Source organism: Garra rufa, chromosome 2 (genome assembly GCF_049309525.1).
Source record: "Garra rufa chromosome 2, GarRuf1.0, whole genome shotgun sequence".
Lineage (NCBI taxonomy): Eukaryota > Metazoa > Chordata > Actinopteri > Cypriniformes > Cyprinidae > Garra > Garra rufa.
In genome coordinates, this window is record NC_133362.1 from 46,877,128 (window position 1) to 47,021,306 (window position 144,179).

Here is a 144,179-nt window from a genome sequence, read left to right on the forward strand (position 1 = left end):
AATTAACGTCCTAAAGACGTTCCAAGAACATTGTTGTAAGAACGTTTTCTTTCAACCTTAAGAGAACGTTCATTAAGTACAAGTAATGTCCCAAAGACGTTCCAAGAACGTTGTTGTAAGAACGTTTTCTCTCAACTTTAAGAGAACGTTCATTAAGTATAAGTAACGTCCCAAAGACGTTCCAAGAACGTTGTTGTAAGAACGTTTTCTCTCAACGTTGCAAGAACGTTAACAATGTTATAAGAACGTTCCAAAAACATTATTTTTATAACGTTTTGTACTAACATTTACACAACTTTTAAAGAACGTTAGTGAATGTTCTGGGAACGTTCCCTGTTAGCTGGGTCAGTGGGCGAAATAGGCGTTCCGTGGCACTGAGGAAGGCTGTGGCGAAGAATAGGCGGTTAGGGGCATCCAAAGGCCTTTCGTGGCCTTCCTCGTGGCGACAGGGTGCCCCTAGAGGCGTCCGTCTGGAGCCTATGGCCAATTTGGTGGACTTACCAGCTTTTTTGCAAAATGTCCACGTCACCATTGAAATAAGTGGCTCGTGTCGTCCAAAAAGTGAACACGAGCCCTCGCCCCAACTATGCGTCCAATGGCAACTTATTTGAATTGAAAAATTCCCATGAACCACCTAGATTCCCTTACTTAACTTTCTCTTTCTCTTTCTTGCCCCTAACAGACATTATCACTCAAAAAGAAAGGAGTGCTAACTTGCACAAAAAAAGGAGTGATAACCAGACAAACAACACAGAGCGCTTCGCTGAAATGACGAAAAGCTGACGCCGGCTCCGTCGCACGTGCTTTTATACTTCCTGGTCGCTTACGTCACCCCGCCTGTGACGTCACTCCCCGTCACGCAGCTGAGTTCCCGGAAGGGAACTTCTGAGACTAAAATTTCTGACTGCTACTCCTTTAACTAATTTCTGAGCTTTAACTCTACAAACTCTAAACTCAGCCCATCAGACTGATCTGACTCGGGTTGCTATATCTTTTCTAACTGATCGGACTTACGGTTTTCCTAAAAATGACAAATAAAACTGGGAAAAATCCCATAGACTTACATTAACTGAATTTTCAAATGAGCCAACATTATTCAAACTCCAGCTATTTATACAAGCCTAGCAGCTAGAACAATGTTAGTGACATGCGAATCAGGCTAGAAACATGTTAACAACATTCTAATCATGCTAGCAACATGCTAGTAACTGGCTAATCATGCTAACAACAGGTTACTAATTCTAACATCATGCTAGCGACATTCTAATCATGCTAACAACATGCTAATCATGCTAGAAACATGCTAATCATGTTAGTAATGCTAACATCATGCTAGTGACATTCTAATCATGCTAGCTACACACTAGCTAATCATGTTAGAAACATCTTAGAAACATGCTAACAACATGTTAATCATTTTAGAAACATGCTAGTGCCTTGCTAATCATGCTAGAAACATGTTAGCAACATGTTAGTAACCTGCTAATCATGCTAGCTACATGCTAGTAACATGTTAAATAAGTTAGAAACATGCTAGCAAAATGCTAAAACATGCTAATTATCCATTTATCCATCTGACAGACTGTATTGCCTTCAAAACACTCAAGATTTAAGCCTTAAAATTACTTCAATCCTTTTTGGACTGAAAACCATAACATTTCTAAAACTTTTAAAACTTTTTAAAACATTTTCACACTTTCTGATCAGGCTTTTTCAAGCCAACTTAAAGTTTGTCTTGACAAACTTTTTTATCTAGTTGTATTATTATTATTATTATTATTATTGTCAAATAAGATGCTGTATAACAGAACTGTATGTTTTATATTAATTACAATACAAATTACTTACATGGATAAAATCTTATTTACAGTACAAATAATAGTAATATTATTTAAAAGTAAATTTTATTATACAATAGTAATATATTTCTGTTAAAATGTCTTCAAGTTAGACCAAACATTCATTTTGGCAGTTTGTGGTGAAGTATCAGTGTATATTTCACAGTGGGTTTTTTTTTCCAAATGAGATGGGGTAAAGCTGCTAAGTGACTCAAAGCAAGTTCATGTGTTTTATAGAGTGAGACAGCAGATGTTGAAAACACAGCGAGTGTGTGGTAGACAAAACTACATCATTCATTCACACAGAAACACACACAACATGCAGACTTATTAGTGACATGTATTGTCTGTTGTCACATTTTTTTTAAATTAATATTTTCACAGCAAGGAGGTTCCTGGTTCGAGTTCCAGCTGATTTGAGTTTGCATGTCTTCACCATGTTGGTGTGGGTTTCCTCTGAGTTTCCTCCACAATCCAAATACATGCAACTTATTTGAATTGAAAAATTCCCATGAACCACCTAGATTCCCTTACTTAACTTTCTCTTTCTCTTTCTTGCCCCTAACAGACATTATCACTCAAAAAGAAAGGAGTGCTAACTTGCACAAAAAAAGGAGTGATAACCAGACAAACAACACAGAGCGCTTCGCTGAAATGACGAAAAGCTGACGCCGGCTCCGTCGCACGTGCTTTTATACTTCCTGGTCGCTTACGTCACCCCGCCTGTGACGTCACTCCCCGTCACGCAGCTGAGTTCCCGGAAGGGAACTTCTGAGACTAAAATTTCTGACTGCTACTCCTTTAACTAATTTCTGAGCTTTAACTCTACAAACTCTAAACTCAGCCCATCAGACTGATCTGACTCGGGTTGCTATATCTTTTCTAACTGATCGGACTTACGGTTTTCCTAAAAATGACAAATAAAACTGGGAAAAATCCCATAGACTCACATTAACTGAATTTTCAAATGAGCCAACATTATTCAAACTCCAGCTATTTATACAAGCCTAGCAGCTAGAACAATGTTAGTGACATGCGAATCAGGCTAGAAACATGTTAACAACATTCTAATCATGCTAGCAACATGCTAGTAACTGGCTAATCATGCTAACAACAGGTTACTAATTCTAACATCATGCTAGCGACATTCTAATCATGCTAACAACATGCTAATCATGCTAGAAACATGCTAATCATGTTAGTAATGCTAACATCATGCTAGTGACATTCTAATCATGCTAGCTACACACTAGCTAATCATGTTAGAAACATCTTAGAAACATGCTAACAACATGTTAATCATTTTAGAAACATGCTAGTGCCTTGCTAATCATGCTAGAAACATGTTAGCAACATGTTAGTAACCTGCTAGTCATGCTAGCTACATGCTAGTAACATGTTAAATAAGTTAGAAACATGCTAGCAACATGCTAAAACATGCTAATTATCCATTTATCCATCTGACAGACTGTATTGCCTTCAAAACACTCAAGATTTAAGCCTTAAAATTACTTCAATCCTTTTTGGACTGAAAACCATAACATTTCTAAAACTTTTAAAACTTTTTAAAACATTTTCACACTTTCTGATCAGGCTTTTTCAAGCCAACTTAAAGTTTGTCTTGACAAACTTTTTTATCTAGTTGTATTATTATTATTATTATTATTGTCAAATAAGATGCTGTATAACAGAACTGTATGTTTTATATTAATTACAATACAAATTACTTACATGGATAAAATCTTATTTACAGTACAAATAATAGTAATATTATTTAAAAGTAAATTTTATTATACAATAGTAATATATTTCTGTTAAAATGTCTTCAAGTTAGACCAAACATTCATTTTGGCAGTTTGTGGTGAAGTATCAGTGTATATTTCACAGTGGGTTTTTTTTTCCAAATGAGATGGGGTAAAGCTGCTAAGTGACTCAAAGCAAGTTCATGTGTTTTATAGAGTGAGACAGCAGATGTTGAAAACACAGCGAGTGTGTGGTAGACAAAACTACATCATTCATTCACACAGAAACACACACAACATGCAGACTTATTAGTGACATGTATTGTCTGTTGTCACATTTTTTTTAAATTAATATTTTCACAGCAAGGAGGTTCCTGGTTCGAGTTCCAGCTGATTTGAGTTTGCATGTCTTCACCATGTTGGTGTGGGTTTCCTCTGAGTTTCCTCCACAATCCAAATACATGCACCATAGATGATTTGGAGACACTAAACTGTCTGTAGATGTGAATGTGTGTTAGCCATGTGATGACTCAAATAAATGTCCACTTGTAAACTACCTGAATTTCTTGACACATTCCTTTTGCTAAGACTGGTATTACCAGCACAGGTGGAGGCTGAACCAAATTAGTGCAATCTCTTCACAGCAGTGAAGTAAATGGATACTGATTACCGGCTGAGTGGACTGAGTTGTTTCAGATTGCTCTGATTGAAGTGCTTTTCTAACTCAGTTGGAATCACATGCTGACAGAGACTTAGAGCTTCAAGTTCAAGGTAAAACAGCAAACGGTCATTGTGATGGTACAAGTTCAGTGTCGCATAGAAACTTCTTTGTGGCACATTGCTGAATATGTATAGGCTGTATGTTGTTCGTACTTGAGAAGAGTGGTGCATTCATTGCACAGATGGTCTCCATGAGTTTCAAAGCTTCCTGTCTCAAGTATATTCACACTTGTCGGAAAACACTGGCAGCCATGAAATCAGACAGGCACTCTGCTGTCTGCTTTTATTTATGCATTGCTCTACAGTCCTTTCAAATAAACTCAATGGCTGTAGACAGTTGGGCAGAGTTTTCATATCGGTCACTTAGGCGAGCTGGAGGTATACAAATACATCCTTGTCAGACATATAAGAGCATTTTTGTTATATTCTGTCAATTCAGAGAGAATTTCTTACTTGGATTGTTTAGATTCTATCTGTTATCTTATTCCACAGGATCTGGTGTCATATTTAAGGCGCTGAAACTCTCTGGTAATAATGATAGAGATTTCAGTTCTCTGGCCTCCTAGAAAACGATCTAAAATCTCCCCATGAGTCCATCAGTGAAACTCAAATTACTTGATTGAACTGATGTAAACATGAAAAAGTTCAAGCATACCTTTATCTTTCTTCAGGTAATTGTAAATATCTCTTGATGGAAGATTTTGGATTGTGCAATTTTCTGTAATCTGTATTTAGAAGACCTGCAGACCATTTGTTAAAACTGTACAAGTTGCGCTCGAAACAGCATATTCTTTAAAAAAAAAAAAAAAAAAAAAAAAAAACTTAGGGTGGAACTTCGGTCAAAAGTAAAAAGTAAATTATCAAACACAGCAAATTACATACTAAACCCTTAAGCTAAGAATAATATCCATGAAGAAACTTTGGACCTATGATTGTGAAAACTATTCCTAACTAACAGTTCCACTAAACATTTCACCTCACTTCCTCATCTTCCGTTTATCTTCTGTTTATGTCTAAGATTGTGAAAACTATTCAGGTCCACTAAACATTTAACCTCACCTCCTCATCTTCCGTTTATCTTTTGTTTGTCTAACATTTTAGAAAAAAGTTATGTCTGCTCAAATGTGCTCCTTCTTGCAAAAAAAAAAAAAAAAAATCTCTATGAAGAAATCCAGGCCCCATCTCTATAGCACAGAAACTGCACTTGTTAAAATCACAAATGACTTGCTTCTTGCGTCAGACCAAGGCTGCATCTCATTGCTAGTTTTACTTGATCTTAGTGCTGTGTTCGACACTATAGATCATGACATACTCATAGATCGATTACAAAGCTAAACAGGTATTCAAGGGCAGGCTTTAAGATGGTTCAGATCATACTTGTCCGATCGCTACCACTTTGTTTATTTAAATGGGGAGTCATCGCAATTATCACCAGTAAAGTATGGAGTGCCACAAGGATCTGTCCTAGGTCCTCTGCTATTTTCAATATACATGTTGCCCCTTGGTAATATTAGAAAATATGGGATTAGTTTCCATTGTTATGCTGATGATACTCAACTAAATATCTCAACAAGACCAGATGAAACTTCTAACTTAGCAAAGCTAACAGAGTGTGTTAAAACTGTAAAAATTGGATGACCAATAATTTGCTCTTATTAAATTCAGACAGAGATATTACTTGTTGGACCAAAAAACAGTAATTCTTCCATCTTAGAAACATTGCCAAGCTACGGGAAATGTTACCTGTTTCTGATGCAGAAAAGTTAGCTCATGCATTCATGACGTCTAGACTGGACTATTGTAATGCACTAATAGGTGGCTGTTGTGCATCTTCAATAAACAAGCTACAGGTAGTCCAAAATGCAGCTGCTAGAGTCCTTACCAGATCAAGAAAATATTATCATATTACCCCAATTTTACAGTCTCTGCACTGGCTACCTAGTAGGTTCCATATTACTTAAAAAAATATTACTTCTTACCTATAAGGCTCTTAATGGTTTAGCTCCTGCATACCTAACTAGTCTCCTACCACGCTACAATCCATCACGCTCCCTAAGGTCGCAAAACTCTGGACTTTGGGTAGTACATAGGATAGCAAAGTCCACTAAAGGACGGAGAGCCTTTTCACATTTGGCTCCCAAACTCTGGAATGACCTCCCTGATAATGTTCGGGGTTCAGACACACTCTCTATGTTTAAATCTAGATTAAAGACACATCTCTTTAGCCAAGCATTCACATAATTTATCTCATAACGCTGTACTTCAGTTACATCTGATCAAATGCACATCAACATTCTTTAGCTTTGGCTGAACACATCATTTTTGCTTGGTTGGAACAGAAGCTACACTAATTATTTCTCTATTTGTTTTTCTGTTTTTGCCATAGGCTTCTACACAAGCTTCGGTCTGGATTCAGAATACCCGAGAAGAGATGATGCCAACCCCTCAGAGGACCTCTGATGATGCCAGCCCTGAAACAACATACAGCACTACACAATTGTGCTATATGTTTGATTGCAACATATAATCATTACTGTTAATTGTGTTCATTGTCTGTTTGATTACGTCATTACTGATTTTACTATACATCTATGCCATATGTACATCAACAGTAGTCACCACTAGTAAGCTACTAAATATATTGTAGAAACCTACATTTCTCTACAGCTGCTTTGCAACATTTTGTATCATGAAAAGAGCTATACAAATAAACTTGAATTGAATCTTTGTATATTGTATATTCCTGAAAGCATATACAGAGTCAAGCCCGAAATTATTCATACCCCTGGCAAATTCTGACTTAAAGTTACTTTTATTCAACTAGCAAGGTATTTTTTTTTTATTTTTTTTTTAAGATAATATGACGATGTACAAGAGGCATCATGTGGAAAAAATGATTACTCATCTTTTATTTACATTTGAACAAAAAGTGGCAAAAGTGGCACACTTTCTAAATGATCGTATGAATCTCTGACAACTCCTAAATAACTGGTCTGTTAATAATATAATACTTAATTGAGAAATGATTAATTGACCATGAATAAATTATGAAAATACAATTATTAAAAGCATTATAGATTTGCTTATAAATCAGCAACTAGACATTTATAGCTGCATTCATAAACTGCTTACTACTGTTTATTAGTGTGGAGATAATGCTTTATAAATGATAAATTGACTAATGAGTCACAGCATGTAGTTATTTTAAAATGTTACCCTGTTTTCTGTGTGAATATATTGTAAAATGTAATGTGTTTTTTTTTTTTTTTTTTTTTTTTTTTTTTTAACTGTATAACAAGAACATTAACACAACATACATCAAAAGAGGATCACAATGTTTTCAAATATTATCAAATACATTCCAAATAGCATCAAAGGAATAAACAAACAAAACAAAAACACAAAAAACAAACAAAAAGTAGCAACACAGGGGATATTTCACAATACATTTTCATAAGAAAAGGATTCAAAAATTCTATACAGCCTTCTTGCTTTTCTATTTTTAAGATCTTTTAAATCGTCAATGTGACGCTTTATTTCGATTTTGAATAATAAGATGTCAGGTTTGTTATTAGACCATTTTTGTTTATGTATATGATATTTTCCATACATAATTATTAAATTAATCACCAAATTTTGCTCCAGACTCATATTCTTATAAATCAAAAATATATCTCTATCAGAGAATCGAATCTTTAATTTAAGCATTTTCAATATTAGATATTCAATATCAATCCAAAACATCTTGGTATATATACAATCATAAAATAAATGTTTAACAGATTCTTCCTCTATGTTGCAAAAGATACATGTAGTATCCATATCTCTAAAGAATTTTGCAACTACTTGTTTCACTGGATAAATAAGATGAATAATTTTATATGTAACTTCTTTAATTTTATTAGTAATACAGTATTTATTAGGTAATTTCCAAACCTCCTTCCAATCAGTCTGACTATATAATGAATTCCAAAAAAGTTTGCATTTAGGCAATAATTTGGGCCTACATAATTTTTTTATGTAACAGTTATTAAATTTATTATCTATAATTTTAACATCATTAATGCTTAACTGGTTAGTATTAAAAGGGATAGACTCTGAATATATATTGCCTTTAAAAAGTTGAATAAGGCCACTATGAATGGCATCAAACACCACAGCAAATTCTTTGGCAGTTATAGGGATCCTATAGTAATTAAGGAATTCAACATAATTGAAAAGATGTCCATTATTCTTAAATAATTGTCTGACCAAGATTATACCATTATTGAACCAGTTTCTGTAAAATAAAGACTTTTTTTTAAATGTAATATATTTGTTGTTCCATATCACAGAAGTATGGGGAGAAAATCCATGATAAACAAACCTGTTTATGAAAAGAAGAAAGCTTTATCGGAACCTTGTTAATATCAAAATTACACTTCAAAAAAAATTCTAACCCTCCCAACTTGTCAAAAATTAACTCAGGGATGATATTCCAAATTTTCCTTTTAAATTTCAGGTAATTCTTAATCCATTTGTTCTTAAATACACAGTTAGCAGTATTAAAATCTAACACATTAAGACCACCATCTTCAATCGGATTGCACAAAACTGTCTTTTTTAAATAATGTGGTCTGTTCTTCCATATAAAATTAAACAAAAAAGTATCCACCTCTTTTATGACTGATTGTGGAACATCTAGTACAAGAGCCGTATACACTAAACGTGACAACCCTTCAGTTTTGGATAATAATATTCTTCCTTTTAGTGACAGATCTCTCATTAACCATGAATTTAATTTTTGTTTAATTTTTTTAATAATTGGTGTAAAATTCAAATTATTTCTTTCCTTCTGATTTTTACATATCGTAATACCTAAATAATCTACAGTTTCTTTTATAGGAATACCAAGTATGTTTTTATAATTACATAATTTTAAAGGAAATAATACACATTTTTTTTAAATTTAAGCACAATCCAGATACAGATGAAAAAATATTAAGGCAATCAATAGCTTTTTTAATTTCAAATTCATTTTTTAAAAGGATGGCTGTGTCGTCCGCTAATTGAGAGCACTTTAACTCTTTCCCTAAAATTGTAATACCACAGAAATTGTCTCTTTTAATATGTATGGCCATCGTTTGTGTTACCAGTAAAAAAAGAAAAGGTGAAATGGGGCAACCTTGTCGTATACCTCTATTGATTTTAAACCTTGATGTTGTTCCATGTGATAATTTAACTGAGCTGTTACAATCATTGTACAATGTCTTCATAGCTTTTTTAAAATATTCTCCAAAACCAAAAAAATGTAAAGTATCCAACATAAATTTATGATCAACAGTGTCAAATGCCTTAAAAAAGTCGACAAATAAAATAAAACTTTTGTCTGTTATAAGTTCGTTATAGTCAATTAAGTCTAAGATGAGCCTAATATTATTGGAAATATGTCGGCCTTTCATAAATCCCGATTGACACTCATCAATTACAGAGTTAAGACACTTCTTCAATCTTTCTGCAAATATAGATGCAAAAATCTTTGCATCATTGTTAATCAGTGTAATTGGACGCCAATTTTCTAAAAAATATGCATCCTTGTTGGGCTTTGGTAGTAAAGTTATTAGACCTTGTCTGAGTGAATTGGGTAAATAACCTTGCTGTATAGCTTCTCTAAATACAGCTAACAGAAAAAGTGATAATTCCTCTTGAAAATATTTATAAAATTCACCAATTAAACCATCATTTCCAGGGGATTTATTGTCTTTGAGTTTGTTAATCGAATGAGATATTTCATGTACAGATATATCCTGGTCACACATTTTAATAGAGGATTCGTCTATCTTTTGAATGTCGTCTTTAATAGAGTCTAAGAATGATTGTGCATTTATCACTTTGTTATTAACCGAATATAAATTCTCATAAAATTCTGCCACATATTTTGATATTTCTTTAATGTTATCTGTTACCTGTCCATTAATATTCAATTTGACCATAGATGTAATTTCTACATTCCTTTTTTCCATATTAAAAAAAATATTTAGTACTTTTTTCTCCTTCTTCTAGCCATTTCTTTCTTGATCTTATGAAAGCACCCTTTGCTTTATATTCATATATTCTATCTAATTCCAGTTGTAATTCCAGTATTTTTTTTTTATTTTCTTGATTTATATTACAATCTCCAGAAAGACTTATAATTTCATGTATGATTTTTTCTTCTTTTTCTCTTTTATATTTTGCTATTGCTTTTCCTCTACTTATGGCTAACATTCTAATTTTATACTTCATCAACTCCCAATTAACACCAAAAGTATTATTTAAATTTGCCTCATTCCAGCAGTCTATAATAATCTTTTTTGCTTCATCTTTAAACTGCACATCAGTCAATATATGTTGGTTCATCTTCCAATATGTATATTTTTTTTCATCTATGTCTACTGTTGATTGTAATGATAGAAAAATGGCTTTGTGGTCTGTAAGAACTGATTGCTCTATGGAGACTTTATTAACATATTTCGATAAATTCCTTGAAATTAACCAATAGTCTATACGTGACTGTTGAGAAAGATTTTTTTTATACCATGTAAAATCAAGTTTTTCTGGATATGTATGTCTCCAAATATCAATTAAATCCAAGGTAGAACATAAATTATTTAATTCTGGAAGAACAGACCTACTACTTGGGCGATGTGGTAAACAATCCTTTTCAGGATCCCATATTGTATTGAAATCCCCTCCCATTATTATTTTTGCATTGCTATATTGTTCAACTGTTTTTTCAATTTGGTCTTCAAAGTTTAAAAATAGAGATTTGTTTTGTGTGCTAAAGTTACTTGCATAAATGTTTCCTAAAATAAAAATTTCTGTATTTCTTTCTATTACCAAAATCACCCAACGACCTGAATCATGAATTTTAGAATGAATTATTTTCCCTTTAAATCTACCTTTCAAGATTGCAACACCGGCTGCATGATTACTCCCATATGACATCCATAAATCATCCCCCCATTGACTTTTCCAAAAATTATAGTCTGACAAAGATGCGTGCGTTTCTTGGATGTAATAAAAGTCACATTTAAATTTCTTCAGAAACAAAAAAACCGCTTTCCTTTTCAACATATCGCGGATTCCCCTGACATTTAAAGAAAGAAATGACAACGATACCAATGTGCTATATTAACAATGTAGACTTACCAAACTATACCGAACATGCTTCCAACACTTCAAAATACAACAGCAACCAAAATCGACTCTATTCATAGTGAACTTTTTCTTATACTATATGTTACTTTGCAAAATATATTACCTTTAACAAATGAATACCAATATTATCCATTAACTTTTTCCTTATAAACTGTATATAAACCAAATGACGAAAACATTTGTAGTCAAGAACACTGATTGTGTTCACACTCAGTTCTTCAACAAGATAAGGACGTATTGTATAATCATCATGTGTCTTTAAGGAGGTATTTCCTTTCCGTCCACAAAGGCTCGTATGCCGACGAAGTAAGCCTTCTTCCCTACCTGCCGAGCAGCCTCCACCTTTGGCCAAAGTTGCTTACGAATAGCTTTGTCCATCGATGTTAAGTCCTCTCCAAATCGCAGCTCACTTGACTTCAAGTATGCACTGGATTTCGCCGCTTTCCAAAGCATATCTCTAAGGGATCTGGACAGAAACTGGATGATGACGGTTCTCCCTCTTATCGCATTTCCTTCAGGTTTCCTTCCAAGCCGGTGTACAATATCTACCTCTTGTTGTATTTTGCTTGTGTACTCTGGAAGAACTTCACAACAGATATCTACGATCTTTGCCTTTATGTCTTCACCCGCTTGTTCCGCCAAACCGTATAATCTCAAATTCCATCTTCTTTTGTATCTTTCTATCTCATTGAGCCTTGAATCGATCTCCGACACTCTCTTTCCATGTACGTCACTGATCTCATGGATCACCTTCAAGTCGTTTTTCACATTTTTCATGTTGTCTTTGACATCTTTTACTTCATTAAAGAGGAATTCTGTCGTTTTCTTCAACGCTTCAATGCTCACAGTATTTGCTCTTAAGAGTTCTTCCAATCCGTTAACTCTTTCATTTATGCATCGTACAATGTTGTCTTGAATCTCAGAGAGAGACGGTTCGTGTTTACTTTTCTTTGGATCAGGAGTAGCCTACTTGGGGTAGAATGCGGTAGAGGGATTAATTCACCTTGAACTACATATGAGTGCTCTACTTGCATGTCAGTGCCGCTAATATGCAGTTCATCCTTGGTTTTCATCTTTGATAGAGGTTTTGCCATCTTGTCTTTCAACTTAAATTCTCGTTCTTTCCGTTTTTCCGCCATTCGGTGCTATCGCTGATTTGCAAAGTTCAAAATACGGTCGAGGTTAATTATTAGATCAATAATAAAAGATCTCACATTTAAATGTCTGACTGAACAATTTTTTAAGACAAAAATAACGATTTGAAGTGAAGGAAACCACTTTTCTCCTCAGCTTCTCACAACTACCTCCTCACTGGTCGCCATCTTGCGCGCCTGTAAAATGTAATGTGTTGCTGTGATCAAAGCTGTATTTTCAGCATCATTACTTCAGTGTCACATGATCCTTCAGAAATCATTCTAATATGCTGATTTGCTGCTCAAGAAACATTTCTGATTATTCTGATTGACAATGTTGAAAACAGTTTTTTCCAGGATTTTTTGATGAATAAAAAGTTTGGTGAGAATAAGAGACCTCTTTCAAATACGTACAAATTACAGACCCCAAACTTTTCAATGGTAGTTGGACTATGTTCCCCCAGCTTAAATGATACTGTGTAGTATATTCTTTAGAAACTGTCTCTACCCCAAATTATGAGAATGAATAATATGTTAAAATGATTGTGATTAAATCAAATAATAGCAAAATAAACAAACACATGAGCAATGGCACCAATGGTGTTTGGCCCCTGAAATCTCACAAATCTCTACGCTACTGATAAGTCCACTAAAGGAAGTAAAGCTTTTTTGTATTTTACTCCTAAACTTTGGAATAGCCATAATCATCTTTTATCCTAAATAATATGAAAAGCAGCTATGTGCTGTCCTGTTTTTAGCCAGGAGTCATTTTATTGAAATAAATCTTTCAATATTACTGAAGCTAAAACTAAATAAGATAAGAGTTAAGAGTTAAATTCTGATGATCAATTTCAAACATGAGTTACCAGAAAAGGAAAAAGGGCTCTAACAGAAATGAAATTATTAGGGCCTCCGGAAAAAGGATAAGGAGAATCAAAGCTGAAACACTCGTAACAGCATTTAAACTTGTAACAGAAAGACACCCAAGTAACCAAATACAAAATTGGGCTGATATGAACCTCTCCAAACTGGTAGACTTTGATAAAGATGACATGAAACATTGTCTTTCATATGTTCTGGAGGTAAATAGTAAACCAGACAAAACAGGATTAGACTAGATAAAGAAGCAGAAATGACAGAATATTATGAAATTATGAAATGGATATTAAACTTTCTCTTTTTTTAGCATAACAGGAGGAGGATCAGGATAATGTACCCCAGAAGAAAAGGAAGATTGGAAACCATCAAAGGGAGAATGGCAGGCCTTGGGAGATTAAGAAAAGGATAATTCAGTGGTGAATAAACCAGCAGATAAGGGTAGTGCAGTAGTTATATATGAGAGAGGCTGATTTCACATATAAATTGTACAAACCAATCTTTCCAGAATCAAGAGAAATCATTAAAATGGAAATAGCAAAAAAAAAAAAAAAACATAAAACAGATATCTGCCACCAAAATGCAGAAGATTTTGCATCCTACAAAAAATATTTGAAGGCAGAACATCATTGCCATTTCCAGTTGTTCCACATACAAGACCAGTAGTTTTGAATAGAGTTAGAGTGATGAAATGTATTGATGTTTATCTCTATCCTCGATCTACAAAACATGACAATTACCCGAAGGACATTTATTATTTAAGAGGAATCTAAATGCAAAACTTTTTTTTTTCCTTGGACATTGTTTATACATGAATAATTATAAACAATTATACATGTACATCATACAGTTATGCGTGAAAACTATTTTAAAAACTACAATTATAAAAGAAAGACCATAATTATGAATGTGAATAGAGGTTCTCCTGATTTATTTGGAGTTTCTCAATCACTGGCTGACAATTCTGTACATTTTCCACATCAGACTAATACTAGTTTATTGTGGTATCAACCACAATAAACCACAGTTCAAATTAGCACTAAATCTAACATTTACAAACAATGCAAACTAAGATTATACGCTTGGTTGGATGCAAAGTGGATTCTTTTTTTGTGCCCAAGACAAACAGGTAGACAGTTCATCATAAAAAGGAGTGCAATCCTTAAAGAGCTTGTGACATACCAGCACAAAAGCTCTGCTGAATCAGGTTCACACACTGCTCTCCAAGCCATTTGAGTGTTTTCACAGAAGACCTCTAAATTCCCATCTGCTCTTGTGGGATGCGAATCCTTATGAATGCAAGCAGCTTGCCCACTACTGTTGTTCTATCAACATGATGGCCATTCTCAGTCTGTTTTAGACATTTGATGCCACAGCACTCTCAGTCCATCAGCGGTGACTCAGTCGGTGGTCTGGTGTGCAGATGAGAACACAGCGTACCAGTGACAACCTCCAGAGTCATTGAACATGAAGCGTTCTGGTCTTCCACCTCGGCTTTTAACACAATAAATCAGACCGCTGCCGTCACCGACTCCCTGAAGAACAGCCGAAAGCTCCTCAACCCTGCGTTGCTCTTCGTGTCAGGGAATTCCTAAGAGAACATCAGAACACGCTGTCATTTTTCATCTTCATCTATGAAATCAGAACAGAAGTGTTGAGGTTTCTAGTCCTATTCAGGAAAACGGATCAACACTGCAAAAAATGCTTTTCTTTCTTAGATTTTTTTGTCTTGTTTCCAGCCAAAATATCTAAAAATTCTTAAATCAAGAAGGATTTTCTAGACTAATAAAAATTGTCTGACAAATAATTTTTACTCGTCCTTTTTGATTTAAGAATTTTAGATATTTTGGCTGGAAACAAGACAAAAAAATCTAAGTGAAAAAAGTATTTTTTGCAGTGAAAACATTGATGCCTCATCTTGTTCGCATAACTTTGGTTGTGTAACCTTTATCAAAAAAAATAAATAAAAAATATGTTACATGGAATAGAAATGTAAAAACCACTTCCCTTGTAAAAACCTGCCATTGATGTTAAAGCATTCAGCTCTTCAATAAGTAGGCCCATTTAAATGGAAGTCAATAAAGAAGATGATTCGACATACTTTATCACAAATCAATTGATGCGTGGGTTTAAATCTGAAACTCAAATATATTTTCTCAGAAACTTGCTACTAAAAAAAAAATCATTAGAAGTTTAAAGTTTTAAAGTTTTGATGGACAGTATTATTTATAAGAGTGTATTTATAATACTTTTTGTAATACGTAGAACTGTCTGAGGTTTATGACAAACCAAATCTTGTGAAAATCATGTGGAAATACAGTTGCTGCCTAATGCACATTGTTTACGGGCAGATTTTGACCTTTCTGAAAAGCAAAGGCACCAACATTGTAGTAATCAACAAGTCACTAATGCGGTTTCTACATATTAAAATCTCTGACACCTGTTACTAGCCATTATAAGCAGCAATTGCTGTTTTATTATAATAATTATTATTTTTAAAAATTCCACATAGCAAGTAAATTATACTTCTGCAGCTATCACTGGAATTTATTACTGAATTTAATGTACACTGTAGGTAGACCTTACCGATGTGAACTGTGCTCATATTAGTCAAGATATGAAAATCTAGAGTACAAATCTCTTATTATTATATTTAACGTTTTTCATCAAATTCTTCCAAAATCAAATGATCTAAGGTATGCTGTCCATACCTCGGATCAAAACAGCACAGTTAGTGTAACAATGATCCACTGAGACGGCGAGATGTGACGAACCCAAGTGCAGCTTTATTAATCCAAATGTGAAATCCAAACAATAAACGTAATCCAAACAATGATGAGACTTGACTATGGAATAAACAGACTTGACGTGGACTTGACATGAAACAGACTTGACAGACTTGGCTTGAACAGACTTGATATAAACTTGAAAACCGACACTCACCAAACAGCAGGTTACAACATTAATACGCGCGACCGGGGACAATGAAACATAAGGCCTACTTATACCAAACAATACAGGTCACATGACACAAACCAACCAACGAAAAACAAGGAGCAAGACATAGCAACCAAAGACAACCAATCAAAACATGACACATGGAACTAAGGGACCAATGGCAGGAATACACAAGGACAAGGGAAGCAAGACACAACAGCATGATGAATAGACTACATAATAAAAGACATGAAAACATGAAGATGACACAAAGCCCCAAAACAAAACCAAATCCAATAGACCACGTTACACATCCCCCCCTCTAAGGGTGGCTCCAGACGCCCTAACACACCACCCAAAACAAAACAAGGTTGGAGCAGAGACAGTATATGGGGGAGGGATGGAGGGTCAGGTCCATGGAGGGGAACAGGACTGGGATCATGGCATAGAGCATGGAAGACATAGGCATAGGGCAATGGCATGAATCATGGGAAGGTGGTGGACCTGGACCCTGGGGCAAGGGAGAACCTGGGCAGTGGAGCCGTGGAGGACCTAGACCATGAAGCAGTGGCAGACAGTGGAACCATGGAGGTCCTGGGCCGTGGAGCAATGGCAGGCAGTGAAGCACGGGAGGACCTGGGCTGTGCAGCAGTGGCAGACGGTGGAACACTGGAGGACCTGGGCTGTGGAGCAGTGGCAGACTGTGGAACCGTGGAGGACCTGGGCCATGAAACAGTGTCCGACTGGAAAACAGTGGAGGGCCTGGGGCATGGAGTAATGACAGACCTGGATCATGGAGCAGAGGTGGGCCTGGACCGTGGATCAATGGCAGACAGTGAAGCTCTGGAGGACCTGGGTTATGGAGCAGTGGCAGACCGTGGAGCAGTGGAAGCCATGGCGGTGGAAGCAGAGCAGGACGCCTTGGTGGTGCAGGCAGAGCGTGAAGCCTTGGCGGTGCAGGCAGAGCGGTGCAGGCAGAGCGTGAATCCTTGGCGGTGCAGGCAGAGCAGAAAGTTCATAAAAGGGTGCTACCCTCTTGGGAGGTTCTGCCATGAACGTCGCCTCCTTGGAAGGTTCTGCAGCTGGTGCTGCCACCTCTGGAGGCACTGGCGCAGCAGACTCATGGTCAGACGAGGCCTCTGGAGCAGACTCGTGGACAGACAAGACCTCTGGAGCAGATCCGTGGATAGACGTGGTCTCTGGGATGCAGTGTGCAGCCCACACACTTAAAATGGCGATGGCTATCACAGGCAGCGCAGTGGATAGAGGGAGATCCACCAGGCTAGTGGGTGTAGGGACCACTGGGATGCCAGCAGCTCTCACTGACATCATTGGTGGGTCCATCACACTTGCAATCATGACATGACGAAGCTCTGAAGGATAAGGTGAGGCATGGCGTGGCTCTGGCTGATCAGACGAGGCATGGCGTGGCTCTGGTATAGGGACCGTGGATTGGCTTGGCTCTGGCGTAGCGGCCATCTTGGCCGGGGACTCTGGCATGGCGGCCATCTTGGCCGGGGACTCTGGCATGGCGGCCATCTTGTGAATAGGCTTAGGGATGGCAGCCATCTTGTGAGCAGACTCTAGAAGGGCAGCCATGACAGGTACAGACTCTGGAGCGGCAGCCATCTTGTGAACAGGCTTAGGGATGGCAGCCATCTTGTAAGCAGACTCTGGAATGGCGGCCATGACAGGTGCAGACTCTGGCGTAGCGGCCATCTTGGCCGGGGACTCTGGCATGGTGGCCATCTTGGCCGGGGACTCTGGCATGGCGGCCATCTTGTGAATAGGCTTAGGGATGGCAGCCATCTTGTGAGCAGACTCTAGAAGGGCAGCCATGACAGGTACAGACTCTGGAGCGGCAGCCATCTTGTGAACAGGCTTAGGGATGGCAGCCATCTTGTAAGCAGACTCTGGAATGGCGGCCATGACAGGTGCAGACTCTGGGGCAGCAGCCATCTTGCGAGCAGACTCTGGAACGGCAGGAATGGTGTGAGCTGGTTGTGGCTTGGTAGACGTGACGTGAGCAATACCAGACATGACGGTGGGGATGTGAAGGCACGCTGGTGTTGTGGGTACTGTGGGGTGGTAGGGTTCTTCATCCACAATGCCCACAGTAAAAGAGGAACCACTCAGCAAAAGAGCATGATCTTACTGTTCAAGAGTCCAGTGTATCTTTCCTCCAGGAAGCCATAAGTGAATGGGATCATGCAATCCCACTCTAAAAATGTCCTTTAGTGCCACGTCATTAAAACCCACTAAGTCATAAAGTTCACAAAAGTCCTGAACATACTCCTCTATAGCCCGTTCTGCTTGTCGCAGGCAGAGGCGGCATGAAACTGCTGGGTTCATAGCTGGTCGTGTATTCTGTAACAATGATCCACTGAGACGGCAAGATGTGACGAACCCAAGTGCATCTTTATTAATCCAAATGTGAAATCCAAACAATAAACGTAATCCAAACAATGATGAGACTTGACTTGACTTGACTTGACATAAACTTGACTATGGAATAAACAGACTTGACTTGACTTGACTTTACTAGACTTGACTTGGCATGGACTTGACTATGGAATAAACAGACTTGACTTGACTTGACTTTACTAGACTTGACTTGGCATGGACTTGACATGAAACAGACTTGGCTTGAACAGACTTGATATAAACTTGAAAACAGACACTCACCAAACAGCAGGTTACAACATTAATACGCACGACCGGGGACAATGAAACATAAGGCCTACTTATACCCAAACAATACAGGTCACATGACACAAACCAACCAATGAAAAACAAGGAGCAAGACATAGCAACCAAAGACAACCACTCAAAACATGAGACATGGAACTAAGGGACCAATGGCAGGAATACACAAGGACAAGGGAAGCGAGACACAACAGCATGATGAAAAGACTACATAATAAAAGACATGAAAACATGAACATGACACAAAGCCCCAAAACAAAACCAAATCCAAAACCCCACGTTACAGTTAGCCAACAGTCAAGCAGAAGAAATCATTTCAGACACATCCAACATGTTGAAAACTGGCTGCCGAGGGTTTCATAAAGGAGGCAAAATGTATGTTTCTGATGTACAACAGTCACTAATTCACTGCAAAAAAATGCTTTTTTTGCTTAGATTTTTTTTGTCTTGATTCCAGCCAAAATATCTAACAATTCTTAAATCAAGAAGGATTTTCTAGGTGAGTAAAAATAATTTCAAGTAAACAACGCACTTAATTTTGACTTGTTTTTTTCTGAAAACAGGACAATAATTTTTATTTGTCTAGAAAGTCCTTCCTGATTTAAAAACTTTTAGATATTCTAGCTGGAAACAAGACAAAAAATCTAAGTAAGAAAAGCATTTTTTGCAGTGTTCAGACTGTGTCTGCAGAGAACCAATGAGCTGCTGCTGATATGTGCATGCATGAACCTAGGAAATGACTGAGGGATTAAAAAGTATTATTTTAAGTTACTTATTATGTAAAAAGGTAAATTAAGGACTTTGGATCCAATATAGTTGGCACAGCATTGTCTTTTAGATTTAACCTTTCTGAAAATCCTGCATCGAATTGTGCCTTGTTTCTAAATTAATCTGCAGTAAAATGAACTGAACAAAGGACCAAGTTCTAACTTATATGGTCTGTAACTTCATTAAAAAAAATAAATAAATAAAAAATATAAATAAAATAAAGTTCATCCACTCTTTCCTAATGTTAGATCAGAGGGAATGCAATGCAAGGACTGTGTTTTTTCCACAACTGACCACTACAGTGTTTTGTTGTTTTCTGAGTCATCTTTATCATTTGCTATAGTCTGACTCATTGTCAAATGATTTAGTTCCATAAAGCAAATTTAACATAGATCATGCTCAGTCACTGTAACAATTTATGCCTGGAAACTAATCTGGCAGGTTTTTTTTTTTCAGGCTAAGATGAGTTCCTCTAACAGTGACCAATATGAACGCCATAACATTACCAATGACTCTCTTACATATGATTATTTGACTTTATTATCAGTCCAAAAATAAAAGTATACAGAAAATGCAACTTTAATAAAAAATAAAGTAAAAAAAAAAAATTTAAAAAATAGACTACAACCAACTGTATCTAATGAGTTGTGGCCAAGATTTAATGTCATTGTTGTAAGATTAAAAAAAAAAAAAAAACGGCTACTTCCACATTCAGTTGATCAGCAGTTTCCATAGACTTTCTCTCTGGTTTATGACAGTGTTCCATTTATGGTAATTAGTAGAACATTAAAACATTACAATCTAAAATGGCTCTTTGAAGCATTAAAATAATAATAATAATAAAAAAACAAGCATTTTAACTGGTAAGAGGAACACACATTAACTCATTTGAGCTTAGTAATTAGGAGTGTATTAGCCATTTTACATTTGATTTACCTATTACAATAGTCCTTGTACAGTTACTGCTATCATAAAAATACACATATAGGCTATGTAGGTTTAAAATTCTATATGAGGCACATTTACAACAATTATTTAAGCAAAATGTATATTTCATAATTATTGCTCTCCATCTGTTAAGCCTCGCCCACTCCTGACAGCAAAATGGATATATTTGCATGACTTTCTAACATTTACAGATGACGAATATAACTGTGACAAGTCCTTAATGCACTGGGGATAACACAACATCTCAAATGCATTAAACAGCCCAAATATATTCGCTGTTTGCCATGATGGATTGATTTGATCCATGATTGACATTAAGAGCAGTTTAGGAATAAGCATGCTCATCAAATTATCTTGACTCATTGAACCTGGATCAAATGAGTAAGATTCTGTGAACTTCTGTGTCATCTGTGGTACCACTTTAGTTCTGATTGAATGTTTTTTCTTTTCCCCCAAATCAGGTTTTGGATTTAAATCCCTTTTCTTAGTGTCTTTTATCAAACGGGCCTCTGCATTTTGACTAGTAAATTTTTACACTACATGCACGAATGTGAGAGCAGCTAAACAGGCAGTGATGTAAATTGCAGTTGCACATTCCACAACATGTTGTTTTGGCAGATTGGCTTCAATATAAGCTGTTATTAACAGTTAAGACTAATTAGAAAGCCTTGAGCTCTAAAACTTACAGGGCATTTTTACACTGACCAAAATTATAAATGCAACACTTTTGTTTTTGCCCCTGTCTTTCATGAGCTGAACTCAAAGATCTAAGACTTTTTCTATGTACACAAAAAGCCTATTTCTGTCAAATATTGTTCACAAATCTGTCTAAATCTGTGTTAGTGAGCACTTCTCCTTTGCCGAGATAATTCAGCCACCTTACAGGTGTGGCATATCAAGATGCTGATTAGACAGCATGATTATTGCACAGGTGTGCCTTCGGCTGGCCACACTAAAAGACCACTCTGAAATGTGCAGTTTTACTGTATTGGGGGTTCTGGTAAGTATCTGGTGTGACCACCATTTGCCTCACGCAACACATCTCCTTGGCATAGAGTTGATCAGGTTGTTGATTGTGGAATGTTGGTCCACTCCTCTTCAATGGCTGTGCGAAGTTGCTGGATATTGGCAGGAACATGCACTCAAAAAAATATTTGTCCCTAATAATTAAGATTTATGTATTTTGATTGCATAAATTTCCATCAATTTGGATTATATATTTTTTACCTAAACTAAGTAATAAACTTTGTGATACAAATCTGTAAGACATATGTAAACGAAACTAGTGAGAATAAGATTCACGTAATAATATAAATAAATTTTATTTAACCCTCCTGTTATCCTTGGGGTCAATTTGACCCCATTCAATGTTTAACGTATGTACATATATAATTGACTTTTTTTTTTTTTTTTTTTTTTTGCTTCAGATTGAATGACTTTTCCTAATTTAATGGGGAAAACTTGGTAAACATAAAATTAACATGATATTATTTTTTCAATGCCCTGTACACATTTTGTCACATCGGTGTTCTTTGGGGTCAATTTGACCCCAGGTTCTTTTAGCTGTATAAAACATAAGAAATATAAAAAAAATTTACACACATTTGTTTTGGGTGATATTGAGGTCACTATAACATGCTATGATTTTATAATATGCACTATAATTTTATATGTTAAGTGTAATAAAAATAAAATAAAAAACTAACACAACCATACCTGTAGTATTGCGAGAACCACTGTCAATTGAATTGCTCTCTCAATTGAAAATGGCCTCTACGCAAAGGTTTTCTGTCAGTGAGATTTTGTCACAGGTGTTTGACAGTGAAAGTGGGGGGGAGTGTTTCAGAGTGTTGTAGTAGTCAACAAAGACATCAATTACCTGACACTAACCTTTTAGCAAAAAAATATCATATTCTAGAGGTTTTAAATTTGGGGTCAAATTTTATCCAGTGGATAAAAGGTGTTAGCGGATTTTAGGGTAACAGGAGGGTTAAATCATATTAATGAATGATTTATTTTTTCCTGTAAGGAATCTAAATTGCAACCTGCAAAAAACAACAGACCAGACAAACAGTCAAATCTATGACATGCAATTTTTTAAAACAATAGTCACAAAAATTTACTTGATTGGTTAAGGCAAGCATGTGTACATGTTGGACATACATAAACATCCATAACCATACAGAACAAATACTCTGCATGTGCTATAGAAGTCTCAGTGTTTGAGTGGTCAGGACCAGCACAGTTGCACGCATGTTAACATGTCAGTTGAGTGCAACAGTATCAAAAAAAAAAAAAAAATGAAACAGCAAAAAAGAACAAGAAATGTCCTTACGAACTGTGCTTCAAAACAGTATAAAACTTGAGGTAAAAAAAAAAAAATTAGGGATCTCCAGGATCAGCACCCTTGCCCCAAATAACATAAATGCCCATTGTTGTCTTTGCAATCCCAGACTCTGCTTCTTCACTTTTGCAATCCTGGAGGAGAAACCACGAGAATTAGTTATACCAGGCAAACATTTTAAAGACACGTTTTGCAAACCTTCATATACTCTCCCTCTCTGCATTTTATACATTTATATTTGGAAAAAAAACAAACAAACAAAAACGTTTGCCACCTAAATACACTACATTGCCAAAAGTATTGGGACATCCCCTTCTAATGAGCAGGTGTGACGAAGAGTCAGAGGCGAACGGATCCATCTGCAGCACGTTTATTTGCACAAAGACAGCAGAGTACAAATACAGCAGGCAATAGATGTGAAGTACAATAATCCAGGGGTCGGGGCAGGCGGATAGCATCAGAGTCCGTTAAACAGGCGAGTAAGTCGGGGCAGGCGCCGGTAATCAAAGTCCTTAAAACAGGCGAAAAGATCGCGGCAGGAATCGGAAACGAGAAAACAGTCCAAACGACAATGGGTAAACAAACACTAGGAGAAACGCTCAGTAATGATCACCGTGGCAAATCAAGACTTCGCAAAGAGCTAACAGGAAGAGGGCCTCTTATAGGAAGTGGGTGACAGGCTAAAGGTGCAAGGTCAGGCCTAGGCATGGGGTGCATGGGAAATGGAGTTGTTTGTGCGGCTAGGGTACGAAATGCAAGGGCGAATTCAGCGGCTGTCTTGTTACCTTGAGAGAGAGAGCTAGAAGCTGTTCCCCGGCATTCTCACCTCCCTCTGGGTGGTCAAATACCTCCCGGAAACATTGTAAAAAATAATCGAATGTGGGAAATACAGAGCCATCGGAGCCCCATACAGCTGTAGCCCAGTCTAACGCCTTCCCAGTAAGCAACGAGCACATAAAGGAAATCTTGCTAGCCTCGATTGGATATTAAGTGGACTGCTGATTAATGAAAATCGAGCACTGGAGCAGAAAACCTTTGAACTTTGTCGGATTACCGTCAAATTTATCCGGAAAAGATAGCCGCGGACTCACAGGGGTAGGTAAATTGGGAGGTGGGCTTACCGGTGCGGCATTAGCGGAGGCGGCGCCCGATGCCGTTGGCGTGAGATTTTGTAGCATCTTCTAGTTGCTAGCTGGGCTAGCTGGTTGGCTTGGGCTGATAACTCGGATGTGAGCTGCGTGATAGCTGCTGGATCCTGTGTTGGCGAAGTCTTCTGTGACAAAGAGTCAGAGGCGGACGGATCCATCTGCAGCACGTTTATTTGCACAAAGACAGCAGAGTACAAATACAGCAGGCAATAGACGTAAAGTACAATAATCCAGGGGTCGGGGCAGGCAGCGGTAATCAAAGTCCGTAAAACAGGCAAAAAGATCGGGGCAGGCGGCAGGAATCGGAAACGAGAAAACAGTCCAAACGACAATGGGTAAACACACTAGGAGAAACACTCAGTAATGATCACAGTGGCAAATCAAGACTTCGCAAAGAGCTAACAGGAAGAGGGCCTCTTTTAGGAAGTGGGTGACAGGCTAAAGGTGCAAGGTCAGGCCTAGGCATGGGGTGCATGGGAAATGGAGTCCGAATAGGTTAATACTCAGGTGACTGCTCCCTCTGATGGCGCAAGAGGGATGGCGCTGGAGCCTCACTTGTAACAGCAGGTTTGACTACTTTAGTCATTTCCATGATCACAGAACTTAATGTTAAAGTACAAAATATTCTAGAGAATTGTGAACTTCTGATTTATAGCAAAACTTTGGGAAGGGCCATTTTTATTCCAGCATGACAATGTCCATGTACACCAAGCAATGTTAAAAAATAAATAAATAAATAAAATAATAATAATAATAATAATAATAATAATAGATTTGGTAAAACTTGCAAGATTTGAGCCAAAAACTTATCACCCATAAAATTAGAGGCACAATTCTCTAGAATATCATTATATACTGTAGCATTAAAGTGACAGTTTACCCAAAAAAAAAAAAATGTCATAATTTACTCCCCCCCAAGTTGTTTTAAATCTGTAGGAGTTTTTCTAATCTTTTGAACATAAATGAACATATTTTGGTTAATGATAGAAACCAGACAGTTGCTGATAGTCATTGAATTCTATATTAGGAAAAACAAATACTATAGAAGTCAATGGCTACCAGCAACTGTGTGGTTACCATCATTTATCAAAATATCTTCCTTTGTGTTCAACAGAATAACTCCTACATAATTAGCACTAGTGGACTAGTACAATACAACAAGCAGCACTAATACCACCTTTTACATACACATGTAACTGTCAACATGTATAGGATGAATATAGATATCATTTACCTTGCAATCTGGTCACGATGTCGAAGAGATGTGAACGCCATTTCTTCCGATGCTGCTCTTTGCAGGTGTGCAATACCGTGACCTTCCAGAGTAGATCGACTTCACTTCCGGTTCTAAACGATTCAATTTCCGGCATATCACATGCAATCAAATCTCATACTGCTTAACCCTTTGAGCGGTACGGTCCCACATATGGGATTCTAATTTCTGTGCCCCTGGGAGTATGGTCCCACATATGGGATTTAGAACGTTCGGTGACGTCACGCAACTGACAAATTCAAACTGCGCTTTGGCGCGCTGGCTGGCATTGAGCCAGAGACGGACGAGCTCTGCGCTTGTCATATAATCATAACTATGCAGTGTTTTTAACCACATAACACTTATTTTAGGTTTCAGACATTTAAATACACATAAGTACTAGTAAAAGGAGACATTTAGAGTTTGTAAAATACACACATATGTATATGGAAGCAGCAAATAGCAATCTATTCAAATATAATTTGCCGATGTGTTTTATTCATATCACAGACACATAGGCTAAGTAACTAAAAAGTTCACTCTATTCCTCTTCTAGTTCACCAACCACTTACATGTATTTCTTGAGAAACAGATGAATTTACTTGCTGTAAAGCCGGCTGACAGGACTCTCTAACAAACATGGCGGCGCCCATCTCACGTTACAGATCACGATCCAGAGCATTTATATAAGGTTTTAAACGACGAAACATGCTAATTCACACATATTTGTAAATCGGAATATCACATAGTTCATTGCATGATAAGCAAGTGTGTGAGTATTCTGAATAAAAAAGGAAAAACTAAATAAAAGCGATCTATCTGTCATACAGTGTTATTGTGTCTGTGTTGTGTCACATGACAAGCTTGACGCGTCGCCATGGAAACAATAAGGACGAACGTTCTAAAATAACGGTCACTTAAAAAAAACTCACTCTCGGGGGTCCACTAGAATATTTTAAACTCACCACTGAAAGGGTTAACCAATTGGATCTGGTTTGTTCCACAGCTACTTATATTTATACCATACACATAACATTTAACAGATTAAATCGAATAGTTTTCAAAGTTAACACATTTACATTGATTCTAAGCATTTTCACTACAATTAGAAAAAAAAATATTATTTAAATAAAATCATAATTATGTAAATACACAATTTTAAACTATGCCATGATTCTTTTTTTTTGAGTGTGCTGTCATACACGCTGATCCAGAGCATCCCAAACATGGGTGACATGTCCGGTGAGTATGCTGGCCATGCAAGAACTGGGATGTTTTCAGTGTACAGATCCTTGCAACATAGGGCCATGCTGCAACATAAGGTGATGGTCGTAGATGAATGGCACAACAATGGGCCTCAGGATCTCGTCACGGTATCTCTGTGCATTCAAAATGCCATAAAAAAAAATGCACCTGTGTTCGTTGTCTATAACATACGCCTGCCCATACCATAACCCCACCGCCACCATGGGCCACTCAATCCACAACGTTGACATCAACAAACCACTCACCCACACGACACCATACATGCTGTCTGCCATCTGCCCTGTACAGTTAAAACCAGGATTCATCCGTGAAGAGAACACCTCTCCAAAGTGCCAAACGCCATCGAATGTGAGCATTTGTCCACTCAAGTCGGTTACATCGACAAACTGATGTCAGTAAGTTTGAAATCCCAATGAGGACGACAAGCATGCAGATGAGCTTCCCTGAAATGGTTTCTAACAGTTTGTGCAGAAATTCTTTGGTTATGAAACCGACTGCAGTATCTGCGGTTGTGAGGCCGGTTGGATGTACTGCCAAATTATCTGAAACGCCTTTGAAGACGGCTTATGGTAGGGAAATAAACATTCAATTCACGGGCAACAGCTCTGGTGGACATTCCAGCAGTCAGCATGCCAATTGCATGCTCACTCAACGCTTGTGACATCTGTGGCATTGTGCTGTATGATAAACCTGCATATTTTAGAGTGTCCTTTTATTGTGGCCAGCCTAAGGCACAACTGTGCAATAATCATGCTGTCTAATTAGCATCTTGATATGCCACACCTGTGAGGTAGATGGATCATCTCGGCAAAGGTGCTCACTAACACAGATTTGTGAACAATATTTGAGAGATATAGGAGGCCTTTTGTGTACACAGAAAAATTCTTAGATCTTTGAGTTCATGAAAAATGGGGGCAAAACTAAAGTGTTGCGTTTATAATTTTGGTCAGTGTATATAAAAATATCAAGGAAATTTTGATTTCCATGACCCATTAATAATATAATTGCTTATATGTGAAATCACTGCATGATTACGTAAACTGATGAATTGTTTGAACCGTTGATTGAAGTGAAATATCCGAAAGTACCAATTCACAGAAAAAAAACAGAAAAGAAATGGATATGTTTTTTAGAATGTGTTGTAAAAGAACTTTGAAAGGAAAGGAGGTGATGTGAGGCCAAGTATGGTAACGCATCCAAGTGCACGCACACACACACACACACACACACACACACACACACACACACACACACACACACACACACACACACACACACACACACACACACACACACACACACACCCAGAGCAGTGGGCAGCCATTGCTGCAGCACCAGGGGAGCAGTTCATTGCCTTGCTCAAGGGACTCACCTCAGTCGTGGTATTGTGGGTGGAGAGAGCGCTGGTAATTCACTCCCTTCACCTACAATCCCTGCCGGACCTGAGATTCAAACCTGCAACCTTTAGGTTACAAGTCCAACTCTCTAACCATTAGGCCACAGCTGCCTAATGGTTAGAGACTTGCCTGATTTTAGTGTATTTGTATATAAAGCAAATTTCTGATACAAATATTCCAGACCTAAGCTCTACTGAACTTGTTGAGATGCTTTGAAATGTTGACTGCTAGCCAGTGTCTGGCCTCACTGATGCTCTTCAAAACTAAAAATCTTTCACAGAAAGGTGGAAGCTGTTGCTGACAAACTCAATCCCCATTTCAATGCCAATGGATTTACAATTCTATTTCAACAGGTGTGTGTTTGTGTTTTGTGTGTGTGTGTGTGTGTGTGTGTGTGTGTGTGTGTGTGTGTGTGTGTGTACCTGGTATTCATCACGTTGTGGGGACCAAATGGATAGGAATACCAGTAGATTTTGACCTTGTGGGGACATTTCTCAGGTCCCCATGAGGAAACAGGCTTATAAATCATGCACAATGAGTTTTTTTGATTAAGTAAAAGTGTGCACAATCTCCTGTGAGGGCTAGGTTTAGGTGTAGGGTAGGTGTAGGGCGATAGAAAATACGGTTTGTACAGTACAAAAACCATTACGCCTATGGAATGTCCCCATAAAACATGTAAACCCAACATGTGTGTGTGTGTGTGTGTGTGTGTGTGTGTGTGTGTGTGTGTGTGTTTTGTTTTTAATACACTGTAAAAAGTGCTACACCCAGAAAGTAGGTTTTATATACTTTAAATAGTTGTAATCTAGTTAATTTTATTTGTTTTTTTACTAAAAAGTATAAATATACTTCCTCTTTACTTAAAATATATCAGTTTTTATATAACAATATATTTTAAGTAAAACTATTGCCATTTATTTGGGTAGTTATTTGTATGTGATTGTTGTGTACAAGAAATGTTATAAAAGTGAGTTGACACACGCAATTTATTAGAGCAGCTGTCGATGTGGCAGGTGTGTTCATAAAACTTAAACGTTTTAAAAAAAATTAAAAAAGGCATTATCCTTTTTCACTGGCGGGGACTTTCCCAGGCTGATGCAGCATCGTCCTCGGCACTTCAACTGTTCGTTCGCTGCAGCAGATCTGAATTTCAGGCACTGATTAACAAGGTAAGTTGAGCAAATTTAGCCAAATGATTGGTGATGTAAAGTCACGCAAAATCGCTCACTCCAGGGAGCTAAAGTTAGGTTGGCAAATTGCACACGTCAAGCTAAGTTGGCTGTACAGTGCTACTTAGTGTGGTTTTGTAGGCAACCTTCGGCAATTGAGACCGTGTTGTTAATATGAAATTAAATAAGTGCTGTAGTCATGCCTACTATGTGTTTAAGGCTATTTTTAGTCGTTATTTAGCGTTAACTTAAACTAATATTTTACATTAAACTGTAAGGTAAAAGTTCTAGACAAAACACGTTAACATTAGTACTACTTGTGCGGGCATATAAGAGAAAGTAAGCTTTGTGACGGGATTCTGGAATCAGAGGTCATGTTAATATACTTTTGCATTACTAAAAAAGATGCAGATTTGACTGTAGAGATGTATGCTTAGTTGTGTGATTTTAGAGATTTGATCCACATTTTAAAAAACTTTAAAACTATGTCTAACCTACCTAAATAAGATAACATTTACCACTGATTTTTAACCTTATTCTAACATGCATTTTCCTGGTTCCCTTTCGGGAACTCTACACTGCGTCATCAACGCTCTGGGGAATGCCATTGGCGAACCCGGCTCTGAATCAGTCTTCAACCAATAGGATGACGGGAGTGACGTCACCGGGGCGGTGACGTAGGCGACCAGGAAGTATATAAGCATGTGCTTTTCAAACCGGCTTCAGCTTTTGTCATTCAGCGAAGCGCTCTGTGTCTGTCTGTCTGTTTCATTCCACTGTTTTTCTGTGCCAGTTTGCACAACTTTTATTTGAGTGGATATGTTACCAACCAAAAAAAAAAAAAAAAAGGGGGAAAGTAATTTAGCGGTTTAGCAGCTTCACAGACAGCGTGTCCCTCCCTGCCAAGCAGAGAAGCGTCTGTTGGTGGGGATACACGCAGTCTGTGTGTGGCTGTGTGGGTGCGGAGCACGCTCAGTCAGCCCTTGAGGGGGCTGGCTGTTTGCGGTGTGAAAGCGCGCTTTCCACTGCACGTACTCCGTTCTCGGAACACTCTCTTTGAGGAGAGAGTGTTCACCAGCGTTCTTCGCGGGTCTGGCCCCGCTTCCGCAAAAAAGAGGCGGAGCGGCAGCCGCACTCGAGCGATTACGCAGCTCGATCTGTTAAAGGGATGGAGACGGGTAATCCCCTATCTCCTCCCTCGCATAGCAGATCGGATGATCTCCTACTGGGTGAGGAAGCCCGCGTTGCGGTTCTTCCTACCAGAAAGAGGTCTCAACGTTTCTCTTGTCTTCCTCCGAGGAGGTTGATGTGGAGAACGTTGTCAAAAGTATTTAACCGCCCCCCGATTGCCTCAATGTTAGGAGCTTTGGAAGTACTGAATAAAGCAATGAGCCGTAGGAAAGCAAACTATTTGTTTTCTTCGGACTAAGTCTGCACTTCCAAAAAGGAGCCTTTTTGTTCTTTCCCAATCTACACAGTTAAAAAGAAACACTGTTTAGATCGGAAAAATCCAGTTTTACCCGCTCTTCACCCCCTTTTTTGAATAGTTTGCTATTAATAATGGGGGCTGAATGAGCACGGGTATAAGATGGTGCCGGGGGTTGAACAGACGCTTACCAGCTATCTGTCACCCAGTCTGGCATCATCACTGGAAGCTCCGTCTTTGCTTTCCAGGCCACATGTATATAATACAAGCCTGATGTGCAAAAGTACACGTGACGGATGCTGTACGGGAGCAGTAACCGGTCGTGTATCAGCTCCTTACATAAAAGGCTCTTAATGGAGCGTTGCAGTCCGTTATTCCTCCGGTAATACCTAGAGGACGGGGTTAGCAACACTCCTGACCGGGGACTTCGAACTAAAGCCCGATCTGAGGGTCGTGCTTCAGTCTGAGAGGTCCTCGGCTAAGACAGGGAGATCTGACAGCCAACCCTGCCAGTGTAGCAAGGCGCGGCAATCTCCCGCGAACATTATTCTCTAGTCGTTCTGCCCGGAAACGTAGCAGAGCTAGAGAGTTCGCTACCCCCATGGGGGTCCTCAGAGGAATTAATTCAGATGCTTCCTGCCAGTGAGCTGCTACAGAGCTCTGAATTAAAAACTCTAAGTAGTACCAGATCCAGTCTGAGACTGATTCCCTTAGTAGGATTTCGAGCAGCATGAAAATTACTGCTGAATATATCTACGTGGGACCTGCATATGGGGCGTTTTTATTACTACTGCCCAGGGCAGGGTCTGGTTATCGATGGAGGGACAACTGGCAGCCAATTGCTGGTTTTGGAAGCCCGCTAGGCGGTACTTCCTCCAGCAAATGGCCCTCAGTGCTCCGTTTATCCTCCTCTGAGGAGGTGGATACGGAGAGCGTCACCGACGTTCCGTTCCCTCAATCGCCCGCACTTGCAGCTGCAATTCAGGTGTCTCCTGCCGGTTCACCGTTACAGGGCACCGAGCTGTAAGCTCAGGGCAAAATAGAGGCCAGTCTCGAGAGGCTGGTACCCTCAGTAGAACTTCTGGCAGCGTTATTACGTCTGCCGACAGTATCTACGTGGGTCCTGCGTACTGTGAAGAAGGGTTACTATATCTAAAGAACCCTCCTTCAACGCGGGGCTTCCACCGAGGTGGGCTCCGAGCAGGCTCTAGAAGGGACCATCGAGATGGTCCCTCTTCATGAAGGATGGGGGGCTACGGCCCTTCCTAGATCTCAGACAGTTGAATATTTCAGTCAGAGTAACTGAAGTTCAGACTGGCGGTTACGTCACAAATCAGGTCCGAGGACGAATTTGTCACGATAGATCTAAGAATGTCTCCATCCTTCCTCAACAACAGCAGGGAGCTCTTCTTTCAGCCTAGCACTCTCCCCCCCGAACTTTCGCAGAGGGTGTGGATGCGGCTCTGGCTCCTCCATGATTCCAGAGCATCCATATACTCGACCACTGTAAGCCAGGCAGCATCGAGGTGCTGCTCTCGCTCACATGAAAGAATTGGGGTTGAGACTCAACGCCAAGAAAAGTGTGCTGTCTCCATTACAGAGAACCACTTATCTATGTGTCGTATGGGATTCGACCACGATGCAGGCACGGTTGTCTCCTGCTCGGATCGAGTCGATCCTTACTGCAGCAAATGCGGTCAAGCTAGGCCTGTCACTCACTGTCAAACAGTTTCAAGTACTGTTAGATCTTATGGCAGCAGCAGCCAACGTGATACCTTTTGGCCTGCTGCACATGAGGCCGCTACAGTGGTGGCTCAAGACCAAGGGATTTTCCCCGAGGGGGAAATTCATTCCGCAAGTTCAAGGTCACGCGGCAATGCCTACGTGCCCTGGACATGTGGAGGAAATCTTGGTGTTTTATGAGAGCAGACGTCCTGTCGAGGTAGGGGCCAAGGCCCGGGGATGTATGCTTCACCCATAATGAGTGAAGCAGAGTTAGAGAGTGTCTGGCCAGATTCAGGGGATTCATTTGCGACTCATGAGATATCGCAATGGCCCCTCTGGTGCTCTCTACTGCTTCCAGCTCCTACGGGACTGGATGCTATGGCACAGACATGGCCGAGGCCTCGTCTGTACGCCCTTCCCCCCGATCGTTCTACTCCCTGGAGTTTTTGAGGGTGACCCCTGAGGGGGCACATCTCATGGAGATCGGTCTCTCAACCGAGGTTGCTGAGACCATCCTTTTTACTCCAGAGCTCCCTCTATGAGGAAGTCCTATGGCCTTAAGGGAAAGTGGTTTACTGCGTGGTGTAACCAGCACCAAATATGACTCAGCTTACTGCCCAGTTTGTACAGTACTGAAGTCGCTGCAGTCTCGCTTCCCGCAGGGTTGACCCACTCCACCCAAAAGGTGTTCGTGGTGGAATTATTGGCCTTCCACGCCCCTTTTCGGTGCTTGTCAGTGGTTAGAGTCCCCTGGGTCATATGCTTTCCTTCAACAGTGCACCTGATCAAGAGCAGACGCCCGGCTGAGGCCCGGGGAATGGACTTCACCCCGTAGGGTGAGGCAGATATAGAGAGTGTTCGACCAGGCTCAGGTGGACCTCTTTGCGACTCATCAGATATCGCAAGGTCCCCTCTGGTTCTCTCTAGTGCTTCCAGCTCCGCTGGGGCTGGACGCTATGGTACAGACCTGGCCGAGGCTTCGTCTGTACGCTTTCCCCCCGATCGCTCTGCTCCCAGGAGTTCTAGAAAGAGTGCGCCGGTACGGAGTCAGTCTACTACTAGTAGCCCCTTACTGGCCGGCCCGAGTATGGTTCTCGGACATTATTTCCCTCCTCGACGGCTCTCCGTGGGAGATTCCGGTCAGGAAGGACCTTCTTTCTCAGGCTGGGGGCGCAATCTGCCACCCCCACCCAGAGAAGTAGAAACTGTGGGTGTGGCCTCTGAGGGGGCACACCTCATAGACAGTGGTCTCTCAGCTGAGGTTGTTGAGACCCTCCTTCACTCTAGAGCTTCCTCTACAAGGAAACTTTATGGCCTTAAGTGGAAGGTTTTCACTTCATGGTGTGAAGAGCGACACGCAGACCCAGTCCACTGCCCGGTTGGTACAGTGCTGGAGTTTTTGCAGTCTCGCCTCTCCATAGGGCTAGCCCACTCCACCCTGAAGGTTTACGTGGCGGCATTATCGGCCTTCCACACCCCTCTCGGTGGCATGTCAGTGGGCAAGAACCCCTTGGTCATACGTTTCCTTCGTGGTGCACTCAGGATAAGGCCTCGGGTGGTACCCAGAACTCCTTCTTGGGATCTCGCTGTGGTCCTTGAAGCCCTCTCTCGGCCTCCATTCGAGCCCATTGAGGAGATTTCAGATCGCTTCCTTACAATTAAGACGGCGCTGCTGTTGGCTCTTACTTCTCTGAGGAGAGTAGGAGACCTTCAGGCCCTCTCAGTGGCCCCTTCATATATCGACTTTGCGCCCGGTTTGGCCAAAGCGTTCCTCTACCCTAGACCAGGGTACGTACCGAAGGTTCCAACAGCAGTACCACAGCCAGTCACCCTACAGGCCTTTTATCCTCCTCCATTCGTGGAGAACGACCATCGGAAGTATAACTGCATGTGTCCAGTGCGAGCACTGGACACATACGTCCACAGCCCTGTGGCGAAAGTCAGAGCAATTGCTAGTTTGTTACGGTCCCCCTAAGAGGGGGCTCCCGGCAACTAAGCATACTATCAGTAGATGGATTGTAGATGCAATAACTACTGCTTATGAGTCCTCTGGCCTCCCATCACCGATGGGCGTCAAGGCTCACTCTACTTGAGGCATGGCTGCCTCCAAAGCTCTGCTAGCAGGTGTCCCCATTCAGGACATCTGCAGTGCGGCGGGTTGGTCCACACCTTTGACCTTTGTAAAGTTCTATGAACTAGACCTAAGAGCTACGAGCTCGGCTGTCCTGAGCTGACAGCGAAGGCGCTATCCCTCGTGAGCCCGAGGGCCGAGGTAGATGTTCCCTCTTGCGCTGGGTGCTCCCCAGGCAGAGATGTAATTCCACTCGCGTCCTGGCAGTTTTTCCAGGCGGAGTTAATTTAGTGTCCTGGCCAGAGTTTCCAGACACTACTTGGGTCCCTGTTGTCCGGGTGCGCCCCGACAAAGGGATTACCCTTCCTCGTGTGCCTGAGGGCCGAGGATGCTTCTTAGTCTGGCTGGTCACCAGACGGAGGCCTATCACCTCGGGGCCTGAGGGCCGAGGTGTATAACTCTCCCTCTTCGCTGGGTGCTCCCCAGGCAGAGATGTTATTCCGCTTGCGTCCTGGCAAATTTCCCAGGCGAAGCAACCGAGCGTCATGGCATACTCCCCAGACGCTACCTGTCCCTCTACGTCTGGCTGGTCCCCAGACTGAGGTAGACACTCTCCTCGTGAGCCCGAGGGCCGAGGCAGATCATATCCCTCTTCGCTGGGTACTCCCAGGCAGAGATGTAATCCCACTCGCGTCCTGGCAGTTTTCCAGGCGGAGCTAATTCAGTCCCTCTCGTGCTGGCTGTTCCCCAGACAGAGTTTGGACTACTTTCCTCGAGCGCCTGAGGGCCGAGGTTCTTGCTATGATTCCTCTTGCGCTGGGCACTCCCCAGGCAGAGATGTAATTCCACTCGCGTCCTGGCTGTTTCCAGGCGGAGCTATTTCCCGTGCTCTGGCCAGAGTTTCCAGGCACTAATTGCATCCCTCTTGATCCGGGTGCGCCCCGACAAAGGATTGCCCTCTCCTTGTGTGCCCGAGGGCCAAGGAGGACCCCTCTCTGGCTGGTGACCAGACTAGGGTGTATGACCTAACCTCATGGGCTCAAGAGCCGAGGTTTACTCAATCCCTCTTCGCTGGGTACGTCCCAGGCAGAGATGTAATCCCGCTTGCGTCCTGGCACTCTTCCCAGGCGAAGCAACCTAGCGTTCTGGCATACTCCCCAGACGCTACCTGTCCCTCTACGTCTGGCTGGTCCCCAGACTGAGGTAGACACTTTCCTCGTGAGCCCGAGGGCCGAGACGGATCATATCCCTCTTCGCTGGGTACTCCCAGGCAGAGATGTAATCCCGCTTGCGACCTGGCAGTTTTCCAGGCGGAGCTAATTCAGTCCCTCTTGTGCTGGCTGTCCCCCAGACAGAGTTTGGACTACTCTCCTCGAGTGCCTGAGGGCCGAGGTACTTGTTATGTTCCCTCTTGCGCTGGGTGCTCCCCAGGCAGAGATGTCATCCCACTCACGTCCTGGCAGTTTTCCAGGCGGAGTTCTTCTGGTCCCTCTTTTGCTGGTGTCCCCAGACAGAGCGACCACTTTCCTCGCGAGCCCGAGGGCCGAGGCATATGCCACTTCCCTCTCATTCCGGCACTATCCCCGGACGGAGGTGTAATACTTCTCCTGTCCTGGCAGTTTCCCAGGCGGAGAACCGTCAGTGCTCCTGCAGGTAAGTATCAACGAGCACTGCCCTCTGATTCCGGGCTGGTCCCCCGGACAGAGGTGTACTGCCTCTCTTGCCCTGGTAACCCCAGGCAGAGAGCTTTTCCTGGCTTGATCCACCAGAAGCAGCGCTTCCCCTTTTTTCTTCCCAGACAAACACCACTGGGTAGGAATTTGGAATTCTGGAGACGTGGGCATATCGTTCCCCAGAGCGTTGATGACGCAGTGTAGAGTTCCCGAAAGGGAACGTCTCAGGTTACGTATGTAACCCTGGTTCCCTGAGGGAACGAGACACTGCGTCATGGGCCATAATTCCCGCATTCCTACCGCGCATCGCTTCATTCCTGGAAGCTGAAGCCGGTTTGAAAAGCACATGCTTATATACTTCCTGGTCGCCTACGTCACCGCCCCCGGTGACGTCACTCCCGTCATCCTATTGGTTGAAGACTGATTCAGAGCCGGGTTCGCCAATGGCATTCCCCAGAGCGTTGATGACGCAGTGTCTCGTTCCCTCAAGGAACCAGGGTTACATACGTAACCTGAGACGTTTTTAGATACCCAAGTGCTTTTGTTACCTGGGGTCTTCAAACTTCACATCCAGGTAAGAAAAACTTCAGAATAGATACAATTACAGCTATAACTATTCCCAGTTAAGTAAAACATAGGTGTGCTGTATTGTACTGTCACCAGGCTGTGAATGTTGATCAGATTTTACTTTTTGACAGGATCCATCTGCCTCTGAAGAAAAGGAGAGAAGTGGTCCTGAGATGCCTGATTGAGTATATGGGCAGAGATGGGAAGACCTCATCAGTGTCCACCACGTATGTATTGGGCTTAAAGCTACTTGTCTATTTTCTGTCTGAATAAATTAATATTGTAATGATATGGGGTAATTACATTTGCTCTTGAAAGATTTACGGAGATTTAAATTTTGTAGCTTAATAAACAGTAATGTGATGACCAATCAGGTACAGGCAAGGACAATTGCATTGTTTTAATGTAATGCATCCTTTGAACCAGAAAAAATACAACACTCATGCTACAGTGAAGTAGATACTGATAGTATAGTACCCACACTCTATGGAATTGTCATGGTAGACTTCGCTCTGTCCACATGCCCTAGTCTCAGTATCCATCTAGTATTCACCACCTTTAGTGACAAACGTACAATTTTGACTTTGTGTTGTATCTGTCTTCTACCTGTCTGCTATATTCATCTCATTACCTGATTGTCTGACCAAACTCTTGATTTTTTTTTTTTTGTCTCCACCAATAGAGTCATGATGAAACAGAGGTGCATGCTGTGCTTGGTACCCAAGAAAATTTACATGTGCCATCAGCCCGACACACTTGAGATTACAGGATGAAAATGCACTTATACAGTGTTTGTTTTATATTGTGTACATCTGTGGCCACAATTATTGGCTGTTTTGTAGTCACTGTTAAAAGTGAAAGACATTAAATAAATGTTATTGTCTTCAATCTATCTTCTCATCTTTTTCTTCTTCAATTGAATTTGTAATTGTTATTGACAAAGTCTGTTTATGTAAAGTTCATCACTGTAGTGCTTAGAATATAGACATTTACATTTATTTTCTGAGGTTATAGCCAGGACTCAATTAAAATGTTTATTCACATATGATTGAAGTTCATTAAACCTAATTAAAATGAGTACAGGTTACTTGTAACAACCCATAAATAAGTTACCTGTACCAAGAAAAGTAGGTTTATCTAACTGAGTAATGCTAGTACTATTAGTTAAGGCAACTTGATTTTGTTGCATTTGTATTTAAGTAATATTATAGTGTTTATTATACTTAAAAAAGGCTGCAAGTTGACTGAACTTAAAACATCCAATGCAGCCGCTTGCCTCACTTTTTATAAATTAGATCTAGGTATTACTTTTTACAGTGTAGATTAAAAAAAGTGTTGCTTTTCAAAAGGTCTTTGGGATTAAGGTAATTTAGAGGATGATCTAACTAGAGTCTGACTTCAGCTTGTTCTTTCAGTCATACCAAACACAGTGCGACTGTCAAAGTCATCCTATGATTAGAATAACGATGAAGCGACACTTTCATTTAATCTCCATCTAAATGTCAGGCATTCATATCCTTTGCACATACATTTCCACGAACATGTTGCCAAGGTAACTGTACTTGTAAAGTAGCTCATATGATTTCCATACAGAGCCTCTTGGAAAATAGCTGCCAATAGCTGCATCAAATCAATTTTGAATATAAGCACTCAGGCATGAAACAACCTAAACAATCAGCCAAATTAAAGCCTCAAAAATAACTACACTCGTGTCACATGGAAAATGCAACTTTGATGTGCAAAAGCTTTCATCACTGGTGAGGCTAGGAACTGAATTTGTACTGGATCAGAGATGCATGTTCTCCAAAGCTACCGTGTATGACTAACAAGGCCTATTCTGCAAGGCTATCTAAACAAGTATGAGATTTGATGACGTTTGTATGGGTGCAAGAATAAACAATGAAGGCCTACCCATTAGCAAAATCACTGTATCCTTTTAATGCTCAGAAGACTCAATTCTAAGTATTGCTTTGGCTCAAATATCTCCTCAAATGCATTTAGGTGCAATAAAAATGTAAGCAAATAAGACAAGTTGTTGACAAGAGAACAGAGAGAAATGAATATCTCATGAGTGTCTAGGAAAAACTATTAAAGCGAGACACTGCAGGTGACTAGGGTAAAAAAACAAAACAAAAAAAAACAACTAATAGTTATCACCTCACTTACCCAGTTAATTGATTACACTAATAATTGCAAACATTTTTTGTATTACAGGTTTTCTCAAATGTTAGGTTTAAATATGCAAATGAGCCATTATTGAATGAAATATGTGCTATTTTGCATATATTTCTAGTACAAAAATCTAAAGTCAGTTTCAAAATTCTTGTTATAAAATCAAGTAAATTATATATTAACAAATCCCTCTGTAAAAACTTTCAGAATATAGACAGGAATAAAAATTTAAAGTTTGGTGTTTGTAAGTGCTACTGAAGTGGAGATTTATGGCTCAGTGTAGGAGGAAAAACAACATATGTATTGTAATTAAAATCTGTTGACACAAATAGATAAAGTGCTATAAAAGAAACCCTTAACAGTGTCTTTTGGGTATTTTCTTTTCAATAAACACTTTATGAAACTCCAAAAATCCCAAAATCACAAACTTGACAGGTGCATAAAAAGTTTTTGCCTGCAGTGTCTCCCCTTAAAATATTAAATCTCATCTAAACTGTGATTTGTCTTGGAGCCATATAAATATTTATATGAAAATATGCTATCATTGAACTAAATTAAATGTTTTACTTATATTTCTCAGTAATGTTCAAGTCAAATATTTTTGTTGTTGTTGTTGTTTTTTCCTCTCTCTTTCATACTGTTTAGTTTGGTCCTTGAGATGCTCACTGTGAGTTTGTAAGAGTCAAGGTTATATCAATGTTCTCTGCAAACTGCTGTGGCATGCGTAATGACAACTTTGATTTTAAGGCCTGTTCCTGTGACAGAATAAACTTGGTTGCTGTCCAGTATAAAGTGACCTACAGCACTGCATTAACCTTTATGCATACTGTATGTTCTATAGCGCTAAACAGAGTGATAACGTCAATAAAACTGACAAGCAGTCAGAGCCACAGTTGAGCTTGGGGTGATCTGAGTTCAGATCCTTTCCAAGGCTGTAACCATGTCTTCAACATTTGTAGGGACTTTTCATTTGTTTATGCGTTAGAAGTTATTTACAGCACGAGATTACCTTAATGTCAAGTTAGCTATGAAACAGCAAAAAAGTATGCTATACTTTAACATTTAATAATTTCAACCAAAATACCAAAAAGTTAAAGCTCAGCAATAGCTTGTTTATAATTGTTAAATATTTAGGCAATATAACATGAGAATGTGTGGTGCTCCTGGTGTTCCAAACATTAGCACGACAGCACTGATATCCAGAACAATAACACTATTGAGAATATTGAGCAATAAACGTATTGTTAACTGTCAGCAAATTGTAGTAGCAGGATCTAATTACAAGCAGTACAAGAGCAGGAACACGAGATAATGGCAATAAAGTTATGTATGTAGCAAACCAAAATAGCAATGGGAAAGGCCATGAACTCACAGACAGCTTTCTGGAGATTGCAGACAAAAGCCCAAAATTTGAGGCAAATTAGTGCTCATTCATGTAAGTGACAATAGTAGGGTATTGCGGGACACAAACTAATGCAGGGTTAATTGTAACACACGTGATTTAAATATTTCCACACATGCTAGCATAACCAAATTTACGGTATTTAATAGTTGCTATAGCAACACTATGCAGAGAAAAAAGTGCGCCAAAATTCAAAAGCCTTTTGAAGATATGGCTGAATATTTATTTTACCATAGTAAAAGTGCATTTCTGGCTGAATTAAAATGTTCATTTCAGTTTTTAGTATTCATTTAAAATGAGACAAATCTACTATTATTTTAATCTCCAATTTGTCATTTATCAGTTTAGATAGTTAATTAATGCTTTGCAAACCAGCTGTCACACGTGCGGGGAAGACGAGGAGCCAGGGGAACACACGAGGAAACGGGAATTAAACAAAACACTAATTTATTAAATAAAGAAACAAAACAAAAGGCAGGGATACACAAACACGATGAAACTTCAAAACAAACCACGAGGAGCAGACAAACACCATGAGACTTCATCAACGGACACTGGGGTGTGAACAGACACAGACTTAAATACACACTGGTTTTGTGGTCCAGGGTCACCTGCTCTCCTGTCCTGTGGGTGTCGCTGTTTCGCTGTTTCCCTGCTTCCAGTTTGCCTTGCTGCAGAGTGATTGTTGTACAATTGTACATACAATTGTTGTCTGCACTGCTTGCCACATGTATAGCTTATCTATCTCTGTCAGCAGTGAGCCTTATACATGTGATAAATGCAGGAATATAGGAGGAGGTGAAGTGAGGCCAAGTATGGTGACCCATACTAGGAATTTGTGCTCTGCATTTAACCCATCCAAGTGCACACACACAGTAGTGAACACACACCCGGAGCAGTGGGCAGCCATTGCTGCGGTGCCCGGGGAGCAGTTAGGGGTTGCTCAAGGGACTCACCTCAGTCGTGGTATTGAGGGTGGAGAGAGTGCTGGTTATTCACCTTCCCCACCGACAATCCCTGATGGACCTGAGACTTGAACCTGCAACCTCTGGGTTACAAGTCCAACTCTAACCATTAGGCCACGGCTGCCCCCAAAAGTCAGGCTGACAGAGAAGATTTTAGAACTAGAGTCACGCATCCAAACTTTAATGGAGGATAGTAAGAATGTGAGGGCCTTAGATACGGCTTTGGATGCGACTAGCTCAGAAAGCCCTGTACATTGTTCGGTTCCGGTAACAACGCCCGTGCAGCAGGGCAACTGGGTGACTGTGAGACGGCATAGTCGCGGGTCAAAACACCGCTCTTCCGTTCCGATCAGAACATCAAACAGCTTCTCCCCACTCAGTGAAGCACCCACTGAGAAACCTGATGAAAGTGCTCTAGTAATTGGCGATTCTATTGTACGGAACGTGAAAATAGAGACTCCAGCCACCATAGTCCAGTGTTTACCAGGAGCCAGAGCACCTGACATCTTGGCATATTTAAAAGTGCTGGCTAATGCTAAACGTAAATTCAGTAAGATTGTTATTCACGTCGGCACTAATGATGTTCGACTTCGCCAGTCGGAGATCACTAAAAATAATGTTAAAGAGGTGTGTGAACTTCCAAGTACGATGTCAGACACTGTAATATGCTCTGGTCCCCTCCCTGCTTACCGTGGTGACGAGATACATAGTAGATTGTCATCGTTAACCGGCTGGATGTCAAAGTGGTGCCCGCGGAATAACATAGGTTTCATAGACAATTGGACAAGCTTTTGGGGCATACCTGACCTGTTGAAAAGAGATGGTCTTCATCCATCCGGATGTGGAGCATCTCTTCTATCCAGAAATATGGCACATAGTCTTAGAGTTTGCACTTGACTAACTGGGGCCCAGGTCAGGAAGCAGACAGACTGGCTAAACCGACCGTCTGCTAGCCGCCTCACGTCACAGAAATCAGTTAATTCTCAGCACATAGAGACCCTTTCACCTAGATATCACACTATAGAGACTGTGTCTGTTCCCCGAGCTAGAAATTTACAAAAAACGCCTGAATCAAATCAAGACTAACAATTTAATTGATGTTCAACAAATAAAAAATATATATAATACAGAGAAACAATTGATAAAGCTTGGCTTATTGAATATCAGGTCCCTTTCTACGAAAGCACTTTTTGTAAATGATATGATCACTGATCATAAGCTAGATGTGCTCTGTTTGACAGAAACCTGGCTAAAACCAGACGATTACATTATTTTAAACGAGTCAACTCCCCAAGATTACTGTTATAAACATGAACCGCGTCTAAAGGGTAAAGGGGGAGGTGTTTCTACTATTTATAGCAATATTCTCAATGTCTCTCAGAGAACGGGCTTCAAATATAACTCGTTTGAAGTAATGGTGCTTCATATAGCATTATCCAGAGAAACAAGTACTAATGATAAATCCCCCGTGACATTTGTACTGGCTACTGTATACAGGCCACCAGGGCACCATACAGACTTTATTAAAGAATTTGCTGATTTTCTATCCGAGTTAGTGTTGGCCGCAGATAAAGTCTTAATAGTGGGTGATTTTAACATCCATGTTGATAATGAAAAAGATGCATTAGGAACAGCATTTATAGATATTTTGAACTCTATTGGGGTTAAACAACACGTGTCAGGTCCTACTCATTGCCGAAATCATACTCTAGATTTAATACTGTCACATGGAATTGATGTTAATGGTGTTGAAATTCTGCAGCAAAGCGATGATATCTCAGATCATTATCTAGTCTCTTATATACTCCAGATAGCTAAAACTGTAAATTCAACTCCTTGCTACAAGTACAGTAGAACCATCACTTCTACTACAAAAGACTGCTTTGTAAGTAATCTTCCTGACTTATCTGAATTGCTCAGCATATCCAATAGCTCAGAAAAACTTGATGATGTAATAGAAACTATGGACTCTCTCTTTTCTAGCACTTTAGATACAGTTGCTCCAGTGCGCTTAAAAAAGATTAAGAAAAACAGTGTAACACCGTGGTATAACGATCACACTCGCGCCCTAAAGAGAAAAGCACGAAAAATGGAACGCAGCTGGAGGAAAACAAAACTAGAGGTTTTTCGTACTGCTTGGCGTGAATGTAACTTATCTTATAGAAAAGCATTAAAAACTGCCAGATCGGATTACTTTTCGTCTCTCTTAGAAGAAAACAAACATAACCCTAGGTATTTGTTCAATACTGTGGTTAAATTAACTAAAAATATAGCAGCAACAGGTGCAGACATTTCCCAACAGCACAGCAATAATGACTTTATGACGTACTTTACCTCCAAAATAGACACTATTAGAGATAAAATTGTAACCATACAGCCGCCCTCTACAGTATCGCATCAGATAATGCGCTGTAGATCTCCTGAGGAACAATTCCACTCATTCTCTATTATAGGAGAGGAAGAATTGTATGAACTTGTTAAATCATCTAAACCTACAACATGCATGTTAGACCCTATTCCATCTAATCTACTAAAGGAGGTACTTCCAGAAGTCATAGATCCACTTATAAATATTATTAATTCGTCATTATCATTAGGATATGTCCCCAAAACCTTCAAACTGGCTGTTATTAAGCCACTCATTAAAAAACCACAACTTGACCCAAATGAATTAATTAACTACAGACCAATTTTGAATCTCCCTTTTCTGTCAAAGATACTAGAAAAGGTAGTATCCTCACAATTATGCTCCTTTTTAGAGAAAAATGGTATTTGTGAGGATTTTCAGTCAGGTTTTAGACCATATCATAGTACTGAGACTGCTCTTATTAGAGTTACAAATTACCTGTTCTTGTCAACCGATCGTGGTTGCATCTCCCTATTAGTGCTACTGGATCTTAGTGCTGCGTTTGATACTATTGACCACAACATTCTTTTAAATAGACTTGAATATTATGTAGGCATTAATGGTAGTGCACTGGCATGGTTCAAATCGTACTTATCAAACCGTCATCAGTTTGTGGCAAAAAATGAAGAGGTATCATTTAAATCGCAAGTGCAGTATGGAGTACCTTAAGGCTCAGTACTAGGGCCATTACTTTTTAAGCTTTACATGTTACCCTTGGGAGATATCATCAGGAAACATGGTGTTAGCTTTCATTGTTACGCTGATGATACTCAGCTCTATATTTCTTCGCAGCCCGGCAAAACATATCGATTCGAAAAACAGAATGCATAGCTGATATTAAAAACCGGATGGCGAATAACTTCTGTTAAATTCTGAAAAAACAGAGGTGTTAATTATTGGACCTAAAACCTCCACAAGTAATAACCTAAAACACAGTCTAATACTAGATGGCTGCTCTGTAAATTCGTCGTCATCAGTTAGGAACCTAGGCGTCCTATTCGATAGCAATCTCTCCTTTGAAAGCCACATTTCTAGCATTTGCAAAACTGCATTTTTCCATCTTAAAAATATATCGAAATTACGACCTATGCTATCAATGTCAAATGCTGAAACATTAATTCATGCGTTCATGACCTCAAGGGTAGATTATTGTAATGCTTTATTGGGTGATTGTTCTACACACTTAATACATAAACTCCAGCTGGTCCAACATGCTTCAGCTAGAGTTCTTACTAGAACTAGAAATTATGACCATTTTAGCCCGGTTCTGTCAGCACTGCATTGGCTCCCTATAAAACATCATATAGATTTTAAAATCTTACTAATTACTTATAAAGCCCTCAATGGTTTAGCTCCTCAGTACTTGAGCGAGCTTCTATCGCATTATAGTCCCTCACGTCCGCTGCGTTCTCAAAATTCTGGCAATTTGATAATACCTAGAATATCAAAATCAACTGCGGGCGGCAGATCATTTTCTTATCTAGCGTCTAAACTCTGGAACAATCTACCTAACACTGTTCGGGAGGCAGACACAATCTGTCAGTTTAAATCTAGATTAAAGACACATCTCTTTAACCTGGCTTACACATAAAACATTAACACATTCCTATAACTCAAATCCGTTAAAGGATTGTTAGGCTGCATTAATTAGGTCAACCGGAACCGAAAACACCTCCCATAACATCTGATGCACTCATTGCATCGTAAAAAGAATGGCATCTATGTTAATATTAGTCTGTTTCATTCTTATTCCGAGGTCACCGTAGCCACCAGATCCAGCCTGTATCCAGATCAGATGGTCACTGCAGTCCCCCGGATCCAGTCCGTACCCAGCTTAGATCATGGATCACCACCTGGAGATGACTTCAATAGCCGTGGATGTCAAGCAGATGAGCTCCAGAGACGGATCATCAATGAAGACCTCGCCAACCTAGACGGCCATCGGTGCCACACCACGGGATCCTGACGAGTTCTCTACAATCAGACATTGGTACAAACTGCTGGTTTGGTCTGGCCAGAGGAGAACTGGTCCCCCGACTGAGCCTGGTTTCTCCCAAGGTTTTTTTTCTCCATTTCTGTCACATGTGGAGTTTTGGTTCCTTGCCGCTGTCGCCTCTGGCTTGCTTAGTTGGGGACACTTTCCAGTGATATCGTATACTATTTGAACTGAACTGGATGATTTCACTGAATTCATTGATGAACTGCCTTTAACTGAAAATTGATTATTTACAATAATGCGTTACTTACACACTATTGTGGATCAGGGAGCTCAGGTGGCCATGGCGGGTCAGGAAGCTCAGGAAGCCATGGCCGAGTAAACAGTCCAGGAGGCCATGGCGGATCTGGGGGCTCAGGAGGCCATGGCTGAGTAAACAGTCCAGGAGGCCATGGCCGGGTAAACAGTCCAGTAGGCCATGGCTGATCAGGGGAGTTCTTGGGGGAACCTAGGGCATAGTCCACCCAAGAGAGCACGGAAGGGCGTGCTGGAGAAAGCGCTGGCTCTGGAGGGGGCGCTGGAGGCGACACCGGCTCTGGAGGGCGCGCAGGAGAGAGCTCCGGCTCTGGAGGGCGCGCAGGAGAGAGCTCCGGCTCTGGAGGGCGCGCTGGCTCTTGAGGAGCGGGCTCTGGACGGCGCTCTGGCACTTGAGGAGCCGGCTCTGGACGGCGCTCTTGAGGAGCGGGCTCTGGACTGCTGGACGACCCCAGCGGAGACTCTGGAGGGCTGGGCATCTCCAGCGGAGACTTTGGGAGAGCAGGCTCTGGGCGAGCGGTCACTTGAGGGCGCTCTGGCGGCGCGGTCACTGGAGGGCTGGGCGGAACCAGCGGAGACTCTGGGAGGCTGAGCGGAAACAGCGGAGACTCTGGGAGGCTGGGGGGAACCAGCGGAGACTCTGACTTGGCGGTAGCCATCTTGGGTGCATACTCAGGCTTGGCGGCCATCTTGGTTGGGGACTCAGGAACGGCGGCCATCTTGGCTGAGAACTCAGAATCAACGGCCATCTTGGCCAGGGATTCAGGCTTGGTGGCCATCTAGGCCGGGAACTCAGGAACGGCGGCCATCTTGGCCGGGGACTCAGGCTTGGCGGCCATCTTGGCCTGGAACTCAGGAACGGCAGCCATCTTGACCGGGAACTCAGGCTTGGCGGCCATCTTGGCCGGGAACTCAGGAACGGCGGCCATCTTGCATGCAGACTCTGGCGTGGCAGCCACCTTACGTGCAGACTCTGGCGTGGTAGCCATCTTGAGAGCTGGCGTGGCGACTGGCAGGCTTGAGTGCGGAGTGATCGGCGGGTTTGAGCGCTGGGCGGCGGCTGGCAGACTAGAGCGTGGAGTGGCTGCCGGCTGAACTGGGCTGAGGACGTGGGGAAGCGTGGAAGGCTTGGATGTATCGGGCTCATTGGAGAAGGAGGTGGAGGACACTGGCTTGTGGTGAGCTGGAGTGATAGCATGCTTTCGGTTGGGAGGAAGATAGGAATCCTCCACATCAACAAGGAACTTGGAATTACTGAGATTAAGTACATGATTGATAAAATCTGCTAGGGGTTTGCGGCAATCATCATTGGTTATCAGACTAAACGGAGCAACATCTTTTAGTCCCAACCGAAAGCAAGCATTTAACATTGAATCACTCCAGCTCACCAGATGGGAAACACTCAGGAAATCCTCCACGAACTCCTCCAATGGCCGTTCTCCCTGCTGGAGGTCCCAGAGAAATTCCTCAGCCCTGTTCATCATTGTCATGGGTCTGTCGATCTGTCACACATGCGGGGAAGACGAGGAGCCAGGAGAACACACGAGGAAACGGGAATTAAACAAAACACTAATTTAAATAAATAAAGAAACAAAACAAAATGCAGGCATACACAAACACGACGAAACTTCAAAACAAACTACGAGGAGCAGACAAACACCATGAGACTTCATCGACGGACACTGGGGTGTGAACAGACACAGACTTAAATACACAATAAACAGGGCATGGCTACAAACGAGATAACAATAAGACGAGGGGGAAATACAAATATGGGCAAGACTAAACCAAAAGGACTAAACCAAAAGGGGGAGAACAAGGATTAAACCATTTAAACTAGAAACAGAGGGGGGAAAACACTGGGAAAACAGAACAGAACAGATACATAATCCTGACATTAGCAGAAAACACTAACCTGTATTATATTCCAGTCGCGCAGATGGGGAACGTTGTAACACTGTGTTACAATATGCTATATTAAACTATGATATTGTATAACATTAGCGATGCAATTTACACTATTTACTTCTAAGGATTTTGAAAAGAAATCACAGGTGAATAAAGGCTGACAGTCAATGTTTATTGTTTAGAAGTTATTATTGTTATTATGTTATTTTTCTGAATGTCTAAATGTGTTTCATTTATTTGTCCACATTGTTTTGAACTATACTGTACAGCTGTGTGTTGCGATCAGGGCCTATTCAAGCATTGTTGCGATGGCATTCACTAAATTCCAGGGGTTTCATTACCACAACATAAAATGGGCGTTTCTGGGGGTGTTGGGAAAACGCCCCTTTCAAAAAAAAAAAATTATTAAGAGAGGTCACCGATCATGCGCAGTAAATCAGTTTTTTTGCGCGGGCATTTCAAAACCTAGGATCAGCTCTGATGGATAATGAAGGACAACACAGTCATACAGGTTATTTTTTTTTGTTTTAAAAACTTACATTTAAACGATTTTCGAAAAACAAATAAACAGCTGTTATAGAAATGTAAAACGTGCAGTAACCGTAACGTCAATTTACGAAAATAAATCATGGTTTACAACATCCTGGACAGGTATTTTAAGACACTGTATATGAATATAAATATGAAGGGCACGAAACCCCTGTGATCACGGACGGGTATTTCAAGACACTGTATATGAATATAAATATGAAGGGCACGAAACCCCTGTGATCGTGGACAGGTATTTCAAGACACTGTATATGAATATAAATATGAAGGGCACCAAACCCCTGTGATCGTGGACAGGTATTTCAAGACACTGTATATGAATATAAGTATGAAGGGCACGAAACCCCTGTGATCACGGACAGGTATTTCAAGACACTGTATATAAATATAAATATGAAGGGCACCAAACCCCTGTGATAGCGGACAGGTATTTCATGATACTGTATATGAATATAAATATGAAGGGCACGAAACCCCTGTGATCACGGACAGGTATTTCATGATACTATATATGAATATAAATATGAAGGGCACGAAACCCCTGTGATAGCGGACAGGTATTTCAAGACACTGTATATAAATATAAATATGAAGGGCACGAAACCCCTGTGATAATGGACAGGTATTTCAAGACACTGTATATAAATATAAATATGAAGGGCACGAAACCCCTGTGATCGTTGCCAGGTATTTCAAGACACTGTATGTAAATATAAATATGAAGGGCACGAAACCCCTGTGATAACGGACAGGTATTTCAAGACACTGTATATAAATATAAATATGAAGGGCACGAAACCCCTGTGATCGTTGCCAGGTATTTCAAGACACTGTATATTAATATAAATATGAAGGGCACGAAACCCCTGTGATCGTTGCCAGGTATTTCAAGACACTGTATATCAATATAAATATGAAGGGCACGAAACCCCTGTGATCGTGGCCAGGTATTTCAAGACACTGTATGTAAATATAAATATGAAGGGCACGAAACCCCTGTGATCGTTGCCAGGTATTTCAAGACACTGTATATGAATATAAATATGAAGGGCACGAAACCCTTGTGATCACGGACAGGTATTTCAAGACACTGTATATAAATATAAATATGAAGGGCACGAAACCCCTGTGATGATGGACAGGTATTTCATGATTCTATATATGAATATAAATATGAAGGGCACGAAACCCCTGTGATCATTGCCAGGTATTTCAAGACACTGCATATAAATATAAATATGAAGGGCATGAAACCCCTGTGATAACGGACAGGTATTTCAAGACACTGTATATAAATATAAATATGAAGGGCACGAAACCCCTGTAATCGTTGCCAGGTATTTCAAGACACTGTATGTAAATATAAATATGAAGGTCACGAAACCCCTGTGATAACGGACAGGTATTTCAAGACACTGTATATAAATATAAATATGAAGGGCACGAAACCCCTGTGATCGTTGCCAGGTATTTCAAGACACTGTATATAAATATAAATATGAAGGGCACGAAACCCCTGTGATCGTTGCCAGGTATTTCAAGACACTGTATATAAATATAAATATGAAGGGCACGAAACCCCTGTGATCACGGACAGGTATTTCAAGACACTGTATATAAATATAAATATGAAGGGCATGAAACCCTTGTGATTGTTGCCAGGTATTTCAAGACACTGTATATAAAAATAAATATGAAGGGCACGAAACCCCTGTGATCACGGACAGGTATTTCATGATACTGTATATAAATATAAATATGAAGGGCACGAAACCCCTGTGATCACGGACAGGTATTTCAAGACACTATATATGAATATAAATATGAAGGGCATGAAACCCCTGTGATCGTTGCCAGGTATTTCAAGACACTGTATATGAATATAAATATGAAGGGCACGAAACTCCTGTGATCGTGGCTAGGTATTTCAAGACACTGTATATGAATATAAATATGAAGGGCACGAAACCCCTGTGATGACGGACAGGTATTTCATGATACTATATATGAATATAAATATGAAGGGCACGAAACCCCTGTGATCACGGACAGGTATTTCAAGACACTGTATATAAATATAAATATGAAGGGCACGAAACCCCTGTGATCACGGACAGGTATTTCATGATACTGTATATGAATATAAATTTGAAGGGCACGAAACCAATAGTGCCCTATAAATATAGTGGAGGTATCTGAAGCAAATGGCTTTTCCCTAAATGCGCATAATCGGTGACCTATGCAAATTCTCAAATAGGCCACGCCTGCCTGGTGATGCATTATCGATTAGGCTGTACTGAAACCCCTGGAAAAAAGTGCATCCCTTGTTGCGATGTGTTCACTGTCAAACTCCAAAATTAGATCATTTTTATAAAAAAAAAAAAAATGCAATTACTTTATTTGAAAAAGTTAAAACATGTATTTTATTGAGAAAATATTTTAGTTTGTTGTGTATATTTTTTTCATTCAATCAGATAACATTTTAAGCTGTCACATGGTCGTGTTACAACGTGCCCCTCAGATGTTACAATGTACCCCACCTACGGGGCATGTTGTCACATTTCACTTCCTTTCTTTTGAGGTAAATAACAAAAAACGTATACACTGTAAATATGAAACAAAGCGATATATTTATACTATACAAGTGTGAAAATAATGTGGATAGAAATTGTACTCTGAACCCCACGTGGATTTACACAAACCGCGAAATTCAAAAAGTGTTAGGTTGTGCCCCGCGCTCCCCTATAGTGTGACTAGGTGTCTTGCATTGTGAATTGTCTGGAAATGACATCGTCAACTTTGGGATATAACAAATTGCAAAACTATTTGCATGAGCTAGCGTTTCCCCTCTTCCGCATTTACATGTGTATCAATAGAAGTGGAATGGAACAAAAAGCGTTATGTGACTCTCTCTTAGGAATCATTTCCAATCATTTGAGAATCAGACAATACTTGTAAGTATGACTCAGGTGAACCAGGAGTGGGATCCATGTGCAGTTTTAAAATCAGTAGAAAAGAGAGTAAATGTCAGGTGACGGTAATAGAGGACTCAGATGCAGAGTTAGAAATAGAAGCTTTATTTCTTTTGCCTCAAAAACACAAAGTAACACAAATAATAGTTAACCGCTGTAGAATAAGCGGAGATTCCCAAAGCTGGCCGGCAGCGACAAAACATAAAATAACAGAAACAATAGTTAACTGCTGCTTGGAGAAGCGGTGATTCCAGAGCTAGCCGGCAGTGACCAAAACACAAAGTAACATAAACAATATTTAACTGTTCGTAGGAAAGAACACAGAGCTTCCAGAGCTGGCCGGCAGAATAGCGGACCATCCAAGCAGCTGGAACTCCGCGCTAAGAATCCTGCAGCACAAGGGAACACAAGGGTCAGACTGCAGCGAGAGAGACACGAGACATACGTAAAGACAATCTACTCACAGCGAGGAAAGGGAAAGTGGGGACATATAAAGGCGTGGGAAAATAAGCCACAGGAGGTAGCGAGTCAGCTCGTGATTTGCGCACTCCCGCCGCACCATCAGCGCTGATTGCCCAGATCACAAGCTGCCGAACCAGACAGGACAACACAAATAGCAAGAGGAGCAGGGAAGGCACCCTGAACCGTGACAGTACCCCCCACCTCAGGGACGCCTCCTGGTGTCCCCGGAGGACTCACCATGACACTGATGGAACTGATCAATGAGAGCGCGGTCCAGAATGTCGCGAGCCGGAATCCAGCATCTCTCCTCCGGACCATAACCCTCCCAGTCTACCAGGTATTGGTAACCTCTACCCCTACGCCTAACATCAATGAGTCGCCGCACCGTATAGGCTGGCAACCCCTCGATGAGTCTAGGAGGCGGAGGGGCAGAGGTCAGGGGTTGAAGGGGGGATCGAAAGGCGGGTTTGATTTTAGAAACATGGAACACCGGGTGGATTCTTTTAAACTGGGGGGTTAGTTTGAGCCGCACCGTCACCGGACTAAGCACTTTGGTTATAATAAACGGTCCAACAAATTTGGGTCCCAGTTTACGTGAGGGAAGTCTGAAGTTTATGTCCTTAGAAGACAACCAGACCTTCTGGCCACACACGTAAAGTGGGGGCTTGATACGGTGACGGTCCGCCGACGCCTTGTTCCTCTCGCCAGTCCGAGTGAGGGCTTCTCTGGCGACCCTCCAAGTACGGAGGCATCTCTGAATAAACGCATGTGCGGAAGGAACAACGGCATCGGATTCTTGAGAGGGGAATAACGGTGGCTGGTAGCCTAAACAGCACTGGAAGGGAGATAATCCCGTAGACGAGACAGGGAGGGAGTTATGCGCGTACTCGACCATGGTTAACCTGGAACTCCAAGATGACGGTTCGGCAGACGCCACACAGCGCAGAACCCTCTCCAAGTCCTGGTTGGCACGCTCGGCCTGCCCATTGGTCTGCGGGTGATATCCAGAGGACAGGCTCGCAGTCGCCCCCAGCTGTCGACAGAACTCTGTCCAAAATCTTGACACAAACTGGGGACCCCTGTCAGACACCACGTCCACCGGGAGGCCATGAATACGGAAGACGTGATCTAAGACGATAGTCGCTGTCTCCCTCGCTGAAGGTAATTTGGGGAGGGGAATAAAGTGGGTCGCCTTCGAGAACCTGTCCACCACAGTGAGGACTACAGTCTTGCCATTAGAAGGGGGCAAGCCCGTAACAAAGTCCATCGCTATGTGTGACCAGGGTCGCGAAGGGACCGACAGTGGCTGGAGAAGCCCTGCTGGGGGTCGATTGGAGCCCTTACCCGCAGCGCAAATCGGACAGGCCGACACGAACCGTCGAGTGTCCCGCGCCATGGACGGCCACCAAAACCGCTGCTTGATTAGCCTATGAGTACGAGTCGCTCCAGGATGGCAAGCTAGGCTAGAGGAGTGGCCCCACTGTAGGACGATAGTTCGGACCGACTCAGGCACGAACAACAGGCTCTCTGGGCATCCCGTGGGGACAGCGGCGTCGCCTAGTGCGGTGCGGACTCTGGACTCCACCCCCCAGGTGACCGCTGCCACCACCCGCTCGGGGTGCAGGATGGCCACAGGGGGGGTGGGGCTGGCTTTAGCCTCAAAGATCCGCGACAGCGCGTCAGGTTTACCATTCTTAGACCCCGGGCGATAAGAAATGGTAAACCTGAAGCGTCCAAAAAATAATGCCCAGCGAGCCTGCCTAGAATTTATTCTCTTGGCAGTTCGGATATACTCAAGGTTCTTGTGGTCGGTCCAAACGATGAATGGACATCCTGCGCCCTCTAACCAGTGACGCCACTCCTCCAGCGCCAGCTTGACAGCTAGTAACTCCCTATTCCCGATATCGTAGTTCCGTTCCGTGGGGGTTAAACGATGGGAAAAGAAGGCGCAGGGGTGTATTTTCTCGTCTGAAGGTGATCTCTGGGACAAGATGGCCCCAACCCCCACCTCAGACGCATCCACCTCCACAATGAACTGTCGGGCCGGGTCAGGAGTTGTTAAAATGGGAGCCGAACTAAATCGACTCTTCAAATCTTTGAATGCAGTCTGGGCCTGCGACGACCAACAGAACCGTTTCTTAGTGGAGGTGAGATCCGTCAGAGGAAGGGCGACCTGACTAAAGTTCCGAATGAACCGCCTGTAAAAATTGGCAAACCCCAGAAAACGCTGGACCGCTCTGCGACTATCTGGGGTGGGCCAATCCGCAACCGCCTTTACCTTGGCGAGGTCCATCCGGATACCTTCAGGCGAGAGAATAAACCCCAGGAACGGAACTGACTGTGCGTGAAACTGACACTTCTCCATCTTAGCAAATAAACGATTCTCCAGCAGCCGCTGGAGCACTCGCCTGACGTGCTGGACATGGTCGCGTTCGTTCCTGGAGAAAATCAGGATGTCATCGAGGTACACAAAAACAAATCGGTCGACCATGTCTCTGAGCACGTCGTTGACGAGTGCCTGGAAGACCGCTGGCGAGTTTGAAAGGCCAAAGGGCATGACCAAATATTCGAAATGCCCAGTGTGGGTGTTAAAGGCGGTCTTCCATTCATCCCCCTCCCTCATCCGCACCAAGTGGTAAGCATTGCGGAGGTCCAACTTCGTGAAAATGGTTGCCCCCTGCAAGAGCTCAAAGGCTGATGACATCAACGGCAAAGGGTAACGGTTCTTTACCGTGATGTCATTCAACCCCCGATAATCAATACAGGGGCGCAAAGAACCATCCTTTTTATCCACGAAGAAGAACCCAGCCCCAGCTGGAGAGGAAGAGGGACGAATAATACCAGCTGCCAGAGAATCGTGAATGTACCTCTCCATGGCCTCCCTCTCAGGCCCAGAAAGAGAGTAAAGGCGCCCCCTAGGGGGAGACGTGCCAGGTAATAAATCAATCGCACAGTCATACGGGCGGTGCGGAGGCAGAGATGAAGCTCGGGACTTACTGAACACCGCTCTCAAGTCATGGTAAGCCTCCGGTACATCCACCAGGCTCACCGGCTCCTCCTGCAACACAGAACAAGACACGACAGGGGAAAAAGCAGCACCCAAACATTGGGCTAAACAAAACGGGCTCCAAGCCAACACGGAACTGTGGGTCCAATCAATGTGGGGATTATGTTTAACCAACCAGGTGTGGCCTAACACCACCGGGGTGGTGGGTGAGTGTATGAGGAAAAATCGGATTTCCTCAGCATGATTACCAGATAAAATTAATGTGACGAATGGGGTGACATGAGTGATATTAGTGAGTAGGGTGCCACAAAGTGTCCTGGCTGAAATGGGTTCGGTCAGGGCGATGGACGAAATCCCTAGGCGCATGGCCAATCCAAAATCCATGAAATCGCCCTCTGCGCCGGAGTCAATCAACGCTGACACCTGAAAAGCAGCTCCACCACACCTTAAAGAAGCAAGAAATTCGGCACGACCGCCAGATGGCATGAGAGTCGAAGTAGCGCTCACCATAAGCTCCTCCTTGCGTGACGAGCGTCGCCCCGCTACAGGGCACGCGGCCGCTACATGCCCCGCCTCCCCACAGTAGAGACACAACCTGTTGGCCAGGCGACGGCGTCGCTCCCCCACAGTCAGTCGTGCTCTTCCAACCTGCATAGGCTCCTCCTCCGGGAGGACGAGGCTTTGAGAAAAAGTGTTACCAGCAGTTACTGATTCGGCGCTCGTGACGCGCTCGCGGGGGAATCCCCCTCTTCGGTGCCGGGCGCGGAGAGTAATCCGGTCATCGACCCGAATAGCGAGATCAATCAGCCCGTCTAACCCCGCAGGCAGTTCCAGGGAATAGATCTCGTCCTTCACGTGCTCAGCCAGACCGTGGAGGAAACGATCCCAGAGAGCCTTTTCATTCCAGCCGCAGGACGCAGCGAGCGTGCGGAATTCAATGGAGTATACAGCCACGGATAGTTCGCCCTGCTGAAGCACCGACAATGCTCTGGCCGCCTCGATACCCCGAGCCGAGTGGTCGAAGACTTTGCGCAGCTCCTCCGAGAATGCCTCGAACGACCCGCAGCAAGCCTGTTCGCCGTCCCACATGGCAGTGCCCCATTCCCTTGCTCGACCCACCAAGAGCGTGATAACATACGCTACCCTGGAAAGCTCCGTGGGAAAGCAGGAGGGCTGGAGGGCGAAAATAAGCGAGCATTGGGACAGAAATGATCGACATGAGTTGGGCTCACCCGAGTAAGGAGCAGGCGGGTTAAGTCGTGGTTCAGAGTGGCGGAGAACGGCTCTTTCCGGGTCAGGAACGGGTGCAACAGCCTGAGCTGCCGAAGCGCTGACCTGTAGTTGGTCCAGCCGTTCCACCAACTGGCTGAGTTGGAGCGAAACCTCTGCATAGGCGCGGCGAGAAGCCTCAAGTTCTTCCTGCTGCCGACCGAGAAGAATGCCCTGCTGAGAGAGGGCTCGGCGCATCTCCGTTTCCTCTGCTGAATCCATACGTGTTGAGTAGATTCTGTCAGGTGACGGTAATAGAGGACTCAGATGCAGAGTTAGAAATAGAAGCTTTATTTCTTTTGCCTCAAAAACACAAAGTAACACAAATAATAGTTAACCGCTGTAGAATAAGCGGAGATTCCCAAAGCTGGCCGGCAGCGACAAAACATAAAATAACAGAAACAATAGTTAACTGCTGCTTGGAGAAGCGGTGATTCCAGAGCTAGCCGGCAGTGACCAAAACACAAAGTAACATAAACAATATTTAACTGTTCGTAGGAAAGAACACAGAGCTTCCAGAGCTGGCCGGCAGAATAGCGGACCATCCAAGCAGCTGGAACTCCGCGCTAAGAATCCTGCAGCACAAGGGAACACAAGGGTCAGACTGCAGCGAGAGAGACACGAGACATACGTAAAGACAATCTACTCACAGCGAGGAAAGGGAAAGTGGGGACATATAAAGGCGTGGGAAAATAAGCCACAGGAGGTAGCGAGTCAGCTCGTGATTTGCGCACTCCCGCCGCACCATCAGCGCTGATTGCCCAGATCACAAGCTGCCGAACCAGACAGGACAACACAAATAGCAAGAGGAGCAGGGAAGGCACCCTGAACCGTGACAGTAAACAAACAGGCAGAGGTCGATTACCGGCAGTAGGGTGTACAGCAGCATAGATGAGACAAGACATGTGGTCAGAAACAGGCACAGGTGCAGGGCAGGCAGCAGACTAATGGTAAATCCAGACAAACAGGGCAAGGTCAAACAGGTCAATTGCAGGCAGCAAGAATCATAAACTGTAACAAACAATAAAAAGGTCAAAACACATTCAGGGAAAAGAACAAGGAAGTCTTCAAAAAGAGTGTTAGGAAATGGGTGGTAAAATAGCCCCAGAAAATGGTAAACGGGTGCAGGTGAAATCAGTTCTAGGTAATGAAGTCCAGAACAGGGAGACTAATACTCTGGCAAGGGTGCTTGTAGGTGGTGAGAAGAAGAAGTCTCAGGGGTGATGTTCATAACAGAAAGAGGAGTAAATTGACATAAACTTTTAAAGGGATTGACGTAACTAGGGCTGTTTTCTGCAAGGCAGGTGGAGGCGGATATGTCTGGTGGAAAGCAATACCCGCTGACCAGTCTCCTGACTGCCTATTAGAGGTGAACATGAGTCTGGTCCCAGACTGCCTTGCTTTGCCAGAGCCAGTAGCTCTGTGAAGACGCCTGACCAGGGCAACAGAGGGAATTGAAAACCTAGCACACACTAAAAAGGGGTAAGGCCAGTGGAGTTTTTTTTTTTTTTGAGAGAGAGTTGTGCGTGTATTCAGTCTAAAATAGATTTCTGCTTAAATCTGGTTTTGGTGACAGTACATCCGGAGAAAGCATGTGAGTTTCTGGTTTAAGCTCTCTGTCTGTCCGTTTGACTGGATGATACCAAGCGGTTTAGCTGACATTGACAATGAGTTAAAGAAAGAAAGTAGTCCAGACTTGGGACATGAACTGGGGTTCTTAGTCAGAAATAATGTCCTCAGGCAGCCATTAGTACAAAAGTACATAATTGAGATGGTGTTCAGCTGTATCAAAGGTGGTAGGAGCCTTAAGCCCCGTTCACACTAGCAGCGACTTCTGTCAGAGTCTGGCGATGAGGTCGCTAGTGGGCGTTCTCATTACTGGTTGCTTAGTAACATCATTGTTGACAGCGAATCATGTTTCTTACCACTAAATACAAACATTTTGGAGGCAAAAGACTGAATATAATATAAATATACACTGAATCCATACATTCAAACAAAAATGAATGAGAAACAGAGAGTACTTTTTTCCATTGCGTGCGTTTATCTACGGCATTCATTAAAAACCTACTTGGAATATCCACGATATCGGCCACCCCTTTCCATGCCTCATTTTTTTTTTTTATTTATGTCCCTGTATGTGGGCAGGGACATGTCATATTAAACAGGACAATTGCTAACGGCAAGAATTAATTTCTCCTCCATCACTGCTGGAGCTGAAAGGAGAATGATCACCTGAGCACTATCATCTTCTTTTCTATTGGCTGTTGTTCCCCAAAGTCGCTCTTCATTTGCATAAAGTTGAGAGATTCTGAATTTTGTCGCATCGCTGGACACGCCCACATCCGGTCACCAATGGTCGCTGACGGCCGCCATCGCTCTCGTCGCCAGAAATCGCCAGCTCTCCATTGAAATTAATGGGATCGCATCGCTTTGTCGCTGCGTGTCGTGTGTAATGTGAACGGGGCTTTATGCAGAGTAATGAGACGACAGGCTTTGCAGAAGCGGTCAATCACAGTTAGTATGGTTGTGTTACCTTTGGGACACTAGAAGATCTGTGATAAAGTCAATGGCAATATGGGACCAGGAATGTTGAGAAATGGGAAGTGGTTGAAGAAGATGGGCAGGAAGATGTCTGGAGGATTTAACACACACAAAGCAGTTGTTAAAGGAGAAGTCCGGTGTGATATTGACCTAAAGTGTAATGAATCATGATACAAAGTGTGAACTTACCTCTCATAGCTCATCTCGGCTTGTCCCCTGCACTCCGAAATCTGGCGCTAGTTAGCCGATGCTAACAACAGGTTGTCGTTGAGGATGCCTCGGGCATCGGACTAGCCATGTAAATAAATCACTGTTTTACACCATTTACGAGTCACAAAGTAGCTCCACACTTCATTGGTAGACTTCCAAGGGCCCTGACATTTAAAATGAGACAATGAGAATTTTGACATCCTTGCAATTGCCAACTGTCTGCACTAACTCCAGTCCAAAAGTAACGTGAGTACTCACGTGACTTATCAGGTTGTAGTTTCCTTCCTGCTCGTCACTCGACTTATCGTGACTAAATTCAAGATGGCGGCGAACGGTAAATTTCCTGAAGGTACTGTCTGTATAAATCTTCTTGTAAATAAACTATCAGTGCTTTTTCAAAGTTATATGTCATTATGTCCCAATGGATAGGGGCAAGAATTAAAGGTAAAATGATGGGTTCATCAATTCTTATTCTGGAGGTTGTGATCATACTGTGTGACAGGGCGTCTGTTGTGATATGATGGGACAATATGTCAATTTGAAATCAAAGTGAGTGAAGAACAGCATCCATCTAGCTTGCTTTGGATTTAGTCGGTTAGCTGTACGTAAAAACTCAAGGTTTCAATAGTCCGTTAGGACAAGAAATGGGTATTTGGCTCAAGCCAGCTGCCTTCATTGCTATAAGTTCATGATTGCCTACATTACAATTTTGTTCCACAGAGGAATGTTTACAGGAATAGAAGGTGCATGGAAAGAGCTTGGGTGGAGTACCATGGCGTTTTGTGGTTGAGGATAACACTGCATTTTGTTGAGACCACAATAGTCAATTTAAGGGTGGATCTCACCATCCTTCTTGCTCACAAAGCCTTTGGAGTTCTTCGATGTATGCCCCCGTGGCCTCAGCTTTGGGTTGAGATAAAATAAAAATCCTACCACATAGGGGTGTTGTGTCAGGCAGAAGTTCAATGGCACAGTCATATGATCTGTATGGTGAAAACTGTGTAAGTTTGGTCTTACTGAAGGCTTCAGTGAGGTCAGAATATTGTGCGGGTAGATTCGGTACAGTAGCAGGTTTGTTGTTGCCTGAACATTGACAGGTGACAGAAGTAACTAGTTTAGAGCATCTGGAGAAACATCTGGAGTTGTGTCCCAAAGCGTTATCTGTTTCTCTCACCAAGAAACTTTTTTTGCATTTGAAGTTAGGGCAGACCAACAATCACAGGGTTTTGTGGTGAATGAATGAAGAATGCATGCAAATATTTCATTTCTGGATGTAGTATCTGTCAGGGTCCTACCCTGTCACCCTGTTTGTTTTGTCTTTGCTTTTTGTCTATGCTTGTCTTTTGTGTGAGCACATGGCTTTGTTATTGTTTTTGTCAGTCATGTGCCTTTAGCCCCTCCTCCTTGTTTTCTTTTATCATTCTTTTAGCCCTCCTGTTAGCCCTTGTTAAGTCTAATCATTTTCACCTGTTCCTCGTCTGCTTTCTTCCCTATTTATAGTTCCTCTTGTCATCTTGTTTTGGCCGGTTCGTTGTCATTCTCACCCTCACTATTTCTGTCTCTGTGGATGTGGCTGAGTATATTCTGAGTATATCCTATGGTCTTGTTCCCTAGTCTTGTCCAGTCCCTGTCTAGTCCAATGTATTCTATGTTTTTGTCTTGCTGCTTGTTCTTTTGAGGATTTTCTTTATTTATTATTTTTCTTTGTATTTTAGTATGACCCTAGTCCTTCTAGTCTTGTTTTCTGTCTGCATTTTTTGATTTAAGAATTTTATGTGGTTAATTTGGTAACCATTTCCTCCCTATTTTGTTACTTTATTTTTATTTATGTATTGTTTATTCTTCTAGCTTCCTTGCAGTAATTTGTGTCTCTGTGGAGCCTTGTTCTGTCCTGTCTTGTTGTGGTGTTTGAGTTCCTGCCCTGACCTGTTCCAGCCCTCTGGTTCCCTTGCCTTGCATCTGATCTACTTCAGAGTGTGCAGTCCACAAGTATCTGAGCTCGGCTCTAAGGTGCCTTGCCCTGTTCCCACCACCTGTCTGGCCTTGCCGCTCCCTCTGCTGCTATTATATTCTGCCAGTGGATGTTTGAGGCTGTTCCAGTGGTCTCCCTAGCTGTCTCTTTGTTTATTGTATTCCTGGGGCCTGTTTCAATAAGGAGGTTCAACCAACTCTGAGTTAAAACTTGAACTCTGAGTTGACTTACCCTGAGATGGGAAACTCTGAGTTTTCGGTTACAGAACAGCTGAAATGAGTTAGTTCAATCCACTCTGAGTAGGTTGACTCTGAGTTTAGTGCTTGCAGCTTGACTATGAAAAGCCCTGATCAATGGAGCTCCGAAATTATGATTCACCATGGCAACCGCTCCCGCCAAAAAGACCTCTGCATATTTCGAGCCAATGCTTAACTTTAATTCTTAATAATTATTAAGAATATAATTATTTAATTATTAATAATTAGAATATCAAAGGTAAAAACTGGCAGAACGGTAAGTTACTGAACTATTAATTTTCATGGTATCAAACAGGCAAAAAAATAAAATAAAATAAAATAAAAAATAATAATTAGAAGAAGAAAACAGCTAAACATGGAAGTAAACATAATTCAACCAGGTAAAGCTTTAAGCATAAAGGGTTCATGAGTGTAGGCTACATGATTTTACAAATATTTGACATTAAAATGTGTCATATAAAAAAACAATTATGTGTCTAATTTCACTTTGCAGCAGCTTTTTCCACATAGTCTAATGCTCTTTCACAAAATGAAATGTTCTCTAATCCAAACGGTTGCATTTCTTAATTAGAGTAATGAAATGAAGCCAACAGCATGAAGGCTCGCAAAATGATGAAGAACAGATGAAGAGGAGATGGAAGTATTGGAAGAATATTAAAATCCAACATGAAAAAAAAGAATAAAAGTTGCATTTGTGCATTTATAGGAAAAAAAAGATGACCTAGTAAATTTAACAGCTGTGGTGGTGGATATATATATATATATATATATATATATATATATATATATATATTATACATTTTCATCTGCCATTCTTCCATTCCATACAGCAATCAGCTTCATATTTGATGGCTTTATGCTCAGTAGGCAATGACACTAAAATTCTCAGAAAGAGCATTAGAGCAAGGCACACTTTCTTTACCGCTCTGCATACAGTGTCTGTACTAATGTGCTCTGACTACCATTTAAAAATGACACAGGTCAAATAAATACACATGTCTAATCAAAATAATCCTATACTATATGATAAATAATAATCTTATTTATGAAAGGACATGACATTTTTGTCACTTTGACAGTGTCTGCATGATGAAAATATGTGCAATAAATTAATGCACCTAAAAATGCTTTTCTTACTTAGTATTGTCTTGTTGTTTCCAATTAAAAAAAAAAAATCTAAAGATTCTTAAATCAAAATGTCTTTCTTTTTTCTGTCAAAAAGGTTTTTGAAAAAAACATTCCAGGATTTTTCTCCAATTTTCGATGGGAGCCAACAGGTTGAAGGTCCAAATTTCAGTTTCACTGCACCTTCAGAGGGCTCTACATGATCCCAGCCAAGGAATAAGGGTCACTGGAAACTTCAACTTCAACCCATTGTAGTCCACTATATGCAAAAATCCTGGAATATTTTCCTCAAAAACTTTACTTTTTTTTTTTTATTTGAAGAAAGAAAGACATGAACATCTTGGATTACATGGGGGTGAGTAAATTATCAGGACATATTTTCTCTGCAAGTGAAGTTGTCTTAAGTTGAATATATATTTAATTAAACATTCTGATGAAACTGTTCCATGTTCTTCATCAGCACAGTATTTTAAATGTAATTGTGCTGTATTTCTTTAAAAAAAAAGCTAAAAATTTAAAATGTACATTTTATATGGCATTTGTAAAGACTTTGTATTTTGTCTTTTAAATAAAACTGTCCATTTTCCACCTTGAGCATGCTTTGAAACTTTATTGAAGGTTTTTTTTTATTGTAATGATTTGTAAAATAACAGTGTTTCTCTGTAGAACATTTAGTGCTTTTATTGTAGTAATCTAGGTAAAATCTGTCAAATAAGGGTTTTACACTGTAAAAAAACAGTCAAACCACTGGCAGATACAGCTGCCAAAAAAACCCCACAAAGTTAAGTAAAATATTGTAACTGAAACAAGGGAAATTTTGTAAAATAAAGGTTTTATACTGTAAAAAAGGTCCCGTAAAAAAATGGTCAAATGACTGGAAGCTGTGTCTGCCAAACAAAAAATTTAAAATTAAAGTTAAATATCATAATTGAAACAACGAAAAATCTGTAAAATAACTTTTTTCTGTAAAAACTTCTCTCTGTAAAATTATTGTTTTTGCACTTTATTTCATTTTTTATATTTTTTTACAGTGTAAGGTGTTTATTTAATCTTTTAAGTGTATTTTTCTTATTTTGCATATTATCTGTCAATTGGGTAACAAAAATAATCTTGTTTCCAGTTGCATTAAGATTATTTTTCATGTTTTAAGTAAAATGCACTAAATTTACATTCCAAAACACTCATTAAGAAAAGCATTTTTGAAGCATAAATGAATGAATGATGTATTTAAACATCACTTGCGCTTTAAAAAGGGGGAGGAGACCGAAAGAAACTCTGGGTTTACCGAAGAAAACCTGCTCCCGACCAGGTTAGGTTCACAGAGTAAGTTGCCATGGTAACTGACTCTGAGTATAAGTTACCTCTCTTTCAGAAACGGGCTTGACTTACATTGCTTTCTCAGGTTTAACATACCTCCCATTCTGAAACCGAAAACCCAGAGTTTCCCTCATTTCAGGGTTAACATACTCAGAGTTTTCACTTAACCTCCTTTCTGAAACGGGCCCCAGATGTTGTATTACCTGTGCACCTCACTATCCTCTTGTATCAATCTGTTTTGTCAATAAATCCCTTGTCATTCACTCTGCGTTTGGGTCCTCCCAGATCCCTGACAGTATCTTTACCTAACTTAAAGAGAGATGTTGTCTGTGGTCTAATGCTGCCACTGCCAAGGGAGATTTACAAGGAATTAGTGATATCTCAAATAACATAGCTAATAAATAGCTAGATCTTTATCTATGAAATTGCCTGCTGTTCTAGAATCAAACATGGCCTTGGTGTTGATCGTCTTTGCAGAAAACATAATTGTTACAGGGATTTCTAAACATGAGGATAGATGAACAGAAGGAATACCCGCACTCACCATCTGAGAATTACATTGTAGAAGTCAAACAGGATAGGTAGCTCGTAGATGTCCTGCTTGGCTGCAGTACAAACATAGATTTTGTCTAATGTAATGCTCTCTCTCCTCTGAAGTGAGATGGGCATGGCAGATTTACATGGGTTCCACGACCTCTATGCTGAGCGTAGTTCTAGGCATTGTGATGCTGAATCTGTCTCAGAGCACAAATGAAATTATCTATTCGAATGGCCAAATCAATGAACTGGTCCAGTGTCTTTCCCTCATCGCAACAAGTGAATTTAAGTTCCAGGTTGAGCCCTTTTTGAAAGAGTAATATTAGTGTGTCCTCCACCCACACAGTCTGAGTAGTAAGAGTGTGGAAAGAATCTGTAATAGGCTGCAGTGTTCCGACCTTGCCAAAGTGAAAGCAGTTGGTCCCTGACATCTTTAACACTCTCAGGGTGTTCGAAAACTTCACAAAAATGCTGAAGGAAGTCATTAAAGGAGGTGAAAGATAAATCATCATGAGACCACACAGTGGTCGCCCAACATCAAGCATTGCATCAAGAATTCTTTGAAACTAAAAAAGGTGGCATCAAACTTTTCTGGGAAAGTTAGCCATGGGTTAGTGATTATAGTGCTAGGAGATATGATGTCAGGCTTGGTAGAAGATATAGCAAATTCTGTAGTATCTTCACAAGATTCTCAGTTAGTTACGTTTACCAGTTAAGCTGTTGTTGATGTGCTGCTAACACACTCGCTTGTGCAGATACCTTGGTTGATAGCTGCTTGAAAGTTGCTGAATTGTTGTCAGAGACAAGTCAGAGAAAATAATAGGGAAGAAACGGTCAGAAATGTCACCATGGCAAAACAAGACTTCGCAAAGAGTGTTAGGAAATGGAAATAAATAGTCGGGTGGAAATGGGAAACGTGCAGGTGAAATCAATTCCAGGTTCAGGGTTATGGGTAATGGAGTCTAGAATGGAGAGACAAATACTCTGGTAAAGGTGCCCTCAGATGGTGAAAGGAAGGACTCTCAGAGGTGATGTTCCTAACAATACTGGTCATCTCTTCTTCTTCGGATTTAAGAAGAACTGGCTCATTTGAATCATTTGCCTATAAATCAGACTATCGGTTGTGCAATCTGTTTTAATTTTGTGTCTATTATAACTGCATCGAAAGGCTTGGATATTATACTATATATACTACTACAGTGAAGGAAAGAAATATTTGATCCCCTGCTGATTTTGTCCGTTTGCCCACTAAGAAAGAAATGATCAGTCTATAATTTTAATGGTAGGTTTATATTAACAGTGAGAGAGAATAACAACAAAAAAATCCAGAAAAACACATTTCAAAAGAGTTATAATTTGATTTGCAATTTAATATGTAAAATAAGTATTTGATCCCCTGTCAATCAGCAAAATTTCTGGCTCATAAGTATCTTTTATACAGGTAACGAGCTGAAATTAGGAGCACTCTCTTAAGTGCTCCTAATCTCAGCTTGTTACTGTATAAAAGACACCTGTCCACAGAAGCAATCAATCAGATTTCAAACACACGGCCAAGGCAACAAAAGAGTGGCTCAAGAAGAAGCACATTCAGGTTCTAGAGTGGCCTAGCCAGACCTTAATCCCATAGAAAATCTGTGGAGGGAGCTGAAGGTTTGAGTTGCCAAACGTTTGCCTCGAAACCTTAATGACTTGGAGAGGATCTGCAAAGAGGAGTGGGACAAAATCCCTCCTGAAATGTGTGCAAACCTGGTGGCAAGCTACAAGAAATGTCTGACCTCTGTGATTGCCAACAAGGGTTTTGCCACCAAGTACTAAGTCATGTTTTAAAAAAACCTACCATTAAAATTATAGACTTTTTTTTTTTTTGTCAGCTGGCAAATGTACAAAATCAGCAGGGCATCAAATATTTTTTCCCCCTCAATGTACGTATACTAATCTCATTAATTTAATTCTCATTGGTCAGCTTTGCTTTTGTGTTCATTTTTTGCCTGTGATTTTATACAATAACAAATACAGCCTTTCTGTTTTCAAAGAAAGAATATAAAACAAAGAATAGATCACGATGGGATTTTTTTCATTTCTGGTCCTAATCCAAGTTTCTGTCTTTCCAAACAGACAGTAAAGTTTGCTGCCTAACAGATATGGAGCAAATATTTATTTGTTGTGATTTCATTTGACATGCATTTATTTTCATTTCGCTGATGAAATATTTGAAAGGATTTAGGAGTATCAGCACAGCTTCATTTGAGGCAGCCATTCTGGCACAAAGCGATAGTTTCCATTCGTATATTTTATGGCCATACGGGCGGATTTAATCTAGATAACCTTCTACCCTAGAGAGCACTACTTTCATCTCTAAAATCAAAGTAAGAACAACAGTAAATTTGTATATGAACTGCCACGTCTCAGTTCAAATCTTCTGCTGTAGATGATCTTTTTTATTGCATGTATGAAATGTATCTACTACCTAACAGACAGTGGCTGGGCAACCATCATTATTTTGACTGATGGTTTCATCAGCTAACCTATATTATTATGTCATCATTATCCTGCACTGACAGCATGTGTGATAGGATCAAAAAAAACCCTGTAGATCTGAGCACTAATGAACTACCGTGAGCAGTTTGGCAGGTTTGTACTTCTGTGTCCTGATTTGCAGATGGGTTATAGATTTCTCTATAGATACAGATTTCTCCTGGTATTATAGACCTCATTAAGCACAATGATTTCACACATGAAATCCAAACTGACCTTATGCACTCTGCATGTGTGTTTTATTGTGCATGTTATAGCAAAGTCATTAAATGTCTATAAAAAAAATACATGAATACCTTTTACTTCTTAACCCCTTTCCATTAATCACATGCCTCCCCCTTTCAAGATCTGATAAATTCCCTTTGGATGAAATTAAATCTCACCCTGCATACATCTTTATTGTTTTACTTATGTTGGATTACAGAGGTGAAATCAGTTAGGAAAGGCATTTCGTGACTTTAAATTCACAGTGGTCATGCTGACCTGCAGGTGTTTGTTGCATGTGGTATAATATAAGGAAATTCTCTTTGAATTTAGGTTTGATAGTCATGACCTTTGAGAGGCATGCTCACATCAGTTTTCTCAAATTATTGGCTGCCATTCTGCAGCTGACGCCAGTTTCTATTAACACACAGTCACACACTTAAACACCATAGATTGTAATATTCAGATGCTGTTTCTACATGACAACAATATGACATTGCCTGAAACAGTTCTTCTGTCAGATAGTTTGTTTTCAGTATGTTACTGTCTGTGAAGGAATTTAAATTTAATCATTTTTAAATTAATCATAAAATCAGTTAATCATAAATTATGCCTAACATTTACCTTTTCTCTGCAGGCCTAACCTTTATGTTTAGAGAACAAAAATGTTCTAACCTTTAGTGTTGCAATAATAAACACAGACAAGGCGAGAAGGCTAGACGTCTGTTTGAAAATATTAATAACCATACAATCTCATGATTTGGGAAACAAGCTGAAGTAATCAGTGACAGAGGGGGAGAGGTTGCTGATTTACCACATGTAAATGAATCAATCAAATTAAAGTTTCTATAAAAACTGCTGCATTCTTTTTGCTAGTGGGATTTACCTCTACTCTAAACTCTTAAGTGTCGCAAGAGACAAAAGAGGTTAAACTTAAGCCAGGTGCATAGGGAATTTCTACCACATGTTAATTAAATAAAAACAAAAATGAGAAACTAGGTTAAATTGTTCTTTTTTCTTTGTCTTCTTCTTCTTGTTTTTTTATGGCAGCTGGCAATAAAGTAATAGGTGCATTACCGTCACCTTTTGCTTCAGAGTGTGAGTTATCTATTCTATTCTATTCTATTCTATTCTATTCTATTCTATTCTATTCTATTCTATTCTATTCTATTCTATTCTATTCTATTCATCGGCCCTGTTTCTCTAATAACATCAAAGAAAACTTGACTATTTATCTCACTGGACCATTTTATTATAGCTTTAATATTTAATTCCTGAACTCAATTCAATAATTGCATGAGATACAGTCTCCTCAACCTGAAATTGTTCACATAATCATTTTAAGGGTTTTCTTATTATTTTGAGAGTGCTGTTTGAATTGAAATGCCCTAACTATATTCTTTTGTAGATAACCTCTTCTTTCCTTGATTTACCTATATATTTGATTTATTGATTTACTTTATTAATTAAACCGTAAATAAATTATTCCAATTTACTAGCCATTCTTCTATTGCTGTATTCCAGAATAATAATTTGATTTTGGATTTGCTTAATGGAACTTGTATGTCTATTATTTCTGTCTGTAAAGCAGCTTAAATGTTTGTTAGAAGGTCCTCAACTAAAGGACACACTCCACAACTCACCCATAAACGGCAACAGAACAGAAAGTCTTTTAAAATACCAGCATAGAATATTAAACTAACAACTTTCCGTGCTTTCTCATCTTGCTAATAATTGCTTTCATTTAACATTGTAATTTATTTATTTATTTATAAGTTAATTAAAAATGTAAAAAAATGTATGAAAATAATTGTAGGTAACAGCTGTATAGATCAATTTCATGGAACCATGGACATGATTGATATTGCTATCAATCTTGAATCTCCCTTTTCTGTCAAAGATACTAGAAAAGGTAGTATACTCACAATTATGTTCCTTCTTACAGAAAAATGGTATCTGTGAAGATTTCCAGTCAGGATTTAGACCATATCATAGTACTGAGACTGCTTTTATTAGAGTTACAAATTACCTGCTCATATCATCCGATCATGGTTGTATTCTCTATTGGTGTTACTGGATCTTAGCACTGCGTTTGACACTACTGACCACAACATTTTTTTGAATAGACTTGAAAATTATGTTGGCATTAGTGAAAGTATATTGCCATGGTTCAAATCAAACTTATCTGACCGCCACCAGTTTGTGGCAGTGAATGACGAGGTATCATATCAATCACAAGTGCAGTATGGCGTACCTCAAGGCTCAGTACTAGGGCCATTACTTTTTACACTCTACATGTTACCCTTGGGAGATATCATCAGGAAACATGGTGTTAGCTTTTACAGGATGCATACACTGTAAAAAATTTAAGACCTCCCAAACTCAAAATTTTTTAGTGACTGATCACATCTAAACTTTTCAATTGGCCCAATTGGATATTCTGCTAATTGAATTTTATCAATTGTGGCAACAGTCTGTTAACATTGGCTCAATGAGAAATAATATATTGAGCCAATTGAAAAACAAATAAGTCTACCAAACTATGTTATTGGCCCATTTAAATATTTTAAACTGTGGTAGCATACATTTTTTTGTTTTACCTAATTCAAAAGTGTATATTGGTAAATGTATATTGCTAAAGCAACCTTACTGAATTGTTTATTCCCTGTTATACCAAAAGAAAAGAAAATTAAATGATACATTGCCACATTTTAATCATTTTTTAATGAAATCTCCAACATAATGTGAAAATACTTTAAAATTATAAATACACAGTAAATTTTCTACAGTATAAAATGTAATAATTTATCTGAGATTACTTCAACCAATGTTCAGTGTATTACCACTGAATATTACCATTCTCACAAAAGGTATTCTGAGCTCATGAAACTGCATCTTACCTACTTAAACATTAAACGTAAAATACATTCATATATTAAAAATGTCAAAAACACCATCAAATTTAAGTACTGGGGAGATTACTTCGACCAGTGTTTACAGTAAAATTCTGTCATCAATTACCCTCATGTCATTCCATATGAGTAAAACTCTATTTTTATTTCTAATTTCGGTAACACTTTACAATAAGGTTCCTTAGTTAACATTAGTTAACCACATTAGTTAACATGAACTAATAATGAACTGCACTTATACAGCATTTATTAACCTTTGTTAATGTTAATTTCAACATTTACTAATCCATTATTAAAATTTTGTTAACATTAGTTAACGCAGTGTGAACTAACATGAACAAACAATGAACAACTGTATTTCCGTTAACTAATGTTAATAAAGATTAGTAAATACAGTAACAAATGTATTGCTCATGGTTAGTTCATGTTAGTTAATACATTAACTAATGTTTAACTAATGAACCTTATTGTAAAGTGTTACCCTAATTTCTATATCAAAATTTAGATTCTATATCTTAATTTGTTTTCTGAAGATAAACAAAGGTTTTTATGCGTTAAAATTAAAATTAAATGAGCATTAGTAATTAATGACAGAATTTACATTTTTGGGTTACCAATCCCTTTAAGTCCTTGCTGTACTCACGATGAGTGCATACAATAATCCAAAGAGTACAATAAATGCATTTTCTAAGTTGTCAAGCTCCACCTCCTCTTCCAGGACAACGGAGACATTCGGTCGCATTTAGTTATTCAGGGCTTTTAACAATACGGGTTGTGTCAAAGCAACTTTACAGTATTAAATTAGACAATCGTGTCAATAGTGCCAAAGTTTCTTGTTGCAGCCAACTCAGATTTGCAAAGGTCTCATCTGGTTCCCATGGTCTTGCGCCAACGGCCGTCTAGGTGAGGAGTTATTTACTGATGATCCATCTCTGGGGCTCATCTAGTTGATTTGGTCTCTGCTGACATTCAGGGCTGTAGAGCTTGTCTCTAGGTGTTGATCCTCCATCTGGGCTGGGTACAGACTGGATCTGGCGGCTACTGTGACCTCGGAATAAATAAGAACAAACAGATTAATATTAATGTAGAGGCCATTCTTCTTACAAAGAAACAAGCACATCAGGTGTTATGGGAAGTGTTCCCAGTTCCAGTTGACCTAACATTCAGCACATTTGACATGGCCGTTGAGGTGCAAGTGCCACTGCTTACCATTTCAAGAAGTTCCATTTTCTTTGCAGTTGTGTGGTTCTCCAATGGCTTGGTATTCTGCAAAAACAAAGTATAAAATAGCAATGTCAATACTAAGTCTACATTAGAATTAGCAGTCTACATCCGAGCCATGTCTCATGGCAGCTCTCAAGAAATCAACTCCTCACAAATTACATCTAAGAGCTAATAGTATTTGGCAATAATATGAAACAAAGATTCACTAAAGATAAATACTCACTGTGAAATTCGTAATGGTTCCTTTTCTATACCAAACGGTGCCTCTTGAGCTCAGACCTGGCAATGGTGGGTTACACTAATGGGAAAAAAAAAAGTTATAGCAGAAACATATTCCTTGTGTCTCATAAATTGTATATAATCATTATAGTAAGATAAAAATAATGTAGCTTAATAAATAGTAACTTTGGGTAACTGTGAGATAGGGATGTGTAGTATTGATAAAAAATATATCTTAATATTTTCTGGGATATAATCAAAAATGATCATTAGATGATGTCTTGCTGAGTGTGTTATTATGCTGGTATGTATCTTATGGACTTCTGTAGCATCTGAAGTGACAACGAGATGTTTTTACACATGATTAATTCAGCTCAAAGAGACATGAATGCATTAAACCTGCAGTTACACATGCAAAATAATATTTTGATATTTTAAACAAAATGTTGAATGCTGATATTTGGAATTATGTTAAACGTGAAATTAAAACCGCCAGTAGGTGTCAGTAAGTCCATGTTTATAAGTGAGTCATTGCGATTGAACCGAATCATTTAAACGGTTGATTCATTCAAGAATCAAACACCATCATATTGCACAGAGACGCAAACCAGTGCCCTGGCTGTGTTTGGAAAGATTTTTGTTGGCGAAATGGAGTAAAAACAGGCATTATTGTCTCTAAAATGCAAGTCCTTTAATATTAACTTCTTGTTTATTGAGCTGTTGTATATAAAACCAATATCAAATCTGCAATCATGCGGCTTTTTGGCGGAAAACGTTGCACTCTTTGCGTTATACTGATTTTGAATACCTAAATATATTTTCTTCCCCTCCCCATATCATATGTGGTCAATCTACATGCATTTTAATAGACTTAATCATGCAGTGACAACGCACTGTAAACGCGCTTCCTCACTAGTCTAACTTAATCTTCAGCACACATAACGTTAATGTAGTCGTGCAGTGCACTCTGTCAGGCGTGTTTTATTTGTTTTTTTGCAATATACAGGATAAAGTGAAAGCCCACATTGATAAAACAAAATTATCAAAGACGAAAACGTTATATGTCGCACACCCCTAACCTTACCCAAGAAGTAACTTAAAGGCGTGAATTCACAGTTGTTCGGCAAAATACAATGTAATGTACGTGACTCATGACTTAATAAATACAAAGCTCAGTACTCACCATAACTTTAAGGATAGAAAATCCGTCTGTAAATGATGTTTTGTCGCCCTCAGCATCGTCTCAGCTTTCTCGTTCTCCCGCTCACAGGAATTTGAATTCACTCCACCAACGGTTTCTCTCATGCGCATGCGTATTGGCCTTTTCTGCTGCAAAGCTTGTTCGGCTAAAACAGATTTTTCACTTCTGCTTGGTAGATTGGCTGAGCACATTTTAATATGTTTGGCCAATATATATTTTTAATTTTAACTTCAGACCTTCAGCTAAAATTACTTCAATGCATTATTTTGTTTGGGGATAATTATTGGGAAGCAATAAGTTGAGTCAATATTTTTTTGTCAGTTTCCACAATTTTTCAAAAACGAAATTTTTTACAGTGTAGTTGATATAAAAAATTGGATGGCGAGAAATTTCTTACAGCTAAATTCTGAAATAATTAATTATTTGACCTAAAACCTCTGCATGTAATAACCTAAAACACAGTCTAATACTTGATGGCTGCTCTGTCAATTCTTTGTCATCAGTTAGGAACCTAGGTGTGCTATTTGTAGGATTTCAGCGCGAATCAGACAATTCAGGAGAATTCGATTAGAAGTAAAAACACTTCTACAGCCTCAAACTCCACAAATTCCAGCAACTCCAGCATGACCAGACCCCTGTAGTAAAATTTGTCATTTGACACCCTAGTGTCCGCCAGCTTGAAGCAACCAAGTAACTAGAAGCTTAAAAATAGGAACTTGCAACATTAACACAAAAAGACCCTTGTTGATTGTCAAATTTGGGGCAAGTAACCAAGAATTAATTGTCAAAGAGATGCACATCTTGAACATCACATGAGAATCATTAGAGATTTCTGTTGGTGGTCTCCCCCACTGAGGACACAGGACACTGAAATTCTTTCTGTACCCTCTTGACCTTTTGTTCCTCACAGAACACATCCTTACATTCACAATATGGCACAGGAAACTGCCTGTTCACATATACACCTAAAATTATGATAAAAAGCACTCATGAGCAACTCATCATTTCTATGCACATTTCCTATCATTTATGTAACCCACGCATTTGCCTATTATGTTTTAATCACTTATTGTGTATGTCCCTTTTGATAACTATTGAATAGTTTGTGGTTTATATTGGTGTTTGATATGCTTGAATTCGAAATTGCATTCTTGAAATGTTTCTATAATTCAATTCTTTGTAAAATGTATTTTATTCTCGTTATCGAAATCATGTCCAAATTTAACTTTGCCAAGAGCGGGAAAGTTGGGACCACGGGACTGATAAGATAACATTGTGATTTATGGTTGGGGAGGAGAAACTAACAGTACCCAGAGTTAGGACAATGTTTTAATTGGTCAAGACACCATTTGGGATGTGTCCAAAAGCTGAGTTTAAATACCCAGGACACCATCAAATCCCTCTCTGACTCTTACGCTCTTACTCCATACTCTTGCTCTCTTACTCTTACGGCTTCGTGCCGCCGCGTCTCGACGTTGCCTGGCCTGCATGCCAGCTGCTCCTCTAAAGGAAACATGAGGAGATCATCACACTCCTGTCTTTTACTTTAATTCTTTTATTTCTTTCCGTTGAGAGTTTCGTGTTCTAGTTAAGTTTTGTGCAAGGCGCGACCGACCCAAACGTCTTCGCTGACCTGAACTTTAACAGCGCACAACTCGCATCCTCAGCCAAGCCAACGCCCAAGACTTCACAAAGGACCACAGAACCAACCAATCAGCAACCTCGGGAAGGCCCCCTTTCTGGAGCGACGCAACAAAAGGAATTCCCTTGGCACAGAAAAAGGCAACGCAACTAACCTCCAGGTTCTAACTGAACTGGTGCATGTGATATAAAGTCTAATAACCTCTTTGAGAGACTCAATACGAGGGTTAATTAAGTAATTGATGGTTGTTCAGGTCTAAGCAATTACACATATTGCTATAAATTTGGGACTTCATATTTTCATTCCTTTAAACTCATGCGTGTGTTTATGTTAGATTAGTTTGTATGTGTTACGTTTATCCAATAAAATCATAATTTTATTAGAAAAGATAAGTATCTTGTGTTTCGTGCTTACAAGTTTGTAACGATCAGCCTTATCGGTAGATGTTACCGTGATTTAAAAGGGGTCAGATTAGGCTGTGTGAGATAAAATAAGTGTTTTAAAAAGATAAGACAACGACAAAAGTAAAGTGAATAAATAAATGTATTTACAATATTCACAAGGAACTAAAACAACACAGTAAAACCAGAATAACTTAGGCTGTTAAAAGCAGATTGTCCATTCAAATCATACCCTAAAACAGTCCTTAAGAATCCTAGTTGGTTGAAAGCTCCAAGTAAAAAGTGTCCGGTGTATATACAATCCAAAGAAGTGTAGTCCAATAAAAGTGATGCTGGAATGGTAAGTCCTTAAAAGAAACTCCACAATCCAGTGTTTGGTCAATGCCCTGATTGTTTGACATGCTGCCTCCTTTATACTGTTTTGTTCCTGATTCCTGTCATGTGACTGATCACATGACAGGCAGACCCAGACTCATTTAAAGACATACACACATTAAAATGGTTAAGAGGAATAAAATGGCTAAGACAACATGAAAACCTATTAAAACTCAAATATACATAAAATCATAATATATCGAGCAGGTTAAAACATGTGTCCTGTGTGACAATGTCACATAGTCCCCCCCCCCCTTAGCCTACGGCTCCCGGGGAAGAGGCTAGTCCCGTATATGTCCTGTCAGCCATTGTCCATGTAGTGGGTATCCTCTAAAATGTGTGGCTTAAAATGTCTTTGTAAAAAGTTGGATAAAACTAGGCCCTCCCACACAGGCACTAGTCCTCCGGAGGAATCTAAGCAAACACTAGAGAGAGGTGGAATCTGATACCAGCCTGGGCGTCCTAGGGTAGGTGGCGCCGCTCCTCCCAGGATACTGTTGCACCCAGCCACGCTGGTCCGCCAGCCCCCATGGCGTTTCCTCCTGTCCGGCTTGCGGGTCTCTTTAATGGATGATGAAGGTGCTGATGAACGGGGTTGAGGTGGATGAGGTGGGTTTTTGGTAGGGTTGATGACGGCACAGTCCTTGGCCTCCACACCACATGACTTGCAGCTCTCGACGAAGTCCCAGACATCGCTGCGGACCGAAGGCCACCAGGCCACTTCCAGGATCAGCAGGAGGGTCTTTAGACGTCGATGATGTTTCTCTGCTGTCCTCTGGTGGAAATGCTGTACCGTTTGCTGGACCAGGGCCTTGGGGACGACTAGTTGGATCTTGTAGATGCCGTCCCCCTTCTGGAACCGCCGATACAGCAAGCCCTGGTGGTCGAGCACTTCAATCCCGTTGGTCGGTGGAGTGGAGGGAGAGATGGAAAGTCCCTGGAGAGTGTCGTCATCACCCAGCGCGCTGCAGAGTTGCTCTTTGGAGAAGGGGAGGATGGAGAAGATGGTGTCGAAGTCTGACCTGGTTGGAGTGGTGGCACAGAATTCTCCATCGATGTCTCTGTTGATAGTCCGTGAAGTGGTAGATGTGCTGGGATGGTTAGCCGGAGGAAAGCCAGGGGTTGACGTGGGAGGCACTGGGCTGGTCGTCGCAGTGGGAGGAGAGATGGCAACTTCTGGATCCTTTTGTTGCTCCAGTTGTTTCGCCCATTTCTTGTCTCTCCTCTTAAAACATTCGAAGACCTCTCTCTCTAGTGTCGCCACGGCATCCTTAATAGATTCCTCCATTTTGGCAAACTTAAAATCCACAGAGTCTCTAAAACACACTTCACGGTTAATATTACTTTCAACAGAGTCTTTAAAATTCTTCTCCAATTTTAAAACAATGTTTTTAAGAGCAACCACCTCAGCGCGAAGCTGTACACACTCACAGTGATGTAAAATCCGTTCATCATTAAAAACAGCAGATGTATTAAAAGAAGCAGCATTAACGTGGTTTGTCGTCATCTTAAAACACTTTTCTCAACACAGCTTTCGAAATCTTTTAACGTTCCCCGTACGGGCCACCATATGTAACGATCGGCCTTATTGGTAGATGTTACTTAGATTTAAAAGGGGTCAGATTAGGCTGTGTGAGGTAAAATAAGTGTTTTAAAAAGATAAGACAATGACAAAAGTAAAGTGAATAAATAAATGTATTTACAATATTCACAAGGAACTAAAACAACACAGTAAAACCAGAATAACTTAGGCTGTTAAAAGCAGATTGTCCATTCAAATCATACCCTAAAACAGTCCTTAAGAATCCTAGTTGGTTGAAAGCTCCAAGTAAAAGGTGTCCAACGGTGTATATACAATCCAAAGAAGTGTTGTCCAATAAAAGTGATGCTGGAATGGTAAGTCCTTAAAAGAAACTCCACAATCCAGTGTTTGGTCAGTGACCTGATTGTTTGACATGCTGCCTCCTTTATACTGTTTTGTTCCTGATTCCTGTCATGTGACTGATCACATGACAGGCAGACCCAGACTCATTTAAAGACATACACACATTAAAATGGTTAAGAGGAATAAAATGGCTAAGACAACATGAAAACCTATTAAAACTCAAATATACATAAAATCATAATATATCGAGCAGGTTAAAACATGTGTCCTGTGTGACAGTGTCACAAGTTAATGTCTTAAACTGCCGATTTTGCTACTGTGCTAATATATACTGTTTTCACTATATTCTGGATAGTAATATCCATTGCAGAGTTTCTGTTACACGGCTTGTTTAATGAATCGCGGGTCGACTCTGAACAGCCGTAAAACAGTGATTCTGTTCAAATTCCCTATTGAATCATATTCGATTCCCTTTGAGCTAAATTAAATGTACTTAATCCCTACATATTCGATAGCAATCTTTCGTTCAATAGGCACATTTCTACCATTTTTCCATCTCAAAAATATATCAAAATTACAACCTATGCTCTCGATGTCAAATGCTGAAACGTTAATTCATGCATTCATGACCTCAAGGATAGATTATTGTAACACTTAATAAACGAACTCCAGCTGGTCCAAAATGCAGCAGCAGAGTTCTTACTAGAACCAGAAAATATGACCATATTACCCCAGTTCTGTCAACACTGCACTGGCTCCCTATTAAACAATGTTAAAATATTGCTAATTATTTATAAAGTCCTTAATGGTTCAGTGGCTCTTATGACATTATAGTCCCTCACGTCCGCTGCGTTCTCAAAACTCTGGCAATTTGATAATACTTAGAATATCAAAATCATCTAATTCAAATATCAAAATTAAAGTTCATTCCTACAACTAAGTCATGGCCACATTATATTCTTTTTTTGGCCACACTGTACTAATTTATCCACTTGTTTTAGTTTAATTAAATCATGGCCATGACTTAACTAAAATGAGGTAATTAATTAGTATAATATGGTCATGATTTACCTAAAACGTGGGGACAATATTTTTATAGGTAGGGGACAATTATAACCTTAATATTTCTCAAAGTTTCAGCCATTAGTTTAACAACAAGCTAATTCAGGCTGGTATAATCTGGTCTCACAGTCTAAATGTTTGTTTTTCTGACACTGTTTAGCCTCAAATTGTGAGGTGTTGAAATGTTCCTGGGTTGTTAAATTGAGTTGTTGCATATTTGCTTGCTTTGAATATGAAGAAAATCTCTGGAGTCCAGATGGTGTCCCCCAATGGCTATATCAATATATCAATCACGTAAATGACAAACCAAATATGATTTATTCTACCTAACTGGGATGTCCCTTCTGGGTCTGACCTGTGTCCGAGTTCAAAACAAACTGCTTAGACTCCAGACATACAAAGACTATAAGATCACCAAGTTTATAAGTTTATCCCAAGACACTCAGAATAGCAACTTACACAAAATGACCCATTTAACATTTTATTGCTGGTTCACTTTTATCCAATCAAGAATTAACAGATACCATGGACCATTTTACTGCCTAGCTATCTTGTATGTGACCGATAACTGGGTGCCATTTGCAAGATGTTTATATTTGGAAAGATTCAGCACAGAGCTTTTTATAATATGTGGAGGATGCAGTCTTGTAAACTTGTCAGGTTTTATGTCTTCTGCTTGCCAGCGTTAATAGTGCCGTTCCTCTTCACAGAATGAAGCTGTCTGTTGTGACACCGCCTCAATTTGTGCGTACCTGAAGGACAGTGTTATACAGTATGGTGATGGGCTAGGTTTCCTTCAGCAGCCTACGAGAGATAAATGACCACTATTCTACAGCTATTTCCTTACGGGAGCCTTTCTTATTGGGACATTTATTTCTGAACAGGGAGCTTGTGGAAAGAAAAGCTGTCACTTTAGACTCGTAAATGGAGGAAAGGTCTTATGCTGTTTTGATTTCAACAGGATCCCTCAAGGTGTCTTGGGTGGATGAGATGAGGCAGAGAGGGTTAGCCAGGCAAATGCTCGCAAAGACCTTCTCCGGTGTCATCCATTAATAACTACAATATGGCCCTCGAGTGAGAATTAGCTGTGTGTTAGTTTGTGGTACGTGTGTGTGTGAGTGTGCTTTGCCATTATCTGAAGCCACCGTGCAGCACATTCATTACGGCCAGATAAGGTTAAGTACCTTTAATGCTTGTGTCCGCAGACCTACAGGCTGTGTCTCTTAAATGTCACTTAGGTAGTCGCTGAAGATGCCTAAATAACATTTGAAGAAAAGAGAAAGCCACCCACATAATGATGTGTTTTTGTTTGTGCTTCATACCATGTGATACATGACATTTTAAAAAGCGCAAATGCCTCAGTCACCTGCTAAAACAACCGGAAAACTATAAACAGCAATTAGAGGAATCCAGTGGGGTGTAGAAGCTACTGTAAAGAAGTAGATGAAATGCACTTATAGTCACAACTGTTCATCATCTTAAAAAAGCGTATCTTTAATACCTGATTTTACTTTTGAACTTTCGCCTATAATACTGCAGAGACAGGATACAAAATTAACACCTGCCAGTCGTCAAATGCTAGTAAATACTTGGTTTTGCAACTCACTAAGGTGAGTAATAATTTTATTGTCAATTATTTGAAAATGTGTGCTGTGGCACAAAAAGCCCCTGTCAGAAACATCAACTACAGCCGAAGAAAACAACTTTGTATTGCTACAAAAATCAGCACAATAATTCAGACTAAAACATATGTATTTTAATGCAATGTTAAATTTACCCAAAAAGTAAGAACAATATCTGTAATATCTTAATAGATTAACTCTTTAAAAAATCTGTAAAATAAGGTAGCAACATATTAGATTTAACTAAAATTTATATTTAAGCACCATTATTTAATTAACTGATATAATGTTAATATGCCAACCTATGGAAGTACTGAAATCTGTTTTGTAGCTTTATGAAAAACTGATAACTAACAAATAGCAGGTGGTGATGAGAAAGTCACATGATGAACCAAAGCAAATTATAAGCAGCTTTTAAATGCTAATATACAGGGGCGGACTGGGACAAAATTTCAGGGCGGGAAATCTCACACTCATCCAGGCCATCCCAAAAACCCACAACAAATTCTGAAACCATGGACAATAAAAAAGTATAATCCACTGGCTGGTGCCACGCAAAATAATTAAAGATTATCTCTTGAACTTCCATTTACCTTTTTATAAAAATGTAAGTATTACATTAGGACCATGTGCTATTGTTTTATCTTGCCCAAATGTCAAAACTGTTGGCCTACACTGTAAAAAGTTTGCTGTAAATTTTACAGTAACTTACTGGCAGCTGGATGCCAGTAAGTTACTGTAAAAATGTTTACAGTATTATTACTGTAAGTGCATTTACAGTACTAAAAGACCTTTACTGTAATTTCATTTACAGTATTTTTATTGTAATTTCATTTACAGTGTTTTACTGTATCTTCAATTACAGTATTTTTACTGTATTTTCAATTACAGTATCAGTACTATAGAGTTTATTTTCATTTATTTTAAACTTTTTTTACCTGTAAAAACAATCCAATTGTCGTATAGCACTGTATTTTAAGATTTTTACCACCCCAACCCCATAAAAATCACAATAACTCATAAGCATTAGTTCTGATAATATTCTTTTTATTTGTTGAACATTTTCTTTTTAAAAGTACAAATTACAAATGTTGACCTCTAGGATACAGCAGAAAAAAGGGCATCACCACAGTCCCCTGGAGACTTTGTATCATGGCAAACATACACATACTGAAAAGCAAAAATAAGTAAGTACACTACCAGTCAAAAGTTTTTGAACACTAAGATTTTTTTAAAGAATTCTCTTCTGCACACCAAGCCTGCATTAATTTGATCCAAATTACAGCAAAAGCAATACAATTGTGATAAATTATATAAATGAACTGCTATTTGAATATATTTTACAATTTAATTTATTCCTTTGATCAAAGCTAAATTTTCAGCATCATTACTCGTCTTCAGTATCACATGATCCTTCAGAAATCATTCTAGTATGCTGATAAACATATTTTATTTAATTTTTAAATTTTTCAGGATTCTTTGATGAATAGAAAGATATTATTTAGCAAGGATGACTTAAATTGATTAAAAGTGATGATAAAGACATTCATAATGTTACAAACTATTTCTATTTCAGATAAATGCTGTTTATCTGAACCTTCTATTCATCAAAGAAACCTGAAAAAAATCGTCTCGGGTTACGTATGTAACCTTAGTTCCCTGAGGGAACGAGACGCCGCGTCAGGAACGCTATGGGGAACGCCATTGGCGGGCCGCACTCTGAATCATGTCTACAACCAATGAACGACGGGGGTGACGCCACAGGCGCGGTGACGTCACCGACCAGGAAGTATAAAGCACGTGCGTTTGAAGCCGGCGGCAGCTCTAGGAATGAAGCGAGCGCCGCAGGGGCGGGAATTATGGTCCGAGACGCGGCGTCTCGTTCCCTCAGGGAACTAAGGTTACATACGTAACCCGAGACGTTCCCTTCCGGGAACTCGAGCCGCGTCAGGAACGCTATGGGGAACGAGACTACCAACGCCCCCATAATTTCCGAGCCCTGCGAGTGTCTGCTCAACCAGGGCGGAAAGAGAGAGAGCCCTTGTCTAGCATTACGCGGACAAGAAGGCCCCGAGTCCTCAGCCCTCGGGCACACGAGGAATGGTAGTCTTCCTCTGTCTGGTCGCCAGCCAGAACGAGAGGTACTCCGCGGCCCTCAGGCACACGCAGAGTCTTAGTCCTTTGTCTGGGAGTTAGCCAGAACAAGAGGGACCGAATGACCACTGTCTAGCACTCGGCGGACAGATGGTGTGGGAAGTCCTCGGTCCGTAGACCCACGAGGACAGTGAACTCGACCTCAGGAGGCTCCTCTGCCCTCGGGCACACGAGGAGAGGGTGATCCTTTGTCTGGGGGTTCAGCCAGAACAAGAGGGATCCAAGGCTCGGCCTGGAGCTCTGCCAGGACGCGAGGGAATAAGCCATTGTCTAGCATTACGCGGACAAGAGGGCACTGCAATCCCCGGCCCTCGGACTCACGGGGAAGACAGTAGGGGCCTCTGCCTGGTAGCCAACCAGCGCATGAGGCACTCCTCGGCCTTATTCGAAGGCAGACGAGGAGTCTTAGTCCTTGGTCTGGGAAAGGCCAGAAACCAGAGGGACCGAAATACACTCGGTCTGATAGCATCCTGCGTCAGAACACGAGGAGAATTAAGCCATTGTCTAGCATTCCGCGGACAAGAGGGCTGTGCAGTTCTCGGCCCTTAGGCACACGAGAACCGTGACCTCTGCCTGGTTCGCCAGCCAGTGCGAGAGGCACCCCTCGGCCCTCGGGCTCACGAGGAGTCTTAGTCCTTTGTCTGGGGGTATTGCCAGGACAAGAGGGACTGAAAGAGCTTTTGTCTAGCTTGCACGGACAAAAGGGTAGAATTTGCAGATCTCTTTAAGTGGCGAAACGACTTCTCTTCTTTCCGCAGAAAGAATGCGCCTTGAGAAGTCTCCTCCTGGCTAGGGAGGTGGCTGATCCTCTAGGCCTAGCGCACTAGGCCGAGAGTACAGCCGAGCCTGGAGCGGCTCTAAGGTCGAGTTCGTAATACCTAACGAATGTTAGGGGCGTGGACCAACCCGCAGCATTGCAGATGTCCTGTATTGGGACACCTGCCGTCAGAGCCCTCGAGGCCGACAGACCTCGAGTGGAGTGAGCCTTGAGTCCCATCGGGGATGGGAGATCAGAGGACTCGTAGGCTGTAGATATGGCATCAATGATCCATCTACTGATAGTAGTCAAGTCAAGTCAAGTCACCTTTATTTATATAGCGCCTTTTACAATACAGATTGTGTCAAAGCAACTGCACAGTATTTAAACAGCACAATAGTGTGTAAGTAACGCATTATTGTAACAATCAATTTTCAGTTAAAGGCAGTTCATCAATGAATTCAGTGATATCATCGTCAGTTCAGTTCAAATAGTATACGATATCGCTGGAAAATGTCCCCAACTAAGCAAGCCAGAGGCGACAGCGGCAAGGAACCAAAACTCCACAGGTGACAGAAATGGAGAAAAAAACCTTGGGAGAAACCAGGCTCAGTCGGGGGACCAGTTCTCCTCTGGCCAGACCAAACAACAGTTTGTACCAATGTCTGATTGTAGAGAACTCATCAGGATCCTGTGGTGTAGTGCCAATGGCCGTCAAGGTTGGCGAGGTCTTTATTGATGATCCGCCTTGGAGCTCATCTGGTTGACATCCACGGCTATTGAAGTCATCTCTAGGTGGTGATCCACGATCTAAGCTGGGTACGGACTGGATCCGGGGGACTGGAGTGACCATCTGATCCGGATACAGGCTGGGTCTGGAGGCTACGGTGACCTCGGAATAAGAATGAAACAGACTAATATTAGCGTAGATGCCATTCTTTTTACGATGCAACGAGTGCATCAGGTGTTATGGGAGGTGTTTTCGGTTCCGGTTGACCTAATTAATGCAGCCTAACAATCCTTTAACGGATTTGAATTATAGAAATGTGTTAATGATTTATGTGTAAGCCAGGTTAAAGAGATGTGTCTTTAATCTAGATTTAAACTGACAGAGTGTGTCTGCCTCCCGAACAGTGTTAGGTAGATTGTTCCAGAGTTTAGGCGCTAGATAAGAAAATGATCTGCCGCCGGCAGTTGATTTTGATATTCTAGGTATTATCAAATTGCCAGAATTTTGAGAACGCAGCGGACGTGAAGGACTATAATACGATAGGAGCTCGCTCAAGTACTGAGGAGCTAAACCATTGAGGGCTTTATAAGTAATTAGCAAGATTTTAAAATCTATACGATGTTTAATAGGGAGCCAATGCAGTGCTGACAGAACCGGGCTAATATGGTCATACTTTCTGGTTCTAGTAAGAACTCTAGCTGCTGCATTTTGGACCAGCTGGAGTTTGTTTATTAAGCGTGCAGAACAACCACCCAATAAAGCATTACAATAATCTATCCTTGAGGTCATGAACGCATGAATTAATGTTTCAGCATTTGACATTGATAGCATAGGTCGTAATTTCGATATATTTTTAAGATGGAAAAATGCGGTTTTGCAGATGCTAGAAATGTGGCTCTCAAAGGAGAGATTGCTATCGAATAGGACGCCTAGGTTCCTAACTGATGATGACGAATTTACAGAGCAGCCATCTAGTATTAGACTGTGTTTTAGGTCATTACTTGTGGAGGTTTTAGGTCCAATAATTAATACCTCTGTTTTTTCAGAATTTAACAGTAAGAAGTTATTCGCCATCCAGTTTTTAATATCAGCTATGCATTCTGTTAGTTTTTCGAATGGATATGTTTTGCCGGGCTGCGAAGAAATATAGAGCTAAGTATCATCAGCGTAACAATGAAAGCTAACACCATGTTTCCTGTTGATATCTCCCAAGGGTAACATGTAAAGCGTAAAAAGTAATGGCCCTAGCACTGAGCCTTGAGGTACTCCATACTGCACTTGCGATCTAAATGATACCTCTTAGTAGGCTAGATAGTAGGCTTAGAGGCCGGGCCCCCTCTCTTTGGGGGGCCGTAACAGACAAACAATTGCTCTGTTCTACGCCACGTGGCAGCTCTGTGGACGTATGCATCTAAGGCTCTGACTGGGCACATGCAGTTTAACTTCCTGTGGTTCGGCTCGGCGAACGGAGGAGGATAGAACGCCTGCAGCGTTATGGGCTGCGGTACTAGGGAGGGGACCTTCGGGACGTACCCGACCCTGGGATAAAGAAAGGCCTTGGCCATCCCTGGGGCAAACTCTAAGTGAGATGGGGCCACTGAGAGGGCCTGCAGGTCCCCAACTCTCTTGAGAGAGGTGAGTGCTAATAGGAGCGCTGTCTTAATTGTGAGAACGCGATCCGTAGACTCTTCTATGGGCTTGAATGGAGGCTTGCATAGAGCTTCTAGTACCACAGCCAGGTCCCACGTGGGGACCCTTGGTGTCACTCGAGGCCTCAACCTGAGTGCACCGCGGAGGAACCGTATGACCAAGGGCTCTCTACCTACTGAGAGGCCACCTAAAGGGGCGTGGTAGGCACTTATGGCCGCCACGTACACCTTTAGAGTGGAGTGAGCTAGCCCTGCGGATAGGCGAGACTGTAGGAACTCCAGAACTGTACCGACCGGGCAGTTAACTGGGTCCAGGTGGCGCTCGCGGCACCATCTCGTGAATAAGTTCCACTTAAGGCCATACAGTTTCCTCGTAGAGGGAGCTCTGGATTGGAGAAGGGTCTCCACAACCTCGGTTGAGAGACCCGCTCCTATGAGTCGTGCCCCCTCAGGGGCCACACCCATAACTTCCAACTCTCTGGGTGGGGGTGGCATATCGCGCCCCCAGCCTGAGACAGAGGTCCCTCCTGACGGGAATCTCCCATGGAGAGCCGTCTAGGAGAGATACCAGGTCCGAGAACCACACTCGGGATGGCCAGTACGGGGCTACGAGTAGCAGCCGTACTTGAAACCGACGGACCCGTGCCAGAACTCCCGGGAGCAGAGCGATCGGGGGAAAGGCGTACAGACGCAGCCTCGGCCACGTCTGTGCCATGGCATCCAGCCCCAGTGGAGCTGGAGGAACTAGAGAGTACCAGAGGGGACATTGCGATGTCTCTCGAGTCGCGAAAAGGTCCACCTGTGCCTGGCCAAACACTCTCCAGATCTGCATCACCACCTCTGGGTGAAGCATCCATTCCCCGGGCCTCGGCCCCTGCCTCGACAGGACGTCTGCCCCCACATTCAGATGTCCAAGAATATGGACTGCTCTCAGGGAGAGAAATTTCTCTTGCGACCAAAGGAGTATCCGGTACGCCAGCTTGTACAAGGGGCGTGAGCGGAGTCCTCCCTGGTGGTTTATATAGTAAACCACCGCAGTACTGTCTGTGCGGACCAGCACATGACGGTTTCTTAGGTCTGGGAGAAATCTCTTTAGAGCCACGAGAGATGGTGAATGCTCCAAAGGCCTTGGGCTGAGCGGCCACTCATGACCGCCCCCCAACCGGTAAGGGAAGCATCTGTCGCTAGCGTGATGCGGCGACCAGGAGCTCCCAGAACCGGTCCCTGAGAGAGGAACCAGGGTTTCCTCCACATGGCCAAGGCACGTAGGCAGCGCCGCGTGACCTTGATCTTGCGGAGCGGGTTTCCCCTCGGGAGAACCCCCTGGTTCTGAGCCACCACTGAAGTGGTCTCATGTGCAGCAGTCCAAAAGGTATCACGTTGGAAGCGGCCGCCATAAGACCTAACAGTACTTGGAACTGTTTGACAGTGAGTGACTGGCCTAGCTTTACTGCGTTTACCGCAGTCAGTATGGAATCGATCCGGGCAGGGGACATACGTGCCTGCATGGAGATCGAATCCCACACCACGCCTAAGTAAGTGGTCCTCTGTAGTGGAGAAAGCACACTCTTCTTGGCGTTGAGTCTCAACCCCAACTCTTTCATGTGAGCGAGAACAGCACCTCGATGCTGAACCGCTAACTGCTCTGAACTGGCTAGGATAAGCCAGTCGTCTATGTAGTTGAGTATGCGGATGCCCTGGAGTCGCAGTGGAGCCAGCGCAGCATCCACACACTTCGTGAAAGTTCGGGGTGAGAGAGCTAGGCCGAAAGGAAGCACTCTGTACTGGTAAGCTTTGCCCCTGAAAGCGAACCTGAGATACTTCCTGTGCTGAAGAAGGATGGAGACGTGAAAGTAAGCGTCTTTTAGATCTATCGTGACAAACCAGTCCTCGGACCTGATTTGTGACACGACCTGTCTGACTGTAAGCATTTTGAATTTCAGTTTCTTGACAGAGCGATTTAGAAGCCTGAGATCTAAAATGGGCCGAAGCCCCCCATCCTTCTTCGGAACAATGAAGTACCGGCTGTAGAACCCGGATTCCCTGTCCTGAGGAGGGACCACCTCGATGGCCTCCTTCCTCAGAAGAGTTTCTACTTCCTGTTCCATTACCAGACCCTGCTCGGGGCTTACTAGAGTTGGAAATACCCCGCTGAAAGGTGGCGGCGTGGCGCCGAACTGAATAGCATAACCTTTCTCTACAGTACGCAGGACCCAATCTGAAACTTTTGGCAGTAGTTTCCACGCTGCCAGAAAATTTACTAAGGGTACCAGCCTCTCGAGACTGGTGTCTGGATTTATTCGAGGAACTAATTCGGAGACCTGTAACAGCGAACTGGCAGGAAGTTCCTGAACTAGCTCCTCGAAAGACCCCCGTGGGGGCTGCGAACTCTCCAGGGCCGCTACGTTTCCGGGCGGAACAGCTAGAGGATGTTCGCGGGAGATCGCCGCGCCCTGTAACACTGGCAGGGTTAGCTGACAAATCTCCTGAGGGCCCCGAGGGGGTTTGAAACCCGCACCTGAAGGTACGGTGCAAACCCCCTCGAGAGGGGCTGCCCTCAACGACCCTGAGCCACAACCGTCAGGGCCGTTTAGCCGAGGACCTCTTCGATTGGAGGACGACCCTCAGGTCGGGCCTCTTCTTCTTAGAGGCCCCCGACTTAGAGCGTTGCTTTCCGGGCCCCCTAGGCTGGGCCGGGGGAGCACGGGCGGCAACGCTCTGCTTTTGTGCCTCACGGTAGGAGCTCGTACACGGCTGAGGCTGCTTCTTGGATGATGCAGCAGCCTCAGAGGAGAACACGCGGCGAGGAAGAAAAGTTCTGAACGCCGCCGCCTGCTTACGGGCCTCCTGGTGCCTGGCTACCACGGTATCAACCGAGGCACCAAAGAGGCCAGAGGGTTGCAGGGGGGCGTCCAGAAGCGTGACCCTGTCCTTCTCTTTAACGTCGGACAGGGTCAGCCAGAGATGCCTCTCCGCGGCCACCAGGGCTGCCATAGACCGCCCTACAGCATGGGCGGCCTCCTTGGTGGCGCGGAGAGCGAGATCTGCAGTCTTTTGCATCTCTGTGACGCTAACTTCCTCGCCGCTGCTGAACTCCTTCAGCAGGTCAGCCTGGTAGGCTTGCAGGATGCCCATGGTGTGAAGGCACGCCCCTGCTTGACCTGCTGCCGTGTATGCCTTGCCCATCAGGCCAGATGTGAGTTTGAGGGGCCTGGTGGGCAAGGACGGAGCCTTCAAGGACGATGCCGAACCGGGGGACAGATAGCCCGCAAGCGCTTGTTCGACCCGTGGCATCGCCCTATAGCCACTCTCCTCCGCCCCCCCCACGTTTCCATAGTTTTCAGCGGGGGAGAAAAGACGGGAGGAGTATGGCTTCTCCCACGATCTCGAAAGTTCTTGGTGGAGATCGGGGAAGAAGGGAAGGCTCCGTTTTGGAGGTGCTGACTTTGTCCACAGGAAGCGATCATCTAATCGGCTTCGCTGCGGCTCATGGGTTTTACTTTGTTCTGCGGGCCAAGAGATGTTGAGCTTGGCAACCGCATGAGTCAGCACCTCTACGAGCTCCTCGTAGTGAGGCGAGCGTGGTGGTGGTTGAGATTCCTCATGAATACTTTCGATGTCAACCTCCTCAGAGGAAGACAAGAGGAACTCAGGGACCTCCTCCTGGGGGGAAGAAACCGCAGCGCGGGCTTCCGCATCCAGGAGGAGGTCGCTCGATCCGCTGAGTGAGGGCGGAGATAGGGGGTCACCCGTCTCCATACCCTCCAGCAGATCGAGCTGCGAGCCCCACGAGTGCAGCCGCCGCTCCGCCTCGACGGAAGCGGGGCCAGACCCACGGGGCACGCTGGTGAAAGCCCCCTCCTCGAAGAGGGCTTTCCGGGAGCGAAGCACGCGCACCGGCAGACGGTCACAGTGCTCACAGCCAGCCTTTTCGAGGGCTGACTGAGCGTGCTCCGCTCCCAAGCAGACCACACATAAGCTGTGTGTATCCCCACCAACAATGAAGCGTTGGCAAGGAGGGACACACTGCTTATGTGGGCGCTTCACCACCAAACTCTCTTTTCTAAAGGGTTGTTTAGATGCCATTTGCTCAAAATAAAGTGTACCAAACTGGGCACGAAAAAACAGCAAAATGGCATAGACAGACACAGACACAGAGCGCTCTCGCTGAATGACAAAAGCTGCCGCCGGCTTCAAACGCACGTGCTTTATACTTCCTGGTCGGTGACGTCACCGCGCCTGTGACGTCACCCCCGTCGTTCATTGGTTGTAGACATGATTCAGAGTGCGGCCCGCCAATGGCGTTCCCCATAGCGTTCCTGACGCGGCTCGAGTTCCCGGAAGGGAACTACTTCACTGTTTTTAGCATTATATTAATCTCAGCAACATCATAATAATAGTTTTTGGGCAGAAAATCAGATAATTAGAATGATTACTGAAGGATCATGTGACTGCAGTAATGATCCTAAAAATTCAGCTTTGAATTAATGACATTTTAAAATATATTCAAAAAGAAAACGGCTCAAAAGTGTACTGTTTTTACTGTACTTTGGATCAAATAAATGCAGGCTTAGTGAGCAGAAGAGACCTACTTTAAAAACATTTAAAATCTTACTGTTCAAAAGCTTTGTCTGGTAGTGTAAATAAAATAAAATCATACAGTAAAAATGAGTTTGTGTTGTGTTAAATTTTAGTAATTTTGAGTCAAAGTTGACAAGCTCTCTGATGAGAAACAGCAGAATGGAATTCAGGCTGATGCTTGTTGTTTGCACCCTCTTTCCAGAAGTCCATCTGATCTGTGACTGTCAATGCATTTGCTGCCACAAAGATTGACTGTCTGAACGAACCTGCAAGCACAAGAAAAAAAAAAGATTTTTTTAAAGCAGTGTTTATAGAATTTGCCTCAACTGTCGAACTTGATGCTGTATGCATTTTTTTATTTTTATTATATACTACATATGAACGCTGTAGTAAGAAAAAAAACTGAAGAAACTTTTTATTGAATTTTTTTTATAAAGAATTTTATGAATGGGCCAGTGAATCACTGATTCAAGGTGTTTAAAAAAGGTAAATTCATTCAGTAATTAAACACTGCTGTGTGCAGAGACGCAAGACATGGCTTTGTTTAAAACCGTTTTTACTAAATGGAGCACAAAGACAATATTTTCTTCATGATTTAAATGACTTAATATTACATTCTTGTTTATCTAATTTTGTTGCCCTGACACTTAGTAAAGTCTGCCACAGACCATGCTAAATGCTAACTAATCTGTTCATATAAACATTCTAAACGTGTGTTTCCTAGAAAGTCTGTGCATATAATAAGCCTACTACGATTAAAAAAATCTCTATTTGTTGCTTTACAGTAACAATAATCTAAATTTGACAGATGGTAAGATTGCTATTATGAATTTAAAGGTTACAGTAAGGTAAAGACACCTGAAGCAGCTGCATTTTGCTGTTTAAATGCTGGTTTAATAGAAATAATATGCGCATGCAAACTCAATCTTGATGTGACAAGACATGGTAATAAAAAACATTCCCAGGGGGGTGTTCCATAAAACAAGTTTACCAAATAAGCCAGGCTTATTTCAGTTAGTCTGACTTATTGTCACTTGACTTGGCACAAAATAAGTCAGACTAACTGAAATAAGCCTGACTTATTTGGTAAACTTGTTTTATGGAACACCCCCCAGGAAATGAATACCTTACGAAATACAATAAATAACAATATAAATACAATATAACTTGCTTAGGATAAAAGCATCTGAAAAATGCATGAATGTAAATGCAATGTAAAACAAAATGTGTTTTGGGTTACCTGATTCTGCATGTCTGTAAAATGGACAGCTGGCTGTATGATGATTCTGCATCTGATGGTCAGCATCCAGTTAGTGCTTGGAGAAATCTCCTGTAACAGACAGTGTCACAAGTTACAACACCCTTTTAGTGTTACTATAGTTTATGATCAGAAAAGACAACTACTGTACAGTATTAACATTTACATTTTTAATAAAATAAGCATCATATTTATTAGCAAAACTTGCTATATTAATATATTGCTAGCTCGTTACTCTCTTTAAAAAGTTAACCTGTTCTGCAAGTCAGTGGAGAACAGCAGCCTGTGGCTAATTTGGCTAATTTAGTAACGTTAACATTAACTTAGTTAAATTGATGAAAGGGGAAGCTCACCTGTTGTTTGCACCGCGACGACGGCAATCACCAGAAAAGACTCTAATACACCTCCGATGCAGACGACATGACCACGAGACCACAAACTTGAAAATAAAACACAAAAGATGCAGTTAACCGCGGTGTTCAGTTTTACCTCAGTGTTTCATGTTAGCGCGCTGTTTATGTCACGTCTGTCACTGAAGGGACCGTCTATAAAGTTACATACGACATTCATACACACATTTCTTACTTAAACATCATTTGAAGAGAATTACCTTGCCAGCTATAAAGAGGCAGCGTTTAAAAGATATTATGCTGCTCTGTGACTAACGTTAAGTTTGTCAACTTCGGCTTACTGACATTATTAGCTTACCAGTTCATGTTATCGTCGATACTATGGCAGTCATTCACAGAAGAAGATCCAAAATACACCTCCGCGCTCCGACGTTACAGACGACATCCAGACCAGAAACTTGAAAATAACAAACAAAAGAAGGGCTTGAAAATACAGTTTAAAATCTCCACAGAAACAGTGGTGTTGCTTAACGCACTTTACCTCAGTATTTCACCTCAGTTTGCTGTTAAGCTTGAGTAAGGGCTCGTCAGACGAACTAACTTGCATTAAAGGGCAGCCGAATATACAAACGTGTTTCTCAGTTTAAATAAAGTTTATTTCGACTAATATAGGTCACCTTAATTTACTCACCAGTCCATGTTTTCACCGTTATGGCGGCGCCCCGGCCGTCAGTCAGAAAAAAAAGGCTAGCGACATGAAAAACACGATGAATATTGTTAGTTTGCTGTTAACAAGTGAAAACAAATTAAAATTGTTCAGTTTTTCATAAAACAGAAATAATATACTAACCTTTTTGTCGAGTTATTGATGCAACATTTCTCTTTTGTCCTTTTTACCGCCACTTCCTCTCAACAGGAGAAAAAAAAATCTCCCTTGCCATTGGTCAATTTTTCGCGGGCAAGTTCACTACTGTAAACGGATTTACAGTAGTGGAGAATTACAGTAGTGATCATATATTTTCCCATAATCCTTTGCAGTTTACAGTAAAATACTGTATATACATTTTACAGTATCTTACTGTAGATATTACAGTAAAATACTGTTCAAATTACAAAAATCGGTTACAGTGTACAATAATAGCTACATCTTGATTATATCTTTAGCAAAATCCTAATACTGAATTTTTTTTTGCATTATCATGGGTCATGTTTTGTCCTTAGGAAAATTAACCATGGTTTAATTAGGCCTATGGTAAAACCAGAGTTTTTCTACAAATACCATTTACTACAAATACCAAGTGTAGCAAAACCTTTGTTAATTTGTGGTTACCATAGTTTAACTATAGTAACAATGGTTTTTGGTTTTTAGTGAAAACATGGTTAATTTTTGTAAGGGTTGTATTGTTGTTAGCCTTAGCCCCCTCTAAACGTGTTATAAAACAATGTCAATATTTGTCTGCTAAGTTCCTACTCTTTACAAGTTATGCCATTTTGTTAATTTTTCAGCAAACGGACTGCTATTGATAATATTTGCAAGCAGTTTAACGAAGTAAACAAAACTACAATAGTCTATTTACAGATGTATCTGACCTGTAAATGAAGTACTGGACAGGGCAGTTTCGACTCTCTGCTCCACCTGGGCGCTCCATTCTCGAGACTTCCATTCATTTGGGCGGACGCGCGGATGGGCGGAGCGTGCGCGTGGCGAATTGCGTTGTCAAACAAAACGAACCGGATTACGATTTATTAGAGTATTATTATTGAATGGCGAATTTGTAAATAATCACTTTAGTACATTCGGCAGGCAACAGAAACAACAACAACATGTGGCTAATGTTTTAACACATCTGATTTCGTCTGGAAGCTGATTCCAACTGCAGGCGGCATAATAGCTAAAAGCGGATTCCCCTTGTTTGGTGTGAACCCTTGATATTTCTAACTGACTCAATCCTAATGATCTGAGTGGTCTGTTTATATTCAGTGAGAATATCTGCAATGTATTTAGGTCCTAGGGCATTAAGTGATTTATAAACGAGTAAAAGTACTTTAAAATCAATCCTAAACATAACTGGAAGCCAGTGTAAGTGTCAGGATTATGTCTTGTTCTGTTCTGTTCTCCTAGTGTTTTTCCCCCTATGTTTCCAGTTCTAATGGTTTAGTCCTTGTCTTCCCCTCTAGTTTTGTTTCCATTTGGTTTGTTCATGCCCATATTTGTATTTCCCCCTCGTTATCATGTTATCTTGTTTGTGATCACGCCCCCGTTTCAGTGTATTTAAGAGTCTGTGTTTGCACACCGCGTTTGTCGGTCAATGTAATGTTACTTATGTTTCATGTGCTCCTTCTTGCTCCCGGTTTTTGTTTGTTTGTATTCATTTGCAGTGTTTTATTTAATAAACTTCTTTATATTCATCTACTCCGGTTATCCTGCTCCATCTCCACTCCTCAACCCAGCCAGATTGTGACAGATTGACCGACCAAACAAACAGAAGATGAGTCGGGCTGAGGAAAAGCTAAGGAGACTGCGGCAGGGCGGTCGAGAGTTGGAGCGATATGTGGAGGATTTCCTCGAGCTATCACATCAGGTGGGCTGGCCCGATGCTTCTCTCTGTGCCGTGTTTCTGATGGGACTGAATGATGAGATGATTCGTTGTGATTCTCCTGCCTGTAATTTCTCCTTGATCGAACTGATCAATCTCATTCTTTATTTAAATGGCTCTGATTTTAAACTCGAAGAAATAAGAGTGTCAGTAGGTCTCATCGTTCAGTCCCCTCTGAAACGCGTCACGTCGGGTCAGCCTGTCCTAAGCCGAAAATCCCCACATACCGTCCCAACGGATCGGACCGCCAGCCCAGTCTCCTATCCCCAGTCATCCTCCAAAGCTCCGCCGATGTCCTCAGCCCGATGCGGCCGGCCCCCTCTCCGCGCTCTAGTCTGCCGGCTTCCTCTCCGCGCTCAAGCCCGCCAGCCGCCACGCCAGAGTCGGTTCACAAGATGGCCGCCATGTTACTATCTGCCCTCAAGATGGCTGCCACGCCTGAGTCTTCAAGCAAGATGGCTGCCACGCCAGAGTCTGCAAGCAAGATGGCTGCCACGCCAGAGTCTGCACACAAGATGGCTGCCATGCCAGATTCTGCAAGCAAGATGGCTGCCACGCTAAAGTCTGCAAGCAAGATGGCTGCCACGCATGAGTCTGTCAGCAAGATGGCTATCACGCCAGAGTCTGCATGCAAGACGGCTTTCGTTCCTGAGTCCCCGGCCAAGATGGCCGTCAAGCCTGAGTTCCCGGCCAAGATGGCCGCCAAGCCTGAGTCTGCACCCAAGATGGCTACCGCCAAGTCAGAGTCTCCGCTGGTTCCGCCCAGCCTCCCAGAGTCTCCGCTGGTTCCGCCCAGCCCTCCAGTGACCGCGCCACCAGAGCGCCCTCCAGTGACCGCTCGCCCAGAGCTTGCTCCTTCAGTGTCTCCGCTGGAGACGCCCAGCCCTCCTGAATCTCCGCTGGGGTCGTCCAGCCGTCCAGAGCCCGCTCCTCAAGAGCGCCGTCCAGAGCCCGCTCCTCAAGAGCCAGCGCTTTCTCCAGCACGCCCTTCCGTGCTCTCCTGGGTGGACTATGCCTTAAGTTTCCCCAAGAAAATTTTGGGGGGGGGGCTACTCCCCTGATCAGCCATGGCCTCCTGGACTGTTTACTCGGCCATGGCTTCCTGAGCCCCCAGATCCGCCATGGCCACCTGGACTGTTTACTCGGCCATGGCTTCCTGAGCCCCCAGATCCGCCATGGCCACCTGGACTGTTTACTCGACCATGGCTTCCTGAGCCCCCAGATCCGCCATGGCCACCTGGACTATTTACTCGGCCATGGCTTCCTGAGCCCCCAGATCCGCCATGGCCACCTGGACTGTTTACCCGGCCATGGCCCCCTGAGCTCCCTGATCCGCTCTGGAGACCACCTCTGTATCCTGTGTCCCTACCTAGCTGTCTCCAGGGCGCCCACCCTCCCTCCCCTATAGATGTTATTAGGAGTGAGACATGCCTTCGGGGAGGGGGGGGGGGGGGTAATGTCAGGATTATGTCTTGTTCTGTTCTGTTCTCCTAGTGTTTTTTCCCCCTATGTTTCCAGTTCTAATGGTTTAGTCTTTGTCTTCCCCTCTAGTTTTGTTTCCATTTGGTTTGTTCATGCCCATATTTGTATTTCCCCCTCATTATCCTGTTATCTTGTTTGTGATCACGCCCCCGTTTCCCCCGTTTGTCGGTCAATGTAATGTTACTTATGTTTCATGTGCTCCTTCTTGCTCCCGGTTTTTGTTTGTTTGTATTCATTTGCAGTGTTTTATTTAATAAACGTTATATTCATCTACTCTGGTTATCCTGCTCCATCTCCACTCCTCAACCCAGCCAGATTGTGACAGTAAGGACCTGAGGACTGGTGTGATATGCTCTGATTTTCTGTTCTCCAAGTTAAGTTTCTCAAGTCTTGACTGGAAACTAAACCTCTAATTATTGTAATGTTTTTGCAATGATAGTATGCTGAATTAATTACTGCTTTGACATGACTGCTGAAACTCCACAATCACACCAAGATTCTTGACTTGATTTTTAGTTGACCCCTAGAGTCAAGGTACGCATTCACTTTAAGAACTTCCTCTTTGTTTCCAAATGCAATGACTTTTGTCCTTGTTTAACTGAAGAAAGTTTTGGCACATTCAGTGCAGTCAGAAACCAGATTGAAAATTGCCCAGGTATTTATTTGAGTTTAAGCAGTAGTTCAGCTGATTAAAAACAACATTTTTAATAATCTTGCCTATAAAAGGAAGATTTGATATTGGTCTATAGTTGCTCAATATGGTGTTATCAAGATTGCTCTTTTTCAGGAGGGGCTTAACAACTGCAGTTTTCAGGGAGTTTGGAAAAGTCCCAGAACTTCTAAGATCTGCTTCTAAACAGTTAAGGCGAGACACGGCAGGCAAAAACATTGTTTTTTTTTTTTTTTGGTCAATTTTGAGATTTTTGGATATTTGTCTTCAATAACATGTCTTCTTTTAGACTTGTGGTGAAAAAAAAGTCCAAAATACACATTTAGGTCTTTATTTTACTGCACTTTGTCTGTTTGCGTCTGTAGATTTCTCATAAATTCAACAAAAGTTGGCGTTCTAAATCAACATGCTGCTCCGCGATCTCTGCCTGTACCCAGTCATCACGTACACTGCTGGAAAGCTCTCTCTCTTCTGTACAATGCTGTCGGATCCAAATATGGTTATTTACTTTTTATCAGCAACCAATCGTGAAAGTAAAAAAGGGGATTTAACTCTAAATGCGCAATCTCATTGGCTTAAGATAATTTCTGACAACGTGATTCGTTCAGAATCGTCACATGGTATGCTTTGACGCTTCCTTGTTTGGTTTAGCTCTCCGCGGTATCTTGAGTGAATGAATGAAAATAACTTCGCGTCAATCATCGAAAAGAGTACAGCAGTTGTCACTTGCAAGGGGGAAAAGGAAAATTAGTAATGGATTACCCAGTGAAATGCACTCGGGAAGCGCATCTGAACGTAAGCTGTCGATGGGTACCAGGGTGGTTTAGATATAAGCCAATCTATAAATAAAGTGCACTCTACACAACAGTGGCTGCTTGTTTGTGTATTTGTGGTTCTCTGTGGTTAGTTGAAGGTCTTATTTGGCAATGTTGTTTTATTCAGTTTACATTGTTATAAATAATTACTTGGCCAGTTGTTTTGCTTGTTAGCAATGTTTTCATATAAAAATGTGTGGAATTTTTACAATATAAATCTTTAAAGCCCATTTTTTCAAAATTACTTTTCTCTCATACTCCAAGTCCGAAATCTCCACTTCAGTAGCACCTATATACACCAAACTTTCCAGTCTTGTACCTAGTTATATTATGAAGACAATTACAGAGGGATTTGTAAATATATTATTCCTAGCCTGATTTATATAACATTTTATTCCAAAAAACATGGCGAAAATACATTTTTTAAGGCTATTGACAGTATATTCTGATTTACAGGATAACAAAAGTAGATATCCATAAATCCCTCTGTAATTATTTCCCCATCTAATATGTGAACACAATGAAAAAAGAATTTTAAACCTGGCTTTATCCAATTCTGAGATTTTCGTTTTAAAATATAGGCAAATTAGCGCATATTTAATTAGATAATGCCTAATTTGCATATTTAAACATAAAATTACAGAAAGTTTGTAATACATTTTTTTCTCATCTTAATGTAGGTAATCAACTGGGAAAGTTTCATGGTGATATCTGCTAGTTAAAAATGTTACCCTATTCACCTGTAGTGAATTATGAAGTAATATCTATCTATCTATCTATCTATCTATCTATCTATCTATCTATCTATCTATCTATCTATCTATCTATCTATCTATCTATCTATCTTCAAACCTTATCTATCTATCTATCTATCTATCTATCTATCTATCTATCTATCTATCTATCTATCTATCTATCTATCTATCTATCTATCTATCTATCTTCGAACCTTATCTATCTATCTATCTATCTATCTATCTATCTATCTATCTATCTATCTATCTGCTAAAATCATGCTAGCAACTTGCTAGTCGTGCTAAAATCATGCTAGCGACTTGCTAGTAATGCTAAAATCATGCTAGCGACTTGCTAGTCATGCTAAAATCATGCTAGCGACATGCTAGTCATGCTAAATAATGCTAAAATCATGCTAGCGATTTGCTAGTCATGCTAAAATAATGCTAGCGACTTGCTAGTCATGTTAAAATAATGCTAAAATCATGCTAGCGACTTGCTAGTCGTGCTAAAATCATGCTAACGACTTGCTAGTCTTGCTAAAATCATGCTAGCGACTTGCTAGTCATGCTAAAATCATGCTAGCGACTTGCTAGTCTTGCTAAAATCATGCTAATGACTTGCTAGTCTTGCTAAAATCATGCTAGCGACTTGCTAGTCTTGCTAAAATCATGCTAGCGACTTGCTAGTTTAGCTAAAATCATGCTAGCGACTTGCTAGTTTTGCTAAAATCATGCTAGCGACTTGCTAGTCTTGCTAAAATCATGCTAATGACTTGCTATTCGTGCTAAAATCATGCTAGAGACTTGCTAGTCGTGCTAAAATCATGCTAGCGACTTGCTAGTAATGCTAAAATCATGCTAACGACTTGCTAGTCTTGCTAAAATCATGCTAATGACTTGCTAGTCTTGCTAAAATCATGCTAGCGACTTCCTAGTCTTGCTAAAATCATGCTAGCGACTTGCTAGTTTTGCTAAAATCATGCTAGCGACTTGCTAGTCATGTTAAAATAATGCTAAAATCATGCTAGCAACTTGCTAGTCGTGCTAAAATTATGCTAGCGACTTGCTAGTCATACTACAATCATGCTAAAAATCATGCTAGCGACTTGCTAGTCATACTACAATCATGCTAACGACTTGCTAGTCTTGCTTAAACCATGCTAGCGACTTGCTAGTCTTGCAAAAATCATGCTAGCGACTTGCTAGTCATGCTAAAAACATGCTAGCGACTTGCTAGTAATGCTAAAATCATTCTAGCGACTTGCTAGTCATACTACAATAATGCTAACGACTTGCTAGTTTTGCTAAAATCATGCTAGCGACTTGCTAGTCATGCTAAAATCATGCTAGCGACTTGCTAGTCATGCTAAAATCATGCTAGCGAATTGTTATTCATGCTAGAATCATGCTAGCGACTTGCTAGTCATGCTAAAATAATGCTAAAGTCATGCTAGCGACTTGCTAGTCATGCTAAAATAATGCTAAAATCATGTCTAGTCGTGCTAAAAATCATGCTAGCGACTTGCTAGTCATACTACAATCATGCTAACGACTTGCTAGTCTTGCTAAAACCATGCTAGCGGCTTGCTAGTAATGCTAAAATCATGCTAGGGATTTGCTAGTCATGCTAGAATCATGCTAGCAACTTGCTAGTCATGATAAAATAATGATAGTGACTTGCTAGTCATGCTATAATAATGCTAAAATCATGCTAATGACTTGCTAGTCATGCTAAAATCATGCTAGTGACTTGCTAGTCATGGTAAAATCATGTTAGCGACTTGCTAGTAATGCTAAAATCATGCTAGCGACTTGCTAGTAATGCTAAAAATCATGCTAGCGACTCGCTAGTCATGTTATAATCATGCTAGCAACTTGCTAGTCATTCTAAAATCATGCTAGCAAATTGCTAGTCATGCTAAAATCATGCTAGCGACTTGCTAGTCTTGTTAAAATAATGCTAGCGACTTGCTAGTCATGCTAGAATCATGCTAGCAACTTGCTAGTCCTGCTAGAATCATGCTAACAACTTGCTAATCATGTTATAATCATGCTAGGGACTTGCTAGTCATGCTAAAATCATGCTAGCAACTTGCTAATCATGGTAAATCATGCTAGCTACTTGCTAGTCATGCTAAAATCATGCTAGCGACTTGCTAGTCTTACTAAAATCATGCAAGCAACTAGCTAATCATGCTACCACCCTGGGTAGCCTACCCTAGTAACCTCATATCTATCTATTCACATTCAAACTATATCTTCTAACTATTTATATCTATAAATCTTTCTATTTTCAAACTATTTAGATCTATCTAGCCTATCTATCTTCAGACTTTATCAATCAAACTAAAACTACTTCAAACTGAAAACCTTTAAACTTTCTTTAAACTAAAAGCTTTTAAAACTACTTAAAACTTACTGGCTAGGCTTTCTCAAGCCAACTTAAAGTTTGCTAACAAACTTTTTATTTAGTTGCATTTGTTGTCGGAGAGCATTTCACTGGAAATCTGACTTGGGGTGTTTGTTAGTCTCTCAACGGTAGCAAAAAGAGTACGAGTGTTGTTAAAGTTGCTGTTTATAAGGTTTGAGAAGACCGTTTGTCTAGCTTTACCTAGTTAAGTTGGCTTGGGAAAGCCAACTTACTGAAATCCTATTTAAACTTCTTCTTTTCTTCTTCTTCTTCTTCTTATTTTTCTGAGCGCAAAATTTTTAGACACTAACTCCTCCTAGACCGTTCAAGCTACATAATCCAAACTCGGGTCAGATCTTCATACTGTTCTGACTTAGATTGCTATACCTTTTCAGACTGGTTTGAGTTATGGTTTTCTTAAAAATTAATATTAAAAATAAAAAAAAAGTCCCATAGACTTTCATTGACCAAAAGTCCATGTCTGTTTGAACTATGTTTAATGTAAACTGCTAGAAGCCATTGATACTCAATTAAGCTTTAAGCTATCTATGTTCTTTCTAACTAATAACTTATCTATCTATCTATCTATCTGTCTATCTGTCTATCTATCTATCTATCTATCTATCTATCTATCTATCTATCTATCTATCTATCTATCTATCTATCTATCTATCTTCAAACCTTATCTATCTATCTATCTATCTATCTATCTATCTATCTATCTATCTATCTATTAAAATCATGCTAGCGACTTGCTAGTCATGCTAAAATCATGTTAGCGACTTGCTAGTCATGCTAAAATAATGCTAGCGACTTGCTAGTCATGCTAAAATCATGCTAGCGACTTGCTAGTCATGCTAAAATCATGTTAGCGACTTGCTAGTCATGCTAAAATAATGCTAGCGACTTGCTAGTCATGCTAAAATCATGTTAGCGACTTGCTAGTCATGCTAAAATCATGTTAGCGACTTGCTAGTCATGCTAAAATAATGCTAGCGACTTGCTAGTCATGCTAAAATCATGTTAGCGACTTGTTAGTCATGTTAAAATCATGCTAGCGACTTGCTAAAATCTTGCTAGCGACTTGCTAGTCATGCTAAAATCATGTTAGCGACTTGTTAGTCATGTTAAAATCATGCTAGCGACTTGCTAAAATCTTGCTAGCGACTCGCTAGTCATGCTAAAATCATGTTAGCGACTTGCTAGTCATGCTAAAATCATGCTAGTGTAAGGAGTGAAATTATCTCCTCATGGATTTAAAATACAGTACGAACAGATGGCATGCAGCAAAACAACAAAACTAAGGGATCTTCAAAGAAGACTAAACAACCCCCCTCTCTTCACCCCTCACTCTCACACCTCTGACCCTAAAAGCTCTTGGTGAAAGTCACTATAAGTTCCACATAGTATATCTTTGTGAATATATTGTCTTTCCCCTTCATGTTTGATAACATTTGAATGGTCTCTGTGCGATTGGTAAAATGGTCTCAGTTTCATAGCAGTCACATATACTGTAAGAAAGATTGAAAACTTCCATAGAATTGGGTTTGCTGCTATTGGGTGTGTTTTGCCTTTAGGGGCAGATGGGATGGTGTGACCCTGGGTTGCGTGACTTCCTGACACATCAAAAGGTCTTTGTGTTTACAACTGATAGGAATATTTGTTTGTTCTGGTCTGGTATATAAGGCAAGTGAGGAAACACAACTTTGGGATCTTTGTAGTCAAAACCCCCACACTGTATGTATGCGAGGGTCTCTGGAGCTAAACCACCAGGTCTCTCTCATGCTGCAGTGTGTCTCTCTGGTAGTCAGGTATGCCTTTCCCACTCTTAGATACATCTTTGAGTCATTGAGGTTATGTATTTATCTAAATTGAAACTGAATTGGGTTCTCATTGTTTAATTGTGTAATTGGCATGATAGATTTTACCTGACAAATAAAATGTTATATTTGGCTATCCTGATATGTCCTGAAATCAATGACTAGTAAATTGAGAGGAGACTTTTGTTATAGACATTAGGTCCTCCAACGAACGAATAATTGAAAATATGGAATGTCTAGAATAATCAAATAGTTTAATTCATAATCGATATTTGTGATAACCTTTTGATTGGAAATACAGTCTAAATTTAATGATCACTTAAAATTGGAGTCAGATTAGAACGGAGCTAGACTAAAATTGAAACGCAAATCTTGAAGCGCTGTAAAAGACCGAACACGCAGTAAACCTTCATCCAGATCGCTGGAACTTCGTTTTCGGGCCAGTGAATCGGTCCTTTCAGTTGGTGACTTTCCCTAGTGATCTCCCATTATGAGGCGAGGGTTTTTCCAGCGCAACATTCAAATGTGATCCTGGAAAGAGGTTTGAGCTTCTCCTTCCTTTTCTCCATCTGCTGCGGTAAGTCATTTCTTATTTACCTTTTTAGAAGTGTTGAGGGAAAGCCTAGACGCACCCAATATATACACATTTGTAGAATGAGTCGGAATACTCATAAATTAGACCGGAGACGTAGAAATCCGGTGGGGTTTAAGAATTAGACGAAACCACATGAACTAACAGGGACATGATAGCAGCAGAGTAGATAAAGAATGAAGTCTCTTGAGCCAAAATCAGAATCTCGTAAGAGAAGAAAACTTAAAAATGGAATAAGATCATCCACATTTTATTCTGGTACTCAAAATAGGGCTGTAAAGTAGAATCTTAATTCTGAAATGAACCATCTCCTGTCACCATTGTTTAGTGGCTATAATATCTGTGCAACATTGGAAAGGCAAACAGTTATGTACGAGTCCTCACTAAAATCCTTTTGTATGTGAAAGTGAAGTTGGGCAAGACAGAGCAATGAAATTAAAATTTAGAGTATTTCAAAAGAAACTCTAATCTGACAACATTATCCTGTTTGTATTTTCAAGTTTGTAATTGTGTTAAACACATTGTGTGTATAGACCACACATTATAGTTGTTTGTGATACTAAATGTACACATAGGCTAGTTGAGTTTATTCTTTAAGAACATGACTGCTTTACTGTAAGTGTGTAAAACACTTAGGTAAAGGTTGTAGATGCTACATGCATACTAGACCAGGTGTCTTGTTTAAAAATAGGATAACTGGAATTGTATAGCAATTTCAAGTTGAATGTGTGTCTATAATGAATTTGTTTGTCTCCTAATTGGTACACTCTGCTACTTTCAATATAGCTGCAGTGATCCATGTGTAGGAGCATAGGATTGCCATGTGGCCACAGTGTGATCTCACAATTGTCATAACAATGAAGATACTTTCCGCACAGCGGATTTTAAAGTTCAATCTGAATAACTATAGCTTATAGTTTGGTTTTACTTTAGAGTTTACAAAATTACTTCAAGTTTGTACGAGTTTCAGTCTTTGTCTTTAAGCAGACAGACAGACCTCTGAATCTAGAACAATAGAGACGTAATCGGCATTTGCTCTGGGTTTGCCCAACCCCCAAAACTTTCTCACACTCAAAGAGATTCTTAAAAGGATGCAGTTAGTAACAGCTCAGCTCAAAACTAAAAGAAAATGTTGACCAATCCCAGATTGTAGTCACAGAGATTAGCAACAGATGCAAATGGGAGGTCAATATAACTTCTTCAGGTGTGAGTGGAAAAATGGTATTTCCCCTGGTGAGCGTGTGTCTCAATCAACATCTTTTGAAAACCATTTGTCTCTACCCCCAAGGATGAGCACGGGAACGGTCCTGAGAAAGTGTCACATACATTTGGGTGCTAAATGTTTATGAGGCTGTGTTCTGGGTATTTAAATTACTTTAGTTTTATTTGTTTTCAGTGTTTATTTTGTTTTGTGTTCTTTTTGTTTTTCTTTTATTTATTTTTCCCACTTTTCTGCTGATCAGTTGTGATCAATTACTTTGAATTGAAAGTATTCCTGCTTAGCAGGATACATGTTAATCTTGATTAATTTTTGATATTGTCTGAAATCATTCGTTTAGTAGGTTAGTGACCGCTGGTGTTTCCGCATCCTCGCGTGCTAGGGTGAGTCAGGCCGAGAGATTAATGTACGAAGCCGGGGGCGCGTCATTAAAGCTCGGGAGTTCTGTTCACCAAACTGGCCTAGCATGCTATTTCTTAGGGATTGCATAAAAAATTATTCTTTTTGAGTCTATTGAGGAAATGGCTGCATTAAGGTAAGCAATCTACGGATTAGCCGCTGACTACGGACCTGGACTAGCCCAGATGTGTCGTGAGTCTGTTCTGGCCAAAACAGGTCTCTAAGCGACCCAGGCTCCTAACGAAATACGAATGGAAACTAGGAAATATTATAATTAATTAATGATCTAAATTTTGATCACAACTTGGTGGATCAGCAGTAAAGTTTTAAAATTAATAATTTAAATTTGGTTTGTTGACACGCAACCCAGTAACGAGGGAAGTTACAAGTTTGTTTTTTCTTGCAACAAAGCCACGAACACAGTGGGGTCCCATGCACCCCTCTCTGGGAGAACAAACTCAGAATCTGATCAGAGAGCTCATTTTACTTTGGCATGTGATTGAAGTTGTGTGTAATGTTAAAATCAGTGAGAGAGTTACGAATCTCTGCAGAGTACAGAGATGGAAATGGTCAAGGTATGATTAGCATAAGAAAATACCAATTAACTAAGCTAATAGTACAGTAACTAAACTGGCAAACTCATGTCCTGTATTCAGATCTGACTAGCGTAAAAACTATATGACAAAGAGATTTTCCCAGCAGACCTGGGTGACATAATGCAACACAGCAGACTGTGTACTGTAAACAGCTTGAGGTGCACCATGCTTAGACTGTGCTGAAACACTAACTTTTCAAGCTAATCATTGACATTTGGTTTATTCTGGCCTTTTTATTGCAAAACATGATCATGATAATGATGCATGTCTTTGAAACAAAAACAAATTTTGTAAATTCTGTAACAAAATTATGGCTGTGGCCATCACAGGAAAAGTAAGATCCACCATCTTTCAAACAATTTGTGAAAAGGCTAAAGATTAAACTGTTTTCCTCTCTGTCTGTTTTCCTTTCAGACGGACTGATACCACTCTGAGGAAGAAATTCCACAAGGATGTCTGGTCCCACCTACACCAACTTACACACACAACAAGGAGATGGGCACGAGATACTTCAAGGGGTCATTCACACTCATAGCACTGCACAAGTAGTTACATGACCTCCCAATGTAGCATTGGAACCAAATTATACAACACAGATTATAATAGACTACACTCCACCCATCTCCTAAACACAAACATACAAACACACTTTATTACAATGACCACACTACATCCTTACCTGGCATAATTCATAAGGATATCCAGGTCTAAATTGCTCATTTTAATCTATCACACATTATTGACTTCATACATATAGGTCAAAGGAAATTTCACTTCAATAATGGCAAACATTTTTGCAATCTTAAAGTCTTGCAAATTGAATGGTGTAATGAACTTATTGTATGTAAGTACTGTAATGTGTATAGGACTTGCATGGCTACAGTCACACATCAATTAATTTAATTTCTGAATACAGAAGTAGAATTCAAATTCTACTTGAAAAATTCAAATGAGACCTATTCATTAATGCAATTGGTCTCTTAGAAAAAATATTTATGTCCAGTCATTGGCATTGTTGCAAACTAGGGGGCCCACTAGTTTACAGCATATGTGTAATGGCAATACAAATTTTTCTAAATAGATAGAAATAAATCAATTATACAATTTCCAACCAATCTGCCGTATCAAGTGTGACTTAAGCCTGCACATCGAAGGCACAAAGAATTATTGAAAAGCTAAACAAAAGATTTGAAATCTTTGTTTCTGTAAATTTCATTCTTGAATTGACTTGATTAAAACCATAGGTCTGCATCAAGGAACTTATTGTAGAACAAGTAACATAGACAATTTTATGATGGTAATTCTGAAATTGTGTATTTCTATGTTTAATTATATGACATATTTTGATTATGCATACCACTGGTAAACATACTGGTTATATTGGTTTTGCTACTTCCCTTATTCCATCCAGACCAAGTACCTAAATCCAAAAATACATTGCATAATGGTAGGAATCAATCTGGCAACCAAATGAGACCTGATCGCTAAATATTTGACTCTGAGAAATGGAGACCTTATTTACCACTCGCACTTTTGACATGATTGTTTTGTTTATCTCATAACCCTTCTTTCATTCCACATCATCTCCAAGGTTATTGTGTTAAATTGTTGTATGGTCAATCAGAAGTTGTATAGATGTCTCATATATTGGAGCACAACCAGTGAAACAATTCCTCCACCTACAGAGATGTGGCAGATCTTGCAAACTACACTTTCTACGTGAAGATGACAAAAGAAGTAGTAGCAGATCAGATAAACCTCATGGAGAGGATGGCACTGGACACAGATGTTTCTCCAGAACAGAAGGACACTTTCTACTCATGCTTGATCGACTCAACAAACCTGATACGACATGAACTCTACAGACTGATTACCATGACAGTCGGTGCAGGAGCTGCTCAGAGTTTTGTAACAAAAAACAAAAACTGACCGACTGCAATTGCAACAAACCTGGACTAAAAGTCTGAAGGTGACATCTGCACACAACAGAAAACATGTTTCTATGGACTATGTCACCTTTTGCCTCTGTTAGGTGTGGCCAACGGTGCCAAGGGGCGTCTGTAAGGAGTGAAATTATCTCCTCATGGATTTAAAATACAGTACGAACAGATGGCATGCAGCAAAACAACAAAACTAAGGGATCTTCAAAGAAGACTAAACAACCCCCCTCTCTTCACCCCTCACTCTCACACCTCTGACCCTAAAAGCTCTTGGTGAAAGTCACTATAAGTTCCACATAGTATATCTTTGTGAATATATTGTCTTTCCCCTTCATGTTTGATAACATTTGAATGGTCTCTGTGCGATTGGTAAAATGGTCTCAGTTTCATAGCAGTCACATATACTGTAAGAAAGATTGAAAACTTCCATAGAATTGGGTTTGCTGCTATTGGGTGTGTTTTGCCTTTAGGGGCAGATGGGATGGTGTGACCCTGGGTTGCGTGACTTCCTGACACATCAAAAGGTCTTTGTGTTTACAACTGATAGGAATATTTGTTTGTTCTGGTCTGGTATATAAGGCAAGTGAGGAAACACAACTTTGGGATCTTTGTAGTCAAAACCCCCACACTGTATGTATGCGAGGGTCTCTGGAGCTAAACCACCAGGTCTCTCTCATGCTGCAGTGTGTCTCTCTGGTAGTCAGGTATGCCTTTCCCACTCTTAGATACATCTTTGAGTCATTGAGGTTATGTATTTATCTAAATTGAAACTGAATTGGGTTCTCATTGTTTAATTGTGTAATTGGCATGATAGATTTTACCTGACAAATAAAATGTTATATTTGGCTATCCTGATATGTCCTGAAATCAATGACTAGTAAATTGAGAGGAGACTTTTGTTATAGACATTAGGTCCTCCAACGAACGAATAATTGAAAATATGGAATGTCTAGAATAATCAAATAGTTTAATTCATAATCGATATTTGTGATAACCTTTTGATTGGAAATACAGTCTAAATTTAATGATCACTTAAAATTGGAGTCAGATTAGAACGGAGCTAGACTAAAATTGAAACGCAAATCTTGAAGCACTGTAAAAGACCGAACACGCAGTAAACCTTCATCCAGATCGCTGGAACTTCGTTTTCGGGCCAGTGAATCGGTCCTTTCACTAGCGACTTGCTAATCATGCCAAAATCATGCTTGCGACTTGCTAGTCATGCTAAAATCATGCTAGCGACTTGCGAGTCATGCTAAAATCATGCTAGCGACTTTCTAAAATCATGCTAGCAACTTTCTAAAATCTTGCTAGCGACTTGCTAGTCATGCTAAAATCATGTTAGCGACATGCTAGTCATGCTAAAATCATGCTAGCGATTTGCTAATCATGCTAAAATCATGCTAGCGACTTGCTAGTCATGCTAAAATCATGCTAGCGACTTTCTAAAATCTTGCTAGCGACTTGCTAGTCATGCTAAAATCATGTTAGCGACATGCTAGTCATGCTAAAATCATGCTAGCGACTTGCTAATCATGCTAAAATCATGTTAGCGACTTGCTAGTCATGCTAAAATCATGCTAGCGACTTGCTAAAATCTTGCTAGCGACTTGCTAGTCATGCTAAAGTCGTGCTAATGATTTGCTAGTCATGCTAAAATCATGCTAGCAACTTGCTAATCATGTTAAAATCATGCTAGCGATTTGCTAAAATCTTGCTAGCGACTTGTTAGTCATGCTAAAATCATGTTAGCGACTTGCTAAAATCGTGCTAACGACTTGCTAATCATGCTAAAGTCGTGCTAATGATTTGCTAATCATGCTAAAATCATGCTAGCGACTTGCTAATCATGCTAAAATCATGCTAGCAACTTGCTAGTAATGCTAAAATCATGCTAGTGACTTGCTAATCATGCTAAAATAATGGTAAAATCATGCTAGCGACTTGCTAGTAATGCTAAAATCATGCTAGCGACTTGCTAGTCATGCTAAAATCATGCTAGTGACTTGCTAAAATCATGTTAGCGACTTGCTAGTCATGCTAAAATCATGTTGGCGACTTGCTAATCATGCTAAAATCATGCTAGCGACTTTCTAGTCATGCTTAAATCCTGCTAGCGACTTTGCTAGTCATGCTAAAATCATGCTAGCGACTTGCTAGTTATGTTAAAATCATGCTAGCGACTTGCTAAAATCTTGCTAGTGACTTGCTAGTCATGCTAAAATCATGCTAGCGACTTGCTAGTCATGTTAAAATCATGCTAATGATTTGCTAGTCATCCTAAAATCATGCTAGCGACTTGCTAGTCATGCTAAAATCATTCTAGTGACTTGCTAGTCATGATAAAATCATGCTAGCGACTTGCTAGTCATGCTAAAATCATGCTAGCGACTTGCTAGTCTTGCTAAAATCATGTTAACGACTTGCTAGTCATGTTAAAATCATGCTAGCGACTTGCTAAAATCTTGCTAGCGACTTGCTAGTCATGTTAAAATCTTGCTAGCGACTTGCTAGTCATGCTAAAATCGTGCTAGCGACTTGCTAGTCATGCTAAAATCATGGTAGCGACTTGCTAATCATGTTAAAATCATGCTAGCAACTTGCTAGTCATGCTAAAATCATGCTAGCGACTTGCTAAAATCTTGCTAGCGACTTGCTAATAATGCTAAAATCATGCTAGTGACTTGCTAGTCATGCTAAAATCGTGCTAGCGACTTGTTAATCACGCTAAAATAATGCTAAAATCATGCTAGCGACTTGCTAGTCATGTTAAAATCATGCTAGCGACTTGCTAATCATGTTAAAATCATGCTAGCAACTTGCTAGTCATGCTAAAATCATGCTAACGACTTGCTAAAATCATGCTAGCGACTTGTTAATCATGCTAAAATCATGCTAGGGACTTGCTAGTAATGTTAAAATCATGCTAGTGACTTGCTAAAATCATGCTAGCGACTTGCTAGTCATGCTAAAATCATGTTGGTGACTTGCTAATCATGTTAAAATCATGCTAGCGACTTGCTAGTCATGCTTAAATCCTGCTAGCGACTTTGCTAGTCATGCTAAAATCATGCTAGCGACTTCCTAAAATCTTGCTAGCGAGTTGCTAGTCATGCTAAAATCGTGCTATCGACTTGCTAATCATGCTAAAGTCGTGCTAATGATTTGCTAGTCATGCTAAAATAATGCTAGCGACTTGCTAAAATCTTGCTAGCGACTTGCTAGTCATGCTAAAATCATGTTAGCGACTTGCTAGTCATGTAAAAATCATGCTAGCGACTTGCTAGTCATGTTAAAATCATGCTAGCGACTTGCTAGTCATGCTAAAATAATGTTAAAATCATGCTAGCGACTTGCTAGTAATGCTAAAATAATGCTAGCGACTTGCTAGTCATGCTAAAATCATGCTAGCGACTTGCTAATCATGTTAAAATCATGCTAGCAACTTGCCAGTCATGCTAAAATCATGCTAACGACTTGCTAAAATCATGCTAGTGACTTGCTAGTCATGCTAAAATCATGCTAGCGACTTGCTAATCATGCTAAAATAATGCTAGGGACTTGCTAGTAATGTTAAAATTATGCTAGTGACTTGCTAAAATCATGCTAGCGACTTGCTAGTCATGCTAAAATCATGTTGATGACATGTTAATCATGTTAAAATCATGCTAGCGACTTGCTAGTCATGCTTAAATCCTGCTAACGACTTCGCTAGTCATGCTAATATCATGCTAGCGACTTGCTAAAATCTTGCTAGTGATTTGTTAGTCATGCTAAAATCATGCTAGCGACTTGCTAGTCATGCTAAAATCATGCTAATGATTTGCTAGTCATCCTAAAATCATGCTAGCGACTTGGTAGTCATGCTAAAATCATGTTGGCGACTTGTTAATCATGCTAAAATCATGCTAGCGACTTGCTATTCATGCTTCAATCCTGCTAGCGACTTTGCTAGTCATGCTAAAATCATGCTAGCGACTTGCTAGTTATGTTAAAATCATGCTAGCGACTTGCTAAAATCATACTAGCGACTTGCTAGTCATGTTAAAATCATGCTAATGATTTGCTAGTCATCCTAAAATCATGCTAACGACTTGCTAGTCATGCTAAAATCATGCTAGTGACTTGCTAGTCATGTTAAAATCATGCTAACGACTTGCTAGTCATGCTAAAATCATGCTAGCGACTTGCTAGTCATGCTAAAATTCATGCTAGCGACTTGCTAATCATGCTAAAATCATGCTAGCGATTTGCTAAAATCATGTTAACGACTTGCTAGTCATGTTAAAATCATGCTAACGACTTGATAGTCATGCTAAAATCATGTTAGCGACTTGCTAAAATCTTGCTAGCGACTTGCTAGTCATGCTAAAATCATGCTAGCGACTTGCTAATCATGCTAAAATCATGTTAGCGACTTGCTAGTCATGCTAAAATCATGCTAGCGACTTACTAAAATCTTGCTAGCGACTTGCTAGTCATGCTAAAATCGTGCTAGCGACTTTCTAGTCATGCTAAAATCATGTTAGCGACTTGCTAGTCATGTAAAAATCATGCTAGCGACTTGCTAGTCATGTTAAAATCATGCTAGCGACTTGCTAGTCATGCTAAAATAATGCTAAAATCATGCTAGCGACTTGCTAGTAATGTTAAAATAATGCTAGCGACTTGCTAGTCATGCTAAAATCATGCTAGCGACTTACTAATCATGTTAAAATCATGCTAGCAACTTGCTAGTCATGCTAAAATCATGCTAACGACTTGCTAAAATCATGCTAGTGACTTGCTAGTCATGCTAAAATCATGCTAGCGACTTGCTAATCATGCTAAAATCATGCTAGGGACTTGCTAGTAATGTTAAAATCATGTTAGTGACTTGCTAAAATCATGCTAGCGACTTGCTAGTCATGCTAAAATCATGTTGATGACATGTTAATCATGTTAAAATCATGCTAGCGACTTGCTAGTCATGCTTAAATCCTGCTAACGACTTCGCTAGTCATGCTAATATCATGCTAGCGACTTGCTAAAATCTTGGTAGTGATTTGTTAGTCATGCTAAAATCATGCTAGCGACTTGCTAGTCATGCTAAAATCATGCTAATGATTTGCTAGTCATCCTAAAATCATGCTAGCGACTTGCTAGTCATGCTAAAATCATGTTGGCAACTTGTTAATCATGCTAAAATCATGCTAGCGACTTGCTATTCATGCTTCAATCCTGCTAGCGACTTTGCTAGTCATGCTAAAATCATGCTAGCGACTTGCTAATTATGTTAAAATCATGCTAGCGACTTGCTAAAATCATGCTAGCGACTTGCTAGTCATGTTAAAATCATGCTAATGATTTGCTAGTCATCCTAAAATCATGCTAACGACTTGCTAGTCATGCTAAAATCATGCTAGTGACTTGCTAGTCATGTTAAAATCATGCTAACGACTTGCTAGTCATGCTAAAATCATGCTAGCGACTTGCTAGTCATGTTAAAATCATGCTAGCGACTTGCTAATCATGCTAAAATCATGCTAGCGATTTGCTAAAATCATGTTAACGACTTGCTAGTCATGTTAAAATCATGCTAGCGACTTGATAGTCATGCTAAAATCATGTTAGCGACTTGCTAAAATCTTGCTAGCGACTTGCTAGTCATTCTAAAATCATGTTAGCTACATGTTAGTTTTGCTTAAATCATGCTAGCGACTTGCTAATCATGCTAAAATCATGCTAGCGACTTGCTAATCATGCTAAAATCATGTTAGCGACTTGCTAGTCATGCTAAAATCATGCTAGCGACTTACTAAAATCTTGCTAGCGACTTGCTAGTCATGCTAAAATCGTGCTAGCGACTTGATAGTCATGCTAAAATCATGCTAGCGACTTGCTAATCATGTTAAAATCATGGTAGCAACTTGCTAGTCATGCTAAAGTCATGTTAACGACTTGCTAAAATCATGCTAGCGACTTGCTAGTAATGCTAAAATCATGCTAGCTACTTGCTAATCATGCTAAAAGCATGCTAGGGACTTGCTAGTAATGTTAAAATCATGCTAGCGACTTGCTATTCGTGCTAAAATCATGCTAGTGACTTGCTAAAATCATGCTAGCGACTTGCTAGTCATGCTAAAATCATGTTGGTGACTTGCTAATAATGCTAAAATCATGCTAGCGACTTGCTAGTCATGCTTAAATCCTGCGAGCGACTTTGCTAGTCATGCTAAAATCATGCTAGCGACTTGCTAAAATCTTGCTAGCGATTTGCTAGTCATGCTAAAATCATGCTAGCGACTTGCTAGTTATGCTACAGTTGTGCTAATGATTTGCTAGTCATGCTAAAATCATGCTAGCGACTTGCTAAAATCTTGCTAGCGACTTGCTAGTCATGCTAAAGTCGTGCTAATGATTTGCTAGTCATGCTAAAATCATGCTAGCAACTTGCTAATCATGTTAAAATCATGCTAGCGATTTGCTAAAATCTTGCTAGCGACTTGTTAGTCATGCTAAAATCATGTTAACGACTTGCTAAAATCGTGCTAACGACTTGCTAATCATGCTAAAGTCGTGCTAATGATTTGCTAATCATGCTAAAATCATGCTAGCGACTTGCTAATCATGCTAAAATCATGCTAGCAACTTGCTAGTAATGCTAAAATCATGCTAGTGACTTGCTAATCATGCTAAAATAATGGTAAAATCATGCTAGCGACTTGCTAGTAATGCTAAAATCATGCTAGCGACTTGCTAGTCATGCTAAAATCATGCTAGTGACTTGCTAAAATCATGTTAGCGACTTGCTAGTCATGCTAAAATCATGTTGGCGACTGCTTAATCATGCTAAAATCATGCTAGCGACTTTCTAGTCATGCTTAAATCCTGCTAGCGACTTTGCTAGTCATGCTAAAATCATGCTAGCGACTTGCTAGTTATGTTAAAATCATGCTAGCGACTTGCTAAAATCTTGCTAGTGACTTGCTAGTAATGCTAAAATCATGCTAGCGACTTGCTAGTCATGTTAAAATCATGCTAATGATTTGCTAGTCATCCTAAAATCATGCTAGCGACTTGCTAGTCATGCTAAAATCATTCTAGTGACTTGCTAGTCATGATAAAATCATGCTAGCGACTTGCTAGTCATGCTAAAATCATGCTAGCGACTTGCTAGTCTTGCTAAAATCATGTTAACGACTTGCTAGTCATGTTAAAATCATGCTAGCGACTTGCTAAAATCTTGCTAGCGACTTGCTAGTCATGTTAAAATCTTGCTAGCGACTTGCTAGTCATGCTAAAATCGTGCTAGCGACTTGCTAGTCATGCTAAAATCATGGTAGCGACTTGCTAATCATGTTAAAATCATGCTAGCAACTTGCTAGTCATGCTAAAATCATGCTAGCGACTTGTTAAAATCTTGCTAGCGACTTGCTAGTCATGCTAAAATCATGTTGGTGACTTGCTAATCATGTTAAAATCATGCTAGCGACTTGCTAGTCATGCTTAAATCCTGCTAACGACTTTGCTAGTCATGCTAAAATCATGCTAGCGACTTGCTAAAATCTTGCTAGCGATTTGCTAGTCATGCTAAAATCGTGCTATCGACTTGCTAATCATGCTAAAGTCGTGCTAATGATTTGCTAGTCATGCTAAAATAATGCTAGCGACTTGCTAAAATCTTGCTAGCGACTTGCTAGTCATGCTAAAATCATATTAGCGACTTGCTAGTCATGTAAAAATCATGCTAGCGACTTGCTAGTCATGTTAAAATCATGCTAGCGACTTGCTAGTCATGCTAAAATAATGTTAAAATCATGCTAGCGACTTGCTAGTAATGCTAAAATAATGCTAGCGACTTGCTAGTCATGCTAAAATCATGCTAGCGACTTGCTAATCATGTTAAAATCATGCTAGCAACTTGCCAGTCATGCTAAAATCATGCTAACGACTTGCTAAAATCATGCTAGTGACTTGCTAGTCATGCTAAAATCATGCTAGCGACTTGCTAATCATGCTAAAATCATGCTAGGGACTTGCTAGTAATGTTAAAATTATGCTAGTGACTTGCTAAAATCATGCTAGCGACTTGCTAGTCATGCTAAAATCATGTTGATGACATGTTAATCATGTTAAAATCATGCTAGCGACTTGCTAGTCATGCTTAAATCCTGCTAACGACTTCGCTAGTCATGCTAATATCATGCTACCGACTTGCTAAAATCTTGCTAGTGATTTGTTAGTCATGCTAAAATCATGCTAGCGACTTGCTAGTCATGCTAAAATCATGCTAATGATTTGCTAGTCATCCTAAAATCATGCTAGCGACTTGCTAGTCATGCTAAAATCATGTTGGCGACTTGCTAATCATGCTAAAATCATGCTAGCGACTTGCTATTCATGCTTCAATCCTGCTAGCGACTTTGCTAGTCATGCTAAAATCATGCTAGCGACTTGCTAGTTATGTTAAAATCATGCTAGCGACTTGCTAAAATCATACTAGCGACTTGCTAGTCATGTTAAAATCATGCTAATGATTTGCTAGTCATCCTAAAATCATGCTAACGACTTGCTAGTCATGCTAAAATCATGCTAGTGACTTGCTAGTCATGTTAAAATCATGCTAACGACTTGGTAGTCATGCTAAAATCATGCTAGCGACTTGCTAGTCATGCTAAAATTCATGCTAGCGACTTGCTAATCATGCTAAAATCATGCTAGCGATTTGCTAAAATCATGTTAACGACTTGCTAGTCATGTTAAAATCATGCTAACGACTTGATAGTCATGCTAAAATCATGTTAGCGACTTGCTAAAATCTTGCTAGCGACTTGCTAGTCATGCTAAAATCATGTTAGCTACATGTTAGTTTTGCTTAAATCATGCTAGCGACTTGCTAATCATGCTAAAATCAGGCTAGCGACTTGCTAATCATGCTAAAGTCATGTTAGCGACTTGCTAGTCATGCTAAAATCATGCTAGCGACTTACTAAAATCTTGCTAGCGACTTGCTAGTCATGCTAAAATCGTGCTAGCGACTTGCTAGTCATGCTAAAATCATGCTAGCGACTTGCTAATCATGTTAAAATCATGGTAGCAACTTGCTAGTCATGTTAAAGTCATGTTAACGACTTGCTAAAATCATGCTAGCGACTTGCTAGTCATGCTAAAATCATGCTAGCTACTTGCTAATCATGCTAAAAGCATGCTAGGGACTTGCTAGTAATGTTAAAATCATGCTAGCGACTTGCTATTCGTGCTAAAATCATGCTAGTGACTTGCTAAAATCATGCTAGCGACTTGCTAGTCATGCTAAAATCATGTTGGTGACTTGCTAATAATGCTAAAATCATGCTAGCGACTTGCTAGTCATGCTTAAATCCTGCGTGCGACTTTGCTAGTCATGCTAAAATCATGTTAGCGACTTGCTAGTCATGTAAAAATCATGCTAGCGACTTGCTAGTCATGCTAAAATCATGTTGGTGACTTGCTAATAATGCTAAAATCATGCTAGCGACTTGCTAGTCATGCTTAAATCCTGCGAGCGACTTTGCTAGTCATGCTAAAATCATGTTAGCGACTTGCTAGTCATGTAAAAATCATGCTAGCGACTTGCTAGTCATGCTAAAATCATGTTGGTGACTTGCTAATAATGCTAAAATCATGCTAGCGACTTGCTAGTCATGCTTAAATCCTGCGAGCGACTTTGCTAGTCATGCTAAAATCATGTTAGCGACTTGCTAGTCATGTAAAAATCATGCTAGCGACTTGCTAGTCATGTTAAAATCATGCTAGCGACTTGCTAGTCATGCTAAAATAATGCTAAAATCATGCTAGCGACTTGCTAGTAATGCTAAAATAATGCTAGCGACTTGCTAGTCATGCTAAAATCATGCTAACGACTTGCTAAAATCATGCTAGTGACTTGCTAGTCATGCTAAAATCATGCTAGCGACTTGCTAATAATGCTAAAATCATGCTAGGGACTTGCTAGTAATGTTAAAATCATGCTAGTGACTTGCTAAAATCATGCTAGCGACTTGCTAGTCATGCTAAAATCATGTTGGCGACTTGCTAATCATGCTAAAATCATGCTAGCGACTTGCTATTCATGCTTCAATCCTGCTAGCGACTTTGCTAGTCATGCTAAAATCATGCTAGCGACTTGCTAATTATGTTAAAATCATGCTAGCGACTTGCTAAAATCATGCTAGCGACTTGCTAGTCATGCTAAAATCGTGCTAGCGACTTGCTAGTCATGCTAAAATCATGCTAGCGACTTGCTAATCATGTTAAAATCATGGTAGCAACTTGCTAGTCATGTTAAAGTCATGTTAACGACTTGCTAAAATCATGCTAGCGACTTGCTAGTCATGCTAAAATCATGCTAGCTACTTGCTAATCATGCTAAAATCATGCTAGCGACTTGCTAGTCATGCTAAAATCATGCTAGCGACTTGCTAATCATGTTAAAATCATGGTAGCAACTTGCTAGTCATGTTAAAGTCATGTTAACGACTTGCTAAAATCATGCTAGCGACTTGCTAGTCATGCTAAAATCATGCTAGCTACTTGCTAATCATGCTAAAAGCATGCTAGGGACTTGCTAGTAATGTTAAAATCATGCTAGCGACTTGCTATTCGTGCTAAAATCATGCTAGTGACTTGCTAAAATCATGCTAGCGACTTGCTAGTCATGCTAAAATCATGTTGGTGACTTGCTAATAATGCTAAAATCATGCTAGCGACTTGCTAGTCATGCTTAAATCCTGCGAGCGACTTTGCTAGTCATGCTAAAATCATGTTAGCGACTTGCTAGTCATGTAAAAATCATGCTAGCGACTTGCTAGTCATGCTAAAATCATGTTGGTGACTTGCTAATAATGCTAAAATCATGCTAGCGACTTGCTAGTCATGCTTAAATCCTGCGAGCGACTTTGCTAGTCATGCTAAAATCATGTTAGCGACTTGCTAGTCATGTAAAAATCATGCTAGCGACTTGCTAGTCATGTTAAAATCATGCTAGCGACTTGCTAGTCATGCTAAAATAATGCTAAAATCATGCTAGCGACTTGCTAGTAATGCTAAAATAATGCTAGCGACTTGCTAGTCATGCTAAAATCATGCTAGCGACTTGCTAATCATGTTAAAATCATGCTAGCAACTTGCTAGTCATGCTAAAATCATGCTAACGACTTGCTAAAATCATGCTAGTGACTTGCTAGTCATGTTAAAATCATGCTAGCGACTTGCTAATCATGCTAAAATCATGCTAGGTACTTGCTAGTAATGTTAAAATCATGCTAGTGACTTTTTGCTAAAATCATGCTAGCGACTTGCTAGTCATGCTAAAATCATGTTGATGACATGTTAATCATGTTAAAATCATGCTAGCGACTTGCTAGTCATGCTTAAATCCTGCTAACGACTTCGCTAGTCATGCTAATATCATGCTAGCGACTTGCTAAAATCTTGGTAGTGATTTGTTAGTCATGCTAAAATCATGCTAGCGACTTGCTAGTCATGCTAAAATCATGCTAATGATTTGCTAGCCATCCTAAAATCATGCTAGCGACTTGCTAGTCATGCTAAAATCATGTTGGCGACTTGCTAATCATGCTAAAATCATGCTAGCGACTTGCTATTCATGCTTCAATCCTGCTAGCGACTTTGCTAGTCATGCTAAAATCATGCTAGCGACTTGCTAATTATGTTAAAATAATGCTAGCGACTTGCTAAAATCATGCTAGCGACTTGCTAGTCATGTTAAAATCATGCTAATGATTTGCTAGTCATCCTAAAATCATGCTAACGACTTGCTAGTCATGCTAAAATCATGCTAGTGACTTGCTAGTCATGTTAAAATCATGCTAACGACTTGCTGGTCATGCTAAAATCATGCTAGCGACTTGCTAGTCATGTTAAAATCATGCTAGCGACTTGCTAATCATGCTAAAATCATGCTAGCGATTTGCTAAAATCATGTTAACGACTTGCTAGTCATGTTAAAATCATGCTAGCGACTTGATAGTCATGCTAAAATCATGTTAGCGACTTGCTAAAATCTTGCTAGCGACTTGCTAGTCATGCTAAAATCATGTTAGCTACATGTTAGTTTTGCTTAAATCATGCTAGCGACTTGCTAATCATGCTAAAATCATGCTAGCGACTTGCTAATCATGCTAAAATCATGTTAGCGACTTGCTAGTCATGCTAAAATCATGCTAGCGACTTACTAAAATCTTGCTAGCGACTTGCTAGTCATGCTAAAATCGTGCTAGCGACTTGCTAGTCATGCTAAAATCATGCTAGCGACTTGCTAATCATGTTAAAATCATGGTAGCAACTTGCTAGTCATGCTAAAGTCATGTTAACGACTTGCTAAAATCATGCTAGCGACTTGCTAGTCATGCTAAAATCATGCTAGCTACTTGCTAAAATCATGCTAGCGACTTGCTAGTCATGCTAAAATCATGCTAGCTACTTGCTAATCATGCTAAAAGCATGCTAGGGACTTGCTAGTAATGTTAAAATCATGCTAGCGACTTGCTAGTCATGCTAAAATCATGCTAGCGACTTGCTAGTCATGCTAAAATAATGCTAAAATCATGCTAGCGACTTGCTAGTAATGCTAAAATAATGCTAGCGACTTGCTAGTCATGCTAAAATCATGCTAGCGACTTGCTAATCATGTTAAAATCATGCTAGCAACTTGCTAGTCATGCTAAAATCATGCTAACGACTTGCTAAAATCATGCTAGTGACTTGCTAATCATGCTAAAGTCGTGCTAATGATTTGCTAGTCATGCTAAAATAATGCTAGCGACTTGCTAGTCATGCTAAAATCATATTAGCGACTTGCTAGTCATGTAAAAATCATGCTAGCGACTTGCTAGTCATGTTAAAATCATGCTAGCGACTTGCTAGTCATGCTAAAATAATGTTAAAATCATGCTAGCGACTTGCTAGTAATGCTAAAATAATGCTAGCGACTTGCTAGTCATGCTAAAATCATGCTAGCGACTTGCTAATCATGTTAAAATCATGCTAGCAACTTGCCAGTCATGCTAAAATCATGCTAACGACTTGCTAAAATCATGCTAGTGACTTGCTAGTCATGCTAAAATCATGCTAGCGACTTGCTAATCATGCTAAAATCATGCTAGGGACTTGCTAGTAATGTTAAAATTATGCTAGTGACTTGCTAAAATCATGCTAGCGACTTGCTAGTCATGCTAAAATCATGTTGATGACATGTTAATCATGTTAAAATCATGCTAGCGACTTGCTAGTCATGCTTAAATCCTGCTAACGACTTCGCTAGTCATGCTAATATCATGCTACCGACTTGCTAAAATCTTGCTAGTATTTTGTTAGTCATGCTAAAATCATGCTAGCGACTTGCTAGTCATGCTAAAATCATGCTAATGATTTGCTAGTCATCCTAAAATCATGCTAGCGACTTGCTAGTCATGCTAAAATCATGTTGGCGACTTGCTAATCATGCTAAAATCATGCTAGCGACTTGCTATTCATGCTTCAATCCTGCTAGCGACTTTGCTAGTCATGCTAAAATCATGCTAGCGACTTGCTAGTTATGTTAAAATCATGCTAGCGACTTGCTAAAATCATACTAGCGACTTGCTAGTCATGTTAAAATCATGCTAATGATTTGCTAGTCATCCTAAAATCATGCTAACGACTTGCTAGTCATGCTAAAATCATGCTAGTGACTTGCTAGTCATGTTAAAATCATGCTAACGACTTGGTAGTCATGCTAAAATCATGCTAGCGACTTGCTAGTCATGCTAAAATTCATGCTAGCGACTTGCTAATCATGCTAAAATCATGCTAGCGATTTGCTAAAATCATGTTAACGACTTGCTAGTCATGTTAAAATCATGCTAACGACTTGATAGTCATGCTAAAATCATGTTAGCGACTTGCTAGTCATGCTAAAATCATGTTAGCTACATGTTAGTTTTGCTTAAATCATGCTAGCGACTTGCTAATCATGCTAAAATCAGGCTAGCGACTTGCTAATCATGCTAAAGTCATGTTAGCGACTTGCTAGTCATGCTAAAATCATGCTAGCGACTTACTAAAATCTTGCTAGCGACTTGCTAGTCATGCTAAAATCGTGCTAGCGACTTGCTAGTCATGTTAAAATCATGGTAGCAACTTGCTAGTCATGTTAAAGTCATGTTAACGACTTGCTAAAATCATGCTAGCGACTTGCTAGTCATGCTAAAATCATGCTAGCTACTTGCTAATCATGCTAAAAGCATGCTAGGGACTTGCTAGTAATGTTAAAATCATGCTAGCGACTTGCTATTCGTGCTAAAATCATGCTAGTGACTTGCTAAAATCATGCTAGCGACTTGCTAGTCATGCTAAAATCATGTTGGTGACTTGCTAATAATGCTAAAATCATGCTAGCGACTTGCTAGTCATGCTTAAATCCTGCGTGCGACTTTGCTAGTCATGCTAAAATCATGTTAGCGACTTGCTAGTCATGTAAAAATCATGCTAGCGACTTGCTAGTCATGCTAAAATCATGTTGGTGACTTGCTAATAATGCTAAAATCATGCTAGCGACTTGCTAGTAATGATAAAATAATGCTAGCGACTTGCTAGTCATGCTAAAATCATGCTAACGACTTGCTAAAATCATGCTAGTGACTTGCTAGTCATGCTAAAATCATGCTAGCGACTTGCTAATCATGCTAAAATCATGCTAGGGACTTGCTAGTAATGTTAAAATCATGCTAGTGACTTGCTAAAATCATGCTAGCGACTTGCTAGTCATGCTAAAATCATGTTGGCGACTTGCTAATCATGCTAAAATCATGCTAGCGACTTGCTATTCATGCTTCAATCCTGCTAGCGACTTTGCTAGTCATGCTAAAATCATGCTAGCGACTTGCTAATTATGTTAAAATCATGCTAGCGACTTGCTAAAATCATGCTAGCGACTTGCTAGTCATGCTAAAATCGTGCTAGCGACTTGCTAGTCATGCTAAAATCATGCTAGCGACTTGCTAATCATGTTAAAATCATGGTAGCAACTTGCTAGTCATGTTAAAGTCATGTTAACGACTTGCTAAAATCATGCTAGCGACTTGCTAGTCATGCTAAAATCATGCTAGCTACTTGCTAATCATGCTAAAATCATGCTAGCGACTTGCTAGTCATGCTAAAATCGTGCTAGCGACTTGCTAGTCATGCTAAAATCATGCTAGCGACTTGCTAATCATGTTAAAATCATGGTAGCAACTTGCTAGTCATGTTAAAGTCATGTTAACGACTTGCTAAAATCATGCTAGCGACTTGCTAGTCATGCTAAAATCATGCTAACTACTTGCTAATCATGCTAAAAGCATGCTAGGGACTTGCTAGTAATGTTAAAATCATGCTAGCGACTTGCTATTCGTGCTAAAATCATGCTAGTGACTTGCTAAAATCATGCTAGCGACTTGCTAGTCATGCTAAAATCATGTTGGTGACTTGCTAATAATGCTAAAATCATGCTAGCGACTTGCTAGTCATGCTTAAATCCTGCGAGCGACTTTGCTAGTCATGCTAAAATCATGTTAGCGACTTGCTAGTCATGTAAAAATCATGCTAGCGACTTGCTAGTCATGCTAAAATCATGTTGGTGACTTGCTAATAATGCTAAAATCATGCTAGCGACTTGCTAGTCATGCTTAAATCCTGCGAGCGACTTTGCTAGTCATGCTAAAATCATGTTAGCGACTTGCTAGTCATGTAAAAATCATGCTAGCGACTTGCTAGTCATGTTAAAATCATGCTAGCGACTTGCTAGTCATGCTAAAATAATGCTAAAATCATGCTAGCGACTTGCTAGTAATGCTAAAATAATGCTAGCGACTTGCTAGTCATGCTAAAATCATGCTAGCGACTTGCTAATCATGTTAAAATCATGCTAGCAACTTGCTAGTCATGCTAAAATCATGCTAACGACTTGCTAAAATCATGCTAGGGACTTGCTAGTAATGTTAAAATCATGCTAGTGACTTGCTAAAATCATTCTAGCGACTTGCTAGTCATGCTAAAATCATGTTGATGACATGTTAATCATGTTAAAATCATGCTAGCGACTTGCTAGTCATGCTTAAATCCTGCTAACGACTTCGCTAGTCATGCTAATATCATGCTAGCGACTTGCTAAAATCTTGGTAGTGATTTGTTAGTCATGCTAAAATCATGCTAGCGACTTGCTAGTCATGCTAAAATCATGCTAATGATTTGCTAGTCATCCTAAAATCATGCTAGCGACTTGCTAGTCATGCTAAAATCATGTTGGCGACTTGCTAATCATGCTAAAATCATGCTAGCGACTTGCTATTCATGCTTCAATCCTGCTAGCGACTTTGCTAGTCATGCTAAAATCATGCTAGCGACTTGCTAATTATGTTAAAATCATGCTAGCGACTTGCTAAAATCATGCTAGCGACTTGCTAGTCATGTTAAAATCATGCTAATGATTTGCTAGTCATCCTAAAATCATGCTAACGACTTGCTAGTCATGCTAAAATCATGCTAGTGACTTGCTAGTCATGTTAAAATCATGCTAACGACTTGCTAGTCATGCTAAAATCATGCTAGCGACTTGCTAGTCATGTTAAAATCATGCTAGCGACTTGCTAATCATGCTAAAATCATGCTAGCGATTTGCTAAAATCATGTTAACGACTTGCTAGTCATGTTAAAATCATGCTAGCGACTTGATAGTCATGCTAAAATCATGTTAGCGACTTGCTAAAATCTTGCTAGCGACTTGCTAGTCATGCTAAAATCATGTTAGCTACATGTTAGTTTTGCTTAAATCATGCTAGCGACTTGCTAATCATGCTAAAATCATGCTAGCGACTTGCTAATCATGCTAAAATCATGTTAGCGACTTGCTAGTCATGCTAAAATCATGCTAGCGACTTACTAAAATCTTGCTAGCGACTTGCTAGTCATGCTAAAATCGTGCTAGCGACTTGCTAGTCATGCTAAAATCATGCTAGCGACTTGCTAATCATGTTAAATTCATGGTAGCAACTTGCTAGTCATGCTAAAGTCATGTTAACGACTTGCTAAAATCATGCTAGCGACTTGCTAGTCATGCTAAAATCATGCTAGCTACTTGCTAATCATGCTAAAAGCATGCTAGGGACTTGCTAGTAATGTTAAAATCATGCTAGCGACTTGCTAGTCATGCTAAAATCATGCTAGCGACTTGCTAGTCATGCTAAAATAATGCTAAAATCATGCTAGCGACTTGCTAGTAATGCTAAAATAATGCTAGCGACTTGCTAGTCATGCTAAAATCATGCTAGCGACTTGCTAATCATGTTAAAATCATGCTAGCAACTTGCTAGTCATGCTAAAATCATGCTAACGACTTGCTAAAATCATGCTAGTGACTTGCTAGTCATGCTAAAATCATGCTAGCGACTTGCTAATCATGCTAAAATCATGCTAGGGACTTGCTAGTAATGTTAAAATCATGCTAGTGACTTGCTAAAATCATGCTAGCGACTTGCTAGTCATGCTAAAATCATGTTGATGACATGTTAATCATGTTAAAATCATGCTAGCGACTTGCTAGTCATGCTTAAATCCTGCTAACGACTTCGCTAGTCATGCTAATATCATGCTAGCGACTTGCTAGTCATGCTAAAATCATGCTAATGATTTGCTAGTCATCCTAAAATCATGCTAGCGACTTGCTAGTCATGCTAAAATCATGTTGGCGACTTGCTAATCATGCTAAAATCATGCTAGCGACTTGCTATTCATGCTTCAATCCTGCTAGCGACTTTGCTAGTCATGCTAAAATCATGCTAGCGACTTGCTAATCATGCTAAAATCATGCTAGGGACTTGCTAGTAATGTTAAAATCATGCTAGTGACTTGCTAAAATCATGCTAGCGACTTGCTAGTCATGCTAAAATCATGTTGATGACATGTTAATCATGTTAAAATCATGCTAGCGATTTGCTAGTCATGCTTAAATCCTGCTAACGACTTCGCTAGTCATGCTAATATCATGCTAGCGACTTGCTAAAATCTTGGTAGTGATTTGTTAGTCATGCTAAAATCATGCTAGCGACTTGCTAGTCATGCTAAAATCATGCTAATGATTTGCTAGTCATCCTAAAATCATGCTAGCGACTTGCTAGTCATGCTAAAATCATGTTGGCGACTTGCTAATCATGCTAAAATCATGCTAGCGACTTGCTATTCATGCTTCAATCCTGCTAGCGACTTTGCTAGTCATGCTAAAATCATGCTAGCGACTTGCTAATTATGTTAAAATCATGCTAGCGACTTGCTAAAATCATGCTAGCGACTTGCTAGTCATGTTAAAATCATGCTAATGATTTGCTAGTCATCCTAAAATCATGCTAACGACTTGCTAGTCATGCTAAAATCATGCTAGTGACTTGCTAGTCATGTTAAAATCATGCTAACGATTTGCTAGTCATGCTAAAATCATGCTAGCGACTTGCTAGTCATGTTAAAATCATGCTAGCGACTTGCTAATCATGCTAAAATCATGCTAGCGATTTGCTAAAATCATGTTAACGACTTGCTAGTCATGTTAAAATCATGCTAGCGACTTGATAGTCATGCTAAAATCATGTTAGCGACTTGCTAAAATCTTGCTAGCGACTTGCTAGTCATGCTAAAATCATGTTAGCTACATGTTAGTTTTGCTTAAATCATGCTAGCGACTTGCTAATCATGCTAAAATCATGCTAGCGACTTGCTAATCATGCTAAAATCATGTTAGCGACTTGCTAGTCATGCTAAAATCATGCTAGCGACTTACTAAAATCTTGCTAGCGACTTGCTAGTCATGCTAAAATCGTGCTAGCGACTTGCTAATCATGTTAAAATCATGGTAGCAACTTGCTAGTCATGCTAAAGTCATGTTAACGACTTGCTAAAATCATGCTAGCGACTTGCTAGTCATGCTAAAATCATGCTAGCTACTTGCTAATCATGCTAAAAGCATGCTAGGGACTTGCTAGTAATGTTAAAATCATGCTAGCGACTTGCTATTCGTGCTAAAATCATGCTAGTGACTTGCTAAAATCATGCTAGCGACTTGCTAGTCATGCTAAAATCATGTTGGTTACTTGCTAATAATGCTAAAATCATGCTAGCGACTTGCTAGTCATGCTTAAATCCTGCGAGCGACTTTGCTAGTCATGCTAAAATCATGCTAGCAACTTGCTAAAATCTTGCTAGCGATTTGCTAGTCATGCTAAAATCATGCTAGCGACTTGCTAGTTATGCTACAGTTGTGCTAATGATTTGCTAGTCATGATAAAATCATGCTAGTGACTTGCTAGTCATGTTAAAATCATGCTAGCGACTTTGCTAGTCATGCTAAAATCACATTAACGACTTGCTAAAATCATGCTAATGACTTGCTAGTCATGCTAAAATCATGCTAGCGACTTGCTAATCATGCTAAAATCATGCTAGTGACTTGCTAAAATCATGTTAGCGACTTGCTAGTCATGCTAAAATCATGTTGGCGACTTGCTAATCATGCTAAAATCATGCTAGCGACTTGCTAGTCATTTTAAAATCATGCTAGCGACTTGCTAGTAATGCTAAAATCATGCTAGCGACTTGCTAATTATGCTAAAGTCGTGCTAATGATTTCTTAGTCATCCTAAAATCTTGCTAGCGACTTGCTAGTCATGCTAAAATCATGCTAGCGACTTGCTAGTCATGTCAAAATCATGCTAATGATTTGCTAGTCATCCTAAAATCATGCTAGCGACTTGCTAGTAATGCTAAAATCATGCTAGTGACTTGCTAGTCATGTTAAAATCATTCTAGCGACTTGCTAGTCATGCTAAAATCATGCTAGCGACTTGATAATCATGCTAAAATCATGCTAGCGACTTGCTAAAATCATGTTAACGACTTGCTAGTCATGTTAAAATCATGCTAGCGACTTGCTAGTCATGCTAAAATCGTGCTAGCGACTTGCTAATCATGCTAAAGTCATGCTAATGATTTGCTAGTCATGCTAAAATCATGCTAGCGACTTGCTAGTCATGTTAAAATCATGCTAGCGACTTGCTAGTAATGTTAAAATCATGCTAGTGATTTGCTAGTCATGCTAAAATCATGCTAGTGACTTGCTAGTCATGCTAAAATCATGCTAGCGACTTGCTAATCATGCTAAAATAATGCTAAAGTCATGCTAGCGACTTGCTAGTAATGCTAAAATCATGCTAGCGACTTGCTAGTCATGCTAAAATCATGCTAGCGACTTGCTAATCATGTTAAAATCATGCTAGCAACTTGCTAGTCATGCTAAAATCATGCTAACGACTTGCTAAAATCATGCTAGCGACTTGCTAGTCATGCTAAAATCATGCTAGCGACTTGCTAATCATGCTAAAATCATGCTAGGGACTTGTTAGTAATGTTAAAATCATTCTAGTGACTTGTTAAAATCATGCTAGCGACTTGCTAGTCATGCTAAAATCATGTTGGTGACTTGCTAATCATGTTGAAATCATGCTAGCAACTTGCTAGTCATGCTTAAATCCTGCTAGCAACTTTGCTAGTCATGCTAAAATCATGCTAGTGACTTGCTAAAATCTTGCTAGCGATTTGCTAGTCATGTTAAAATCATGCTAGCGACTTGCTAGTCATGCTAAAATCGTGCTAGCGACTTGCTAATCATGCTAAAGTCATGCTAATGATTTGCTAGTCATGCTAAAATCATGCTAATGACTTGTATAAATCTTGCTAGCGACTTGTTAGTCATGGTAAAATCATGTTAGCGACTTGCTAGTCATGTTAAAATCATGCTAGCGACTTGCTAGTCATGTTAAAATCATGCTAGTGACTTGCTAGTCATGTTAAAATCATGCTAGTGACTTGCTAGTCATGCTAAAATCATGCTAGCGACTTGCTAGTCATGTTAAAATCATGCTAGTGACTTGCTAGTCATGCTAAAATCATGCTAGCGACTTGCTAATAATGCTAAAATAATGCTAAAATCATGCTAGCGACTTGCTAGTAATGCTAAAATCATGCTAGCGACTTGCTAGTCATGCTAAAATCATGCTAGCAACTTGCTAGTCATGCTAAAATCATGCTAACGACTTGCTAAAATCATGCTAGCGACTTGCTAGTCATGCTAAAATCATGCTAGCGACTTGCTAATCATGCTAAAATCATGCTAGGGACTTGCTAGTAATGTTAAAATCATGCTAGTGACTTGCTAAAATCATGCTAGCGACTTGCTAGTCATGCTAAAATCCTGCTAGCGACTTTGCTAGTCATGCTAAAATCATGCTAGCGACTTGCTAATCATGCTAAAATCATGCTAGGGACTTGTTAGTAATGTTAAAATCATGCTAGTGACTTGTTAAAATCATGCTAGCGACTTGCTAGTCATGCTAAAATCATGTTGGCGACTTGCTAATCATGCTAAAATCATGCTAGCGACTTGCTATTCATGCTTCAATCCTGCTAGCGACTTTGCTAGTCATGCTAAAATCATGCTAGCGACTTGCTAATTATGTTAAAATCATGCTAGCGACTTGCTAAAATCATGCTAGCGACTTGCTAGTCATGTTAAAATCATGCTAATGATTTGCTAGTCATCCTAAAATCATGCTAACGACTTGCTAGTCATGCTAAAATCATGCTAGTGACTTGCTAGTCATTTTAAAATCATGCTAACGACTTGCTAGTCATGCTAAAATCATGCTAGCGACTTGCTAGTCATGTTAAAATCATGCTAGTGACTTGCTAATCATGCTAAAATCATGCTAGCGATTTGCTAAAATCATGTTAACGACTTGCTAGTCATGTTAAAATCATGCTAGCGACTTGATAGTCATGCTAAAATCATGTTAGCGACTTGCTAAAATCTTGCTAGCGACTTGCTAGTCATGCTAAAATCATGTTAGCTACATGTTAGTTTTGCTTAAATCATGCTAGCGACTTGCTAATCATGTTAAAATCATGCTAGCGACTTGCTAATCATGCTAAAATCATGTTAGCGACTTGCTAGTCATGCTAAAATCATGCTAGCGACTTACTAAAATCTTGTTAGCGACTTGCTAGTCATGCTAAAATCGTGCTAGCGACTTGCTAGTCATGCTAAAATCATGCTTGCGACTTGCTAATCATGTTAAAATCATGGTAGCAACTTGCTAGTCATGCTAAAGTCATGTTAACGCCTTGCTAAAATCATGCTAGCGACTTGCTAGTCATGCTAAAATCATGCTAGCTACTTGCTAATCATGCTAAAAGCATGCTAGGGACTTGCTAGTAATGTTAAAATCATGCTAGCGACTTGCTATTCGTGCTAAAATCATGCTAGTGACTTGCTAAAATCATGCTAGCGACTTGCTAGTCATGCTAAAATCATGTTGGTGACTTGCTAATAATGCTAAAATCATGCTAGCGACTTGCTAGTCATGCTTAAATCCTGCGAGCGACTTTGCTAGTCATGCTAAAATCATGCTAGCGACTTGCTAAAATCTTGCTAGCGATTTGCTAGTCATGCTAAAATCATGCTAGCGACTTGCTAGTTATGCTACAGTTGTGCTAATGATTTGCTAGTCATGATAAAATCATGCTAGTGACTTGCTAGTCATGTTAAAATCATGCTAGCGACTTTGCTAGTCATGCTAAAATCACATTAACGACTTGCTAAAATCATGCTAATGACTTGCTAGTCATGCTAAAATCATGCTAGCGACTTGCTAATCATGCTAAAATCATGCTAGTGACTTGCTAAAATCATGTTAGCGACTTGCTAGTCATGCTAAAATCATGTTGGCGACTTGCTAATCATGCTAAAATCATGCTAACGACTTGCTAGTCATGCTTAAATCCTGCTAGAGACTTTGCTAGTCATGTTAAAATCATGCTAGCGACTTGCTAGTCATTTTAAAATCATGCTAGCGACTTGCTAGTAATGCTAAAATCATGCTAGCGACTTGCTAATTATGCTAAAGTCGTGCTAATGATTTCTTAGTCATCCTAAAATCTTGCTAGCGACTTGCTAGTCATGCTAAAATCATGCTAGCGACTTGCTAGTCATGTTAAAATCATGCTAATGATTTGCTAGTCATCCTAAAATCATGCTAGCGACTTGCTAGTAATGCTAAAATCATGCTAGTGACTTGCTAGTCATGTTAAAATCATGCTAGCGACTTGCTAGTCATGCTAAAATCATGCTAGCGTTTTGATAATCATGCTAAAATCATGCTAGCGACTTGCTAAAATCATGTTAACGACTTGCTAGTCATGTTAAAATCATGCTAGCGACTTGCTAGTCATGCTAAAATCGTGCTAGCGACTTGCTAATCATGCTAAAGTCATGCTAATGATTTGCTAGTCATGCTAAAATCATGCTAGCGACTTGCTAGTCATGTTAAAATCATGCTAGCGACTTGCTAGTAATGTTAAAATCATGCTAGTGATTTGCTAGTCATGCTAAAATCATGCTAGTGACTTGCTAGTCATGCTAAAATCATGCTAGCAACTTGCTAATCATGCTAAAATAATGCTAAAGTCATGCTAGCGACTTGCTAGTAATGCTAAAATCATGCTAGCGACTTGCTAGTCATGCTAAAATCATGCTAGCGACTTGCTAATCATGTTAAAATCATGCTAGCGACTTGCTAGTCATGCTAAAATCATGCTAGCGACTTGCTAATCATGTTAAAATCATGCTAGCAACTTGCTAGTCATGCTAAAATCATGCTAACGACTTGCTAAAATCATGCTAGCGACTTGCTAGTCATGCTAAAATCATGCTAGCGACTTGTTAATCATGCTAAAATCATGCTAGGGACTTGTTAGTAATGTTAAAATCATTCTAGTGACTTGCTAAAATCATGCTAGCGACTTGCTAGTCATGCTAAAATCATGTTGGTGACTTGCTAATCATGTTGAAATCATGCTAGCAACTTGCTAGTCATGCTTAAATCCTGCTAGCAACTTTGCTAGTCATGCTAAAATCATGCTAGTGACTTGCTAAAATCTTGCTAGCGATTTGCTAGTCATGTTAAAATCATGCTAGCGACTTGCTAGTCATGCTAAAATCGTGCTAGCGACTTGCTAATCATGCTAAAGTCATGCTAATGATTTGCTAGTCATGCTAAAATCATGCTAATGACTTGTATAAATCTTGCTAGCGACTTGCTAGTCATGGTAAAATCATGTTAGCGACTTGCTAGTCATGTTAAAATCATGCTAGCGACTTGCTAGTCATGTTAAAATCATGCTAGTGACTTGCTAGTCATGTTAAAATCATGCTAGTGACTTGCTAGTCATGCTAAAATCATGCTAGCGACTTGCTAGTCATGTTAAAATCATGCTAGTGACTTGCTAGTCATGCTAAAATCATGCTAGCGACTTGCTAATCATGCTAAAATAATGCTAAAATCATGCTAGCGACTTGCTAGTAATGCTAAAATCATGCTAGCGACTTGCTAGTCATGCTAAAATCATGCTAGCAACTTGCTAGTCATGCTAAAATCATGCTAATGACTTGCTAAAATCATGCTAGCGATTTGCTAGTCATGCTAAAATCATGCTAGCGACTTGCTAATCATGCTAAAATCATGCTAGGGACTTGCTAGTAATGTTAAAATCATGCTAGTGACTTGCTAAAATCATGCTAGCGACTTGCTAGTCATGCTAAAATCCTGCTAGCGACTTTGCTAGTCATGCTAAAATCATGCTAGCGACTTGCTAATCATGCTAAAATCATGCTAGGGACTTGTTAGTAATGTTAAAATCATGCTAGTGACTTGTTAAAATCATGCTAGCGACTTGCTAGTCATGCTAAAACCATGTTGGTGACTTGCTAATCATGTTGAAATCATGCTAGCGACTTGCTAGTCATGCTTAAATCCTGCTAGCAACTTTGCTAGTCATGCTAAAATCATGCTAGTGACTTGCTAAAATCTTGCTAGCGATTTGCTAGTCATGTTAAAATCATGCTAGCGACTTGCTAGTCATGCTAAAATCGTGCTAGCGACTTGCTAATCATGCTAAAGTCATGCTAATGATTTGCTAGTCATGCCAAAATCATGCTAATGACTTGTATAAATCTTGCTAGCGACTTGCTAGTCATGCTAAAATCATATTAGCGACTTGCTAGTCATGTTAAAATCATGCTAGCAACTTGCTAGTCATGCTTAAATCCTGCTAGCGACTTTGCTAGTCATGCTAAAATCATGCTAGCGACTTGCTAAAATCTTGCTAGCGATTTGCTAGTCATGCTAAAATCGTGCTAGCGACTTGCTAATCATGCTAAAGTCGTGCTAATGATTTGCTAGTCATGCTAAAATCATGCTAGCGACTTGATAAAATCTTGCTAGCGACTTGCTAGTCATGCTAAAATCATGTTAGCGACTTGCTAGTCATGTAAAAATCATGCTAGCGACTTGCTAGTCATGCTAAAATAATGCTAAAATCATGCTAATGACTTGCTAGTAATGCTAAAATAATGCTAGCGACTTGCTAGTAATGCTAAAATCATGCTAGCGACTTGCTAATCATGCTAAAATCATGCTAACGACTTGCTAAAATCATGCAAGCGACTTGCTAGTAATGCTAAAATCATGCTAGCGACTTGCTAATCATGCTAAAATCATGCTAGGGACTTGCTAGTAATGTTAAAATCATGCTAGTGACTTGCTAAAATCATGCTTGCGACTTGCTAGTCATGCTAAAATCATGTTGGTGACATGCTAATCATGTTAAAATCATGCTAGCGACTTGCTAGTCATGCTTAAATCCTGCTAGCGACTTCGCTAGTCATGCTAAAATCATGCTAGCGACTTGCTAAAATCTTGCTAGTGATTTGCTAGTCATGCTAAAATCATGCTAGCGACTTGCTAGTCATGCTAAAATCATGCTAATGATTTGCTAGTCATCCTAAAATCATGCTAACGACTTGCTAGTCATGCTAAAATCATGCCTGCGACTTGGTAGTCATGCTTAAATTATGTTTGCGACTTGCTAAAATCATGTTAACGACTTGCTAGTCATGTTAAAATCATGCTAGCGACTTGCTAGTCATGCTAAAATAATGCTAGTGGCATGCTAGCAACATGCTAAAATCATGCTAGTGACATGCTAGTCATGCTAACAACATGCTAGTCATGCTAACGACATGCTAGTCATGCTAGCAACATGCTAACAAAATGCTATGCATGCTAACGACATGCTAGTCATGATAACATCATGCTAGTAACATGCTAGTCATGCTAGCAACATGCTATCCATGCTAGCATCTTGTTAATGTCATGCTAGTCATGCTAACAACATGCTAGTGACATGCTAATCATGCTTGTAACTTGCTAATCATGCTTAAACAACTAAAAACATACTAGGAACTTGCTTTTAAACTTGTAAAACTTTTTATACTTTAATTTCTTAAACTTTTTAAACTTCTTAAAACGTTAAACTTATTTAAACTTTCTGGTCCGGCTTTCTCAAGCCAACTTAAAGTTTGTCTCGACAAACTTTTTTATCTAGTTTAACATTGAAAGCATGAAGGCTGTCTTTATAGACGCAATAGTGAATTTCAAGTTTCGTCTTCCGCCACATCCACTCATTTTGTCTTTTGACATTAGATATAACATACAACCCTAATGTAGACAACTAATAGGAAAAACTAAGAAAAAAACATTTATTTCAACAAAGAAACATGAAATGTGAAATGTAACGCAGGGAATTCTAGGAATGTCAATTCAATTCAATTTACTGTAAATTATACTTTCTTTTTCACTTCCAAAACCGGTATACTACCGTAAAATTATTAATAATAGTAATATCTGTCACTGCTTTCTGTAATTATGAGTTTCCTAGTTGCAAATTAGACATGAATGGACTTTCAAGTCATATTTACAACTGGGAAATTATCATTTTGATACCAAAGTTTCCAATTTGGGTGGGCTATAAACTTGTATTCATTTTCTCCACATCATCTACATTGTTTTTTCTTCACATTACAGACATGTGTATGTGTGTATGTAAATGCTATTTACAATTTATTTGACCAAACTTACAGAATCATCAGTAAGCTGACTAGAATTGTACGTGTTTATATGGTAAGATGGTGGGATGCTATATTTTCTTTAAAAACCCATTGGATATTGACTAAATATATTGATTTCAGTAAGATTTTCCCAGGAAATAGGCAAGAATGAACCTGGTGTCCTGCATGATTTCTATTATTTCTGATAACAAAGCACATGAATGCGACTTGTAATTACATCTTAAGAAGTAGGACATTTTCAATAGCACATGAAGGCAGTATAACTAGTGTAGATGGCAGGAAAAGTTTCTAACATTTCTAACATTAAGCATAAGTAATTTACAAGTTTAACATGAAATTAAAAATCTGTTGGATCACGTGTGATTAAGCGTTTGTCATCAAAATCTTACTTCAGCCAGGCAACAAAGCTGGTAACATTCATTTGGAAGAAACAAGTGTCATCTTACTTTGGAAATATGTATAATACAAATAGTTTTGACTGACCTTTTGTTTGGAGGAATTTATCTCCAAACTTCTGTATTCTCTTTGAAAATAAACCCTTGCTATTTTAGTATTATTCCTTCCATAATTTTATATTCATGAATAAAATTTTTCATTTTTTTATATCCAGAAAGATTTAAAAATTATATGAATTGTAAATGCCTCTATGGTGTTAGAATTTATTACACTTATTATTTATTTGCATTTCATGTAAATATTAATGAATATTGTGTTCTGTCTTTTTTGCCTTTTGTTTTTTTGCTTAAAAAGTTGGTTACTTAAAAAAGCTACATGGATTATGGTTTTGTTTATTACAGATCTTAAAAGAATGATGAAAAATGTTTGCATTCAAAATAAATTGCTTACTTTTGATTGCAGGCTTTGGTGTTGGGGCAAATCTGAGCACAGTTTGCAACATTTTTATAAATTCTTGTAAGTAAAATTCTTCCCTACATAGGTTTTGCTAGATTTGGAGGGCTAACAGTAGTGATAAAAAGATGGCAGCGGACAAGTGTAAGACATGCTAGACATCTCATCCTCCCTCACAACACTCCTTGATACAACAGCCCAATGTCAATGGCCTGAGGAGATTATAGAAACACACACACACACATGAACATACAAAGACAGAAGGGCAGGCCTGAGGCCGTGATGGACTTGCACTGAGGCAGAAGTCGATTGTGGCTCAGATTAAAAGCTCATCGAGGTCTGTGTTGATGCTAAGCTGTTCTGATATGTGGAAACCTGATGGAAAAGTACCACTTCACCGCACTCTTTACCAATACAAAAGAGAGAGCAAAGCTACAGTCTTCACTTTCATTTGAGACTTTTGAGAGAAATTCATTTATCACAGAAAAATTAATTTATTGCAGGAAATTAAGGAATGTTGCATACAGTGTACTGTAAAACAAAATGTTGACAAAATGCTGTGCAAAGAATCTGTTAAAACATGTACAGGTGTCAAGTTAATTAATTATGAAACAAGTTTAGTTAAGCAATAAGTTTGTAACAGTGGGAGTCTGGAGACTGACATGTGGATCCAAATGCAGGCTTTATTAGAAGATACGTGGTCATACAGGCAGGGTCAGAGACAACAAACAACAGTAGCAGAGATAATCCAGAGAGTAGACCAGTAAACAAGCGTGAGTCAAAATACAAATGGGCAGTCAGAGAAAAAAGGAACACAAATGAAACAAACGAACAAAACAAGGCAAAACTAAGACTGATACTGAAACTAGAAAACAAAACCAGGAATAAACTGGGAAACACGGAGACTAGGAAACAGGGAAACACGCTTGGTATGGTTCGCAGGAGAAACGCAATACTTCGGTGTGTGTGTGTGTGTGCTGAGCATACTTTTATGCAGTCCGTGTGATGAGCTGCAGGAGTGTGTGAGTGAATGAGCTGCAGGTGTGAGCAGTGATGGGTGCAGTGGCTTGTGGGGGCTGAAGTCCGTGATGTGTAGTGCAAGAGTTTGTGATGCCAGGGCGACGGAGGCTCAATTCGTGACAAACAGGAAGTTACCAGCGAAGCAGCAGAGGGAGCAGCAACAGTCAGTGAGGGACAGGGCTCCCCCTGCTGGCCTGGTGTGACATAGCCCCCTCCCAAGGAGCGGCTTCCAGACACTCCAACAGAAGTAGCAGAAAAACAGTCCAGGGGAGTGGTGGGGGGGAAGCACGGGAACAAAGGAGGGCCAGGTCCATGTGGCGGTAGAGGATCTAGAGGCTGAGGCAGGACCGGCAGATCAGGAGGAGCTGAGGACCCCCACAGCGGGACATGTGGGAGCGAGGGTACCCACGGCGAAGCGGACGACCCCCAGAGCCAGACCGTAATCCTCCAGAGTGGAGCAGGAGCCCACCAGGGCGGAGCAGGAGGCGGAGCAGCCCTCCGGGGCCGAGCAGGTGGCTTAGGAGACCTCCAGGGCGGAGCAGGAGGCGGAGCAGCCCTCCGGGGCCGAGCAGGTGGCTTAGGAGACCTCCAGGGCGGAGCAGGAGGCGGAACAACCCTCCAGGGCAGAACAGGAGGCGCCGGAGCCCTCCAGGGCGGAACAGGAGGTGTAGAGGCCCTCCAGGGCGGAACAGGGGGCGCAGGAGCCCTCCAGGGCGGAGCAGGAGGCGGAGCACCCCTCCAGGGCAGAGCAGGAGGCGCAGGAGGTCTTGGCGGAGCAGGGAGCCTTGGCGGAGCAGGCAGAGCAGGGAGCCTTGGCGGAGCAGGCAGAGCAGGGAGCCTTGGCGGAGCTGGTAGAGCAGGGAGCCTGGGTGGAGCAAGCAGAGCAGAGAATTCCGCTATGCACGCCACCTCCAAAAGAGGTATAGGCGCAGCGGAGATGTGGACAGATGAGGCCTCTGAAGCGCAGTGTGCAGCCCACACACTCAAAATGGCAATAGCCATTACAGGTAATGCAGTAGTAAGTGGAAGGCCCATCGGGTTTGTGGGTGTGTGGCCTGGGAGCGTTGGCTCTGTGTGGCCTGGGAGTGTTGGCCCTGCGTGGCCTGGGAGCGTTGGCCCTGCGTGGCTTGGGAGCGTTGGCCCTGCGTGGTTTGGGAGCGTTGGCCCTGCGTGGCTTGGGAGCGAAGGCTCTGGACGCTCGGGGGAAACGTGACTTGGTTCTGGACTAGGGATGCACCGATATGAATCGGCCGATAATGCTTGCGCGTTTTGTCAGTAAAGCCGGTTCTGTAATCAGCGGTAAATGCCATCAGGTGCGTGATTTCACGTTGAGCCGTATATACTACACACAGCCGTTGTTTACCGACGAGCTGCGCAAATCAATGTTCATTATCAGTGTGAATGTGTGCAGCTTGTCAGTTAACAACGGCTGTGTGTAGTATATACGGCTCAATGTGAAATCACGCACCTGATGGCATTTACCGCTGATTACAGAACCGGCTTTACTGACAAAACGCGCAAGTGATCGGCCGATAAGGATCGGTGCATCCCTATTCTGGACGCTCGGGTGAGACGTAACTTGACTCAGGAAGAGCTGTTTGACTTGACTCAGGAAGAGCTACTTGACTTGACTCAGGAAGTGTAGTCGCTTGACTGGACACAGGCAGTGAAATCGCTTGACTTGACTCAGGAAGAGCTGCTTGACTTGGCTCAGGAAGAGCTGCTTGACTTGGCTCAGGAAGAGCTGCTTGACCTGACTCAGGGAGTACTGCTTGACTTGACTCAGCAGGAACAGCAGCTGTGACATGACTTGACCTTGCAGGAACAGCAGCTGTAACTTGACATGACTTGACAAGAACAGCAGCTGTACCTTGACTTGACTTGACAGGATCAGCAGCTGTAACTTGACTTGACTTAGCAGGAACAGCAGCTGTGACGTGACTTGACTTGACAGGAACAGCAGCTGTAACTTGACTTGACTCGACAGGAATAGCAGCTGTAACTTGACTTGACAAGAACAGCAGCTGGAACTTGACTTGACAGGATCAGCAGCTGTAACTTGACTTGACTTGGCAGGAACAGCAGCTGTGACGTAACTTGACTTGACAGGAACAGCAGCTGTAACTTGACTTGACAGGAGCAGCAGCTGTAACTTGACTTGACTTGACAAGAACAGCAGCTGGAACTTGACTTGACTTGACAGGATCAGCAGCTGTAACTTGACTTGACTTAGCAGGAACAGCAGCTGTGACGTGATGTGACTTGACTTGACAGGAGCAGTGATCTGATGCTGCAGCCACCAGTTTGATGACTGGCTCGGGTATGGCACCCATCTTGGGTGCAAATTTGGGCGTAGCGGCAGCCACCTTGGGTGCAGATTCTGGCGTGGCGGCAGCCATCTTGGGTGCAGACTCTGACTTGGCGGCGGCCATCTTGACCGGGAACTCAGGAACGGAGGCCATCTTGGTGACAGGTTTTGGCGTGGCAGCCATCTTGTGCAGTAGCCCTGGCGTGGCAGCCATCTTGGGTGCAGACTCTGACTTGGTGGCGGCCATCTTGACCAGGAACTCAGGAACGGAGGCCATCTTGGTGACAGGTTTTGGCGTGGCAGCCATCTTGTGCAGTAGCCCTGGCGTGGCAGCCATCTTGACGACAGGCTCTGGCGTGGCGGCCATCTTGCGCAGTAGCTCTGGCGTGGCAGCCATCTTTGCAACGGGCTCTGGCGTGGCGGCCATCTTTGTAACAGGCTCTGGCGTGGCGGCCATCTTCACTGGGAACTCAGGAACGGAGGCCATCTTGTGAACGGGCTTTGGGACGGCGGCCATCTTGTGAACAGACTCGGGAAGGGCGGCCATCTTGTGAACAGGCTCTAGAAGGGCGGCCATCTTGGGAACAGACTCGGGAAGGGCAGCCATGTAGTGAACAGGCTCTGGAAGGGCAGACATCTTGTGCTGTGGCTCCTCTAAAACACCCACAGTTAACGGTGAGCCACATAGCAACAACGCATACTGCATACAGTCCTGTAGCAAGCAGTTAAATTCCCCTCCAGGCAGCATTGATTTGGCAGGTTCATTAAGTCCATAACGAAATAGGCCCCTAAGCCACGCTTCATCGTAAAATGGTAGTTGGTATGAAAACTTACGGAACTGGTGAACATATTCCTCAATGGGGAGATTTCTCTGTCGTAGGAGCAGAAGCTGGTCGATTGGGTCCATATTGTGATGCTGGTGAATAAAGCTGCTGGATCCGGGTGTGACTGATCGTTCTGTAGATGAATAAAGCCGCTGGATCCGGGGTATGGCGAAGTATTCTGTAACAGTGGGAGTCTGGAGACTGACGTGTGGATCCAAATGCAGGCTTTATTAGAAGATACGTGGTCATACAGGCAGGGTCAGAGACAACAAACAACAGTAGCAGAGATAATCCAGAGAGTAGACCAGTAAACAAGCGTGAGTCAAAATACAAATGGGCAGTCAGAGAAAAAAGGAACACAAATGAAACAAACGAACAAAACAAGGCAAAACTAAGACTGAGACTGAAACTAGAAAACAAAACCAGGAATAAACTGGGAAACACGGAGACTAGGAAACAGGGAAACACGCTTGGTATGGTTCGCAGGAGAAACGCAATACTTCGCGGTGTGTGTGTGTGCTGAGCATACTTTTATGCAGTCCGTGTGATGAGCTGCAGGTGTGTGTGAGTGAATGAGCTGCAGGTGTGAGCAGTGATGGGTGCAGTGGCTTGTGGGGGCTGAAGTCCATGATGTGTAGTGCAAGAGTGTTGCTGCGTCCCAATTCGCCTACTTATACTACGCCCTAAAAGTATGTACTCTTTTTGTGAAGAAAAAGTACATACTTTTGAGTATGTAGCAGAATAGTAGGCAAGCTTTGGGACATACTACTTCGTCATAACTGTGTCTGTAACGGACGCTCTGTTGCTTAGTTACCTTAATCCTGTCACTGTTTAAACTGCCCTGTCAATCATCACAGTTAACATTATCTACATTTCGTTTAATTTAATTTCCTACCTTATTAGAGAGAAATGAAGAGGCACGTTCTTTCAGGAGTCTTTCACACGGAGAACTCTGCTACTGTTTGCATAATTATGCATTTAAACGTTAATGACCAAACATACCATTATAAAAGTTCATAATGTTGCTGCACATGAAATATAACGAGGATAACATTTAAAAAAAATAGTTTTTTATTAGGTTACACACTGATTATTTATCACTCAAACCCCTTTCTCTACCTGTCCGTTGGTCGCGCATATCCTCCATGTTTGTAGTTTTTTAACACTTTTTATGCGTGTTTGTAGTTCTAATCGAATCCTCGTTCACCGCGCAATGTGTTGTGGGCAATATTAGCCGTTAGAGTGTGCATTGATCCGGGAATCTTTGGAATACTTTTTTAAACATACTACGATTTGGGACATACTAATTCTATTTTCGAATACTATTTAGGACGGATAGTATGCGAATTGGGACGCAGCATTTGTGATCCCAGGGCGACGGAGGCTCAATTCGTGACAAACAGGAAGTTACCAGCGAAGCAGCAGAGGGAGCAGCAACAGTCAGTGAGGGACAGGGCTCCCCCTGCTGGCCTGGTGTGACAAAGTTGCTCTACAGAAGCCAACAGTGTTGTCATTCAGCTCGAGTCAGTTCAATGTTAATTCAATTTAGTTCAATAACAGTGCCGATGTAGCAAAATTCATCAATTATGAAACAAATTTGATTCAGCTATAAAGCAGAAGCATAAAGGCATAAAGTGTCTTTTAAACAGCAAACAAATAAACCAAAGGTGACTGTGGCAAGAAACCCAAACTATATGAGGTGAAAAACCTTGGGAGAAACCAAACTCAGTTGGAGGTACAGTTGTCCTTAAATACCTAAAGAGAATGGGATGTGACCTTAACAACACAATGTATTGTGGGATTTTAGGACATAGAGGATATGCTAGAGACTGATTAGTAGTAAATGTAGACATTTAGTATTATATTATAATTAAATTATCCAATTTAAAAACATGTTGTAATGTAAGAATATAATCTGCTGCCATAGACATTCTCATGACCAGTGTGAAAAACTGATGATTTTTCAGCTTTAAAGCATAAAAGCAAAACAATGGTAACCAATGTAGTTACTTGTAGTAGCTCATCAATATCATCCAGTCACCCTCTGTGTTTGTACGACTCAAGAACATCAGTTTCCTTTATTTTGTTGAATTATTGCTTCTCTGCTTCCTTGTTCAGCATTTCCTGGTAAGGAATCTTGCACCTCGAGTCAAATATATTTAGTTAGTTAGTTGCATAGTGTTTTTGACAATTATACATGGTTTCAAAGCAGCTTTCCGGAAAGGCATGCTGTTATGTTTATAATGGGTTCCCAGTCAGCAAATGTCCTTTGGCACAAATCTGGCCTTGATCAACAGCTAAAGTATTTTTGCTGGCCCAAAACCGGTCCACATCTTTTGAACTAAATCAAAAAAGTAAAATATAATAAAAAGAGATATGGCCCATGTATGGACCTTTTCATATTCATAGTATTTTGAATACTATTCCATCATTATAAAAATAACTAAACAGGAACAAATGACTAATGCACTGTTAACAGTTTAGTAACTACTATTAACTAACAGGAAACTCTGATTAACGAATCAGTAAGTAATAGCACTCAGTTGACAGTTATAGTTCACTATTAGCTAATCAGTAACTACATTTTTTATATATTTCCAGGAGAACTAAGAACAACTATGCAGCTTCATAATTCATGTAAATAATGCAAAATTTATAATTAATTCTAAAGTGAAGATTAAGGTAACTCACTAGTAATGACTCAAGTATTACCAAATTATTCATTTGGTAGGAAGGAATTATTCATTATTTGGATCATTATTATAAAGTGAAGATCATAATAACTCCCTAGTAATGACTAGTAAAAGTCTTTGCAAATGTTTAAGGTTTTGTAAGGTTCTGGATTTTGCATCATTCACATTCATTATGAACATGTATACAGTAGTTCTTAGTAGTTCTCTGGGAGAATAGTGAACTACTACTTTCAACTTGGCTCCATTACTTACTGATTTGTCAATCAACGTTTATTGTTAGTTAATATCAGTTACTAAAATTTTAATAGTACATTAGTCATTTGTTCCTGTTTAGCTATTCATTAATGATTGAACAGTTTTCTAAATTGTTACCTTGAACATTAGTATAAAATAATTAGTATCATACATTAGATACAGTTTTGAATATTTAACTAAGCACATATTATAAATGTTTCTACCACCCAAGACATAACATGAGTACTGCTGTGTAGACATTTTCAAACAAGCTATTTTTAGAAATATACTACTTACAATACTTTTACTACATTACTTACTTATTTATATTTTATAATTTACATAAGATCAGTGAAAACGTCTCTGTTACATATGTAACCCTCGTTCCCTGAAGGAGTGAAAGGAGATGTAAGGTCGATGACCAACAAATCTAGTGTCTAAACTAAATGAGCCAATGCACATTGGCATGCAATAATTGCATCCAGCTGCCACTCGTCATAGCACAAGCATAAATAGGCAGTGGTCACAACACATATTCAGGTTTTCACTGAGGAGCAAAACCGGTGACCCAGCCGCTCAGGAGTGGTACAGCAACTGTGGCGATGGGACATGATATCTCCGTTCCTTCCTTCAGGGAACGAGGGTTACAAACATAACCAAGACATCCCCTTTCATTCAGTGACTGACAAATTGGGAATCCCTACTAAAGCACCACAGATGCTGCCCCTTCCAGTTCCCCACGCAAGCCTCCTGTATCCCTTATTAGAATATGGGACAGGGCTTACACCAGGAAACCAATCACTGCTGTTCGTGCACTACCCACTAGAAAAAAGTTCCCGTTTGTGGAGAAGGGAACTCTAAGTTACATCCTTCCTGAGGGGGGTTGTATATGGGATAACGCCTTAGGGCCTCTCTACATATAGAAGATTTTAAGGTTGTTCAGATGCTCTAAAGAGCGTGGAACTGTCAGGGAAAACATGGGCTTAGAGCTATATCGTGGAAGAATCCAGACAGGGTCACTACATATGGCAAACAGCCTACCACTGGTTTTCAAGAATACAGTGTAGGCCTAGCACTAGATGCTCCACCACGTCTGGCTTGCAGAGGGTGATGGAACAGCTTGACAGGGTTTGGTCAATAGGGAACTCTCTGGAGCAAAATAGCACAAATTGTGACATAACAAGCTTACACTAGACCAGGGCCTCTCGACACATTCTAGACATAATTAATTCCCTATCCTCTTTATGGAAGCCAAAGCAATCAGGAGCAGCGTTTTTATTGACAGAAGCTTAAGTTCAACTGATTACATGGGCTAAAATGGGACCTGCTGAAGTGTTCTGAGCACCAGATTTGGGCCTCAAGAGGGTATGGAGGGCAGTCGAGGAGGATTTAACCTTCTCGCCCACCAAAGGAACCTGGAGACCAGGTTATGCTTCCTAACTGTCTTGCCATCCTTGGAGTCCTGGTGTCCGGATATTGTAGCAATGTAAACTTTAAGGGTGGAGGGAGACAGCCTTTGCTCCAACCCCTGCTTCTCAGTGAGAAGAACACCACTTGACGAACAGGTTCCACTTCAAGGCGTAAGAGTGTCTCATAGATGGTGCTTGGGCCAAAGTGATGTTGCCCACTACATCCTCGGGTAGGTCACCTAGAACCTCTGTGTCCCGTCCAGGGACTAGACATGGAGTTTCCAGAGGTCTGGATGTGGGTGCTATAGGCTGCCCCATCTGTGAGAAAGATCTGTTCTTCACTATGAGCATTCATTCTAAGAATAAAACAACTGCTCAGCTCTGAAGCGAAAAGCTGAATATGCGTTGCACTCGCTGCCTATTTATGCTCATGCTGTGATGGACAGCAGCTAAATGCAATTATCGCATGCTGATGTGCACTGGCTCATTTGGTTTACACTCGAAGTAGATTGGTCTCTCTGGTGAGTTTCCCAATTTGTCGGTCATCGACGTGACATCGAAAGAGATCGACTGAAAGGGATTAGGGTTGTAATGGTGCACTAAATTACGGTTAAGTATGTACCTTAATTTTAATGTCAAGGTTCAATATGTTTTTAGTACTTAGGATGAGAAAAACTAAACATAAAATTGCTAAATTTAACAAACTGGTTTACTAAACAAAAAAATATATAATTACTGTTTTCTTAAGGATAAAATCTTAAGGGTAAACTGTATAGGAAACCCTACAGAGTTGTGAACTCGAGTCACATTACTCGAGACTTGACTCGAAGTCGAATCCCAAATTTGATGACTTGTGACTTGACTTGACATTATCAAAGAAGACTTGCGACTCGATTCTGATTAATATAGGCTGGTTATTGAAGCTTATGATCACACTGGTATGATTAGAGCTAGGTCTCGGTAGGACTCCCTAGGTGAGCGCTTGTATTGTTTTTATCCACAAATGTTTACATTTGTATACATTATAACCAGGCATCCTAAAGCCCCCCTGCAATAAGACCCCTTCACCTCGGGGACAGATTTTAAACGCGAAAAACTAAACCGACAGCGATTTCAACCGAGAGGTATCCCTCTGATCTGATTTGTGCCACCTCAGAATTAATTTCGCCCACTCCAACCCCCCAAAATTAATCGATTTTAACCATTTTGCTAAATTTAAACATGCTTTAGCGCCTTGTCTGGCTCTGAGACAGATAGACGCGCCCAGTGCTATATTAGTCAACCAAATAAAAAATGTTTTAGTCTTGAAAATTAATTACTAACAAAAAACACATTTGTCAAATACACACTGATGTTTGTGAGTTTGTTAAATGCACTGGTATGTTAAAAAAGTGACAATAATCCTTTCAATTAAAATCTGACGGTGCATTTTATTCATATAGAAAAACTACCAATTCATTGTTACTCCTGATTCCTGCAAGTTTCCTTCTGGCTTCTCACCCGGGCAACTGTGACACAGTGGACTT

General features: G+C 40.6%; 1 long non-coding RNA gene across 1 annotated transcript; it reads right to left on the reverse strand.

The window, feature by feature from the left end:
• Positions 1-89,341: 89,341 nt before the first annotated feature.
• Positions 89,342-91,060, reverse strand: LOC141325126 (uncharacterized). The gene is made up of 3 exons (XR_012353743.1): positions 90,976-91,060; positions 90,605-90,694; positions 89,342-89,630 (listed from the first exon to the last, which is right to left on the reverse strand). It is a non-coding gene; the product is annotated as an uncharacterized lncRNA (long non-coding RNA).
• Positions 91,061-144,179: the final 53,119 nt, after the last annotated feature.